This window comes from Ruditapes philippinarum, unplaced genomic scaffold, assembly GCF_026571515.1.
Source record: "Ruditapes philippinarum isolate M1 unplaced genomic scaffold, ASM2657151v2 ctg231_1_1_1_1, whole genome shotgun sequence".
NCBI classification, from domain to species: domain Eukaryota; kingdom Metazoa; phylum Mollusca; class Bivalvia; order Venerida; family Veneridae; genus Ruditapes; species Ruditapes philippinarum.
Window position 1 is genome coordinate 275457 of NW_026863152.1, and position 118710 is coordinate 394166.

The window sequence follows — 118710 nt, forward strand, 5'->3', positions numbered from 1 at the left end:
GAATTCATGAAAACAAACATTTTAATCATCATTATATCTTAGCGCTCAAAGCAATTCTTGCTGCTTTTTAAAAATGGCGTGAAAATTGAAGGTTTTTTTAACGCTATGTAAGATTAAATTTGATTGGCTAAATAATTTTGGATTCCAGCCCGGACAGATAAATTTGGTTGAAAGCTGGAAGCCAAGCTTCGATTAAATTTTTGGATGGATTCGGAGCTTTAGGTTGTTTCTCAGTAAAATCCTAACGTAATACCGGCTCGCCGTGGCGAGCCGGCATAAGTGTTAATGAGAAAAAAATAGAAAAACAAAAAAGAAAGATAAATCATTTAAATATGTAATTGATGAATTGCATGATGAAGTTGGTACACTACAAAATAAAGTCAGACGACTTGAATTTCAAATTTATATACCAAGGTCTAACAGTGATAATGATATTAATACAAACACAGAGGAAGAAAACACTGACTAAAAAAATGTAAGTATCTTTATAAACAAACTTTGAGGTAGAATATTACCAAATAATCTAATATAAAGTAAATATCATCAAATATCAAATCAAATATTATGATAAATGTTCTTTGTACATGATTTGCTTAGGAAACTAACAAAAAATTCAAATGTCAGTATTTTTATTAACAAACTTTGAGGTAGAATATTACCAAATAATCTAACATAAAGTATATATCATCAAATATCAAATCAAATATTATGATAACTGTTCTTTAGTTTGCTATCCCTAAAAATGGTCTTAAAGCAAGTGTATCCAACATAATCTACACTGTCTCACCCGGATCCATGCTAACTATAATTACCTTCATAACCCTTTTTCTATATTGCTTTCAGGAAGAAGATAACATTGAAAAAAATGAAAAAATAATGTGTATATCAGACTGCTAATCATCAGACCAGAAGAAACATGTTCCTCTTTGTCAGAAATTGTGAACCACTTTGGAACCTCTTATATAAACTATAATAAAAGAAATGACTAGACATGCTACATATGTTGTTAAATATTTACTATATATGACTATTTAAATTCAGAAGGACTAATACATTATATTATTTCAAATTATGTGTGTTGTATACAATTATATTGTAAAGGAATTGATAAATATTTACTCCAATGAATTACAATGTAATAAAAAGTGTTGTCTGCTTAAAGTCTTTGATCAGTATTGTTAAGAATGTGGAAGAAATGAAATAGTAACTGAACGTTAAGCAGCTTGGAACCGGACAAAACATCCAATTTAATCCCCCATAATAAACATCAAATCATGAATGTTTTTGATACCAGCGGTACTGATGGCGGTACTGGTGACAGCGGTACTGGTGGATTTAATATTATATCTAATAAAACTTTACTACTCGTATCTTCACGGTCGTTGGCGTTTTATTACCCATACGAAAAAAATAGACATATATTACAGTTTAGTAATTTATTTTATGTTGACATGCCTGATAAAACACATTATGATTGGATATACAATGAGGGTACAAGTACAACATATATTCAAATATATATACATATCATTCGAAAAAAACTGTAGTACTAAAGTCCTGTATAATGTCATTAGCAGTCCTTTTAATCAGTCTTTAATGGAGATAATGTAAACAATACAAATCACATACACTGGAGTTGTCACTTTGTATTGTTTTAAGAGTTTGTCCAGGCATTTTAAAGTGGTGATTGTTCAGCCATGTTTGGAAGTATTTACTTTTATTATCTGGCAATCGTCCATAACTATCAAAGAAGTCAACATTGTCGAATGATGATAAAAACATGAAAAAGAAAGCACACCAGTGTTGTCCTTCTGCTTTTATTGATGGCTATTTTGCATCTTAATGAGGTACTGTATACTTATCCAATGACAGTATTTGAGAATTCCTCGTACCACCCTTCTGGAAAAGCTTGGATTTTCCATCAGCTACTTTATCAAAAAATGCATCCAGCTTTGTGGATTAGGTACATACATAAGTGTCAAATGCAGAGGTGAAGCGAAGAATGAGGGATCACTCCCGTCTTCGCATTTTATGTACACCATAAAATCCATAAGTTCCTTCTGTCTAACTGGTAAATAATACACCTTGTCAAATTGATAGCCTCAACCCGTTTTAGTATTTTTTTCTACCCGTCTCAGGAGTGGTCGTTCTGAATGGTGCACGATGCTTTCTATACAAATGTCAGTGTAAATGTAGAGCACTTCGTTTGTTCATCCACTTTTGTTTTTTGATCTGGCATGCAGTTTTGTCAGTAGCATAAAATTCAGTTAAACCTTTTTTTCCAAATCCCATCAAAGGTAAAGATGTATTCAAAGTATACACTTGATTGTCCGTAAAATGCTTATCACTGCTATCGCATTTTATGTAAATGTACCGATCCATAATTTTAAATGGAGTGTTTAACTGAATAGCTTTCACTTCGTCGGCATCTACCCAACTGTAAAATGATTTTGGAAATCCCTGCCACTCGACTAAATATTGTACTTTTTTGTTTTGCTTTCTTTTGATTAGAAATTTCTCAATGAACCATAAACTGTTTTCGTCTTTATTCACTTTTTGCAACTCACTGGTATTAAACCATCCGGATATACTCCTAATTTAAGTCTTTTAATCTATACATAGGTATAACCTGCTTTAGGATGCATCCAGCTATTTTAAATACCTCTGTGGTGTATTGTTCATTGTAAGCCCTTTTTAAAATGGCTTTTTCACAAAACTGATGCGTATAAGATCAATAATTTTAAACTGAAATGTTGGTTTTCTTTGTCTGATTTTCTTCAAATAAATAGAAGCCCAGACATCAGCTTCATTTATTTTGTTCACCTCATTTGGAGCCATAAAGTTTAAACTACGATGCGGCGTAGCATTGTCACTTGCAACCACATTTTCAAGTTCATCAATATAACAGTACGATCTGTTATGTCTCATCATTTAGTATGATTTTTCCTTCATCGTACGCTGTACCTCTCTATATAGTTACTTTAAGGGGAGTTGTTGGTTGTGAAAAAGTATATGTTTTTTCCTTCATTAACTTTTTAAACCATCTATTGACAAACTTGTTTCCTTTGCCCACACGCATTTTCTCAATTTTCCATGGAGACATATCTTTCAAAATCTTTTTCATTGCACCTAAAACGCTTCATGCTGTTTTGTCTTTCAATGGCTTCACCCATAATTCCTTTATAAAATGTCTATAGCACACTGTAGATACCGTACGCCATCATTATATTCAGCCAGATTTGGCATGAATAACAGATCCACATCTAATTGTTCTCTAAAAGACGCCACTCGAACTTGAGTTGTTTTGAATTTATATCGTCTTGGTTTTTGTAAAGCATACGCATCCTGATTATTGATCCAACGCTTTATAAAGTTTAAAGGACATTTTCCAGGGTATTTCTTATTGAGTGCTTGAAAAAGTTTTTTTGACCAGAAAAAGCAGCAGCCTTTTTAGAATTAAAGTAATAATTTCTCAACACTTCGTCATTTGATCTTTCCATGATTACAGTTCAAGCTATTATATTATTTGTTCCGGATGTTTTCAGGTTTTTTAAACCAAAAAAAAATATATATATACTTCACATGATTTAACTTTTTATTAAAAATAATCCTCCATTAGAGCCCATTTATCTGTATTAAAAAATCATATTCTCTAGGTGGTGTATCATTTAAACCATAAAGTTCGTCACGGTATATACCCCAAGTCACTCGATCTATACTTTTAAGCTTATGTGTACTTTTAACGTCCGAGTACATGTTTGCAAGTACTGGGAAGAAGCAGTGGATAGAGAATATCTTTTATTTTTGATGGGGAAAAGTTTGACAGTGTGGTCAGATAAAAAAAAACAAGATTTTAGAAGAATATTATAATTAATTTTATTTCTCTACTTATACATTCAAAAACATCATCATAGAGTAGTAGTTTTTTATACGTTTTAATTTCTGTATACAACAGCAAAACAATGGACTTTTGTGTTCTAGTAACAAACATTGAATACCAGTAGCTAATACAAAGTGCACTCTTCAAAGTAATTGTTTCTGTTTCGTTTAGCGTCCGTTATCAACATAACTGCCACCATCTATACATTCAGCAATAGATGGGAAGTGAGTGCATGAGTTGGATTTTACGGCGACTCGGCACACAAAAGGTCATATATCGCCGGTAGAAATAGATGGAACAATGACAGTAGTCCCCAATGCATTTGATAGCAGGAACTGAAATCTACAATGTCTGCTCCATGAGTTGACACAGTTCCAAGTTTCAGTCTTTCATATTCAAGAGAATACCACGTTCCACTTCAAACTAGCCTATTCTATAACTTCGGTGATAGCATTTACCTTTCTCAACGTTATGGTTTTGAATATGTCGCAGTCCATTCTTACGATATGGGAAAGGTGCTGCTAAGAGGTTCTGGGCTTGAGGGTTGCTATAGAAATACAGAAATACGCTCTCAGAAAATATTTATTATCGATGAATACGAAGTCTGGCTCGCGCCATGAAAATCTTCAGTAGGAGTGCAAAGACAAAATAATGACAAATGACACAAACTCGTGAATGGCAAAATGTAGAATAACAAGTATGGGATCAATACAGATATCATATTTACCTATAAAAATACAGAAATACGCTCTCAGAAAAATATTTATTATCGATGAATACGAAGTCTGGCTCGCGCCATGAAAATCTTCAGTAGGAGTGCGCATGCGTGAAGATACTTAGTGCGGAAATAGAATATTTAAGATTGAGGCCCGTACCAATGGTTAGTACATACTTGTAAATAAATGAATGATTGAAGAAATGAATGAATGAGTAAATGAATAAAAGGATGAATGTATGGAATATAGGATCAGGACACAAATATATAGGACTTCACATAATCTACGGTGTACAATACGGGACATACAACGGGACAAATAACATCTAACATTAATACATCAATATGACCCTGCGACATCCTTCCCCTTATAGGGAAAATGTCGTCCCGACATTTCAAACAACAACCATGCAATTCCAAGAAATCTTACAATGTAAATGCTTCTGTTAGATAAACACTTACAGATAGAGTTCAAAAGTGTACATACACAATAAGTGTAAAAATATATACTCAATCTTTTGGTAAATCAGCTGTTACAACTATCAAAATACTGCGATGAACATCAGGCCTATAATGTTCATATAGTAAAATGTTCTGAGCAAATCAAATCTCGTTAGAGGTTTGATCTTATCGGAAAAAAAAACATCACTTACAAGTGTGTGATATACTATTAAGATAACATCATATTAATTCACAGATGGCACTCAAGTCTGTGAAAAATTAGACTATCTAATAATAGTACAATATGAGGCGCAGCTAAAGGAACCTTAAATTCTCAATAGTACCTGTATTTTACAAAGACGCTATACATTTTAAAACAATCAATTCAGTCAATATATCAACAACAAATCTATGTTTAAGTACTCCAGTTTACAAAATTCTACATTCTCAAAATTAAACATATTCTATCATAATCAATCATATGATCAAAGTAAACATCACAAGTCATACTCAAACATTTTCTCATAACCATCAAAATTACAGCAAAAAATCTACAATATGGGTAACGTAAACAAAGTGTTATGTCATCCACTCAGGGGAAGATAACCACCTTGGTTGTCTTTTGTTTCGAACTGGGCGACTGGGACAAAACGGTTTGGCAAATGGGTTTAGAACTGATTTCCTCCTTGCTGGGATTATATACTTCTCTGGGGAAATATGTGAAGTGGGGATAGAAGCAAGTGGAGTTTCATTCAAGGGATTACTTGAAGAATCTGCGACTATTGGATCAGAACTTTGATTTGTGGATTCGGTGAACTGAATTTCACTAGAATCAACAGTCTGAGACTTAGAAGTATGGAGAGCAAGACCCATAAAAGGTAATAAAAGGTTTCTATGGACAGTCATAGAACCTCGGCCATGCTCTCGCTTTACAACAAATACGGGTATGTCTGGGTTGCGTTGGGTTTGAACAATATAAATATCTTTGCCCCATTTATCGGCAAGTTTGTTCTTACCCTTTAGGCCAACGTTTCTGACCAGAACTCTGTCACCTGGCTCAATTTTGGCATGTCTTACCCTAAGATCATATCGTCGCTTATGGCGGCGGGACTGCCGCTTAGACTCACGGCTGGCTACTTTATAGGCGTAACTCAGGCGTTTCTGTAGTCCCATGACATAGTTGGAATGATTCCTGGATTTTTCAGAATCTTCAGGTTCAATGCCAAGGAAGGCATCAATTGCTAGGCGTGGATGTCTACCAAACATTAGAAAGTGAGGTGTTAACCCGGTACTTTCATGCCTAGTCGAATTGTAAGCATGTACCAAAGGTGGTACATGAGCCTTCCAATTGGACTTCTGAGAATCCTCAAGAGTTCCCAACATATTTAACAGGGTTTGGTTGAACCGCTCCGCCATACCGTTACCTTGTGGGTGATATGGGGTGGTTCTACTCTTTTCAATGTTAGCCAACTTACACAGTTCAAGTATAACAGCACTTTCAAAATTGCGACCTTGGTCACTGTGTAAGCGGCTGGGAAATCCGTAATGACAGATGAACTGTTCGAAAAGGATTTTTGCCGTAGTGTGAGCTGTCTGATTCCGAGTGGGTATAGCCTGAGCATAACGAGTAAAATGGTCGGTAATGACCAGTATATGCTCATACCTACCGGAAGACATTTCAAGAGATAAATAGTCCATACAGACTAATTCTAATGGAAAAGTCGACTCAACAGAGACAAGGGGTGTTGCTGTACTTACTGTCGTCCTTCGCCGGATACATCTTTGACATTCTCGTATGCGCCTGTCAACAAAATGATTTAAACCAGGCCAATAAAACCGGGATTTAATCAAGAAAAGGGTACGGTCTCTACCCTGATGACCAGCTTCGTCATGCAGCCCTGAAAATATAATTTCATGAAACACAGTGGGTGCTAATAACTGAATAACTGGGTGTCCAGAAACAAAATCATTTCTGTAAAGAATACCTTCTTTCAAGAAAAGATTAAGCCACTCACGTAAATACTGACGTACTGCGTCTGTCTCATGGGAATTCTGACGACTGGTTAATTTAGGATCATTACACTGCTCTGTTAACCAATTGATGTCACTCAAATTGGAACCAATATCTACTTCTTCAGAGGAAGGTGTATGAAGTACTTGTTGAGAGATGGAAACACACTCAAACGCAGAGAGTTCATGCACATCAGCCAAAGTAACTTGAAACAAAGCCTTCAAAACATCTGGATACATAATACGATTCACACCACTATAAATCTGAACACTTTCTGGTAACCTTGATAAAATATCAGCATCAACATTCTGCTTGCCGGAACGATACTGGATAGAAAAATTGAAAGTCGCAAGAGCAGCTAACCAGCGATGGGACTGAGCATCCAATTTGGCTGAAGTAAAAGCATAAGTGAGTGGGTTATTATCAGTACGGACAAGGAATTTATGACCATAAAGATAATCATAAAATTTCTCCACTACAGCCCACTTCAAAGAAAGAAACTCAAGCTTGTGAGCGGGATAATTGCGTTCACTAGGTCTAAGTCCACGACTAGCATAGGCTACCACTTTCTCTTTTCCCTCGACTTCCTGATACAAGACCGCTCCTAAGCCAACACAACTTGCATCGATGTTAAGGATAAAGGGTTTGGAATAGTCTGCATAGGTCAATGTTGGAGCTGAAGTCAACTTTCTAATAACAGTTTCAAAAGCTTCTTGCTGACTTGGACCCCAATTCCAAGGAGCAGCTGGTTTTGTTGACTTAGCCTTCTTGTTGGTTGAGTGACCAACAAGTAAGTCATTCAAAGGTTTAGTGATCTGTGAAAAGCCATTGACAAATCGACGGTAATACCCTGCAAAACCCAGGAAAGAACGAAGATCTTTAATGGACTTTGGAATAGGCCAATCTTTCAGGACACTAGTCTTTTCAGGATCTGTTCGAACGCCATCTGCACTGACCACATGGCCCAAATATTTCACCTCAAGCTGAAAAAATTCACACTTGGAACCCTTAAGTTTAAGGCCATAATGCTCAAGTCTGGAAAACACTGCTGCTAACCTCTCAAAGTGCTTTTCAACAGTATCACTGAAAATAATTACATCATCAAGATAAATGAGACATTCTTTGAGATTGAGTTCACCCATGCAGCGCTCCATAAGTCGCTGAAAAGTGGCGGGGGCGTTAGTAAGTCCAAAGGCCATGCGATTACATTCATAGAAACCTTGGCTTTGTCCGACTCCCTCAAGGGCACTTGCCAATAACCCGATCGAATGTCTAATTTCGAAAAATACTTGGAACCGACAAGGGAATCAATAGTCTCATCTATGCGTGATAGCGCATATGCATCCTTGATGGTACGGTTTTTCAAACGACGGAAGTCAATACAAAAACGTAGAGACCCGTCCTTTTTCCTCACAAGAACTACATTAGAAGAAAAGGGGCTGTTAGACTCTCTTATAGCTCCAGCTTCCAACATGTCCTTAATGTGTTCTCTCACTTCCTCATAACTACCTGGGGGAATTCTCCGATAAGGCTCCTTAAATGGTGTAGGGTCATCTAACTCAATCTCATGTTCAACAGTACTGGAACAGCCAAGATCTGTCAGACCTGTGGAAAAAATATGTTTCCAGCCATTAAGGAAAGTCTTTACCTTTGAACATTCAAGAGGAGAAAGGGTATCAGAGGGGACAGTGATCCCTAAGTCTTCAAGTGTCTTGTCCTGGTTGTGAGATTTAGAATGAACACCTTCTGATGGATCAATATGTCGAACAACTTCAACTTCCTTCAGGTTACAAAGAACAGATTTGGGATTAATAACTACAGGACGAACAGACAAATTGCAAATCCTAACAGGTACCTTGGAAAATGTATTACCAGGTCTAACATGTACTACTCTTGGAAAGATATTAAGATAATGTGCAGAATCAGAAGTCTCAGTAACACCAACTGTCATATCTCCAACATTACGAACCATTCCAGTAACTGTACATGTTTGCATAGGCTGAATTGTGAAAGGTTTATGATTAAAAGCTTTCACAGGTACAGACTGTACAAAAGAAACAGCAGTAAAGGCTTGCTGCCAACAGGAAGGGATATTTTCCTGTTCATCTATGGTACTGAAATGTCTAATGACATTAGTTCCAACAATAACTGGTACAGTTGAAGAATAAGAGGTATCTGGAACAACTAAAACAGGGACAGTTATAGTATCAGACTCAAGTGAAGGAATAGAAAGATCAAGAAGGCCATATCCTTTGTAAGGAACTTTGGCATCATTGGCACCAGAAATGTCAAGGGCAAAATCCTCTAAACTATGAAGGTCTTGAGATGGTGTTAAAGACTCAAAGAAAGATTCGCTAACTGTAGTGACCATGGATCCAGAATCAATCAAAGCTTGGCAATTATGTCCATTAATAACAACATTAGAACTGTTGGAATGACCAAGTAAAGGAACAATATTAGGGCCTGGATTACTATGTCGACCTTCTACTGGCCCTGTTGAGAAGATCTGGCCTCGTTTAAATCATCCTTCTTTGGAACTGGTTTGACATCTGTAAGAGGGTTTTGGACTACCTGTTTATTCTGGTTTGATGTCTCTCGACCTTGACCTCTACCAAGATAACTACTGGAGGGATACCTAGAAAAGTTAGATGTGGGAGTCTGACCCTTCTTCAGTTTCTGCATGTCTCTTTCAATGGTCTCAACTCTGGTGTTCATCTTCTTCATTTGGCAAGTCAATTCTTCTAACTGCTGCAACACCTTATGTTCAATAACAGACATGTTGACTGAACAAGGGACGGGATTACTAAACTTAGTACTAGTGGCAGAAGAAGAAAAAGAGACAGAAGCCTTACGCGCCTTCATGTCCTGTTCAATCTGGCGCAGCTCACGTCTGAGAACATTGAAATCAAAAATGGACTCGAACTTGTACCTAGTCACATTCCGAAGTTCATCATCTCTCAAGCCAGACCATAAACGGTTACGCAACATATCATTCTTGGTAAGATGATCCAAGTTCAAACTGGCATTAGTAAATAACCTTTCCAGTCTCAGACTGCACTCAGCTACAGACTCAGAAGGTTCCTGTCTGGCACAGTAAAACTCCTCTTTAAGTCGCCCAGATGTAGCCACATTACCATATATTGCATCAAGATCTGCAATAATATCAGCAATAAAAGCCCATTCACCTAAATGGAGTAGAACAGTTCTAGCCTTACCCTTCAAACTACTACGTCATGAAGTTTGCCATGCATTGGAATCGTATACTAGTATCTTAACAGATATACTTGGGTTGTCTAAAATCAGTTATTTATATTGAGATAAAGACTCCTATCAAAGTATCCCATGCGAAAGAATAAACAGTTCTCTATATTGTTCAAGGTTTTACTTTTTGAATTTTAAACAAATTATTTTTGTATCAAATATTTACCTTTGTCTAATCTCATATGAAAGTAATGTGTAGCGGATGAAACGAATCCTGTGCGAATTACTTATTTTATCTGTAATCTATTGGGTATAAGTACTTCCTGTACACAGCTGCACAACCTGTATTGGACTTGACCAGCGCTTGTCCAATATAGGTTTTACAACTGTGCATATACTAGTCCAATAAATTTCAAAATTGTACTCAATTACCTTATAATTGTAGATTGCAAACGCTGAATTGAAAATTGGTAACATTTTATAAGGTGTTAAATAATTACTTATATCTTTATTTCTTTTTAACTTACGCACAAAATTGTGTATATTTTCAGACGACAGACAGGTAACTCTACACGAATGGGACCAGTACTTTACACATTTGGCACAACAGTTATTCGGACACGGACACAACGGTCATAATGGTTAAGAGAGATTGATACATGTAATCTTGCTATATTTCAATATTTTCAAAGCATTCGTTTGTTTTGTTGTTGTTGTTTTTTTCACTCATTTACACGATTCATTTTTTAATATGACCAACTGTATTGCTACATCATTTTGATATGGCAAAATATTTGGAAAAATTCTTCTGCAAAATTGCACATCTGAACATATATCACGAATGTAATATACATGGAAATGGCAATATGGATATTGCCAATGGTAGTACCAACACTATTAAGGTCAAGCTCATATGGCGATATTCCAGCTTTACTGGCAAAAAAAACAACAACAAAGAACTAGACCCTAAGAACATTACTAGTATTGAAGCACAGTCGGGACATGTGTCAATGGTCGTACAAAAACTATAAAGGTCAATGTTATATGGCGACATTCCTGCTTTACTGCGGAAAAAAACAACTATAGACTCTAGAACATTACTAGCATTGCACGCGCATTCAGGTACGTGAATGAAACCACCGATCTCTCTGTAAGCTTGCTATATATAAACGAGAAGTCGTCCTTTCTGCGACAATATAGCACACGGGGGCTTCACCGGTAAACCTGGATATGACATATACTACGAACAATAAGGCACATAGGGCAAACCATTTTGTGTAATTTAATAGCTTTAATGGAGTATATTTGGGTACAGTATATTTCGGTTTAAAACAGTGATAGGAAAATGTACATTTGGGTATATTTGGTTTTATCTTAGTGAAAGCATAATTAAAACAGCACTTTTTTAGTATTAAATATCTATTTTTACTTCAAAAAATAAAAAAATTGCCACAAAACAATAATTTTTCTTCAAAATTATGTGAAAGGCCACGTGTTAACATGGAAAACTCGATTTTCAGTAATTGCAGTACTTTTCATCCTATTTTGTCAATATATTTGGGCAATATTTGGGTGTATTTCGTGCTGCCCACATGAACTTGTACCAGAAGGCATTCATTAAACTCAAGCAACAGTATTACATTTATTTGATATGTTTACAGACCAGATGTATTCATCAAAGAACAAAAAAAACAAGGAAACAATTGTCTTTGATTCTTTTTATTTCTCATGTATATCATATTATTCAGAATATAACAAAAAGACAATAGCAAAACATTATATAATAAACATTTCATACAAAAATACACTCTACCTGTACACGCATATATAAATGAGAACTATTGAAAAACACATTAACAGAACTAGATAAAAAATAAATATATACCTTCACAAAAAAGAGAACTTTTTGGAATGAATCCAAAATATGTATATTAAATTAGAACAACAGTAAGTATTCACATAAATGGGCAAAAGAATGCTTTTAAATGACTATTTCAACGAAAATAGGGCAACTCTCATTTGTACCTTTTTATGCTTAAATATCTTAAATGGACGTGTCCGTCTTTCATTTTGGACAAAACTGTTTATCATTTAATACGGAAATTTTCAAAATATGAAGTAACTGTAAAGTGAACAGAAAAGTATCAAAAAAGGGCGACAACCACAGCTAAGCACTTTTGGTTCTAAAGAGGTGAAGTACTAATTATTAAGAACTTTTTATTTTAACCCGTGTCAAAAAAAAACAAACCAAAAACAAAAAACCTTTACACAAATTCAAATTTGGAATCATGAAAGATTTTTGTTAATTTCATAATTATAATAAAGTCAGCACCAAAAAGCATTTTCTTTAACATAAAAAATATCTGAAATAAAGCCACATTATCATAATGCCCAGAATTTTTAGAGACATAATAATAAGTCGAGGGTTTCCCACAAAACTGCAGTAACTTATTATAAATAAAGAAGGACTTACAACAGTTTTGCTGTAAACCCTAGATATCATCATTGTAATAAGAGGTATATCAAAATAAAACATGTGCACATTAAAGCAGCATGCCTCCAGATTAATTATTTTCATGAAAATTTTGAAAATTAAATTAATTGTATATTATTGTATAGTAACAAAAGGAATCATTTAATATATTTACAGATTTGGTGCTTACAACCCACGTTAATTATAAAGAGGTCAAAATATGCAAAAATGTCCTTACTGCGTAAATAACATAGTAGAAATATTAGTTAATTTTTACATAATGAAAAATTCACCATTAATCGCTCATAACATATAAATTAATACTTGAATCTTTCCACTTTTCCTAAAATCTTAATAAATTTTTCACAAGTTTGTTTTATTGAAATATTTTCACTCATATGGAGGCATGCTGCTTTAATGAATTCTAATATTGTGTACCGACGATTCTTATCAAATCAAAGCACCATCAACAAAGAACTTTATTGAACAAAAAAAAAAAAGGTTTTAAAATTTGTTAAAAAAATATGAACTTGAGGTTTGTTGTTGTAAATACTAACAATTTAATATTGCAACATATCTGCGATCACATTAAAATCTCTAACATTTCAAGGTTAATTCACTTGTTTATTTTTAACTCACTTGTTTATTTTTAACATCAATGACACCATGAAAAAAACGACACATTTCATGCCACAGTAATATAGTGAATGTAATGGCTTTTAACAAGTGTTTTCAAGTTTTCAGATAAATTTAACAAGCTCCAGTTAATTAAAGGGTTGATAAAATAGCATGACAAAGGTGTGTCTCTAAAATCATTGGGTTTTAAAGAAAAAGATCTTTGATGTATATAATTCAACTCGAAATTAATTGAACACTTAGTCTTTCACACACTTTTTGTACACTTATATTATTCACCCCACAACAATTGTATTATTGTCACAATACTTATGTAAATTATTAACTTTCTATTTGTTATTTTTTCTGCATTTTCACAATAGTTATCAAAAAGGTAAATTGATTACTAACTAGTAAACAGTATAGTTTGTTTTGTTGGATTTTAAGTCACAGCAACTCTATAAAGGTAAAACAGCAAAAGACTACAGATGCTGCTCCGTGCATTATTCCAGGCATGAGCGGGCACCTGAATAAACCAGCAACCTTCTGTAAGCTACCTGTAGTATATTGCTTCCACACATAAAAAAACTTGTTATCGATTGGATTTGAACCAACAGCGTCAGGGGCAAGTGGTTTTAAGTCCAGCATCGAGTCTAGTCAGACTGCTGGGATGTGCAGGGAGTTCTGATTTCAAAATTGTTGCATAGGTAAGTCATTGTCCATGCTCGCATTAAAAAAAAAATATTTCAATAAATATTAAAATATAATAAACAATGCTGATTTAATCACACAACAAAATCATTTTTTCCTGAATATTAAAGACAACATATTATTTTTCACAACAGTATCAGTTTGAAAAAAAGTATGTTCCCACATCTCTGCCCACAATAAGACATACAATAATAAATAAGCTTGTTAGAAAAAAAAAGTTAACAAAGTCGTCCCCATACATAAATTATAGAAAGAAAGTTCATATAATGGTTTAACTACCTGTAAGTTTTTCCATGTAAAGCATAGAAATGTTGATATCATGGTTAATTTAAGTCTATGTAAAGCTGAACAAATATTGATACCATGGTTAAATTAGGTTTACCACATAAACCATAGATATTTCTTGATATCATGATTCAACTAAATATATAAACAATAGATAGAAGTTGATATCTTAGTTACTTTGTATAGCTTAACAAATATTGATATCATGGTTAAACTAGATCTTATCATATAAACCACTGAAAAAAAAAACCTTGATATCATTGTAAAACTTATGTATTACTATGTAAAGCTTAACAAATTTTGATATCATGGTTAAACTTCAGGTCTTATCATCAATAACAAAGGAAAAGTTGATATCATGGTAAAACTCATTATAACTACCCTAAGCTTGACAAATATTGATATCATAGTAGAGCATTATCACCATAGAAAAACTTGTCTTTGATAACCAAGTCTATAAATAGACACAGAAAAAGTAAATATGGTTTAACTATGCCTTACTATGTACTGAAGAGAAAAAAATGAGAACAGCAATTTGAGAAATAATAAAATATATAAATATCAAATAAACAATGACATAGGGAAATATATCTAACAATAACAAAAAAACACATGAAAGAAAGAAAAATACATCTGAGTATTTTGCACAACAAAACAAAGCCCCAATACAGACATAAAAGAACATCAGACACTAAAGATAAGTTTCTTATGGAAAATGTATCCATTGTAAAACAATCCACTTTACATCAAACATAATTTAACCCTTTCACTGCAAGAGGGTTATTGTTTTATTGATCTCCTATTTGCCAGAGGGTTTTCTAAGAAATTACTATATTATCAATTAATATTGCTAGGCTGTTCCCCACCCACTCCATTTCATTGACCGCATTCGTTTACCATGCTGATACGATATTTAAATTAACTTACATTCATATCCTGTCATGATTGATTGTTTATATATTTTTATATATGTCACTTTTCCTCATTATCAAATATTGTCTGAAATTAGTCCGCCATTTTGTTAACTATAATTATATTGTGACGTCACATTAACCCAGTTTTTACGGGAAATCCTACTTTCATTTTGACGTCATATGTACACGAAATAAGCATTTAAATAGACCGAATTTCAATTAAAGGATCATAACGGAAAAGATAACTGAAATTGATAACATAAATAATATTCTTAGAAATGAAAGATAAAGATATTAAGGTATTTTAAGCAATATTTATTCTATTTATTACATGTATTTCTTTATTACATGTATTTGTCTATTATTGACTGTCAAATAAATTTATTATTTGAGTGATATAAAGAAATTAAAAGAATTATTTAATTTTACAAATTTGTTGTGACTATTGTTATAATCCTGAATCGGAACCGGTCTGACAATATAATCATAATTATTTATTAGTAGTATTATAATAATTATATATGTTTCCAAATCTGTTAGTATAATGATAATTATTGTCAATGGTATAATTTTCTTTATATTTATTATTATTAATTTATTACTATAATTATTATAGAAACGGCCAAAGCCGTCCATATGGCAAATACACCGAGAATAACATGGATGGCATAAGCCATCCCTATGGCAGTGAAAGTGTTAACAGAGATTCTACAAAATATATTAACCACATCTAAAACAACAATTTTCTTTTCAACAATAAATAAATATAAACAGTAAGTACAGTAGAAATAGAATTATAGCAAAATTTAATAGTGGACATATAGTTATATAAAATAATTTTGTTTGTTTTTGTTTTACTTCTTACATAGAACGTTTCAACACTGGAGGCTTATCTAAGACATTTAACTGCTTAATTTTTGTATTTTGTAAAATCCAACAGTTTTTTATGAAAAAGCTTATCATCATCATTTGCTGGAGAGAAAGAAATCAACAGAACTTCTTCATTAATTAGACCATTAGTAAATAACAAAAACTCTGTCTCAAACAGGAAAGACATCAATCATTTCTAAAATAAATCTTTATGATAATGATAATATACAAGAGTTTCTTTATCTGTAAATATATGGCAATTTTTTCATAAAATTTTCTATATAGTATTATCATAAACAAGAGCTGTCCGTAAGACAGCGCGCTCGACTTTTTTATTGCTTGCCAATAAAAAAAGTTTTTGCAGTAAAAGGCAATACAAGAATCTCTGTATTTTTAAAGTGAACTAGTTGTTTGATACCCTTGAATATTACAGCAATGTTTATATGACATAATTTATGGTAAAGTGAACAAGTGGATAGGAATGAATTTTTTTAGATTTTTTAAGTTTTTTAGTGCTTGCCTATAATACAAAACATTGACAGTTAAGGGCCATAATTCAAATAAAATCTTTGACAGAATTACCTTCTCCTGGACATGTTTGGGAATCATGATTGTAAACAAGTATTCCAACTTTCAAATTAATATCTCAAACACTTCAGTCAAAAAGTGGACTGGTACTAAAAACTTAACCAAGATTCTAAGTCGATAAAAGCCTTAATTTTTAAAACAAATCCTTGACAGAGTTACCTTCTCTTGCGTACAGATGGGGGTAATGATGTGAAATAGCATTAAAAGTTTCAAAGCAATATCTCAAAGGGTTAAGGCAATAAGTGGATTTTACCCATATTCAATGTATTTTCTAAGTCAAAAAGGGGCATAATTCTGTCAAAAACCTTGACAGAGTTATGTCCTCTTGTCTGTTGATGAAGGTCGTGATGGTAAACAGGTATGGTCAGTTTCAAAGCAATACCTCCAATGGTTTTGAAATAAAGTGAGGTGGTACAAAAAACTTAACCAAGCTCAATACACTTTCTAAGTCAAAAAAGGGCCATAATTCTGTCAAAAACCTTGACAGAGTTATGTACTCTTGTCTGTAGATGGAGGTTATGATGGTGAACAAGTATGGTAAGTTTCAAAGCCATACTTGTAATACTTCTGAAATAAAGTGGGGTGGTACGAAAAACTTAACCAAGGTGTGACGCCAACGCCGACGCCAACGCCGACGCCGGGGCGAGTAGGATAGCTCCCCTTTTCATAGAAAAGTCGAGCTAAAAATTATCAAAATTATCAAACTGTCATGACAAACTTTTACAATAATACTGAGAATAACTTAACTCAATAATCAAAATTCCATCAGTTTACACAAATCAATAAAAAAGAGATAACTTATATACTAAGAACACAAATTTAGTAGTATGTGGTCCTTTAACTAACCTGATAACAACAAAATTATTTATTTTCTGTATGAAATTGGTCACTTATAATAAATACAATAAATTAATGTACAATGTTCAAAGTTATAGAGTGTAACTGTTCTATATGTATTTATAGCAGTTTATATTTTGACCTTTGACCTATAAGTCATTGACCTATGACCTAGAGGTCGTCATCATCACTGCCCTCTAGGGGACCTCTCAGTAACTGTCAGTATTCTGTATCCATCCCGCTCCGTTCCTCAGGAAACTCGTGTATCACCGCTTTCCTTGTGAATCTGTTCTGTAGAGTCATCTAGGAATACAAAAATTATATATATATATATATTATATATTCCACCCTGAGTATCCTAAATGGACTCATCTATTTTTCAATCTGGACAAAACCATTTATCATTTTTAGGGAAAATTTTAAAATATATACAAATGGATTGGCCCATTTTTTAATCTGGACAAAACCATTGATCATTTTAGTTAAATTTTAAAATATGTACAAATGGAAGGGCTCATTTTTCAATCTGGACAAAAATATAACCATTCAGCATTTTTAGGTAAAATTTTAAAATATATACAAACGGATTTGCCCATTTACAATCTGGACAAAACCAATTATCGTTTTTAGGGATTTTTTTTTTTAAATAAATTCAAATGGATTGGCACATTTTTCAATCGGGAGAAACCATTTACTATTTTTAAGGAAGATTTTAAAATGTATACTGTCCGGATAGAGAACAGTGCAGACAGATGTACCGGCTGATGCATATGAACAAGGCAGTTAATTGTAAAAACTGCCTTTGTAATTTGGGCTCCATAAAAACAGCTTTTTATAATAGTCATTTAAAACAAACAAATACATATGCAATAAAATACAAAAAATAAAAAGAACCATGCAGAAATATGCAAACTAAGAGACAATCTAAAGCACTAAGACTATAGTTGTTAATAAACAGTTATTGTAAAGCAGTTGAAGCCTAACCTACAAAAATGTGATTGATGAATGAAATTCATCTTCAAGCTCAAAGCAAGATCAGCATTGATAAATCAAAAACTAATGCAAGCTTAAGCTGAATTTCTTTCTTTGAAACTTTTGTGTGGTACTTGTCAGAAATCAAATGTGAGTTGTATGTACTTAAAAATTATATAAAAATACAAAAAAAATCTTGAAATGACAATTATTTCCTACCGTCTGCTAACAAGCCAAGCATTTATATGACACTGATCATCTTAAAAGAGGCACATGCTGCTCTGTGTCAAGTAGATGCATGTTCCTAGATCTAAGTGGTATGGGAAACTCATGGACAACTTTTCGATTAGTGTGATGTGACCAGGCCATCTACAATTGTGTAATGTTAGTTATGTTAGATTTATTAGAAATAAGAATCACTAAAATATTTTGGGCTCTCATTTTCGTGGTTTTTCGTGAATAGATGTTTCAATGAATTTTTGTGGATAGGTGATTTCATGAATTTTTTATGCATATCTGATTCAATGGCTTTAAGATCCGGTAAAATTCTATTTCTTCTGTGGTATGATTATTTGGCATTACATTATTTGCATTTTAGTTTATTGCAAAAAATTGTCAATCTGCAAACTCAAAAACTGACGTAATGCAAAATGTCCTTTCTTAACAAAACCACGAAATTTCGTGCCCATGAAATTATGTGAATTCACAGTATATCATTAGTAGATAGAGAACATACAGCCAACACCACAAATAAGCTACATAACCTTTAACCTGCTTTGCCATTGGTGCTGCACTGGAAAGGCGATTATCTTTTGCTACCAGTGCTGCACCGAAAAGGTGATTAGCCTTTGCAACTAATGCTGCACCGAAAAGGCAATTAGCCTTTGCCACCAGTGCTGCACTGAAAAGGCAATTAGCCTTTGGCACCAGTGCTGCACCGAAAAGGTGATTAGCCTTTCCCACTAGTGCTACACCGTAAAGGCAAATAGTCTTTGCCACCAGTGCTACACCAAAGTGCTTGCACATCAGTGTAGTCTGACATGGCTCCAAACTGTTGGTAACAAAATTTTGGTATTTTGATATTGAAATCTGGAATGTTCCAAATGCAAAGCTTGGTGCCAGATCCATTACAATTACAAAGCATGTTAAGGGTCAATTAAAAATAAAATAAAAACAATATTAAGCTAAATTAGTAATGGTCAACATCTATGTTATTTTTTGGTAGGTTTTATGTAGCACCAACACACTAGAGGTACCATGGACACATTCCAGCTTTGCTGGTGGATGAAGTCTCAAGTACAGGAAGGAATAGGCACCTGAGTAGAAGAACAGAAATTCGAATAGCTAGCCTGATAGCCAACCAAGTATATTCTAATGATGGTAAAGTAAAAAGTTTTTACCACTGATAAACTAGCTACTGAGTATAAAAGAGGTCATACAAGAACTGTTGATAGGACAGCGAGCTTGACTATTTTCAGTGAATGATAGTAAAACAAGAGCCTGGGTGTAGAATTTTCAAAAAGGGCCATAATTCTGCTAAAATTCATGTAAGAGTTATGGTCCCTATTATGCTCTTGAATAATTACATGAAGTTTCAACCCATTCTCTTCAGTAGTTTTAAAGATATCAACTTGGATGCAAAAACTCAACCAAAGTATGACACTGACAATTGGGCGAGTACAATAGCTCCCTATTCTCCAAAAAGTCAAGCTAAAAATGCCATAAATAGCCGACAATCACTTCAAAATCCAATTAATTGGCAAACAAAATAACAAAACAAAAAACATTTCGTATCAACCATGCATCTTCTAATGATGGTTAACGTTTTTTCTCTGATAGTTCAACAGTTACTAGCTACTAGTTACTAGCTACTTATAAAATAGAGATGATAAAAATATAAACTTGTATAGTGAATAGTATATGACTGTATAACTATCTGCCCTTCAATATTGCTAGAAAGGATAGAACAAGAGCTGTCCGTAAGACAGCGCGCTCGACTTTTTTATTGCTTGCCAATAAAAAAAGTTTTTGCAGTAAAAGGCAATACAAGAATCTCTGTATTTTTAAAGTGAACAATGGCCATGAGCATTAAGATATTTAGTGAAGAATTATTTTATTATGACATAATTTATGGTAAAGTGAACAAGTGGATAGGAATGAATTTTTTTAGATTTTTTAAGTTTTTTAGTGCTTGCCTATAATACAAAACATTGACAGTTAAGGGCCATAATTCAAATAAAATCTTTGACAGAATTACCTTCTCCTGGACATGTTTGGGAATCATGATTGTAAACAAGTATTCGAACTTTCAAATTAATATCTCAAACAGTTCAGTCAAAAAGTGGACTGGTACTAAAAACTTAACCAAGATTCTAAGTCGATAAAAGGCCTTAATTTTTAAAACAAATCCTTGACAGAGTTACCTTCTCTTGCGTACAGATGGGGGTAATGATGTGAAATAGCATTAAAAGTTTCAAAGCAATATCTCAAAGGGTTAAGGCAATAAGTGGATTTTACCCATATTCAATGTATTTTCTAAGTCAAAAAGGGGCATAATTCTGTCAAAAACCTTGACAGAGTTATGTCCTCTTGTCTGTTGATGAAGGTCGTGATGGTAAACAAGTATGGTCAGTTTCAAAGCAATACCTCCAATGGTTTTGAAATAAAGTGAGGTGGTACAAAAAACTTAACCAAGCTCAATACACTTTCTAAGTCAAAAAAGGGCCATAATTCTGTCAAAAACCTTGACAGAGTTATGTACTCTTGTCTGTAGATGGAGGTTATGATGGTGAACAAGTATGGTAAGTTTCAAAGCCATACTTGTAATACTTCTGAAATAAAGTGGGGTGGTACGAAAAACTTAACCAAGGTGTGACGCCAACGCCAACGCCGACGCCGACGCCGGGGCGAGTAGGATAGCTCCCCTTTTCATAGAAAAGTCGAGCTAAAAACTGGAGAAATATTAGAAAAAGATTCAACTAAAGCTTTACATAAGATTACTTGAACAAGACAATATTTACAAATCAAGTTATACAAACAAACAACTGACCACACAATATTCAAACATGACTGGCATGCGTCTCACTACATTACTTTAAAGGGACTCGACTGAAGTTTTTTTGACATGAAACACTGCAATTTTTTTAAGAGATTTGAGTACCATTTGATGTACGTCTGGATCAATAACTTGTGTGCAAATTTTTAATAACATTCTCTCATTCGTTTTTTCTAGAATACTAATTTTTATTGTCCGAAAATGCTGCTATAAAATGAAAAAGTGTTGCAATGCTCTTTTCTCAAATCAGGCTCAGAATCTCATAAAAAATCGTCCAAGTATATATCATTCTTCATTATCCTATTCTATTTAGTTGCTTCACTCTATGCAAGAATTTTCAATTTTATGTTTTTAGGCTGTCTGACTTCAGTGGAGCTCCTTTAATATATAGATTAGATATGTTAGATTTGTTTGTTTTTAGTGAATATGCTATATATCACACTAAGAATATTATAATATCTTTATGATTGGGTAGTGCGAGTGAAAATAAATATGTGGGTATTTTCTCATAAAGAAACACAACTTGTTTTCACAAATTATCCATAGCATCAGATGTTTCTGTAGAACATGTGGGTTATTTCCCTATATGTTTGGTTTTAAATCTCACCAACTCTGTTATGGTCATATAGCAACTTAAAAGCTTTACTAGTTGAGGAAGAACTCAAATGCAACTTCATGCATTATTTTAAACATGAGGAGGCAACTGAGTAGAACCATCGACTTTCCACAAGCTTGCTTGGCAACGCTGGTGGTTCTACCCTGGTGCCCATTTGTGACTGAAATAACGTACAGAGTGTTATTTTGGTTTTAAGAGTAGTATTACATTAGATCTCTGACAGCCTGTTATGACTCAGAGCGTTACGATTATGGATGTATGTTATGTTTTACCGTACCTTGATTTGTGACGGTGTGAGTCTACGGAATGTCTCCCTGTCTAAGCCAAACACTATAGCATTTATAGCACCTGAAATATAACACAAACTTGTATCATTATAGTACTTGCTCCAAGTCTTACCAACATAAAATAGTTAAAATAATATACTCATTTTAGCTTGATTGTGTATCTTGTTATAAGTTTTCAGTCACACTCTCAAATTCATTCATGGCCTAGAAGTGATAGCCTATAGCTATTATTTGAGTTCTGTCTCAAATCTCAGGATTTTCATTGGCCAATATACATTCTGAGCTTATTTCTGACCAATCAAATAGCTGGGTTCTGAGTTTGTGTCTAGAACAATTCTTTATAACCTTGGACCCTGGTACTAATCTGAACTAAACAATGGGTAAATAGTTCCTAGCCCAAAATAGTTTGCCCTTGACAACGTTTAAACCCATGTGGCTACTATCATCTAAATTACTGGCCGAAAGTCTAACCACTCAGCCATTCATAAGATAATTGAAAAGGTTACATTCCAGATTTACCCATGGCAAGATCTAAGGCTTAACTTAATTCAATTATTTCAGCTTGATAGCTGTTGAATATATGCGTCAATAAAACTATAGTTGTTTATATTTATAATTGTTTACAATTATAGTAGTTAAAATAACAGCTGGTTGTGATTATGGTTGTTTACAATTATAGTTGTTTAAGATTATAGCTGTTTAAAATAGCTGGTCGAAATAATAGTTGTTTTGTGATTAAAATTGTTCATAGTTATAGTTGTTTACAATTATGGTTGGTTATGATTATTGCTGTTTACGATTATTGATGTTTAAGAAATTATACTTGCTTACGATTGTAAAAATGTTTACCTTGTGATGGTGATGAAATCGAGGCTAACAGAACCAGAGCAAACACGGGGTGACCACTGTGAACAGCATTCTGTATCCTGTAATATATAAATGAGCCACGTCACGACAAAACCAACATAATGGGTTTGCGACCAGCATGGATCCAGACCAGCCTGCGCATCCGCGCAGTCTGATCAGGATCCATGCTGTTCGCTTACAAACCCTATAACAAGTAGAGAAACTGATAGCGAAAAGCATGGATCCTGATCAGACTGCGTGGATGCGCAGGCTGGTCTGGATCCATGCTGGTCGCAAACGCATTATGTTGGTTTTGTCGTGACACGCTCAAATCATTATCAATATTACACCAGTCACCTTCATTATGTAACAAAAAAAGGTAAGAATACAATAAAGATTATAGAGTGGTGATGAAACTTCACTGATTGGAAATTTCGGGTATGTAAATGCACTAGTTGGACTTCATCCCAACAAAAAATGCCTTATGCTACTACAGACCTTTGAGGTCAAGTCACTGACTTCAAAACACTTGCCTCTCACCTTATGTGATTGTGGAAATAAAAACATGCACGCTTAACATTATCCAGGTGTTTTTTTGTTTGTTCAAAATAAAAGAAAAAACTTCAATATTAAATACAATTCGAGATAATGTTTCTGAACCTGAAGGCAAGTGGGAAATTTCTGATAAATAATGTTAAATGGTAGCCTATATATAGTAATTCTAAAAATTGTTATCATGTCTTATGCCAATGTCATTATTCTTGAAATATTTATGTTAAATTCAAATCAGGAAAAACATTATCTTTCTAAAATAGGAATAAATATTCTTACAATAAAATTCTGATCATATCAAAAAGCATATAAATTTGAACAGTTTGTTGATTGTCTACTTGTTTGATTTAAACACATTTCTGGGCGATCAGTCCACTTATCCAGCTTTCCTAGACAACTAGCAAGTTATTATGATGGCTGACTTGTGCAATATGTTGTGTACTTTCACACCACTTTGTTGTATTTTGTATATTTCTACATTGTTGCCCCACGGAGCAAAAGTTTGACAAAATGGTGTATTATCATTTCCACCCCAAAAGTACGAAAAAATGTTGACTTTGCTGTATTTTCATGTTTTTTGCCTATGCACAAATAAGTTACCATAAGTAATAGTCAATTACTCTGCCAATGACCAACTACTAATGCTACAAGATTTTTTTTAATCTGCAGCGAGATTCCAATGACTATTACACACAATGAGTCTAAGATCAAATTGAATAGTAAACAGTAAAATTACCTGTTAATCAAAGGGAAGAGAGAAGTTGCGAGGTAGACAAAAGGGTACGCCATTAGGGGCTTGATGTCCTCCTTCAGCATTGACTGTATAATAAAACAATAAATAATATAATTTATTGTATATACTTATCAAAGGACATAGCATGTTTTTGTTTTTTTTCAAAATCAAAATAGCTTATACATGTACTGTCATAATGTCATGTTATCATCATTATTAAAGTGACATTATGCTTATTTTTTCATTGTCAAGTTGAGCTGAATCTATTATATATATTTCAAAAGATAAACTGTTGTATAACGGTGTCACTGGAAAATGTTTAGGTTAAAATATAAATCTTATGTTACAGTGTTACCCTGATGTAAGACAAGCTTATATTTTAGTTATTTTCCTCATGCTTTACATTACAAGTTAATTTATTTTGTTTACCTTTTTCCTCTCAGTATCTGGATCATATGTGCCTTCCCATGTTGCTGCCTGAATTATAAAATAATATACGTTACATAATAATATACATTGCACTTTCAATATAGAACATACATGTACATACCTAGGTTAAAGCAGCACCCCTCCAGATTCATGTTAATTTTTATGAAAATTTTGGAAATGTATAAAAGAAAAATATTGTGAGATAAGCAAAAAAAGCAATTTACATATAGCAATAGGCACTTACCATCCAAGAAAACTACCAAAATATTGTCATCAAAAACAGCCCTTACTGTGCTAGTAACGCAGTAGAAATATGGTGATAAAAACTGCAAAAACCCCGACATCTCCGGATGTTACTGCAAAAAAAAATTGTCTCGGCCTAACCGCCTCACCATTTTTTTTAGCAGAAACACCCCTTGATGTTGCCCAAGCCAGTGTAATATCCTCGTAACTAACTCGTTTCATGTACTATAACTATTGCTTAAAATAATAAAATGTTAATACACTTTTCCATATAAAATTGGTATATTTTACCTTTCTGCTGAGGACACAAGATATGTAGATGTAGGCTACAACCATGATAAACAACATGCCAAATAGTGGACCATACCAGCTGTAATATAATATCATCTATTATATACCTACATGTATAAGTTCCTGATGATGATACAATCATTTTTTTAACTGTAGAAATAAATACAGCCCAATTTGTTGTTTTTTTTGTTTTTTTTTGTTCGTTTTTTTTTTTGTATTCCATTTCTAAAACCTTGTTTTGCTCAAATCTGTACATCACTAATGCTCACTGATATTTATTTCATACAGATATTTGTAAAGAAAACTAAATTCTTTTCGTTTTGTTCAGATGTTATTTACACATTTTACATAAGGTGTATTTTTAAAGCAAAAGAAGAAAAGAAAAATTGCTCAAATTGTTAAATCACAAATGCCCACGTATGTTTATTTTGTACAGATATTTGTTAAGAAAATTATATTCCTTTTGTTTGGTTTAGATTTCATTTACACATTTAATTTAACAGAAGGTGTATTTTAAAGCAAAAAAAAAAAAAAAAACAAAAAAAAAACAACAAAAAAACAATAATAAAAAAAAAACGAGTGTATAACTCTATATGCTCTTCAGATTACAACTTTACATAATCAAGTCAAGTGCTATAGAACCCATAAGTAAAAGCACACTTGCAATATTCCTATCAATTAATACACTTAATCTTATCTGTTTCTTAAATTCCCCTCCTAGTCCTTTTTAGTCATGCAACCACCATGACAACAGCCTTCATTATAACAACAATGAATCTGGTCAACAACATTCAGCCTATATAATAATAAAGCCAGTTATGTCATGTAAAATCACCTGTTTATCAAAGAAAGCCCAATTCATATAATTATTCATTAACAGGCATCAATTCTAATACACTTGAATCCTTTTTTGGTAAACTTTTTTCCCCCCTAAATTCTTTTTTCAATCCAGATCAGCTACACTGTCAACTATTTTAATGAAAAAGTCTGAAGAAATAATTCATTTATTAAGATTGATTTTAAAGTCACAAAGACACAATATAATTATGTCATAGGAGCACTTTCTGGCATTACTGGTAGAAAAAGGCTGTAGGTGCCCCCCCCCCCCCTCAATGTTTATTTCTGGCACAATTGGGCATAACAATTTCTTTTTCCAAATAAATATTAAATTATATTTCAGAATATACTTACACACCAACTCTCCACCTCCAATTATCTTTAATCCAACTGAAAAATACAGTGTTATACATAAATTCCAAACCAAAATACAAACTTTAAACCCTTTTGCTAAAGTTTTTTTTCCACTAGTATAAAATAAGGCCAGCCAGCATTGCCAACCAGGCTCTATACTGTTGGTAGCTCTAATTTTGTATTAAAGTACTGAATTCCCTCATAATTTCAATCAACTATTCCAAATTCAAAGCAAGGCAGATACTTTATAAATGTGAAATAATTTGTCGTAAAATTAGCAAAATGTTTACAAAGTAGTATTTTAACTATATTAACTATATAAAATGCAAAAAGCAACATACGAAAAAAATAGTTCAGGTAATTGGCCAATGAGTAATTTTTTAGATACTATAAAAGTACACCAAAATTAACAAGAGCACCGCTAGGCGGAGCATTATATGCCCGAAAGTGATTTTTTTTTAGTTAAGATGAAGAATTTGTAAGACAAAGTATTACCTCCTTCAAACTAGAACTCCGCAAGTCGGATGTGTCGCCTTGTGAACAATGTAGTTTAGGAGAAATGGTCAGGACAAAAATGAAATAGGAAAAATAACAAAGGGCCATAACTAAAAAAATAATAAGTGTAGAGCAGCAGTTTCTGTGCACTGCACTTCTTATCAATAAGATCTATCATTCTATGATGTTTCAAGTCCATAGCTTTCATACTTGAAGAGAATTGACCAGGACAAAAATAAAGTAAGAAAATCAACAAAGGGCAATAACTCAAAAAATAAGAAATGCAGAGTATCAGTTCTTATGCACTGCACTTTTTCTTAATCAGATCTATCATCCTATGAAGTTTCAAGTCCATAACTTTTATACTTTCGGAGAAATGGCCTGGACAAAAATTAAGTATGAAAATTAACAAAGGGCCATAACTCAAAAATTAAGAAATGCAGAGTACCGATTCTTGTGCACTTCACTTCTTCTTAATGAGATCTATCATCCTATAAAGTTTCAAGTCCATAACTTTTATACTTAAGGAGAAATGGCCCGGACAAAATTAAAGTATGAAAATAAACAAAGGGCAATAACTCAAAAATAAGAAATGCAGAGTACCTGTTCTTGTGCACTGCACTTCTTCTTAATGAGACCTATCATCCTATGAAGTTTCAAGTCCATGACTTTTATACATTAGGAGAAATGGCCCGGACAAAAATAAAGTATGAAAATTAACAAAGGGCAATAACTCAAAAATTAGGAAGTGCAGAGTACCGGTTCTTGTGCACTGCACTTCTTCTTAATCAGATCTATCATTCTATGAAGTTTCAAGTCCATTGCTTTTTTAGTTGAAGAGAAATTGCCCGGACAAAATTAAAGTATGAAAATTAACAAAGGGCAATAACTCAAAAAATAAGAACTGCAGAGTACCGGTCCTTGTGCACTGCACTTCGGGATATTGAAAGAAGCATGCATACCTAGTTTGAAGTCAATCAGACTTATAGTGACTGAGTTATGCTCCGGACAAGCTTTAGGGGACGCCGACAACGATGCCGACAACGACACAGACGCCGCCGACACCGCCAACAAAAGTAACCCCTATATGTCACCTTTTCAAGGCGACACAATAACAGTCCTCCTTTGAAGTTTCAATATTGTGGTCCAAATGGAACTTAACTTATGCCCCAAAAACTATTTTCAATTCGAAGGTAATATTAACATTGACCTTGTGACCCCAAAATCATTAGGGGTCTTCTTCCTAATTAGGATTATCATACTATGAAGTTTAAACACAGTAGGACAAATGGAACTTAAGTTATGCTCCAAAAACTGTTTTCAGTTTTAAGGTAATAGTGACCTTGACCTTGTGACCCCAAAATCAATAGGGGTCTTCTACCAAATATGGACAATCATCCAATGAAGTTTGAACACTGTGGGCCAAATGGAACTTAAGTTATGCTCCAGAAACTGTTTTTTCAATATCTCAGTAATAGTGACCTTGACCTTTGACCCTGTGACCCCAAAATCAATAGGGGTCTTCTACCAAAGATGAACAATCATCCTATGAAGTTTGAACACTGTGGGCCAAATGGAATTTAAGTTATGCTCCGGAAACTGTTTTCAGTTCTAAGGTAATAGTGACCTTGACCTTTGAACTTGTGACCCCAAAATCAATAGGGGTCTTCTACCCAATATGGACAATCATCCTATGAAGTTTGAACACTGTGGGCCAAATTGAACTTAAGTTATGCTCCGGAAACTGTTTTCACTTCTAAGGTCATAGTGACCTTGACCTTTGACCTTGTGACCCCAAAATCAATAGGGGTCTTCTACCCAATATGGACAATCATCCTATGAAGTTTGAACACTGTAGGCCAAATGGAACTTATGTTATTCTCCGGAAACTGTTTTCAGTTTTAAGGTCATAGTGACCTTGACCTTTGACCTTATGACCCCAAAATCAATAGGGGTCTTCTACCTTATATGGGCAATCATCCTATGAAGTTTGAATATTGTGGGCCAAATGGAACTTAAGTTATGCTCCGGAAACCAAATTGCTAACAGACGTACGGACGGACAGACGGACGGACGCCAGGGGGTATAACATAATATGTCCGAAATTCTTTCGGGCATATAAAAAGCTTTTGAGAAATAAGAATAAAGAACTTTTGAGACATAATGGGCCTTTAACTTACCACCAAGCACCTGCAGGACCATAATGGTTCCCGATAAACGGCAGCAGTGACATGAATAGAGAAACTCCCCAACTTACAAGATGGTACAACCTAATATAATTATAAGCCAATTAATTAATTATAAATTTTCAATAAATTATAATAAATCATTAAAATGTATCAAATTCAATAATAAATTGGCAATATCTAATAATTTTTAAATATCACCCAATACAAAAAATTCTACAATATTGTTCAGTGTTTTTTCTCACTTAATTGAGAAGAGACCTAAGCATCCTGATTTTAGCATAACCCGTTCCATATTAAAAGGTCACCATGAACCTTTACTTGTGGTAACCTAAAAACCCAAGTTAACTTACATTCTAACTTAAAAATTAATCTGTTAAAATAAAACACTTTCAATTACCATTCATATTTTTCTGTGGTTTTGCCCCAAACAACGTTGATAAATAAGTTCAGTGTAATACAACTGACCCATAGTAACACCGACCAATCTGAAATTATATAACACAAAAACTGCAGCTCATTAAAGGAACTCCACTGAGTAAAAAAAGCCTAAAAATATAAAATCTATTTTTTTTCCACATAAATCAAATAAAGCACTTAAATTGGAAAAAATCTGCTAAGGATAATGAAGAAATTCACTCAGAATTAAATTTAAAATTGATAGTAAGTGCAATTATTAGATCAGTTTGAGTGAAAAGTGGTGCAGCTCTTTTAATTTTGGGGTCATTTTGCACAATGAAAAGGATTATTTTGGGAAAATGAGAGAATGATCAGAAGTTATTGGTTCAGACCTACATCAAATAATACAAAAATTTAGGAAAAAATATTTCACGTTCCGTCATGTCAAAATCTCATCAGAATCCCTTTTTCTAAGTGGATTGGTCTATGATTGGCACATTTTCCTTAAAGTATTTCAAGAATTATTACAACAGGTATCATTTGGATCTATTTATAAAATATTTCTTTTAAAACAAATGGCAAGTAATTTAGTATGAACATTTATAATGTGTTGATGAATAATAAAATTTCATTCAAGAAAACTTTATTATCTGCCATAATAAAATTATAGTGCTAAGTCGAGTTACTCCCCTTGCAAAAGTCGCTTTGCACGGCTTATATACCTTAACGGGAGACGCTAAATCATGGTCGTTGTACGGATTAGACAGGGAGTTGCTACATACAGACCATTTATATAGTAAATACTGTTTGGCTCACCTAACTATGGTCAGTAAAGACAGGACGTTGCTATATACAGGGGGTCACTAAGACAGTCTTTACTGTATTTCTTCTAAGTACATGAATTTACTAAATAAGAAAATAACAAACCAAAGAAAGACATCCAAAAAGCTTGGAAATCACACAATGGTCCATCTGGGTGAAGTTCTCCCTGTAAAATACAATACAATAATATGATGACACCAGTACATCATTTATATGACAAATGTTTAGCAAATTAAACAGTTTTTATGCTGATAATTATATAAGAAATAATATGTGTTTAATCATGATTTGGTGTGGCAATTTTGTGATATTTTTAGAGCAAGAATGTGCTTTTAGTTTACCACTCAAATGTTTTTTTATATTCTTTGGTTCGGTTTGAAGTCACACAAGACACACATACACTCTAAGGGTCATATGGTGACTTTCAAGCTCACCTGGTTCAGGTAGACCTCAGGAGCCCTTAAGATTATTTTTTAGGTACAAGCAAGTTACCTGAAAAGACCACCAACCGTCTGTTAGCTTGCTAAACAGCTTCCTCATAGGAATTAATCAAAATCAATATATTTCTACATTCATAAATGATAGAAGATATCAAAAATTTAAATGACATTCTTACACAGACGTCTTTTCTATTTGTGTTCTTATTTAAAAATAATTATATTATTACCATCAAATATGAGATGCTGATGTTTAAAGCTGCAAAACTCATGTACAGTATCAGTCTCTGAAAAAATAATAATAAAAAAACAAAATATAACAATAACAACCTTTGACTAACAAACTGTCAAGTATGAAAACAGGAAACCTAACAAGTAACAATAAACATAAACATGAATACCTGGACCTTGCATGTATCTTTCTAAAAATTCAGTAAATGGCTGAGAGCAAGGACCCAGTGTTGTTCTGAAATGATAATTCAATCAAGTCAATCTACCGGCTTATAGTTTAATAATACTTGATTGCATATATACCCGGTACATCGTTTTTAAATAAACATTTCTACAAAATATATTTAAGGGTTGGCAACATTATTAGAGTTTTCTGACTACAGTGCAACCTCTGTAGACTAGCCCCTTGTAAAGTAATAACAACAAGGTTGTACTGTATCTACATGTAACAGGAGATACACAAGACCAACCCTATCATGTACTTGAGATATAAGGACTATTAAGAAGAGGAAATCACAAACCTGTGAAAATGCAATGTATTTCCTGAACAGCCATATAACCAGGATGATAAATATGCTGAAAAAAAATTATCATTTGAAACAATACATATTAAATCATATTGGAGTAAATTCAAACATGCAAATTACTCTTTGTCAGTTACATGGCAAGAGAGTTAATTCAGGAATGTATGGCACAAGTTTTTCATCATGAATATTATTTATCATCGGAAACTTCTTGAAAATATTCACATTTCAGATAAAATATTTCATCTGAAATCAACTACTTATGTACTGTACCCCATATTGTAACCACAAGTTATAAAATAACAGTCCCAAACCAGTCAATTTTAACTTGATATGGTCTGTTCTATTTAATTCAAAGCAGAAAGTCCACTCTATAAATTCAGCATGGTAACAGATAAATTAAGGTAAGTCTTGTTATGATTTATATGATTTTTGAAAACTTAACTCACCAGCCTATGAGGGATATGGAAGCAAATACTCTCCTCACATTTATAATGATGGTCTGAAATACACATTATATGATTATTACATACAAGTAAGAACTTTTTTGATATTTAATACAGTATTAAATTATAAATATTTTTTAAACCAGTAAGTATTAATTACAGAAAAGTTTGATGCTTATCAAACTTTTCCAGCAGCAGATAATTTTTTCGTGTCCAAATACATGAATGATCAGATGATATTAAAGGTGTTTGGACTTTACATGGATATTTCAACCCTGGACGTCAATGGAAATTTTTGCCTTAAGTTTAAGAATTTGCGTAAGTATGTTAGTGAAACGGTACCCTGGTCTTTTCACCTCCACTTTTTAAATTTGATAAATATATCTAATAAATACCATTATGGGTAATAATATTATATATAATAACACATACTTGCAAACAATTACATTCATGATACAAAGAAGATTTTTTTGACATAAATATAGTGTAATTTCCCTTGGAAAATTATTATAAATATGAGTTCTGAAAGAATTATCAGCTATAAGTCTACATGTATATATTATTTCATTTTTTTTGTTATCCAAAAATTAAATACCATAAAAAAATATTGATTAATTAAAATATGTTTTATATAACAGATATGAACAATTATTAAACAGTTCAACGTTCTGTTGTGAATGCAGGAAATGATTTAGTGGTCCTAGACCTACCGGACTGCATGCGCATGCGCGACGGTTTTCGCGGGACTGAAAAAGTACCCGGATAGTTCTAGGACTGAGTAAATGGAGTTCTGCGTTGGCTGGCGAAGTGGCAACATCGAGATCAAGCTTTGGTAAGCTCCCGGCCTGTTTTCCCTTCTTTAGGCTATGATTTAAGGAAATACAACATTGGCGACGAGGATTAAAACTGGATAGCAGGGCAGTGACTTTTGCATGTCATAAACGTCGTTCATTTGTAGTCAATTTTCGCGACATTCTGGACCGTTGCATAAATTGGAAAATTGACTTTGACATTCAGTTGACATTGTGAAATAACCACTCGACGATAGCCTAAAGGTTGATGTACTAGTATTTTTTGATTTTGTGGCTTCTAGCTTTTATTTAAAAAATACTTGGTCAACATAAAGTTTGGGAAACTGCAGAATGGTATGCTTTTCATAAATAAATAATTCCACTCTAAATTCATAGTAAAGCACGCCCAGTATTGTCTTTTTATTTACTTTAGCCCTTTTCAGAAACGACTTTGAAGATATTAGAGACAGTAACAGCATACAGACAGTGTGAAAGGTATACAAGTTATCTACCTTGAATATTTTATTTCAGTTGTTTACAAGTGTACCAGGATCACCAAATAAATTATTTCTTGTATTCTATATCAGAAATAATTGCGAAAAATTAATTTATTGTACATTTGTTCAGAGATAGTTTACAGAATTTCACATAAATTTTTGGTTTATTTCTTGAATGTGAAGTAAAATAAATTAAAGCAGCTGTGTCAAAGTAAAGTCTATATTATTTAAAGGAGCTGTCTCAAGTATTCAATAAAGACTTTTTATTTAAAGAACCTGTCTCATATAAGTCGATTAAATTTTTTAAAGTAACTTTTTAATTAATATTCGGTGTATTCTATACTCGAATAAGTAAATTAGTGGAATTTATTTTTTAAAAGCTACTTTTACATATATATTCGGTGTATTCTATACTCGAATAAATAAGCTTGGATCAATTTTCAATTGTATTCTATACATTGAAAATTTGTGATTACATTGTGTTCGCAATACATTGACTGACTTAAGTTACCATCATGTCAACATTTAATGTAAACACAATGACTAAAGAGGAGTTGATGAAATTGCCAGCTATTGGTGCGAAAAGGGCAACAAGTATAGTCCAGTTTCGACAAAATGAATGGCAAGTTGACGAAAGATGATTTCATCACCATAATGGCAGGTCATCTTAACCCAGATATGTTGAAATACATTGATTTTTTCAACACCGGTATCAACTCCGAGTACAATATCTTCAAAGGGGGGGGGAAGTGGAAGTGTTGCTGTGACATTTACCACAAGTACCACGCCTGTTGCAGTAGTTTGCAAGCCAATTCATGTTGGTAGCAGTGCTACAACAAAAAATTACAGTAAGTAGTACAAGTACGCCTACTGTAACTAAAGGATCTAGACTTGCAGCTGGATTTACCTTGCGAACGCCAGTTACTAAAGCAGTTTCGAAGGTAATGACTACATCAACTACAACCAGCAGCGTGAAAACCAAGGTAATTACAGTTCCGGTTACCAAAATAACAACTGCTGTGACGGTTGCAGCTAGTAGCACATACACTACAGTGAGTGCAACCGGTGCAACACCAATTATGTCAGCCCCTACATCTTTAACAATACCAGAGATGGAGGCACCACAAGATACGCCACACATTGAAGATGTTTTGACTCAACTTCTTTCCTTAAGTCAGGGTATGACTAGAAGAGATTTAATAGACTTGATATCTGCATTACCAGAAGCAAATGCAAGTGATACGGATGAAGATTCTATTGCAATAGATACACCTTGTACTTATAGTACAGGTTATATGCACTATCAAATGGATCCTTGCAATACAGGTATACTTGGTTCTTCTAGAACAAGGTTTACAAGTACGGTAGATGATGTCAAGCCTAAATATTTCAGTAACAGTGCATCCAGGTCATACAACACTAAATTGGACACAAGGTATGGCAACCCTAAATGTATATCTCCTAAGAAAGAATATACATCTGCTACTTATGTATATGGAGATACACAACAACAGTCGAGGTCAACTAAAGGGTCTTCTAGACATTTAGATAGATATGAATGCCAGAAGAAAGGTTCAAGAAGAGACCATCGAAGTTACCATACCAGATCAGAAATGTCAAGTGAAAGTAGCGATAATAGTAGAAGCAGATCAAATGGTAGAAGAGATGTTCAGTCCAGATACAGTAGTGATGGTAGAAAGAATCGGGACAAGATTGGTTACAACAATCGGTCTTCTTCTAGAAACCGTTTGTCGAGAGATGACAAGTACAGTCGTAGATCACGGTCGTCTTCTAGACACCAAAGATCAAAATCCAGAAGTCCGAGCTTTTCAAGGTCAAGATCATACAGATATAGGAATAAATCTTCAAGCAGCAGCAGTAGCTCGAGATCTCGATCAAGAGGCTATGGTCATTCAGGGTCAAGACGTCATAAGTACGGGTCCATGATAAGTATTGCAAGCCATCTAGACGACATGACAGAAGTCGCTCTTCGAGTTATTCTGATCGAAGCAAGTTAGAAAAAAGAGGGGTAACCCGAAGGAACTTCCAAGTATTTTGCGGTATGATGGGAAGACAAGCTGGTTATCTTTTAAAGAACAATTTGAAAAGTTATCGAGCTGTTTCGAACTGGACTGACAGTGAAAGTAAAGATTACCTTACTTGGAGTCTTCAAGGTAAAGCGTTAGATTTCTTCACGATAACAAATAAAGCGGGCATTGCTATTCATATAAGCAAATGATGAAGAAATTAGAGACCAGATTCGGCGACCAGGAACTTACCGAGACGTCACGTGTTAAGTTCCAGCAGGCTAGACAAGCATCAGATGAATCTTTAGATGATTGGGCAGATCGAGTGCTGACACTTTCGACATATGCATTTAAGGATCTACCCGAAGAATACAGAATGCGAGAGGCAATTTCGAAGTTTTGCCAAGGATGTATTGATAGAGAAGCAGGAAAGCATGCATGTTTCGAACATCCTAGGAGTATACAGGCTGCACTTAACGCTGTGAAGCATCACCAGTATATCTCTGAGGCAGTTGATGGCAAAAAGCATTCTAGAAGATCTAAAAGATGATGTGTCAATTAATGCAGTAAATACATCAGCTGAAGCCAGGGTGGAACAATTGCTGAACAAAGCTATGGAACAGCTTAGCAGTAAAATTCAGCAATTGACTACAACCAATAAAGAAATTGAATCTAGGACAGGAAGAGGGCTATCATGTTTTTTTTGCAAACAAAGGGGCCACATTAAGAAAGACTGTCCAGGATTTAAAGAATGGTTGAAGAAAAAGGGGCTATCTAACACTACGGAACAACAACGAAATCCAGCAAATCGTGATTTAAACAAGAAAGGGCTGAATGGAATGGCAACCGTTCAAGCCCCGCAGAAGTAACTGGTCAAAATGGTAAAGATTCTGCGACTTCTAGTCCGGAAGCTGATGTCATCTGTGAAGAACAACCAGTTACAGATCACGAAGATGTTATTAGCCTTCGTAAAAGGTGACAAGACTTCTAGTCAAGGTCATCAAAGATCATCGTTAAACACCCTATAGTTACTGCAACAATTAAATCTGATGAAAAAGACCATACAGATGGCCCATGACTTCTAGTCATGTTAATGAAAAGTGAAGATATTTTTGAAAGATGGTAATACAGTCAAATTAAATTTAGGTATCCAAGAAACACAGAATGACGGAATTGTCAGCGTTCATCAAGTGCGAGCTGGTTCTTCTTTTGTGTTACTGACCGTCGGTGATCAAGAAGTCAAAGCAAGAATTGACTCTGGTGCTGAAATTACCAATACTCTCTTCAAAAAGTCTTCGCTACCTTGAGCAAAAAAGCCTGCAAAAGTAAAAGATGTAGTTATGCAAATGGCAGATCAAGAAGCAGTACTAAAAGGCTTTATCACTAAACCATTAAGATTGCAAACTTGGATCTCAAGTATTTTCATGAAAGAGTTTATGTTGCACCTAATTAGTGATGAAATGCTGCTTGGACATGATATAATGCATCATTTAGGGGTTATGATGGATATGCATTCAGACACTTTAATTGTGAATGGTGAGCAGATTCCCATGAATACAAGCTTTAGAGAGGGAAAGCTGACTATTGCAAGAGTTACAGTGGCAAAACGTACTGTGGTTCCGCCAAATTCAGTTGTTCGTATGTCATGCAGTCTCAACACACATCTGAGTGACTATTTTATAGAACCAGATGAAAAGTTGAATACAGTTGGTATATTGATGCCAAGGACATTGATGTCTTCAGATACGGAGCCAATTGTTTGTTTAGTCAATCCAACTGACTCTTACAAGACATTCAAGAAGGGTAAAGTGATTGCAAATGCATATGAAGTAGAACATATCCTAGATGAGCAAAGCGAAATAGCTACATCTCTGCCTAAAGAAAATGAAGTGACTTTCTAGTCATTCTAAAACAACATCGTCTAAATCTCGAAGGATTTCTAGTTCTACGAGAATCATTAAGAGAACTCCAACAAAGTAAGTTCCAGTCATCTGCTAAAGTTGTATCAAAGAGTTTAAGAAGTTAGCTAAAACCCCCCTTTACGATTATGAAGATGTTTTTTCGGGTTAAAGTTTTATTTCGGGAAAATTTGGGGGAAAGTTCCCTTTACTACAAATAAAGGGGATACCATAAGGGAAACCGGGGGATGCCAAAAAACCCCTAAAACAAACCCCCAAAAGAGGCGCCCCAAAACCAAAGCTTTTTTTTTTGTTTTGGGGGAAGGAAAGAAAAGGGGGGCATCTGAAAAAAAATGGGTGGAAATTGGGCCGGGTGGTCATACAGGAAAAGTCCCGTATTTTTTACGAGGCCCCCTTTTTTTTCCATTTTTTTGGGTTTTGATCAAAAAAGCGGACGGGGGTCTGGGGAAGGGTGGTTTTTATTAAGGGAATTTAAAACCAAAAGCCATTTAAATATTACGGTTAAAGATTTTTTTTTTTTCCCTTACCAATTTTGGTGGAAAAAATTTGTTAAGATCTTGTCCGGGGAACCGCAAACTGGGTTTTTCTTAAAAAGATTTTCAAAACTCCCCGCGTTTTTTTTGGCAAGTAAATTAAAAGTGGTTTAAGAACCCCGAAAAAGAAAAACAAAACGTTTTCTAAAAATTTTTCCGGTTTTTTGTTTGACCCTGGTTTTTGAAGGGGGTTCTGGTCTGAAACCAAATGCACCCAAACCCCATTTTTCCGAGTTGAATTTTTAATTTTGGAAAATTTTGGGGTGGGGAACTTTAACCTTTGGGGAAAAACCGGTACTGGCATTCTTTAGAAAAAGGAAAAATTTATTGGTGGCCTGGGAAGGAATTTGGGACCCCAACCTGGGAAATATTGGCCCGAAAGGCCCCTTTTGAAAGATTTTTCCGCCAACCCCAATTTTGGGTTTTTTGGAAAGGGTTTTAAAAACCAAGGAAAAAATGTGTTTTTTCCAAAAAAGAAGTTTTTTTAAATTTCCCGGAAAAAACCCAAAGGGGGTTTTGGGTTTTTGGGGGAAAAAATGGCCAAAAGAACCTTTCCCGAGGAATACTTTTTAAACCCCCGTACCCAAATGGCCAATGTTTTCCCAAAAGTCATTTTCCAAAAAAAATGTTTTGAAAAGGTTTTTAGGCTTAGCCCTTACATCCCGGGCATTTGTCAAGGAACTTTTCGGGATATAGCCCAACTGCCTTTAATTACAAACTTTAACCAGGGAAAAGAAATGAATTTTAAATTTTGGAGGGGGTTTAAAAAAAACCCAAGGAAAAACATTCCCCAATACCCTTTAAAAGGGGTTTTGCTTTTTTTATCCACCCCCCGTTTTAGCTTTTTACCCAAAAACAAGAAGTTCTTTTTTATTTAGAAAATTCCCCATGTTCGGAATTTTCGGCTATTTTTTGGGGCAGAATTGTTAGGTTTCAAAAATGGGGGAAGGGGAAAGTCCAAATTTCTTAATTAAGGGAGCTTTTTCCCTTACTCCAGAAAAAAAGAAACCTTTTTTTGCAGCCCCAACAAAAAAAAACCTTTTGGCCCTTTGGGTTGGAGGTTCCGAGGGGGTTTTGGCTTACCTTTTAGGGAAAAGGTTCCCCCTTCCAATGGGTTTAAACGATCCCCTTTTTTCCAAAAATTTGACCCCCGGTTTTTTTAAATTTAAGGAAACCCAACCCGGGTTTAGCTTTTTGGCCCCGATTTGGGTTAAAAAGAAATTTTAACATTTAAAAACATGGGTTTGTTAAACAAAACGAGCCTGGTCGAAAACACGGAATTTTTCCGGGACGCGGGTGTCGAATTTTTTTGGGAAAACCCCTTTGACAAAACCCCTGGGGAAATCTTTTTTAGCTTTTACCATAAAGCTTGGGAGAAAATTTCCATGTGGTGGGATTTTTTCCTTACCCCCATTAGGGGCTTTTCCCAAAACCAAAAGGGCCCAAAAATTTATTGTTTTATTTAATTTGACGACTTTAGTAAAAGAATTTGGCCCCCCAGGGTTTAAAAAACCGGACCCAAAAATTTCCAAATTCAAAAAATTTTAAACCGGTTCATTTGGGGGGCAAAAACTGCAGAACTGTGGGGGTTTCCCAAGGTCTTGGAAAGATTTTAGCAAAGGGGATTTTTGGATCAAGGGTTTCCAATGAAAGGAAACCCGACTTGAAAAACATCATGCCCGAAAAGAGATGGCCCCCGGAATTTTTTAAAGAATTAAAATTTCCCCTTTTAAGGGGAAAAAGGGAGTTTTTTATGATGAAAAAGAACCAGTTTCAGTTTTTAGATTGTTAACTTTTCCCCATTAACCGGGAAAAGGATCGGTTGTCTAGGGCCTTTTTTTAATTTTCCGGGGCTGGGTGGTTTTGTGAAAATAAAGTTCCCCGGTTTGGCTTCTAAACCCTTTTGAGAAGCCTTTTACCCCGCAAACCCCCCAAATTTTTACCCAAGAGGAAAATTTAAATCCTTCCTTTTACCCAAAACCTAAAATTAATTTTAGGGTTAAATTAAACCCCGGGGATGTGGAAAATTTAAATTCACAAAAATTTTAAAGGGAAACGAGCTTCTTTTTCTTTAATGGGTTTTCATTCCCCCGGGAAAATTTTTCTTCCCCAAAACCCAAGCCTTCATTTATAAAAGTTGGGGGGTGGGTTGTGAAAACAAGGGAAAAAAGAAATTTAGTTTTGGGGCTTTTGACCCCGGACTGCCAAAATGCCGGCCCATGGCCGATCGGTTTTGTCCGGGGGACTGAAAAAGTACCGGATTTAGTTCTAGGAAACTGAGTAAATGGAGTTCTGCGTTGGCTGGCGAAGTTTTTGGCAAATCGCCGAGATCAAGCTTTGGTAAGCTCCCGGGCCTGTTTCCCTTCTTTAGGCTATGATTTAAGGAAATACAACAGTTCATATATTTACAGAACTGTGAAAAAAATGCATTGCTGTGACTAATTTCTATATTTGGTTTGTTTGTAAATTATGAAAGGAAAATAATTTGTCATTTCAAAATACTGAAATGTAAATTAGCCTTATTACTATTAGGTGACGTAGTCACTCTTAGGGAAATTCCCTTGCAAATAATTGTCAAAATTTATTATTGAGTTTATTGTATGTTATTAAAAATAAGGTAAATAATACAAAATTTACTGTTGTTCCCTTATTACAAGATACAGATAGAATCATAAAATAATGGATTTTCTAATTTACAAAATATGCTAAACGCTCAACCCGGAAAAAATAGTTGACATTTTACAAAGATATGGCATCGCGGAATGTCTTTACAAAATTTCAAATAAATTATATTTGCTTTTACTCACACATTGATTTGGGTGGTCTGGAAAAATTGGACACGTTGGAACATCAGTAATATTTTGCATATCTGATGATTGATTTCCCGAATCCGCCATTGTTTACGTCAATACACTTTTTAAAACTCCAATGTGGAGAGTACATATTTATTTCGCCCTCAATAGTTTTCGTCCTTCTGACCGTATTTGTCACTATCTTTTCTGAACTTTGACAATACTGTTTTAATATCGTTGTTTGCTTTGATAACGTCTTTTGGACATGGGTTAATGTTCTTTAGGCTTGGTGAATTTGGGGAAAAAGATCTTGGGAAAATTCTGTGAAAAATTTTGTGTTTTGTTTGTTTTTCGTATTTTATTAATGAAAATTTAATTTGATGTTTTAGGTTCCTATGACTTTCTCCACATTATTTTGCAAAAATTTATTTCTTATAATTAAAATCAATTTAAATCATTGCCTCCTAAAGAAGGCAAATTCCTTATTAAATTTCTTTATTCCATTTTTTCATTATAAATTCTAGAAATCTACTTATTGAGAAGGTTTTTAACCAAAAAATGGCCCAAGATTTGGGCCCATGATCGCTCACTGACCCATGAAACATCGGGGGGTAATTATTAAAGGGACAAGGGCCCATCCTGGAAAAACCAAGGTTTTTTTTTGGAAAATTGGGAAAAACCCTAGTCAAAAATGTGACCTCTAGAGTCAAAAATGTGAACCTCTAAGAGTGTTTACCAAGGTTTTTTCAATATTTGGGTAGTGTGACCTAGTTTTTGACCCCAGGTGACCCATATTCGAACCTGACCTAGAAAATCACCAAAACAAACTTGCGATATTTGGATCAAATCAGTTGCCACTAGATTGTTAACAAGCTTTTTTTCTATTTTAAGCTCCTGTGATCTAGTTTTTTGATTGGAACTTTGCCTAAGAAGTCATCAAATCAACCTTCTGACCAATTTCCAGAATATTTATATCAGAACTGCAGCCACTAGTGTTAACAAGATTTTTCTATTTTTAGCTCCTGCGACGTAGTTTTTTGACCAGAGATGACCCATATTCAAAAACTTTATCCAGAAATTGTCAAAACAATATTCCTGATCAAATTTTTCCAAGGTATTTTTATCCAAAAAGTAAAAGACAAAAAATAAAAAAGGGGTTAAGAAATTTTTTTTTTTAGCCTTCATTTTGACCATTTTTGGGACCAGGATTGAACCCAAAATTCCCTGGGTCCTATAAAATTAACAAAACAACCCTTAAAAAAAGAACCAAAATTTCCAAAAATTTGGATTTAAAACCCCGGAGCCACCTTTTGAGTTTTTACAAAAGGGGTTTTTCTTTTTTTTTTAAAGGCCCCTTTCCTTTTTTGGGGAACCCAAAAATGTTACGTTTTTTTTGGAACCACAAAAAAACCCAAAAATTCAAAAAATTTTACCCCGAAAAAAATCAAAAAAAAGTAACCTTTTTTCCCTTTTTCAATTTTTCAGGAATATTTTTTTATCAAAAATGGGGCCCCCTTTGGGAAGGTTGTTTTCAAAAAAAATTTTTCCTTTTTTTTAACTCCTGGTTTTCCCAGTTTTGACTGAAGGTTTACCCTAAAAATTTCAACAAAATTGAAACGGAAGGGCATCAAAAAAAACCTTTTCCCGACCCAAAATTTCCCGAAAAATTTAGATCAAAACTGCAGGGGCCAAATAAGAGGGGTTTGGGCACAAAAATTTTTTTTTTATTTTTAGCTCCTTTTACCCCAGTTTTTTAACCCCCCCCAAAATTTTAAACCCCTATTCAATCTGACCCGTATTTCAAATTTAAAACAAACAATTTTGACCAAAAGTTTGATGATGATTTTAATCAAAAACTGTTTTCCCCGCTAAGAGTGTTTTAACACCCCAATTTGTTGACGCCACAACAGGTCAGGTGAGCTAAAAAATTCTGATTGACGATATGGTTTTGAAAAATACTTTAACATTTCACCATTCTATTTAGCAATAGCTTTTTTCAAATTTAGATATACATGAACCATAAAATGCTAAGCGAAACAGGCATATTTTATAATTTGGATAGAAACTGAAACTGTTCTATTTAATTAAACGCCTATTTCTATATACATATTCAATGGCGTTGTACAAAAGGATAATAAAAGTATGTACATATAGATAAAAAAAGCACATATGCATGCCAAATGAACTACAAAAAAAATATGTTAAAGATATCAGCCGTGTAAAATATAAAGTATTAAAAACTTTTAAAAAAAAGAAGAATAGTTATTCACAATCTTAAAACAATGCGTAAAAATCTCTAAAATAGTAGGTTTTGACATTTGTCTTGAACATGTCCAAAGTCGAAGACTGTCTTATATACAGAGGCAATTTATTCCAGAGAGTTGGACCAACGGTACTAAAACTTCTGTCGTTAAATGTTTTCCTTTTGTTAAAGGGGACAGCAAAACAATAATCCATATTATCAACAGATCTGAGATTTGGTCTTTTTATGACAGGCTTGTGTAACAGTTCTGTTAGATAAACCGGAGCATTGCCCATAAAACAGTTATACATTGTACATAGTATTTTAAAATTGATCCTAGCTTTAATTGGTAACCAATGCAGTTCCAACAAAGAGTCTTTGGAACTATCATATTTTCCGCTTTGCAAAACAGGTTTAGCGCACATATTCTGGATACGCTGTAATTTCTGTAACTCACTTTCTGAAATGCCAAACAATATAGCGTTGCAATAATCCAAATGTGAGATTACAAGCGACAATACTAGGATTTTTGTGGCGTCCTGAGTCAGATATTTGCGAATACTCTTTATTCTTAAATAATTTAACATGGCAGTTCTACACTTGGTCTTAACATGTGTTGAGAATCTTAGGCCCTCGTCTAAGTAGGCACCTAAGTATCTTATGACACTGACATTTTGAATTTTATCACCGGCGATATCAATTTCTTTAATTGAACATTTACCAAGTTGGGCTTTACTACCAAACATAATGAATTCTGTCTTAGTGGTGTTCATTTTAAGTTTATTGGCAATTTGGCATTCATCCAGTCATTGATGATTACAGCACTGTCTTCAAGTTGCTTTATAGCGTTAAGTTCATTGGTCACTGAAGTTGGTTGAAAGCGTTGACTAGCAATGTGGTCATCAGCAAAGCCGTACACAGATATGGATGGTGGTATCACATCAAATAGGGTTCCTGCATATGTGAGATAGAGCCACTGACCAAGACAGCTCCCCTGAGGTACACTGCATTCCAGCAATCGTGGAGTCGATTCAGTAGAATTAACACTGACGCGACAACTACGAGGTCGCAGGTACGAGTCCACCCAAGCTAACACGGTACCATTGACACCGTACTGACTGTGTAACACGTTGAGTATAATGTTGTGGTCAACAGTGTCAAAAGCTGCACTTAGATCTATTGCAATTAGAGCTGTGACCTCTTGTTTCTCCATACCGTCTAGAAGATCATTGACAAGTCTGAGTAAAGCAGTCTCACATGAATGATGACGCCTGTATGCTGATTGATTTTTGGGTAACAAATTATGGGTATCAACATGGTTATTTAGTCTGAAGAGCGCAGCCTTTTCTATCAATTTTGAAAGAAACGATAAGTTACTGACAGGCCTGTAGTTTGACAATTGTAATTCTAAACCAGACTTCTTAAGAAGGGGTCTAATGATCGCCTGTTTCCAGTGTGTTGGAAATTAGCCTTTGTTTCCAGTGTGTTGGAAATAAGCCTTTAGACAGAGATAGATTGACCAGTTTGGTAATGGTTGGCAGAAGCTCATCTAGATGTGACTTTAATATATGTGTGGGTATTAAGTCCAGCTCACACGATTTGGTATTTAGTTCACAAATAAGGCTCTTCACCTGTGTTTCTGTAAGATCCTCGAAATTTTCTAAAGGTTGAATTTGTTTGACAATCCTGAAGTGATTTACGAATTTTAGCTATTTTGTCCATAAAAAAGTCTGCAAACTTCTCAGCTAGCTCACCGTCATTTGTAGACTGTGGCATAGGATTTTCAGCTTTAGTACCAGTTAATTCCGAAATTAAACCATAGAGTTTTTTTGAATCACCTTTGGCATTTAGAATTTTCTCACTTATTAATAGTTTTTTCTCAGAATCAATTTCTTTACAGTATCTATTCCGTGCTTCTTTAAATTTCTTGAACTGTTCTGGCTTTTTGTACTTTCTCCAAATTCTCTCTTTTTTCCGGACAATACGCTTAGATTCCAATATTGACTCATTGAACCAAGGTTTTTTTAGTTCTGCATATCCTAGTTTGTTCCTTTGTTGGAGCAAGTTTGTCGATAACAGATTGGATTTCTGATTCAAACAAGTTTACAAAAGTATTGACATCTTCACTATCAACTGAAATCTTCGTTAAATCATCAGAGAATTCAGAATGGGATATGCTTTTCCAGTTTCTAAATTGTAAAGTTTTACTGGTAATGTTTTCTTTCTAAGTCACATTAATGACTACGTGGACAGCACAGTGATCGGAGAGAAAAGGTCCTTGTTCACATTTAAGTACACATACACCATTAATCGATTCAGTGATAACCAAGTCTAAACAGTTTCCAGCAGTGTGTGTACTAAAGTTGACATGTTGCTCTAAACCCATAGCATGAAGGCAATTTTGAAAGTTTGTAGATGCACCACTACCATTGTCAAGGTGAAGGTTGAAGTCTCCCATAATCAACAAGTTAGAGTATGTAGGTAAGATATCTTCTATGAAATTTGAAAAGTCAGTTACAAATTGCTCACATGTGGCTAGGGATGGGGGTCTGTATAAACCAACTACGTGTACTGTTATACTTTTGAAAATGAGTTTCCATATGCCAAACTCAAAACTTTGTTTGGTCCCATGTTCCATCTTTCTCATTTTAATTTCGGTTTTACAAGTCAAAGCAACACCCCCACCAATTTTGTTCTTGCGGTTTGCAACACTGATTTTGTATCCGTGTTGATTGAGATCAGACGTTTCATACTGATGTTGTTTTTCGTCAGAATACCAGATGTTTCAGTCAACAAAGCAAAGTTAATTCTTTGTTCCCTCAAATACTGGCCAACAAAATTATCCTTGTTAACAACAGATGTACAGTTAAGTGTAAAACATGACACTTTTTCACCAATTTGAACACGCATGTTTTGTATTAAGGGGTATTTCAAATTGTGTAGGTTTGCACAAGAAGGCTTAGTCAGGATTTTAGCTTTACCACCACGTTTGCTCCTTTTGTGTGTTTTGGGTTGAGAGATGTTCAGCTTATGTATAACACCGTGTACACAATGGTCTAATTTATGAAGTTGCCAATTACTCGAAACCGTTAATCCTATTTTCAATAGCTGGTCACGACAATACCTGTACTTTTGATTTATGGTTGGCTGGTTATTCACAGATTTCGATCATGTCCGAAATATGTATATTTTTTTAAATATCTGTAACTTTCACCCATCATAAACAATTTAAAAAAAGTTATTGTTGCTAGATAAATACACATAAAAATCAACAAAACATTCATTTACAATTTGTCACAAAATTGCACTTTTCAGCACCTTCAATCCGTCAAAAAATAATAAAAATCCAGGAGCACAGAAAAACAAGTCTGCCTTGGTCTAGACTTTAGTCTTAGAATTTGTGGTTCATGTTCTGATAATCAGCTCGGTGATGAATTTCATTATTTATTACATATTGTTCCCTTTTTTCATGAACTTAACATTCTTAAATTTTCAAAGTTAGTGTCCAGTTAATGCAAAAATGTTTTATTTAGACTAAGTTAGTAAAGACTAGAAATTTTCTGCAAACAAGTGCCGGTTGAACCGGGTGATGCTTCCCGAATAGGTTTTGGACACAGGAAGGTATACCTCTTGTAGTGTTATGTCAAAGACAAAGTTCAAAAATGTTAAAAACAAGGTAGCGATCCAAATGTTGCGTGCAATACGTCCCAATATGGTGATCATTTCTGTGAAATAATTGTAAAATCAGACTTCAAATAACAAAGATATGAGCCAAAAACGATTTTGCTGCAAGGTCATGCTGTGACCTTGACCTTCAAGGTAGTGACCCAAATGTGTTGCACGCGACACATCGTCTCAATATTGTGATCATTTCTGTGAAATAGTTGTAAAATCAGACTTCAAATAACGAAGTTATTGGGCCGGACACGATTTGCTGCAAGGTCATGCTTTGAACTTGACCTTCAAGGTAGTGACCCAAATGTTGCGCTACACATTGTCTCAATATGTTGATCATTTCTGTTAAAAAGTTGTAAAATCTGACTTTAAATAACGAGGTTATGGGCCGGACACGAATTCGGGACGTACGTCCGTATGGACAACCCTGCAACTATTTGCTCCCCTGAATTTTTTTGGGGAGCATAAAAAAATAAATTGCATTCATTGAATGCTGTCTTTCCTGGTTGATCATATTGTTCATAATGCATGTAAATTACCAAATTATCTCATTGTCCTATTCTTAGATCTTGCAGTTGTTCTAACTGTTTCTATAATTTTTGTTTTTGCACATGCCTATAGTTGGGCCTTGAGATATCAATAAAACCTTGAACGGAAGACTGTATGTACTGTGCTTACCCAGACAGTTGTCACACTAGGTCATGAGAGAAGTAAGCTAGACTTTCAGGCAGAACCATGTTTAACTAGAACTCCCCGAGTTGAATGTGTCGCCTTGTGAACAATATAGTTAAAGAGAAATGGCCAGGACAAAAAAGAAATTAAAAAAAAATCAACAAAGGACAATAACTCAAAAAATAAGAAATGCAGATCAGCAGTTTCTGTGCACTGCACTTCTTATCAATAAGATCTCTCATCCTACTAAGTTTCAAGCCTAAAGCTTTCATAATTTATGAGAAATGGCCTAGACAAAAATAAAGTATGAAAATCAACAAAGGGCAATAACTCAAAAAATAAGAAATGCAGATCAGCAGTTTCTGTGCACTGCACTTCTTATTAATAAGATCTCTCATCCTACTAAGTTTCAAGCCTAAAGCTTTTATAATTTATGAGAAATGGCCTGGACAAAAATAAAGTATGAAAATCAACAAAGGGCAATAACTCAAAATAAGAAATGCAGAGTACCAGTTCTTGGGCACTGCACTTCATTTTATGAGATCTATCATCCTATGAAGTTTCATGTCCATAGCGTTTATACTTTAGGAGAAAAGGCCTGGACAAAAATAAAGTATGAAAATTAAGAAAGGGCAATAACTCAAAAAATAAGAAATGCAGAGTACCAGTTCTTGTGCACTGCACTTCTTCTTAATGAGATCTATCATCCTATGAAGTTTCAAGTCCATAGCTTTTATACTTTAGGAGAAATGGCCTGGACAAAAATAAAGTATGAAAATCAACAAAGGGCAATAACTCAAAAAATAAGAAATGCAGAGTACCAGTTCTTGTGCACTGCACTTCTTCTTAATGAGATCTATCATCCTATGAAGTTTCAAGTCCATAGATTTTATACTTAAGGAGAAATGACCCGGACAAAAATAAAGTATGAAAATTAACAAAGGGCAATAACTCAAAAAATAAGAAGTGCAGAGTACCGGTTCTTGTGCACTGCACTTCTGGTCATTATGAGAAGCATGCATACCAAGTTTGAAGTCAATCCGATTTATAATGACTGACTTATGCTCCGGACAAGCTTTAGGGGACACCGACACCAACGCTGACGACAAAAGTAACCCCTATATGTCGCCTTTTTCAAGGCGACACAAAAAACTCATTGTGTGATCAAAGTGTGGTTCTTTGTGTTATTCATGAGCAAAAAGCCATTTCCTAAACCTATTAATAAATGAGTGTGTTGTTGGACGGTTTTTCAAAGCACGACTTGGTGGCTACTTTGTTTGTATTTTTAACTAGATTGTTGGAATTATAAAGCGGGTGAGTGATAGCTTTTTCTATAAATTATAAGGCTAGGATTCCTTCTTGGTTATAACTTTTGTGCTTGAACACACATACCACCATTAAACTACTGCTATTAGAGAGGTAATTTATACAGACAACTTATATGTATAGCCTTAAATTACTCTAACCCTTGACCTCGTATGTGAAATGGTCAAAATGTACATTCATCATTAGCAATGTCAGTTCTTACGTTTAAACGTCACAAGCATTTATTTCATGCTTTCCAGTGTTTTATTGTAATATTTCAGATGATTGTATTCTGATAAACCACTAGTGAAATTTATAAAATATAATCATCACTGTAGCCACACTTTATCTGAATGCAGATGAAAAGAATATCATAACTAAATGGAATAATTAAGAAAAAATAAATACCGTCTTATGTAAATTTTGCTTATTTATAAATTAGGAAAAGAAAGTCCATGTCATCATAGACATCAGGTTGAAAATGTAACAAAATAAGAGAAATGTAAAAGAACTATTTTCAAAATTTATGTTGTGACATCATGATGTGATGACGTCAAAAAGGAGGATGCAAGAATTTGCGCGGCAAAATCGTAAAAAAGCACACTAAAAATCACTTAAAAAGCATGAAATAAAAAGAAAAGATATTTGTTTTAAATATAAGATTGAAATATATTTCATTCGTGAACTCAAGCTATTCTATTTTCACTTGTGGAGCCCTACGCCACTCATGAAAATATTGCATCTCACAGTTAACTCAGTGAAACATATTTTAATTTTATTTTATGTTTCAAATAGAGCTATAGTATAAGTTATTCTATATTTAAAGGGTTAATACTGAACTGTCATTCTTTTTAGCATCAAAACTTTTTTGACAAAAATATAAACATAGACATGAATGAATCATATAATAATAATCAATATTTAAATTATAAGTTCACTTTATTTTAATATTTAAATTAAATTCAAGATAAGTCTTTGTCAACCAGTGAACTTGTTGCCACGAGCCGCATTATCCCAGCACTGAAAATAGAAAAATATGAATCATTTTCACAATCATGGTTGATGGGACGTTATGAGATAAGACTGTAAAAACGCCATTCCCAGTTAATTCTTCAATTTTTTTTATTACCGGTATGTATCGAGATACTTTTTATCTGAAGAAGATAACTGAAAAAGTTATTTAAGGTAAACGATGACTTCCTAAAATATCAGTTATGCATTTCCTTCTTGATATCACATGATTGTGTAAAAAATGTTAGAAATTTAACAAATAAATTACTATAGAATAATAATAACATTATAAGGTAGGCAATTTTAGCGAATAAATTACAACAATAATTATAACTTTGACGGTGTACAACTTTTAACAAATAACATGAATAATTATAACAATATACGGTTTACATTTATTAATAAACACAATACGGTGTAGAATTTTAACAAATAAATTACTAACATAATTGTAACAATATATGGTGTACAATTTAAACAAATGAATAACTGGAATAAAATTTATTATAACAATATACGGTGAAAAATTTTAACAAATTAATAACAAGAATAATTTAAACAATATACGGTGAAAAATTTTAACAAATAAAATACTAGAATAATTTTAACAATATACGGTGTGCAATTTTAACAAATAGATTGCGAAAATAATTATACAATATATGGTGACTTTTCTTGCTTAAAAAACGGGAATAATTAGTTATATAACAATATCCTGTAACATTTTAACAAATCAATTACGAGAATAATTAGAATTATATACGGTGAACATCTTTTCACACTGTAAACTATAATTGTTTTAACGACAAAATAACACTTTTAAAGTGAATTATGACAGAGAATAGTTAGATCAGTAACAATGAATGTTTAAACCGTACTCACCTGGACACCATCCGCACATTTCAGGACAGTAATAAGCGGGATAAATATCGCAAATTCCTGTGACAGAGGAGCAATAACCGTCATCTACTACAGGTGAGGCATAACAATCAACTGGAAATCAAGATGTACAATATGATATTAGCAGGTAAAACATCAACAACAAACCTACACAAATTTGCAATTTTATGTGTTATAAAAGTGACTTTTGTGTTGACAAAAGCATTGTTTTCTTTTGATCATAAAGCCTTATTATTCAACAATTATTTAAAAAGCTTGAGTATATTTAAGACTGTATATTTAAGACTATCTTTTTGTAAAATGAGAATGGCCATTCAATATCATATGTATACAAACTGGTAGATATGGTATGAATATTGAATAGAGTTACTAGAAATAAATGGTATTGTAATCATTGTAATATACATTACCTTGAAGATGAATATCACTTTATACTATACATGTGTCCATGTTATTTACAATATTAGACATTTTATATATTAAATGTTACTGTTATAGTAAACAAAGTGACTACTTTGTAGAATTGTTGAATACAAAAATAAGAATATTCTAAAAAGATACAGCTTAACAATTTCACATGGAACTACTTGAACAGTTCATAATATTTATAATAATCAATTTATTATAATGTGCTTATTTTTCTGCAGTGACATTATTATCTTTTACTATCTACGTATATGCAAATTGATTATGTACTTATTGGCCAAATATCAAATAAAGAATTTGTTCAGTTCTGTAAAGACATGTTAATTTTATATTAAACCCAAATAATATTTAGTGACCGATAGGCTCAATGGATCTGGTACTATATTTTTTGTTTGTTTCCATAGCCATAGTCATAGTTACTCACTCACTCACTTTACCTTACCATTTCATACCTTTCCTTACTGTACTTACTTTAATACATGGAGTGGTATGAAATATCATGATTTTCATACCACAAGATGAAAATAAATCCTGTATTTATATCAGAAACTTGAATTTTCGGATTATTATATACTTTTTCTCTTTTTTTAAACTTATGAATAGGAAGAATTCCCTTTTAATTTTGTGTATTGGCTGAATTTAGAAGAGAGTAGTCTGGCAAGACACCAGTGAAAATACGGAAAATATGTTTCGATCACTGCAGTGAAAAATTATTTTAAACAGTCAATATACGAAAAATAAAAATGTGCATTTTATTTCATCAATATTTCATTTCTAAGTACATTGTATATAATAAAGGTGTATAAAATACACATTTTGTTAAATTCTTAGATGAAAAATGAATAAACATTTATTAATATGTTCACAGACACTTGTAGTTTGGAGCTTTAAATGCCTTAAAATAAAAATTGTGTATTTGTCAATCCAAGCACATAATTTATACTTATCATATAAATAAAAAAAAAACTTAATGGATAAAGAAAATGTGTGCTAGGCTTGACAACTAAATTTTATTTGGATTTTCTTCACACCTCAAGTGTCTGTGACAGGGTTCGTACAGACATCAAATGCCAAAATTCAAGGACTTTTTAAGCACTATTTAAGCATGCTTTCCCATTTTTCAAGCACATTTTTGCACATACATCAACACAATCTTCAAACTAAAAAGGATAGTTTATTTTTAAGCACTTTTTAAGAAAAGGACTCAAATTTCAGCACTTTTTAAGACTGTACGAACCCTGTGTGAATAAATTGCGTACTTACTTGCACAATTAGGTTGCACATGGCTGTTAATTGATTGGCAATCACAAGAACATGTATCCCAGTTAACATTTCCTCCATTGTAACAATCAATTCCTCCGCAATCTTATAATAAGAATAATATCTTTATTTAGAGAAGGTAATACATTAAGAGTTATAATACAACAGCAATAATATATATCTTATTTCTAATGTGGCCTTCTGAAATATAAAAACAACATCAGAACATGCATATAGGTAGAAAAATGACTTAAACATGTATAATATATGTGTCATTTTAAAAATAATATAATTCATACTTACGGCAGGTATTCAGCAATTTGTTTAAACGTATATTACTTCATTTGTTTGTTCGTTCATTCATTCATTCATTAACAAGATATTTAAAAATAAAATAAAATGTATATGCGATCATCTGTGCATGCTCATTTTGCATGCATTATCTAGTGTGGCTGGCTTTAGAATTTTTAGATATATCACCAAAGCATAAAAATCGTCATTATCATTAGGGAAATATGTTGCTTGTACATTACATAAAATTCACCTAGGTTTTGGCCCCAGGTGACTCATATTCGAACTTGACCTAGATATCATCAAAACAAACTTGCAGACCAATTTCAAGGATATTTGGATCAAAACAGTAACCACTAGAGTGTTTACAAATTTTTTCTATTTTAAGCTCCTGTGGCCTAGTTTTTCATTCGAGATGACCCATGTTTGAACTCATCCGTGCAATTACCTAGACAAGCATCCTGACATAGTTTGATGACGATTGAAGTAAAAATGTGACCACTAAAGTGTTAAACGAACAAGTGTGGACGGATGACAGACGACGGACATTCAACGATCATAAAAGCTCACCCCGAGCTAAAAAGGAAACAATGTGTATCAATTATGTTTAAAATAATTAGCTTAACTAAAATAGGTCCAGGTACGATTCAAACAACACTATCAAAAGATTGTCACTGGACTTTTTTTAACATTTTAACCAACAATAAACGCATGTGAGTACCACATCTAGTATACACGTGAAGGAGAATTAAAAATTTAAAGTTAAAATATAAGGGACCTCCAAATCTAACAAGCAAATTCGTTGAATTTATATCCCCGGCCGAGTACTGGTTATTATTAACACAACAACTGAAGACATAAGGCTTTATTTATATATTAATCATGGCATAAACAGTAATATTCTTTGAACTTGATAAATATTCAGGGAAATAACAGAGCCATAACTTTGTGTTAAATAGTAAAATCTGGAAATGCCAATGAGATGTATGCATACTACATAACTAATCAAGGGCCATAAATCTGAGTTATAAGTATCTGACTGGAACAAGGCGACTATATGCACATCTCCTCTTAGTATCCCATAAAGTTTCATTGAATTCCAGCCGGTGGTAGCAGAGAAGTAGCGAGGAAACAAATATTTTTCCATATGGACACTGCATAACTAATCAAGGGCCATAACTCTGAGTTAAAGTGTCTGACCGGAACAAGCCGATGATATGCGCATCTCCTCTTGGTATTGAAGGTACCCATAAAGTTTCGTTGAATTCCAGCCAGTAGTTGCAGAGAAGTAGCGCGGGAAACGATTTTTACTCAATATGCATACTGCATAACTAATCAAGGGCCATAACTCTGAGTTAAAGGGTCTGACCGGAACAAGCAGACGATATGCACATCTCCTCTTGATATTGATGATTCCCCTAAAGTTTTGTTGAATTCCAGCCAGTAGTTGCAGAGAACTACTCCGGAAACGAAATTCTGACGGACGGGTGGACGGACGGATGCCCATCTCCTCTTGATATTGATGATTCCCATAATGTTTCGTTGAATTCCAGCCAGTAGTCGAAGAGAACTACTCCGGAAACCAAATTGGGATGGACGGATGGACAGACAGACAACGCCAAAACTATATCCCCCTCCCGATTCCATCGGCGGGGGATAAAAACCGAACACTTAAATACCGGACAATATATGCAAAATGGGATAGTCTAATTCCTTCGGACGGTTATTCATATTACTGCAATTAGGGTCATGGATATTTTTTTGAAAATCAGTATTAAATCATCAAACAATATAGATAAAATTTTTTGAAAAGAGCGTAAATGAAACACTTCTATTTTCGTTCATGAAAAAATTCTTTTACACCTCCTGTGTTTCAAAACTAATTTTAAATTCCAGGTCTTCTATAAACTGAGATAAGTATCCAACACATTTTTTTATACATAGAGACACACTCCTAGATAGCAACTAAATCAAATCTGATTAAAATTGGCTCTAAATAACGCTCTGCTTTTAAATCTGACCGTGACCAAGTACGTAAACGTTTCTGGTGACCTTTCACACAGCCAATCATCGGCCAGCTTTCATAATTTTGAAAGCGATGTGGTTCCTAATTTTAATCCTTTATAGGAAAAGCATGCAGTACTCAGTAGGTAATTTCCACGATCTCGAGAACAAACATGGCATTGTCCATATAGCCGACAGGTAAACAGGCAAAACAATCTTGCCCACTAAAACTTGACTCTATTGTTTCAAGTTAATTTGTTAAAAATTACTTCAAACATATTTTTTCCAACAAAAATCAATAATTTGTTCAACTTCCACGGATACACAGTATTTTGATACTTCTTTTAATGGCTATGTAAAAACCGGTTTTATTGCATGTCTAAAAATAGCTTTCTTGGGAATTCCGAATTGTAAAGAAGGCGAAATATATGTTTTCTTTTTGAGAAATGTATCTCTCTCTAAAGTGTTTTAATGTTTGTAAGAGTGCGAAGCAAAACGTCACATTATCAATAGTTATATTTTTGACGTTTAATGATAAAATATTGAAGTACTGTTACCACAAAGGTTGTTGTTACATGCTGAAGGACAACTGCTGCATGTAGTACCGCTTTCGTAGGGTAAAACTCCGGCATAATTACCACTATAAAATAAACATGAAGGCCATATAAAATTAGATCACGTTATGAGCTCAGCAACATAACCACGATAAACAAATAAGACAACAACAAAACATTTTACATCTTATACCAAACTAAAGGCAGCCGAAAGAGATTTGCAATATCTTGCCTTACGGCTCTTGCTATATTAACGAACAACAATTAATATAGGGTTTTTAACCTGTCAAAATTCTTCATAACTTATAATATACACAGCTGCTTTCAATTTAAGAAGAAATCTCCTTTTTGTATCTCCAATAAAGAAGGAATTTGTTATAAAACTTCACGACAGGTTATATGGCCGTACATTAACGATTGTTTGCCATATAACGCTCATCTGCCAGCATGTATTTATGTGCGACTAAATTATCTAAGGCCATATCCTGATATCACCTTTCAAAATAATCTCTATAACTGATATATGCTGATGCCTATTACTAACAGTTACACGCAGGATTTACAATTTCATATACTCACGCTGGTCCATAGTTACAAACATATATTTTATCTGTACCACAGACGGCATAACCACACCCTATTTTATGCGTTTCAGCCCACACAATCTACAATATGACATGATGATAAAAATAAATAATTTACGAACAGAGTTAAATGTAACATTAACAGAAGTAACATCATGGTCTATAAAGATTCCTCATGCAAAATTACTTCTGATATAGCAGATACATCTAATTACTCGAAAACTTTAAGAAATTTACACCGGTGGCCGGTACAGAATGGAATATCTAACTTGTGGGTAACAGTTAAGTAGAAACTCACCAGAGGCTCGTTTAATATAATTTTATTCAACTTGTTCAATAAATTCAGCATTGAACTTACACTCATTCAATATTCTCTATTTATGTCAGACATGCGCGGACACCTGAGCAATTTGTATGTAATGTATTAGTCACCAAAACAAACAAAATAGCTACCTGTGTATAATGTCCGATCACTTCGCCAGCTGGAATGGCGCTATTGGTTGTGTAATCGTAATATTGTTTCTCGTCAATCATCATTTGCAAAGATACTGTCCAGTCGTCTGTGTTAAACGCCATGTTCTGCCCAGCAGAATATCGACCTAAATAGAGAAAATAAGAATCCCTAAAGAAAGCCCAAAACAATAAAACTGAAAATGTTGCAGGCTGGTTTAACTGAACCTGTTCATGGACTGTACTGTTAAGTCCAAAAAGCCATGCAATACAAAAAGTCAAGTCAAAATTTTATTTGCAATTCAGAAGATATCTGCCTTTAGCAATACATACGTAAATATACATATGGCAAATAATTATAACAAAAGCAAACATAAACATACAAACAGGGCTTCTATTACAATGATATTTCATGTAACTTGAGTAACACATTTCAATTTCATATAGCATATGCTTATGAAAAAAAACAAAAACAAGATTGCATTTGAGAAAAATGCTATGCCACCGCATGGTTCAAATTTCATAGCTGTACATCAAAGGACAAGAAAGTAGGTCACATCATCAAAATCTAGGTCAAAGTTCAATTTTACAACTAAAACTGTGCACATGGTCAAAATGTCATTGCTGTACATCAAAGGACAAGAAAGTAGGTCACTGTCCCCTTGGGCAAGGCATAATTTTGACCCAAGGGTTTAATAACAATCTTGATACAGGTCCACCAAACAACATTTCAAGTCAAATATCTAAGCTATAGCTTTCTCCCATTCAGAAAACATTTGTTTTATTTTCTGTTTTTACTACGTGTACATAATGAGAATCACTGCCCCCGGGCAGGGCCAATTTTTGACATTTGAACAACTTTGGTAGAGGACCTATAGATGATATTATATATCAAACATCAAAGCTCTATGCCTTGAACCTTCAGACAAAATTTTTTTTTTCACTATATGTACATAATGAAAATCAATGACCCCCGGGGCGGAACCAATTTTGATCCGAGGGCTATAATTTGAACAATCTTGCTAGAGGTTCACTACACAATGTTTCATGCAAAATATTTTAACTCTATCCTTTGTAAATTTAGAGAAGATGATTTTTTAAGTTTTAACTATATACATATAAGATAAACCTATGGCTCCCAAGGGCGGGGCTAATTTTGACACAAGAGGCAAAATTTGAACAACTTTGGTAGAGTACCTTTAGATGATATTATTTAACAAATATTAAAGCTCTAAGCCTTGTACCTTCAGATAATAACATTTTTTTATTTTTTACTATATGTATATATTGAAATCAATGACCCCCAGGGCAGGGGCAATTTTGACCCCAGGGCTATAATTTGAACAATCTTGCTAGAGGTTTACAACACAATGTTTCATGCAAAATATCTAACCTCTAGCATTTGTCAATTGCTAGAAGAATTTTTTTAAAGTTTTTACTATATACATATAAGGAAAACCAATGACCCCTGGGGCGGGGCCGATTTTGACCCCAGGGCTATAATTTGAACAATCTGGGTAGAGGCTACAAGACAATGCCTTATGCAGCAAAATATCTAAGCTCTAGGCCCTTTGGGTCTTTACAAGAAGGTGTTTTAAGTTTTTACTATATGTACATATAGCGAAAATCAATGACCCCGGGGCAGGGCCGATTTTGACCCAAGGGCTATAATTTGAACAATCTTGGTAAGGGTCTACCAGATGATGCCTTACGCAAAATATCTAAGCTCTAGGCCTTTTGGGTTTTTACAAGAAGGTATTTTAAGTTTTTACTATATGTACATAGTGAAAATCAATGACCCCCGGGGTTCATCTTCTTTTTAAGTTTTTACTATATACATATAAGGAAAACCAATGACCCCTGGGGCGGGGCCGATTTTCACCCCAGGGCTATAATTTGAACAATCTGGGTGGAGGCTACCAGACAATGCCTTATGCAAAATATCTAAGCTCTAGGCCTTTTGGGTCTTTACAAGAAGGTGTTTTAAGTTTTTACTATATGTACATATAGCGAAAATCAATGACCCCGGGGCAGGGCCGATTTTGACCCAAGGGCTATAATTTGAACAATCTTGGTAAGGGTCTACCAGATGATGCCTTATGCAAAATATCTAAGCTCTAGGCCTTTTGGGTTTTTACAAGAAGGTATTTTAAGTTTTTACTATATGTACATAGTGAAAATCAATGACCCCCGGGGTGGGGCCAATTTTGACCCCAGGGCTATAATTTGAACAATCTTGTTAGAGGTCTACCAGACAATGCCTTATGCAAAATATCTAAGCTCTAGGCCTTTTGGGTCTTTACAAGAAGATTTTTTAAATTTATTCATATAATTCCTTTTGGTTGCCATGGCAACCAGATTTCTGCATGGAATGAAATTCTTTGAACAACTTTGGAAGCCCTTCACCCAAGGAACAATCCTGCCAAGTTTGGTTGAAATTGGACTAGTGGTTTTTCACAAGAAGATTTTTTAAGTTCACGATATAATCTATATAACACACACACAAACACACACACACACAGGTGAATCGCTATATGCCACCGCATCGCAGATGCTGCGTGGCATAAAAATTCCCATGTTGTCTCTCCTATTTATTTTAGCTTACAAATAATTCATTAATTCAGACATTATTAGGCCTTTTTGTAGGGAAAAAAAAGATAAACAAAGTAACACTATTGCTTAACATTAGAATAATAACTTTTTTGGGAATTTATAAGATTTTCAAAAGACTAATTAAGCTACTTAATTCTAATTCTTTGCAAAAGAATAACTATTTTATTTATTTTAATTTATTTTTTTGGAACCCTACACGTAAGAATTAAGATGAACTTTATGGTCAGACTGATAAATTTCTATAATTATAATATTTTACTCAAGGATGAGCATAGTACATTTTCAAGTAATTTCTTACATACGTAAATGTATGCGTAAATGATTGTTCGAAGGTCATAAGGAAGACAGGGTTTGTCCTATTGAGTTACCTATATGGTAAATAAAGTTTATTTATTTATTTATTTACTTATTTATTTACAAGAATTTATAGGAAGTAGAAAACATTTTATTACCGTGATCTTCTCTGTTAAGAGGAGAATCATGGTAGTCTGGGCACGAATCTGCCCATCTTTGTGCTATGTTAGCTAAAGAGTCATCCCAAGTCTGAAACAAAAGACAACATGCTTACAATCTGATTAATGTATAGGTTCTTCAAGTCTATAATCTATTTTCATTTCCTTCCTTAATTTAACAAGAAAATTGACATAATGAAGATCATTTTAAATCTACAGTCTGCTTGAATATTCTACATAAATCAAATGAGCCGCGTCATGACAAAACCAACATAGTGTGTTTGGGACCAGCATGGATCCACACCAGCCTGCGCATCCGCGCAGTCTGATCAGGATCCATGCTGTTCACTATCAGCTTCTCTACTTGTTATAGGGTTTGTAAGCGAACAGCATGGATCCTGATCAGACTGTGTGGATGGGCAGGCTGGTCTGGATCCCTGCTGGTCGCAAACGCACTATGTTAGTTTTGTCATGGCGCGGCTCAAATTAAGACTTGAACTACTCAGGTGCCTGTCCGTGCCTGGACTGATGCACAGAGTGGCACCTGAAGTACCAGTACTAAGGCTGGACAGACACCATTTGACCATAGCAGTGTTTGTGCGAATAAAACCAAACTAAGAACAAATGACAATACATTTAAAAGCAGCATGTCTCATGAGAATTTTGAAAATTCATTTAAAATAAAATATTGTGAAGTGAATAAAGAAAGTAATTTAAACATACAATCTGCTTAAATTACCAAAAAGATGTCAAAATATACAAAAAGAGGATGTATTGCTATAGTCATGCATGCAGTAGAAATATGGTTAAAATACTGCAAAATCAGTCAATTATCGAACATAACATCTAAATCATTACTGGTATCTGTTTACTTATCTTAAAATCTTAGTACATTTTTCACTAGTTTGATTTTGTTGAAATATTTCGGCTCACCTGGAAGAGGCTTGTACCTTTAATACTTAATTTAACTTACCAAAATTGCCATATTCTTTGCGGGAGGGTCTACATTCCGTCTAGCCTCGTTATGTATATTTAATATTAACGTTTTATCATCCTCCGAAACAGCTGTAATATGATATAGCTTGACTACACATACAATCAGTTACAACCAATATTCTTATAACAGGAAAATTAATACCTTCAAAAAGTTTTTGATAAACAAGTTATAAACATATTCATTGCATCAAATTCATCACAATTTTTAACATTTGATCGTACATGGTGTCCATGTAACTCTGCAAGGCTTCTGTGTTTACCGTTTGAGAATATATGATTATCATAACTATCCATAGAAAATAATTATACATATACATTAATTACTACAATAATAAACAAAGTCATTTTGCTGAAGTTTTCTTGTTTTCCTTAGATTGTTTTAAAGGGTTGAAGAAAAAATACAGCACCGCCTTTGCAGAGCTACATCCTTTTGGACACATCAAGTTTGATGTTTGGTAAGTGGCACTATAAGTCTGGAGAGACAGAATTTATTGTAATGTTTAGTTTAATCTAGTGTTGATAGTTTTCACTCCAGATCACAGCAGTAAGCCAGCCACATCAAATTTACAAGAGCACAGTTCAGCCTCCGCATCATTCCTGGGCAGGCTGTCAAGCAGTTTACCAGTACTAGATGCCTTCACTTTCGCAAGGAACTGATAACTTCTTTACATGCCAGAGCGAATGTACAGTGCGAATGACCGTAGAAATGATTTCATTCATGATCAATCACAAGGAACGTGGCATGAACCGACTGGGAACCAAGCCCGGATCGTGCAGGCCATTTTCCAATGCTGTACCTATTGAGCAAACCAGATGGCTTTTGTAAAGTTTAACTTAACGAAGAAGAGTTACTGTTGTTGTTTTTTTTTTTTGGGGGGGGGTGGGGGTGGGGGAGCGGGGTAGTAAATATGTTATTGCAATACAAAGGGCTGCTTGCTCTATAAAAGTTGCATTGTAACACATCTTACTCGGGACGTTAGCAAAAGTTGGCATATTATTATAATTTAACTAACTTTAAAGGAGCTCCACCAAGGTCACATGACCTAAACCTTAAAAACATAAAATTTGAAATTCTTACATACGTATATCAAGAGATACATTTACAATGACAAAATCTGCAAAAGATAATGAAGAATTATACTCAGAACTAAAATGAAAATCGATGTTTTTTGTGTGCTTCTTATCACGGTTAAAGTGAAAAGCGTTGCAATGTTTTTCATTTTTGGGTCATTTTGCACAATTAGTATGATTGTTCTGGGAAAACTGAGTTAGGAAATGATATGAAATTTTGCACGTACGTTATTAGCCTAGACCTCCAAGAATATGGTACACAAAATTTGGAATAAATATTTCCAGTCCCTTCTTGTAAAAAACAACAACAAAAAAAAAACACACAACAAAACAAACAAAATTCTCAGTGGAGTCCTTTTAAACTTGTTACATACCGGTACGTAACATTGATAATCATCTTTAAAATTGATAGAAAAACAAACAAACATAACTTATACCTACCTATTCCTATATCGTCGCTAATTTTCGGCAAACAAGCACTGTGGGCCGGATTTATTTCGTAATACTTTGGCTCGCAGTCCGGTATAACTTTATTATGTAAATAATCAAACATATTAAATTTAAGTCGTTTCGTTTTATTAAAAATATAACATACAGTCTAAAAATACATTATGTAACATTTGATAAAAGAGCTCCATCTCACAAAATGAGCGGCACATTATTTAAGGGACCATCAACAGTGAGAAACAACAAATAAAAGTTACAAGTTTTAAATTACAAGTTTTAAGTGAAATGTATTTTTATTTTTCGCGACTGCAATGTTTGATATACGTTAACCACTATCGTGAACGGAAACCTTAAAAAGCCGACACACTCCACATGACGGTTGGTAGTTTTATTCTTTATTTTAAGTCTCCCTTTTTACGCTAGTGCAATACAGATACATGTATAGCATTACCGCATTCAAAAAGAACGCACCTGTTCTCTAACATACTAAGCATAAAGCACTTTCCACCATTTCAAACAGTCTATATTAAATAAAAAAACTGTGGGGAAATATTTGGAGTAGCGGAGCCTTGAATTTGCGATCTCTTGATTTGCAGGCAAACAACGCACCATCTCTCATGGAAAGACATCTGTGCATTATTTTTCTGCCTGGAAGAACGTTTGTGTTTTTTATTCCACCTAAGAAGGATGCGTGTGTGTTATTTATTCCACATAAAAGATCGTTCTTGATATATTTCCGCCAAGAAGAACGTTTGTGTTATTTATTCCACTGTGTTATTTATTCCACCTTAGAAAGACAATTGTGTTATTTATTCCACGGAGAAAAACGTTTGTGATATTTTTACTGCTTAGAAGAATGTTTGTGTAATTATTCATTCCACCTAGAAGAACATCTGTGTTATTTATACCACCTAGAAGAACGTTTGTGTTATCTTTCCGCCTTGCAAGACGTTTGTATTATTTATCCTCCCTTAGAAGGTGTCAAGGACATTTATGCGTTATTTACCCCTCGTAGAGAGGGTGTGCGTTTGTACCCTGAAACATCACGCGATCGAACAGTATCAGCAGACGCAGATAATCATAATTACAACATACAATGGACCTTCAACTGTATTGGGAGGCAAGAATGGTCTTTCTTGATTTTATTGCTTTAAGTTATGAAGATTAATTGTCGCTGATAAATTGCTCTAAGAGAATCTCCACTTTATACCCATTGGGAATAATCAACTGCAAACTTATTATACAATGCCTATTTTAGGTGCAATCTCATTAAAATTAGATCATCGTTTTCGCTCCGTTACTCTTTGCTACGAATATCTGACAACATTCAGTGTCAAGTATCCTACCTTAGTGAAGGGTAGTGGAGCGACAGATAGAATATGATGTTTAAATTTTAATTAAGACTAATTGAGGAGTTATTTCCCTTGTAACAGAACATTAAGATTTGGCAACAATATGCTTCCGTATATCCCTGTTGTTGTTAACTACATACTTGGAAAATGTCTTATAAAAATCCTTGCAATATATATTACTAAGAAGGGTATTAACAACAAATTAGAGCAAAAGAATCTTATACATACAAAGACTACGCATGGTAATGATGATGATAATAATAGTGATGATGATGATGATAATAATAGTGATGATGATGATGATGATAATAATAGTGATGATGATGATAGTGATGATGATGATGATGATGATAATAGTGATGATGATGATGATAATAGTGATGATGATGATGATGATAATAGTGATGATGATGATAGTGATGATGATGATGATGATAATAGTGATGATGATGATGATGATGATAATAATAACAACAATCAAAATTCACATCAACGGAATACTAAGACTTGAAATTTCGGCTATAATTTAAACAAAGTTAACTACATATGCTTGTTTAATAATTAAAGCAAAGGCATGTTTTACATTGTTTTTAAAAAACGCTTTGTGAAATTGACATTTTAAACACGATCAACTTATTGATATAACTTTTAGCTGTTTTTATCAATCTGACTATTTAAAGTTCAGATTGACTTTAGTTATTTCTAGCATATGTCGCGTTGATTAATTAGGAACTAGGGGAAATAGGCTATTTACCTGTGTCACAATCGTCCCCTGTATATCCATCAGCACACAAACATACATAGATACCAACCCCATCCAAACAATCTGCCCCATTCTGACATGGGTCTGTTGCACAGTCATCAATATCTATTATTTTAATCAAAATACAAAATAACATAAAAATGTCTTAAAAAGATAAGGTAAGATATCATATAAGATAATATGAGATAAATAAATGATTAGAAATTATTATCGAATTTTTTTTTTATAACATTAACTTGCGTCAGAAAACGTAAGATTATATAGTATATACATATGATAACACAAATATACTTGACACAATTTAGAGAAAGAAATTATTAATATAGATAAGAAAAGAAATTTTATTTCTAGACATGATTTGTGTAGACATTGTACACAGATATAGTTACTTACAAATGAAAATCTAAATCAAAATTTCTATTTTCATATTACATTTTATTCAGTCACGATTTGTCATTGGGCGTTACTCAGGAAGGTACCAAACATTTTTTTTTTGTGGAAGGCGGGTATTCAATAATCACATTTAATCATATAATCATGTTTAATCATATAAAGATTTTATTTATCTACCACTGGGGATTAGAATTCTATAAAACAAGAGGGCCATGATGGCGCTGAGTCGCTCACCAGAAACAACTGCTTTTCAGTGTTGGAATGTCAATATATTCTGATATTAAATTTGAGCATAGAATATGTTTAAACAATAATTTGAAGAAATGCCATGACCTGGGGCATTTAAGCTTTAGCTTAAACGGGGCTAATCAAATTAATATGAGCAAACTACCTAAGAATGCTACAAAGTTTGGTGATCATCTATCAATTATTTCAGTAGGAAATGATGTTCGAAGGTTTTTTTCTATTTTTAGCTTTAGTGGCCCCTACAAGGGGCCAATCAAATTAGTATAAGCAAACTTGATAAAAGAGCACCCAAGAATGCTACAGACAAAGTTTGGTGATCATCCATCAATTGGTTTCGAAGTAGAAGATGTTAAAAGGTTTTTCTATTTTTAGCTTGAGTGGCCCCTAAAAGGGGCCAATCAAAATAATATGAGCAAACTTGATAAAAGATTACCAAAAAATGCTACAAAGTTTGGTGATCATCCATCAATTAGTTCTGTAGCAATAGACGTTTAAATATATATCTATTTTTAATTTTATTGGCCCCTAAAAGGGGCCAATCAAATTCATATGAACCAACTTGATAAAAGACTACCCAAGATTGCTACAGACAAAGTTTGGTGATCATCCATCAATTAGTTCTGTAGAAATAGACATTTAAAGTTATTTCTTTTTTTAGCTTTAGCGGCCCCTAAAAGAGGCCAATCAAATTCATATGAGCAAACTTGATAAAAGACTACCCTACAATGCTACAGACAAAGTTCTGTAGAAGAAGATGTTTAAAGGTTTTTCTATTTTTAGCTCTGCTGACCCCTAAAAGGGGCCAATTGGAATGACATGAGCAAATTCAAGTGTGACTGTACAAAGGATGCTACAGACCAAATTTGAAGTAAATCTGCTTAGTAGTTTCAGAGAAGAAGACGAATGTTGACAGACAACGGACACCGGAGAATCCCCCTTTGATACTAATAGTTCACCCTGAGCCTTAGGCTCTGGTAAGCTAAAACTGTCATCATTATTATTTTTTTTTTTTTTTTGGGAAGTGGGGGCAGGGATGTGGTTATTCGAAAATCAATTCAATTTAATGATATGAATAAAGATTTAATTTACCTACCATTGGATAAGAATTTTATTACCTGTCCCACATTTAGTCCCTGTATATCCGGCGACACACACACATGTGTAGGAGTCAACACCGTCAACACATGTTGCCCCGTTCAGACATGGGTCGGGATTGCAATCATCTATGTCTGAAAAGTACAATCAAAACAAGGTATTAACAAGAGCTGTCAGTAGGACAGCAACGCTCGACTATTCTTCGTGCTTGATAGTAAAAAAGCCTTAATACAAGAGCCGGTTGAACCGGGTGATGCTCCCCGAATAGGTTTTGGACACAGGAAGGTATACCTCTTGTTGTGTCAGAGTTATGTCACAGACAAAGTTCAAAGTGTAAAAACAACCCAAATATTGTGCACGACACATTGTCTCAATATGGTGATCATTTTTGTGAAATAGTTGTAAAATCCGACTTCAAATAACGAAGTTATGCGCCTGACATTATTTTGCTGCAAGGTCATGCTGTGACCATGACCTTCAAGGTAGTGACCCAAATGTTGCATGTGACACGTCGATTCAATATGGTGATCATCTCTGTGAAATAGTTGTTAAATCCGACTTCCAGTAACAAAGTTATGGGCCGGACACGATTTTGCTGCAAGGTCATACCGTGACCTTGACCTTCAAGGTTGTGACCCAAATGTTCTGCGCGACACGTTGTCTCAATATGGTGATCATTTCTGTGAAATATTTTTTAAATCCAACTTCAAATAACAAAGTTATGGACCAGACACGATTTTACTGCAAGGTCATGCTGTGACCTTGACCTTCAAGGTAGTGACCCAAATGTTGCGTGCGACACGTCGTCTCAATATGGTGATCATTTCTGTGAAATATTTTTAAAATCCAACTTCAAATAACAAAGTTATGGACCGGACACGATTTTGTTGCAAGGTCATGCTCTGACCTTGACCTTCAAGGTAGTGACCCAAATGTTGCGCGCGACACGTCGTCTCAATATGGTGATCATCTCTGTGAAATACTTTTAAAATCCGACTTCAAATAATGAAGTTATGGACCGGACACAATTTTGCTGCAAGGTCATGCTGTGACCTTGACCTTCAAGGAAGCGACCCACATGTTGCAGGCGACACATCCTCTCAATATGGTGATCATTTCTGTGGAATATTTTTTAAATCCGACTTCAAATAACAAAGTTATGGACCGGACACGATTTTGCTGCAAGGTCATGCTGTGACCTTGACCTTCAAGGTAGCGATCCAGATGTTGCGTGCGACATGTCGTCTCAATATGGTGATCATTTCTGTGAAAAAATTTAAAATCCAACTTCAAATAACAAAGTTATGGACCTGACACGATTTTGCTGCAAGGTCATGCTGTGACCTTGACCTTCAAGGTAGCGACCCAAATGTTGCGCGTGACACGTCGTCTCAATATGGTGATCATTTCTGTGAAAAAATTTAAAATCCAACTTCAAATAACAAAGTTATGGACCGGACACGATTTTGCTGCAAGGTCATGCTGTGACCTTGACCTTCAAGGTAGCGACCCAAATGTTGCGCGCGACACGTCTTCTCAATATGGTGATCATTTCTGTGAAATATTTTTAAAATCCGACTTCAAATAATGAAGTTATGGACCGGACACGATTTTGCTGCAAGGTCATGCTGTGACCTTGACCTTCAAGGTAGCGACCCAAATGTTGCGCGCGACACGTCGTCTCAATATGGTGATCACTTCTGTGAAATAATTTTAAAATCCGACTTCAAATAACAAAGTTATGGGCCGGACACGAATTCGGGACGTACGTACGTACGGACTTACCAAAATTTGATGTTTATGAGGCAAATGAGCTCATAAACACCACCTGGACCAACGTCCATAAGCAAAATAAGCTCATAAAAACAAAAAAAAACTCTTACTTTTAAATTTTATGAGTTTATGTTCTTTATCTAACTATGGAATGAGGCTCATAATAATCAAATGTTGTCTCGGAAGGACGGACAACCCGACGACTATATGCTCCCCCGAAATTTTTCGGGGAGAATAAAAATTAAATTTTCTAGCTAAACAAAAGGGCAAAATTTTTCTTTAAATCCATATTACAGTTAAAGGCCTTGGAGAGAGTCTTATTATGCTCTCAAAGAAGAGTATAAAATTTTAACTTGTTTCAAAGCCATATGCATACATGCCATAATTTTTACAATTATTTCCGGGACATTTTTCATTTGGAGTTGGGGCATTGATCAGCAAACGTATCTTTATTAAAATTTACATAGTGGCATACAACCTATATTACCGGTATTTTAATACAACTTGCAAATTTAATAACACCATAAACAAAAGACAGAATTATTAACAGTTTTTCCCAATTCTAAGAGGAAAAAGGAGCATAATTCTGTCAAAATGCTTGATACAGTTACCTCCTCCTGTTTACAGGTTGGGGTCATGATGGTGAACAAGTGTACAAAATTTTAAAGCCATATTTCAATGGACTTTGAAAATATTTCAGGTATTACAAAAACTTTAACGTAAATTCTAAGTGGAAAAAGGAGCATAATTCTGTCAAAATGCTTGATACAGTTACCTCCTCCTGTTTACAGGTTGGGTCATGATGGTTAACAAGTGTACAAAGTTTCAAAGGCATATGTCGAAGGACTTTGAAAATATTTGAGGTATTACAAAAACTTTAACGTAAATTATAAGTCAAAAAAGGGGCATAATTCTGTCAAATGCTTGACACAGTTACCTCCTCCTGTTTACAGGTTGGGGTCATGATGGTGAACAAGTGTACAAAGTTTCAAAGCCATATGTCAATGGACTTTGAAAATATTTGAGGTATTACAAAAACTTTAACGTAAATTATAAGTCGAAAAAGGGGCATAATTCTGTCAAATGCTCGACACAGTTACCTCCTCCTGTATACCGGTTGGGGTCATGATGGTGAACAAGTGTGCCAAGTTTCAAAGGCATATGTCAATGGACTTTGAAAATATTTGAAGTATTACAAAAACTTTAACATAAGTGGTTACGCCAACGCCGACGCTCTGGTGACTACAATAGCTCTACTTATTCTTATCGAATAGTCGAGCTAAAAAGTTTTAGAAGTAAAATTATTGCTACTTTTAACAGCTCAGCACATTGCTTTGTGATCAAATTTAATGAGAAAATGTCAAATTATACCAAACTTTAGAAATATTTTATTTTTACTTTTATTGAACAACAAAATCCTGTTTTTTTTGTTTGTTTTTTTTTTTTTGGGGGGGGGGGGGGGGGGGGGCTGTTGTTAGTGGTTTATAATTTGAATATTCTCAAATTGGAATTATTAAAAATGAAAACTCAATTTTTTTTCTTATCATCACTCATCATAGCCATAATGGACCTGAACCTGTCTGCAGGCACTTTCCAAATCCATATTTATTAAACATAATCACCCCGTCAGGGTTAAGTCAATGTTTCACTGAGTTAGAAACTTTACACCAATTACTCAGTACTGGTCGATTCCAGAAATGAATTCGAAAATGTGTCTATAAGCTTGTTGCTTCCTACACAATTGAACTAAAATAAATTCTGTATAAACCAAACATCATTTTCATGTTCTATATTTAGTTTTGTTAAAGCTGGTTCTAAGAGGAAGGAGGAGGTAGGGGTGGAGGGCTAAGTGTGTGGGAGATGTTGTGTATTCTATTATCCCACATAAAGACTCAAAACAAATATTTCTGCTACTGTCTCATATTTGAACCATTTCTTTCATAGGACAGCTCTTTTAGGGTAATTGTACTGTAAAAATTATAACATTGGCCAATATCGTAGCAAACTGGTTACTTCCGGAACGTTATTTTTTCAAAACCTTGGGTATTAGATTATTTACAGTCACTCATTCCTTAAAAATATGTACTAAAATTAGGTTATAGATAGTTAAGCTTTATTGAATACCAAAAATTGTGAAAAATAAAGTTCCGGAAAAGACCGATTTATTATGACATTGGCCGATGTTAGAAATTTGTTGGAGGGAAAGCATTACAGTAAGACTACCTTAACATAAATGGTACAGTAGGCGAAAAAAAACACACACATACAAAGCACATGATATAGGTTAAATTAAAGAAAAACTAGAGAATTGTTAAAATACAACTTATACTGGAAATAGAATAAAATGCATTTACCTGTGTCACAATTAGTCCCTGTATATCCAGCGTCACATGTGCATAAGTAGGAGTTAACATCGTCAGTACATGCCCCGTTCTGACATGGGTCAGGATTGCAATCATCTATGTCTGAAATATCAATAAAACATGAAAATGAAGAAGGTCCATCTCTAAGCATGGTATATTTTTGCAATAGTTTATTGAAAAAAGTTGTAAATAATGATAAACACACCATCAGTATTTGATTTACCTTACTTTGTTTTGTATTTTCTTGTACATATTATTTCCACTTTTTGATTTTTTTATACTTACTGACAACCTATATTTAACAAAATACAAAGTTTATTAAAGTCCCTTATTTGTTATATTTCATTTTTTTTTATTTGACAATGATCTATCTAAAAAGAACATATTTTACTTTAAAGGAAAAGCTGAAGGACACTATAAGTTTCGAAAGGAAAGTGAATATTTTACAGACTAAAATTAACTACCTGTGCTGCAAGTAGTCCCCGTATAACCAGCAGCACACATGCAGGTGTATGAGTCAACACCATCGGTACATGTTGCCCCGTTCATACATGGGTTAGGACTGCAGTTATCTATGTCTGTAAACAGGAATGAAAAAACATATATTTATTTATGTTTCATGGTGAAATAAGGGCTACATCAATTTTTGTCACAGGTATTTGTACATTTAGGTGCTCATTGAACACTGTACTTTGACCTACTTTTGGCTTCTTATTTATCGTCTTATACTCTTTGAACATTGCAATAAGGTAATTTATCACCACTTTTTGCTTCAAAATAACATCTTTAAGAACACAACTGATGCCATGTCTGTGATCCGTACTCGATAGCAAACACTTTTTTGTGGCCTTTGTGGGCCTCAATGGGCGGATGGATCCTCATTAAGCATAAAATACATACATATACACACATACAAATTACAAAATATCCAAATACTTTACTTGTTTCGCAATCAGTTCCGGTGTATCCAGTAATACAAGCACACGTGTAAGAAGTTCCAGTATCAGTGCACGTTCCTTCATTCAGACACGGGTTAGGATCGCAATTATCTATAACTGCAACTTTTATCAGAATAATTTGTTAAACTATTTATATATGATGTTCATTAATGCGGGGAAGATTTTTAACTTTTGTTGTAAGATGCTTAACCCATATTAATTAATGACATCTATCTTCAACTGTTACAAAATAATTATTCGAACATAAAAAAAAATCGAAGAAAAAAAAAATTATCAAAAAATATGTATCATTAATAATGAATTCTATTTCCCGACACTGGTAACCCAAATTTCGGACATCTTTCTTAAAACACATGAAGAAAAACTGAAAAAGAAATAAGTTCAAAAATGAACATTTGATGGCTAGCATCAAGTTTTACTTGAAACAAAAATGAAGGGGAGATACAACATGGGAAATTTCCTTAAAAGTATTCTCCTCAGTGTAAAGTAGATAAAATTAATATAGAATTTTTTTTCACTTTGAAGTTGTCAAATATCATTTTTATTTATTAATCAGTAATCCACTCAATAGGTAAAATAAAACCATTTATTTATGAACAAATAAAGATGAAAAAATGTTTATCATTGCAGCTTCGTGTTTTTGTTTGCATGAAGCAATTTAAATTAGTTATCAATCAAGTAGTTTGTGATTTAACATATGTCTTTATTAAGGTCAAGTTGTAAGTGCTATATATGCTTTACAGTTATTTTTGAAAGAAATATGTACATTGTATATTTTACAGACTATACATAAGCGTGAATATTTTCTAATCACTATATACCTGTCCCACAAAGAGCCCCTGTAAAACCAGCGGGACACGTACAGCTGAAAGTGTTAACACCGGTACATGTTGCCCCGTTCATACATGGGTTAGGATTGCAGACATCTATGTCTGTAAACAGAAACAAAGATATTTGGTTAGAACTTTCTCAAAACATATTTTTTTTATAATTTTTTTTTATTGTAAAATAAGATCATAAAATAAGGGGCTATGTCCATTTTTGTCAATGGTCGCAGTTCCTTTAGGTGCTCATTGACCACTGTACTTTGACCTACTTTTGGCTCCAAAATTCATCTTTTTGTCCAAGACTCTATGGATTTTTACAGAAGCAAATTATGCGCATTGAGCAAAGATTACATATGTTTTATATTATACACACATACAAATAACAAAGTATTCAAATACTTTACTTGTTCCGCAATCAGTTCCGGTGTATCCGGCAACACAAGCACACGTGTATGAAGTTCCAGTATCAGTACACGTTCCTCCATTCAGACACGGGTTAGGATCGCAATCATCTGTATCTGCAACATTTATCAGAATCAAACGTGAGAATATTAACATATGAGACGAAAATCAGCAATATTTTTCTAATTGAGCACCATTGTCTTTCCGATTTGAAAAAATATGAAAAATTCAAAAATGAAAGATTCGTTTACATCTTTAAGGATTTATTTCGGCAGAAATTTTTTTTCTGAGAAGTGTGTTATCCAACCTACCTTTATCACATCGAGGAATGTTTCTTCCTTTAGTTTAGACTGTCTTACTTTTAAAATAGCTATTCAACCAACCAGTCGCTTTTTCCATTAAAATCAACGATAGAGTTTTATTTATTTATTTTTTAGTGTTATTTTTACAGAAATTTACAATTATCACCCAATATACATACATGTATGGGGTTTCATTATAATGATTTTAGTTTTTCGTTAAGAATAATCCTACATGAAAAGTTCTAAAGAGGACATTTCTTTTACAAAAAATGATAAAATTTAGTCAAACAGATGCTATAGATATGAATCTTGAACAGTGGCCTTAGATCTTGAGTCAATGATAAATTAGATCGGAAGTTACACAAATAGCAAATCAATTATTACATCAACAGAGCACACACCATTATTGCACATCTTTTAATATGCGTGACTCAAGGGATCATGTAAAATTTGCTTGATGCAATGACAGCCCGCTAGGTTAATTACAATGAAACAATAACTGTCAAATGTCATGGTGCTAGCACATGTACAAGAATAAAGAAATGAAAAAGGTTACCTATACGGAAAAAAAGAGATAACGAAAGACGGAATAAAAGAATTAACTGTATACTTTAATGCAAGAATATCGCTAATGCACATTTTTTGTATACTTTAATGCAAAGATAGCGTGAATGCATATTTTTCTGTGCATTAGCATATGAAGAAACCTTTGGACTAAATAAAATCCCTTGCTCTGCTGGCTTCGACTTTAAATACTTTCGTACTTCTGCAGATGTAAATGCAAGACAAGAGCGATCAGTGATCACATGTGTCGCCTCATGATGGCCAATTTCATGTTGGGACAAGTTTTGTGACAGACGGAGAAGTGATCGGAGTAGTGGCGACATAAATTCCTGTAAAGTTAGGATGAAATTGCCCCAGTAGTTTATGAGGAGTAGTGGGGACAAGTTTTGTGACAGACGGACAGACAGACAGACAGTGCACAACAAGACTTGGTACTGATCATTCCTGTTAAGTTTGGATGAAATTGCACCATTAGTTTATGAGGAGTAGTCCTGACAAGCTTTTGTGTATCTGGCAACACACAGAAAAAAAACACCTTTTTATCAAAGGGCCATAACTCGGCCAAAAATCATTCAACCGGAAAACCCGTGCAATATGCCCAAGGACTTGAGCTACAGATCAATCCTGTAAAGTTTCATTGAAATTGCATTAGTGGTATAAGAGAAATAGTCCGGACAAACTTTAAAAATAAAAATTATTAAAGGGCCATAACTCTTACAAAAATCATTGAACCGGAAAATGCCGACGATATGCACAACTAGACTTAGTACCATTCCTGTAAAGTTTGGATAAATTTGAACAAGTAGTTTATGAGGAGTAGTCTGGACAAGCTTTTGTGTATCTGGCAACACACAGAAAAAACACCTTTTTATCAAAGGGCTATAACTCTGACAAAAATCATTGAACCCGGAAAATGCTGACAATATGCACAACTAGACTTGGTACTGATCATTTCTGTAAAATTTGGATGAAATTGCACCAGTAGTTTATGAGGAGTAGTCCGGACAAGTTTTGTGATGGACGGACAGACGGACGGACAGACGTCAGAGAAGTGATCCCTATATGTCGCCACTACTCCGTAGAGGCGACACAAAAAACGGTTCTTTAACCATTTTTTTGTATTCTGAAGTAGTGACACATAGGTATTTGTAAAAACATACTTTATGTTATACTTTTTTATTAATACATTTGAAGGTAACATAATTAAGACTCAATCTATGTTTGAATACTCTTTAGTAACTATCTACCTGTCTCACAGTTACACCCTGTATATCCAGAGGCACACATGCACGTATAGGAGTCAATGCCGTCACTACATGTTGCCCCGTTCTGGCATGGATCAAGATCGCAGTAATCTATGTCTGTTAATTGAAACAAAATGTCAAACAAAATTAGAACCACGTCTTTAGTCTTTTTTTCCAATAAAAAGATACAAACATTATTACTTTAGCATATATTGAGACAATACATGATAATAAAATTATTTATGTTTGTAAATGGTACTATTATATTATTGTCCTCCATCTTCCTAAGTATGTCAGCATTCACTGCCCACTTAGTCTTAGCCACTGTTTACACCCAAGCTACTGGTATGTTATAATGAGTATAAAAGAAGTAAAATGGAATTATTCATGTCAGTAAAGACTACAAGAGAATATATGTGATATTGTGAAATGCTTTACCAATCTGGCAATTGGTTCCGGTATATCCCGTGACACATGCGCAGCTGTAAGTGTCAACACCATCAGAACATGTTCCTAAGTTAAGACATGGATTAGGACTACAGTTGTCAATGTCTGAAACAGTAATGCAAAGACAGAATAATAAAAACGCAGTGTTATGTAAAAAGAGGATAACTTATTCGAATATACAGTACATGTAATTCAAGGATTAAGTCTTAGCCATTGTTTACACCCAAGCTACTAGTATGGTATAATGAGTATAAAAGAAATAAAATGGAATTAATAAAATTAATGTCAGAAAGACTAAACGAGAATATATGTGATATTGTAAAATTCTTTACCAATCTCGCAATTGGTTCCAGTATATCCATTAGCACAGGTACAGCTGTAAGTGTTGACATCATCAGAACATGTTCCTAAGTTTAGACATGGATTAGGACTACAGTTGTCAATGTCTGAAACAGAAATGCAAAGACGGAATAATAAAAACCCAGTGTTCTGTAAAAACAGAACAAAAATATGTAATTCAAGAATGACCTAAACAGTGCTTGTGAAATAATTGGTACTCAGTATTGAATAATAAACTCTTTTTTCTACACCATCAATTTTTGAAAGAGCAAAACATCAAATTAAAGAAAATAGTCAAAATCAAGAAGTTTTTTTTATGCTAAATTGGTAAAATTAGACCCAATAATGATTTATATTTAACCTCATAGTATAATTGCTGGAACTTCATTTGGGTTCATTTTATAAGGAATGATATAATATTGATTATTGTTCTTTTACATTATTTATTTCACACTATGAATTATGTAAAATAACAAGTAAAAGGATGCATTGTTTTCATGATTGGTTGTTTTATTGTTAAAATAAAATTTAATAAAAAAAAACAAATAGGAATGTATAAACTAAATGTTATGCACATTTCTTACCTGTGTCACATTTAGTCCCCGTATAACCATCAGCACAGGTGCAACTGTAAGTGTCAACATCATCCGTACATGTTGCCCCATTCAGACATGGATCAGGATCACAGTCATCTATGTCTGTATGTACATAAAATATTGAAGTATTCTGCATGGAAACGATTAAATTTCAAGAGTTACTTATTTCCCATTCATTAGGGTAGAACATTACTAAATTTTGGCCGATTTATGTAAAAAGGTCCCGTGACAACAAAATGTGCTTACATAAACCATAAATGTGAACTTGTCCAAACTAAGCATTGAAAATTTGATCATTCTTGTTTACTTTCTTATGTCATATTTCTGAACTTTACTTCGACTAAATCAACAGCCATGTATTCTTATTCCGATACCTACAGCAAAACTTAAAGCAACATAGTTATTATGCAAAACAAACATTTTCCTTTCTCCCTTATGCTTTTCCCACCTTCAATTAGCGCATAAAATTAAATAAGCCCTTTCAATTTCAAAATCAAATAAGGTAATTTTTTCAAATGCTGATAAATATAAAAAAATCCTTACAAGTCAAATTTATAGTTATGATAATAAATTTCCTTGACTGAAACTGAAAGTCATCATCAGCAAAACTATTTTTTACAACAAAATGTAATCGATCGTGATAAATGTGGTTTAACCATTCTTTGGTACCTTTACTACAAGTACTGGAAATAGGAAGTTAAATAGCCAGTAAAGTAACCGGATAGAGATTACGACCTAAAAAGGTAACGGACATTATTTATGTATTTATCAACTAAAGTCATGTCATGCAATACTTGTTGCGCAATTTGTTCCGGTGTATCCAGCAATACAGGTACAGGTGTAGGTGCTTCCATTATCAGTACATGTTGCCCCGTTCAGACATGGGTCAGGATTACAGTCATCTATTTCTGAAACGTGTATAAAAAAGTTTGTTAGAATTATAGTAATACGCGTGTTCCAGCGACATATGAAACTCGATCTAGTTCCGAATGTTTTGATTGATCCGTATGGTAACGACATTATCGTCATTTCTAAATGTATCCTTTTTAATTCACATTTGATTAAAAAAAAACTAAACTTTCTTGTTTATGAATTTTTTTTTGTTTGCATTAAATTCCCACCAACATTTTAAAGGCCTTTCGGCATCACTGGTGTGTAGGCCGGACTCGAACCCATATCTATGAGGAGCATGTGATATAATTTTCGACAGATGTGGCCATATAACCTAATAATCACAAAACTTTTGGACAACAATCAGGTTACCTGTCTCACAATTGGTCCCCGTATATCCGGCAGCGCACGTGCAGGTGTGAGAGACGAGGCCATCGGTACATGTTGCACCATTCAAACATGGATCAGGGCTGCAGTAATTTATGTCTGTGTAAATGTAAATTGAAACATAAGGCCAACATTAATGAGTTGAGTTTCACTTTTGTTGCCTTTTCAAAATGGTTTTATCCATCTTATATACATATAATCTATTTATAACCAAAACTGGTGAATTAGTCTTTGTAATTTGAGAAAATTTTCTCTAATTTATCAATTTTTTTTATTTTATCCATTTTTTCCCCATTTTCTTGATTTTGAGGTTTGAAAAAAATCGTTTTCCTTAAGAAACAGAAGGTTTTGTGTTCTCAAAGAAACAATACACGCTAATCTGTTTTAGTTTTTTTTCCTGTAATTCTATTAATACCACACAATGACAAAATTGATAATGGAAGTTGGGAAAACTACCTTTAATAAGAATCAATTCAAAACTAGTTTTTAAAAAGTTAACCATTACTTGGTGTTTATTGAATGTGTAAGTTTATAATGGAAAACAGCCCTTACGGAATTCACTTATAAGTCACTTATAGGCTATTTTATATGTAGATTATACTTCACTTAGTCAATTCACCTATAAGTCAAGTATATGTATTTTAAATGCAAATTAGATGTAAGTGCAGTATATGTCTGGCATTTTGACATATAAGTGAAGTATAAGTTATATATAAGTCACATATATGTGACATGTAAGTCAAAGATATGCTCAACTTATAAGTAACATATAAGTGACTTATATGTTACATATAAGTGACTTATATGTTACATATAAGTGACTTAATATAAGTCACTTATAAGTAACATATAAGTCACATGTAAGTCGCATATATGTTGCTTGATGTCAAAAAAGCTTGAAATAAAATAAAAGTTTAGTAATTTAATTTCAAAAATGTTTATTAATTTATATTCATAGTCATATAAATGAGCAAAATACAAAATTCAACATACATATCCTTCAGTTCAATCATCTTACATTCACTATAACAAAAACAATATTCATTTGTAACAGCAAGTTTTTGTTTTTTACTGGTTTTCTTGGAATCAAACACTTTATTTATACAATTATTTTGCTGGAAGTCTGTCGGTGAGGAACTATTCAAATCATAAATTTGATCAAATGTTTCTGATTATTCAAACTACTATTTCTTTTATTGATGTCTGTTTCAGTGCTCTGATTCTGTTTCCTCGGAGAACTTCATGTGGCTGTGTTCACCTTTAAAGATAAAATTCATAATTAATTAAAAAAGATGTGGAATAAATTCCGACCATTGTAAATGCAGTTATATTTCATATTTTGTATATCATCAAACTATATTAGCTATTTATGCTTATGCATATACAAATATACTAAGTTACACAGTATCTCATTTTAGTGCACAAGTCAACAGTGTTGTTTAAGAATTGCTAAAAGTCTCTATAAGAATTGATTAACAGCACTATTTGCAACAACATTTATTATGCTCTTTTCTGTGAAAGATTTAGAGCAGTAAGTATAGAGATTAAAAAAACATACCTTTTCAGGCTCAATACTGCATATCATTATTCACCTGGCATCTCAAAGTAAGAACTGGTCCCACTAGCCTGCAATGTATGTAAAATGTAATATCAGAAATCTCCATTGAAAACAACAATAAAATGTTAAATGATTATGATGACCCTGTCTTATTCAGCTGCATAAAACTACTGATTGTACTATTTAGTTCAAATAATATAACTATTAAATCTAGATTTAAATCAATTACAAGTATTAGTAAATCTAAAATAAAAACAGCCTTGATCTCTCAAGTTACAAATTTTAGTTTGCTGCCATCTTACTTTGATTGTTTAATATATAACCTGTATCAATTCTGCATAAATGTAACTCAAAGGTATTTACCTGATTTTGTTGTATATCTTCTTGTCCAAGGTGATTCTTCTTGTCATTCTTATTTACCATAACTATACTTAAACATCTTAAACAAAACAATATCTCTAAATTTCCTAAAACATCAAGTAGATTCTCTGTGATTTCCACCAGCTTGCTAACCTAAATGTTTCAGACTTACAACTGTGTACCTGGGCAGGTCCAATGTTATGTGCAACAGGGTAAATCCAAAAATCAAAGCACTCATCAGTACTATTTTACAATCATTGAATGTGAAAAAAAATCAAACAACTAATAGATATGTAAAGTTTAAAAATCATTATACATTTTTGAAAAAGAAAATGCAATGTCATTTTTTACAAATTCAGGATAGGAAATGTTATCTTTCCCCAAAATAATCACATGGAACAGTCTGATTTGTAGGAATGACCAGTCAAAAAATTAGTCATGCACATATGGTGGCAAAGGCAGGTGGCCAGTTTTATCAGACCTCTGATCTATGTGGTGTATCAGTGGATGTAGAAAATATAAGCAATCTTCAGGCATATTGGTTCCTTGATTTTATATAGATTAAAAGGGCAATATAAACTGTTTATTTCAAGCACTGTTTGTTTAATGTTTAAATATCTAAAATACACTAGGCCTAAATGTCTTAAAAATAACACTTGTATATTAAAATAAAAATACACCTCTTTTTCTTGTTAGAATATCTTACTTCAGCGAAATTAGGTCTGTAAGAAGTACAGTAGGTAAAAACATATAGATTTCAATGTCTGTTTCAAGTTAGAAAAAAAACAAGAGTAGAATTATGCCTTGGGTGACTTTTATGTGAAATATTTTCCTTGTGAAAAGAAATGACATGGAATTTCATTTCTGTCCATGGTAGCCTAGAAATCACTGATTGAATGCCATTTCTGTCCCAATTCCGCACAGAATATGTACCAAAATTTTTTACAGGTAATATACTTAATTGATAATCATTTTTTCTATTATCTTATTTAAAAACCCCCAGCTGTGTTCAAAAATTAATAAGCAACATTTAAAAAAAAATCTTAATTGTTTGTGATTAAGGTCTAAGATTATAGTATTTTAAATTCTGAGTATTTTGATACCCATTGTGTTAAAGCAAAGAATTACAAATCAACTTCAATAAATTTTACCGATTTTCTCATGTTTTTGTACTTAGTCATTTTTTCAGCTTTGCTCAGTAATAAAAAGTCTCGCAAAAGTTCTAAGTTTTCACTTATATCTAACATAGAAACTGGTTACTTCAAACTTCACCAGTATAAGGCACTTATAGGTGACTTGTATGTGACTTATATGTTGGGGAAAAAATGGCCAAAAGTGACTTATATGTAGCATATACCTATAACTGACTTAGACAGGTTTTTTAGACTAAGGTGATTTATAAGTGACTTATATGTAACTTATAGTTCTCTTATAGGTCAAGTATAAGTTGCATATAAGAAACATATAAGTCACTTAAAGTCATTTTGGTAAGGGAGGAGCCATACTTTCAAGGTCCTTATAATTATATTGAATATACTTCATCTGGAGTGCTTCTATTTGTTTCATTTAACACGTCACTTTGAAAGTATATACACACTTTTTATATACTAGAGTCGGCTATTTCAACATACAGAAATGGAGGATCCTCATGAAGTTTGCTATTATATGATCAAACAGTGGGAGTTCTTGATAAAAAAAAAGCTTTCTTATAATTCATTAAAATCAAAAAGTGACATAACTTGGAATTCATAAATCCCCCGATATTATATAATATACTGATTAGACCTGAAATACCACTTTCAACAAACTTATGTCCTTTTCACTACAAAACTTTACCATCTAAAAGTCACAACGGTCAGAAAATAAACTAAAGGGCAGCACTTTACTTGATATACATATACATATAGTTACATTTTACATGCGAAAAAAAAACAACAAAGGTTCATTATGAATTTTCCTCCCGAAATGTTTTATTTTTGAAATCTTGATACAGTTCTCCAAAAAATAGTCATTTGCCATTTAAATGAACTTCTGTTCTGTTGTTATAGTGAATAAGTATTTTGTATGGAAGTCAAAATACTACTTTGTTTACATTTTGCTACCTTTATGGCACATTATTGCACATTCAGCACTATTGTAATCAGATGTTTAAAACATCTACATGTAATAAGCTCTAAATTCTATCGTTAAAACATTATAAACACATGTTTTACCTTTCCAAAGAATTAAAAAAAAATGGATTTCTTAGGCATAATTTAATGTCAGACCTTGTGCTGTGTTAGTTTTTATACCTGTTTCGCAATTGACCCCAGTGTATCCGGCCAGGCATTCGCAGATGTAGGAGTCAACGTCGTCAGTGCATCCTGCCCCGTTCTGGCATGGGTTAGGAGAGCATTCATTTATGTCTGAGGGGTGCATTGAACATGGAAATATTATTACATATTAGTTCTCGTCATCACATTTAACTTAAATGACGATAATCATCGAAGCGTCACATAGAATTAGAAATGACTGTTATCTTCAAGAAATCTGAAGAATGCACGAAGGTGGAACCCATAATGATCTTAAAATTGAGCATTTTTGCCTCGTTTTTTTTTTTTTAAATTAGGTTTTACATGGCACCAAAGCTGTTTATTTCAACTTTGACGACTTTTAAGCTTTATTGGTGGAGGAAGAACTATTCCAGGCAAACAGACACCTGAGTTAAGAACCCAGAACTATCTCATGAAGAATCAATCTGACGATGGTCAGAGGTAGTGGTCTGAATTCAACGACCGTAACCACTCAGCCACAGACGCTCTAATGTTGTTATAAATCCAATACGAACCCAATACAATACTTTTTGACTAGATTCAAGTACAAGCAGCTAAACATATCATTTATAGTTAAATTTTTAAACTCATTTTCTGCTCAAAAATGTTGTGTTAGTAAGTCATGAACAATATTTTGTTTCATTATTTGATTGGGTTTTAAGTCGCATTGACACAGTAAAGGTCAGATGGCGACGTTCCATCTTTACTGATGGAGAAAGACATCAGGTGCCCTTCCATACTTTATATCAGGCACGAATGGGCACCTGAGTAGAACCACCGATGTCCTGTAAGCTAGCTGGCTGGATTGCTTCCTCGCATGAAAGAATCAAAAGTCCCTATCGGGACTTGCACCCCAAGGCGCAAGTGGTTTGAAGTCAACGACCTTAACCACTTGGCCACAGACAGCCCAGAACATTATCGTAAACCTATCTTGAAACTGCATTACCTGTCTCACAAATTGTCCCTGTATATCCAGCGAGACACGTGCAGGAATAGGAGTCAACATCGTCCACACATGTTGCACCGTTCTGACATGGGTCGGGATTGCAATCGTCAATATCTGTTTTACATAACTAATGTATGAATACATTTTTTGCAAGAAAAATACTCAAACTTTTTCAAACGTGCATTGATTGATTGATTTTCTTTAGACCAGGCGGTCAAGGATAACCTACAAAAGTGCAAGCACTTATTTCCAGTAGGGACCTTACCTCAGCAGACTGTAGAGATAGCTATGAGATACAAGGAAATCCGGGAACCAGTCCCTAGCTCTTATTGAATAGATTCCTTGGTTCTTAATTTTACACGCCCAGTGTATAGCACTGATACATGCGAGGATTACCTGGGTATCGTACCAGTAAACCTCTAGTTAGGTGGGAAACACTGAAAGTGTTTCTGAAAAATCCCAAGGGTGTTACCCAGGATCGGACCCGGAACCTCAGGAGTGACAGTCAGTGGACTAACCAACTGAGCTGTCGCGCCATTAAAAGTAAGGTGCACATTGGCTACTTTTTCTTGACCGCCTTCGATAGATCAGTTCTAAAATTGGTACTGAACGTTACATTAAATGTTTATTTTTATATTTACCCCTTTATGTTCTGACTAAATATCATACAGACGTTTTGAACAAGAATGTATTATATATACTTTCTTATATTAAAGTAATGATAAAAAAATAACATACTTAATTATATTGTTTATTCTATTAAATGTTACTAGGTAAAGAATTATTAAAAGATAATTGATTGTTAAATGAGTACACATACCAGTGTCACAATAAGTTCCCGTATATCCTGGACTGCACGTGCAAGTGTAGGAATTTAAACCGTCATTGCATGTTGCTCCATTTTGACACATGTTGCTCGCACAGTCATCAATATCTGTTGTTCAAAGAAAAAAATATATGTGCAAACATGCAAAAATATATGAGCACATCATGCTAAAATATATGTGCACGTCATGCGGAAACAATTATGCGCAACATGCAAAAATATATATGCGCACAATTTAAGTTTTACATTCACGAGGGACTACTTTATAAATGGGACTTAGGAAAGGAAAGTCAAAGTGAATGTTTATTCAAACTATTGCCCTAGATATGAAATAAGAATTCAATTTTACTTAAAACATAATTTTTTTTAAAAATTATTAACCATGAGAATTTGATAGAGTAGTACTCTGGTAATCTTGTCACAAAACAAGAGCATCTTTGAAGCAAATCCAAACTGTATTATTTTGCTATGTATATAAAAATTGTGCCCGTTTAATGAAAAAGTTGCCCCAAAAAAAGGTTGTTACTTATGTCACAATGATCCCCTGTATATCCAATGACACAGTCACATGTGTATGTATTTACTCCGTCAATACACGTTGCTCCATTGTGACATGGGTTCTGGCTACAGGAATCTATATCTTTAGATACGGAAAAAAAGATAAGAAAACTGTTTCAATATAAACAATTTAAGTGCATTTATTGTAAATAAAATAACAACCAGCCATATTGGACTAGCTAAGGTCAGACAAGCGGGCATATGATGTGCAATGTTTCCAGGAACTGGCGGCTGTTCAAGTTTTCAATTTTGGTGTTGAAATCCCTTACATTACAAGTGAGATGTTCCAAATTCATAGAATAGTTAGAGTCCACTCTAAAAATGCAGCAGTGTAAGGGTGGGCAGAGTGGTTGACGTGTCGGACTAGTATTCTAAGAATTGCTGGTCGCATGGGTTCAAATTCCATAAGGGGCAAGCCATTGTTGTCTTGATCAAGAATTTTCACACTCATTGCTTAGTACTGGTTGGTTCCAGGAATGGAATCGAGAGTTTTTCAATCCAACACAATTTAACTAAAATAAATAAATATTATCTAATAAGGTTAAAATATTATAATAAATAATCGATATGTTTACCTATTTCACATAAAGTTCCGGTGTATCCAGGTACACATGAACATGTGTAAGAATTAACCCCATCAATACACGTTGCCCCATTCTGACATTGGTTTGGACTGCAATCGTCTATGTCTATAAATATACAAAAATTATCTCCATAGAAACACCTAAAGGAAATTTAAAAACATATGGAATCTGGTACTTTCTCTATGAATTTTAGCATGATTCAAAAAAAAAAAAAAATCCGAAAAGAAAACAATAAAATCATATGCTTACTGAAAATGGAAAATAAAGATAAAGGCCACTCTTTCAACCGCAAAAAGTCATAACAATGTGATATCACATTAAGTATTCATTCAGTACGTACATTTATGTTATTACCTATTGCTCTGTGACACTTCATTTCAAAACAACTCATCTGAATTTAAAATCTCAAGCATGAAATCTGAACGCTAAGATCTGCTAAGAGATTTTTGTGGACACATTTTACATAACCAAAAACATTCTGATAACCAATATTTTCCCAATTCATGCCAAAAAAACATACACTACATGTCTATTAATGACGTTATATTGAGAGTATATTCTTGAAAAGGGAGAATTCTTCAAAAGCAATAAATAAAAAAAGTAGGTGAAAAAAGCAAACGCAGCGTGATTGAGTCTGTCCATGAGAAAAATCACGGAAAGGACATCAAATCTCGTGGATAATCGCCGCGCATGTCCGATCATAGGATATAAAAAATACGATGTATTGGCTAACATTTATAAGAGTTAAACTTTTATTTGTTGTTTCTCACTGTGGGCATTAAATTACCTTGATAAGTCTTTATCTCCTACTTTGTTTCCAAATAATAAAACTACATGACCTATGGTGTCCCATTAGGGCCATCGTGACACACAACTCAAAACAACAAAAACATGAACATACATTAGTGAAAAGTCGAAAATACGATGATTAAAAGTCGAAAGCAGGATGGTTAAAACTCAACATAATAACATGTTTTCATATCGTACTTTCGAGTTATGTTGTGTCGTGATGGCCCTAACGGGACACCGTATAAAACATTTTTAAACTCTACCTTGCTGAAATAAAAAGTGATAATTATACTTTGCAAAAAGTATAGAGCCAGATCAGTCACATCCCCACAGTCTGGTTGCTACATACTGTTGGCTGAATAACTTAGTCCGCAAAGTTGATAATGGACAGTTCCGTAAAATTAAAATACCTTTGACAGGAATTCAGTTTCCATCCTTCATGTCCTTAATCATAAACCAATACATTGTAATAAATAATGTATATGCATGTGAAACTGACCTCAACTCAATGATGTATAAAAAAGAGGGTTTTATACATCACAAATATTATCAAATTTACTTGTTTCACACATTGTCCCGGTATATCCCAGCAGACACGTGCACGTGTAGGAAAGATGTCCATCGTGGCAAGTTGCACCGTTCTGACACGGGTTTGGACTACATTCGTCAGTGCCTAAACAAATGTTTGAACAATTAATAAAAAACACAACACAATTAAATGTTTTGTTTAAAAAAATATACAAGACAAAGCAATATCTTTAAAGGGACTCCACTGAGGATTTTTTGACATGACGGGACTGGAAATGATTTTTCGAACGTTATGTTCCATTTCATGTAGGTTTAAAATTTAAATCAATAACTTGTTTGCAAAATTCAGATCATTCGCTCACTCTGTTTTTCAGGAATCTAAATCGTTAATCTTATTGTTAAAAAAGAAACCAAAATTGAAAATTTCATTCCAATCAGGCTCAAATAGCATAAAAATGCGATTTTCAATTCATTTCTATGTATATTTTTTAAATTATCTTTGCATATCTTTCAGTTTTCAGTGCTCTAGCTGATGGATGTAAAAAATTAATTATATTTTATTGTTTTTCAGGCTTTTGGACCTCAGTGGAGTCCCTTTAAAGAAGTCTTACTGTTTTATCTAAAATGATCACATACATATGCAAAGTATATCTTAATCTCTTTTCAAGGCAAATTTTTTCTTTCAGCTGTAGAATGGGCAAACATGTGTTTAATATTGTGATTATTATTGATTAAGACCATGTAAGTAAGTTTATTGCTAGTAGAAAACAGCTAATGTGAAGAAAAACTAGAACTCCGCGAGTCGGATGTGTCGCCTTGTGAACAATGTAGTTTAGGAGAAATAGCCAGGACAAAAATGAAATATGAAAAATAGCAATAACTAAAAAAATAATAAGTGCAGAGCAGCAGTTTCTGTGCACTGCACTTCTTATCAATAAGATCTATCATTCTATGATGTTTCAAGTCCATAGCTTTCATACTTGAGGAGAAATGACCAGGACAAAAATAAAGTAAGAAAATCAACAAAGGGCAATAACTCAAAAAATAAGAAATGCAGAGTATCAGTTCTTATGCACTGCACTTTTTCTTCATGAGATCTATCATCCTATGAAGTTTCAAGTCCATAACTTTTATACTTTCGGAGAAATGGCCTGGACAAAAATTAAGTATGAAAAATAACAAAGGGCCATAACTCGAAAATTAAGAAATGCAGAGTACCGATTCATGTGCACTGCACTTCTTCTTAATGAGATCTATCATCCTATGAAGTTTCAAGTCCATAGCTTTTATTCTTAAGGAGAAATGGCCAGGACAAAATTAAAGTATGAAAATAAACAAAGGGCAATAACTCAAAAAATAAGAAATGCAGAGTAACTGTTCTTGTGCACTGCACTTCTTCTTAATGAGAGCTATCAGGGCCAAAAAACCCTTCTTTGTAGAGGCCGAATATAGGCTGCTTCCCCAACCAAACTAGCCTCTTTTTTTCCCCAGTTTGGTCCTCAAAACTCCCCAGTCTTTTGACATTTCCCATAGAATTAAGAATAAAGTTAAATAATGGTGTTGAATTAAGGTCTTTTACTGCCTTATTTGTATTTCCCAGTGTTTTTTTGCTTTTCTATTTTGAAGACCTTGTTAAAAGTTTGTGTTAAATTTGAGACCCCTTTTCCCAAAGTATGCCAAAATCATGCATATTTTCCCCAAGAAAAAGGCTGAGGCCCCTTCCCCAAAAATGGTGTTTTGGCCCTGGCTATCATCCTATGAAGTTTCAAGTCCATGGCTTTTATACATTAGGAGAAATAGCCCGGACAAAAATAAAGTATGAAAATTAACAAAGGGCAATAACTCAAAAATTAGGAAGTGCAGAGTACCGGTTCTTGTGCACTGCACTACTTCTTAATGAGATCTATCATCATATGAAGTTTCAAGTCCATAGCTTTTTTAGTTGAAGAGAAATGGCCCGGACAAAATTAAAGTATGAAAATTAACAAAGGGCAATAACTCAAAAAATAAGAACTGCAGAGTACCGGTCCTTGTGCACTGCACTCCGGGTTATTGAAAGAAGCATGCATACCAAGTTTGAAGTCAATCAGACTTATAGTGACTGAGTTATGCTCCGGACAATCTTTAGGGGACGCCGACGCTGACAACGCCGCCGCCGCCGACACAGACGCCGCCGAAAAGTAACCCCTATATGTCACCTTTTCAAGGCGACACAAAAATGAGATAAAGGTGGCAAAATATAAAACAAAATGGTACTTTGACTTTCACCTCAACATCAATGTACTCATTACCAAAACGTTGCCGTATATAATTTAACTATATGGTAAATGGGCAAATGTTTTGAAACTGTAACAAGTAATCTAAAATAAAAAGTCTCAGAAAAATTTTTTTTTTTTAGCTTTATGTCCTTTAATGGCTCCTACATTCAAATATTTTTGTAAATTGATTGCAAGATATAGGGTATAAATCAATTTGACGTTGAAGGAAAAACTCCACTTTTTAGAGAAGAGCTAGCTAGCTTCTTTCCTCACCTTTGTTTTAACTCATATGATTATTATTTAAAAGATAAAACAAACAATATTACCTAGTTCACAATTTGTCCCAGTATATCCAGGGCTGCACGTGCAAGTGTAAGTATTAACACCATCATTACACGTGCCGCTGTTCTGACAGGGATTTGGGCTGCATTCATCTATTTCTGTAGAACAAAAGAACAGGGTTTTTTTTATCAAACATTGCCTCAATCAAGTACAAACAAGCTTTGTTTATTTTTCAGCCATAGTCTATTTGTTTTAACATTAACTTTCGTTATATTCAGATACTATTCGCCATCCCCTTTCAGGTATATACTGGACATATAATTTGCATTGTATGCTATGTAGTTGCTACATATTAGAAATATGGTTTAAGTTTAAATTAAACGTTTAAATCTGGTTTACAGATGAGTGTTCTTATTCTATAGTTACGTTTTATATGGTTTCGTATAATAAAAAAAATCACTCTTATTTCATTGCCATGCCTTTATGATCTTTGAATAATGGCCATACATTGTTTTCATACATTTGTCGGCATACTTTAGAAAGAATTAAAACAAATACTTATATTGGTTATAAATCTGATGCTCTTATTTCAAACATGATCCTTATAATGGTGATATGATTACCATAATGGTGACATGATTCTTATATTGCTGATATAATGGTAATGCTTTGTGATGTGATGCTAACATTGGAGATATGATGCTTAGTTTGGTGAAATGATGCCCATAAATGTGACAAAATGCTAATATTGGTGATATGATGCTTGTATTGGTGACATGATGCTTATAGTGCTGATATGATGCTGATATTGGTGATATTATGCTCCTTTTGGCAATAACAAAGCATCACAATGCTAATATCAGCCATATAGATTTAAATATATATAGATATGATGCTTATATTCATTAAATAATGATAATACTTGTGAATAAAATGTTAATATATTGGTGACATGATGTTAATATTGGTGACATGATGCTAATAATGGTGACATGATACTTATTTATTTACTTACCAGTATCACAGTTTATGCCAGTATATCCCGGACATACACAGATATATGAATTGCCATAATTGAAACAAGCACCGTTCACACAAGGATTCTGCTGGCACGCTGAAGCTCCTGTCACTATATGTTATACAAAGTTTCCAAAATTAGGATTTGCATATCTTTAATTGGTGTTTTATGTTATTTTAAACGATTAAATCACTCTTAATAAAAGCTATTCTAAATGCAAGATTCTTACGATGAAATCATATTTTTTAAACTGTTATTGTGTTTTTCATTTAAATCATCAATTATTAGTAGTTACACTAGAGTATTCATTATCTTGTTTTTTTTTCTCCCTTTTTGTTTATCGGTTTAATGTAAGTCCTTATTTTGATACAAAAGTATTGTTAACTTTAATTATGAAACAGTAATGTTTTTTTTTTTCTATACCCTTAGTCTACAGGAACCAAAAAGAAAAAGATAAGCCTTAATGTTAACAATGTGGTGTTGGTAGTTTTCACTCCAGATCACGCCAATTGGCCACATTGAATTTACCAGAGCACTGTTCAGCCACAGCAACATTTCTGGGAGGCTGTCAAGCAGTGAACCAGATCTAGTTACCTTCACTTTGATCATAGAAAGGATTTCATGATCAATTACAACGAAAGTGACCTGCACTGTTTGACTGTTAAAATTTCAAAGGTTGGGTAAACTTTAATTGGACTCTTGCAATTTTAATATAGGCCAAATCCATCATATAAATTCAGCAGGCAAAGGATAATAAATTAAGCAAATATGTTAAATAACTTACAGATCTGACAATTTCGTCCAGCGTATCCATACAGGCACGAGCAGGTATATGTGTAACCACGATCTGTGCATATTCCACTATTTTGACAGGGGTTTGGACTACAATCATCAATTTCTAACGGAAAGAAAAAACAAAACATATTATAATTTAATAAAGGAATCTTTTTTTAGGTATCTACCAGGGTCGTTGATTTTACTAAAATTAAGTTTGGGTTGATTTATAGGGGGTTTGGAGGCATGAAACCACAGGGTTTTGATTTTGCTTTGGAATATCTGAGGTGTGTTTTAATTTTTATTTATTGCAATTAAGGTTTTTTTTAAATTTTTTCACTTGACTAACATTTTAGACCGTGGCCTGCAACCCTGTCTTCTGATCACTGCTGGAACGAGCGTGGATTTATGATATTGACTTTTAGGAAGATATACGACGATCTACGTATCTAGAAGGGGTTGTCTTGTATCTCAAGCCTCCGGGCTCAGCAATCGTGTGTTTTAACACTACTTGTGTCTCAACCACGCTCCTCGTATGACAAAAGTGCTTCTAAATTCTAAGCCAACTCGAGAATGGATGGTTCAAATAAGTTTTAATTTCTTTAAAATTTAGCTAAGATATATAGCTATATAAGAGCACTTCTGAGAAAGCTAAAGTATGTTTCAATATTTAAATATTAGTAAAACAATTATACCGTATTAACGAGAAAATAATCTCGTTATTAAAAGTTTTGTTATTATTACGATTTAGTACAGTGATCCCCTTAACTCGAACTTGGATACATCGAACATTCGGTTATAACAAACCCTTCTGCCTCCCGATTTTTCTCCATCTTTATATAAAGACTGTGTTTTATTGTATACTCGCTAATAGAATAAACTCAGTTATAAAACACTTAATATTCAAGTCCTAAACAATCAGATATACCACTGTTATTCAGTTGTAAAAACATTCACTGAATATTTCTTAATTTTAAAGAGATATGTCAACAAAAACAGAAAATAGAGAAATATGGAATGGCCTACCTGTTTCACAAACGGAGCCTGTATACCCTGGCCTACATGCACAGTAAAATGACAAGTCAATATTGTAACAATTTCCATTCTCACAGATGTTCTGACTGCATGCACTTTGTGACAACACTGTATTGTAAAAAAATGAGCCGCGTCATGACAAAACCAACATAATGGGTTTGCAACCAGCATGGATCCAGACCAGCCTGCGCATCCGCTCAGTCTTATCAGAATCCATGCTGTTCCCTATCAGTTTTTCTACTTATAATAGGGTTTGTAAGCGAACAGCAGATGCGCAGGCTGGTCTGGATCCATGCTGGTTGCAAACGCACTATGTTGGTTATGTCATGACGCGGCTCAAATTGTATAGTGCTGAGATGTATATTAACGTCAGAGATCGAATATTATAAGCTACAGCGGTAAAATACGTTTTGATTGGATAAAACAGGAAGAAATGTTTCTATACAAACCAAAATCAATCGTCGGATACCCACGGTTGATTAACATATTACATAGCATGATGTTACGGTACAGCCATGGGTATCCTTCGGTGACCAACATCTTATATATCTAACATATATCACATTACCTTTGTTTGTTATTTTATTATACATTTGTTTATCACACGTTTGCTGATTCTGAACATTTTGGCTTTGGTTGTGGTATTTCTCTTATTTTTCTTCTTTTTTTTTAAGATAAATGATCTTTATACGAGGGTTGTCCCAAAAGTCTGTGACAAATTGTATAGACGATTCATTTTTAACGCCAATAGAAAATAATTCACACATATAACCGTTAAGTTTATTATTTAACATTACAACAAATCATTTACAAAAATTTTACTCTAGTTACTTAGAAATTTTCAGTATTAACAAAATTGGTTTGAGTAACCAGCGCATGTCAAATAATTTGCATTTTGTTATGAATAGGCTAAAATTAATTACGTATATTTGAAATATCTGATGATGTGTCTGCACAATGTCACGTTGACTACCTCTGCTAATATGTTTACATCATCCTAGAAAATTTTATTTAAATAACTTAAGAAAAGAAAAAGATACAAATAATTGAAAATAGGAAAGTTAAAATGGCGACGTTCGAAGAATTTGCGGCGCAGTGAACAGGTCACTAAGGTTTTATGACTATTTCGTGATGACAAATGTTACGATTTTCAACAAATATACCAAATAGAACAGTTTAACAACATATCCTGAGCCTTTGTGTACAAAAGGCATGAACGGAACCAGAGTTTCGCGCTACAAAAAGCGAAAATAAGGAAAACAAGGATAGGAAGACCGATCTCCGTCGCCTATTTCCTACAGCAAAAACAGTTGCAACGAGACCGGAAGTTTGCGTATAGAAAAAATTAATGTATGCCATCCAAACATTCAACAAACATTAACAACATCATGATTGGAGTCTGTATTTGACGATTTATGGGCGAAGCTGCACCATTATTGCGTTTAAAGCTATTGCGAGTATTTGAGAAAGGCGCCTTATATAGATCATACGCCGTCTTTGACGTTTGACGTGCGCCGAGATTCAGTTAGTTGCCATGGTGTTAATGACATATCTTTGTTGTTTGTTGATATTTTTCTATGTAAATTTGTGAAAATGTTTCAGTTATATAGGTTTATAACATACTAAAATATCAAATTCGTACCTGTTTTATTTAGCTTTTAAACAATATTGTCACAGAATATTGGGACAACCCACGTATAAACAATGTCAATTATTTTGCATCGATGCCTATAATTGTATTGATATGTATGTAAATTAAACACAGCGTTTTATGAATAGTTTTTAGTCGTAACTAAATATGGAAGGAAATTACTGGACCCTAACTCTGCTTTGTTACCGAAACCATTGCTTGGTACCTAGTTTATTTTTTGATACCCTGTCTATTGCTTGTTACAGGGTCTGTTTACTGTTAAGTACCCTATCCATATCTTGGTACCCTGTTTATTGCTTTGTAACCTTTCTATTATTGGTACCTTGTTTATTGTTTATTATCCTTTCTATTGCTTGGTTCCCTAACTGTGGCTTTGTTCCTTGTACATTATTTTTGACCCTTTTTATTAATTGGTAGCCTATTTATTGTTTAGTACTATATGCATTGCATGATACTTTGTATATTGTTGTGTACCCTATTTATTAACAAGTTCTGCTGCTTGGTACTCTACTATTGCCTGGTACCCTATCTATTGCTAGATACCCATTCTATTGCTTAATTACACTATCTATTGATTGGTACCCTATTTATTGCTTGGTACCCTACCTATTGCTAGATACTCATTCTTTTGCTTAGCTACATTATCTATTGATTGGTACCCTATTTATTGCTTATTTTTTGCTAGAAACCCTTTCTAGACTTCATACTCTATCGAGTATTTGGTACAATATCATCTATTGCTCGAGTGCACGTTTCGGAACATTTCGTACCTGTTCCACAGGAAGTTCCAGTGTATCCGTTACTGCATGCGCATGCGTAGGAATTAATCCCATCAATACATATTGCTCCATGTTGACACGGGTTCGGACTGCACTCATCTATTTCTAAACATATATGAAAAAATAAATAAGTTTTTTTTACAGAAAAAGTCTATTGAGACAAATGGGGTTTTCAAATGTTTTGCTGATTGTAACATAAGTGAATGAGGTCACCTACTTGTACTAACTATAAAAGTTTTCTGTAGATTCTTGTGAGGTTGTTGCATACTGGGCTAAACTGCTGGACAACCCACCCGTCTTTTACATGCTCCAGGAATCAAATTATCTTTTATTTCTTATCATAATTATTATTTAGTCATATTTGATACTTTAAATGAACTGTCCTTAGATAACTAAAATATTGTGTTGGTCTTGGAAAACAAGTGACTTGTACAAAAAAGACCAGAATTGGAACCGGAAGTTTACCTGTTTCACAGAACGTTCCGGTGTATCCTGGTACACACACACATTGGAAAGCATTACCAATATATTGACAGTATCCACCATTTTGACAAAGTACTTGTTGGCAGGAAGTTTGAGGTATGACTGTTAAGTTATAAAAACTACATATTACTTAATTATATGTGTTATATACTATATAAGTATTACAGCTTCGTGATGAATGACTGATATACAGCATTCAATTTACGTTATACCTTTCATGTCATTTCAATGGTATAGAACTGAAACGTAAATGTTTAAAACCTTAATTTTACATATGGTTTATGTATCCTTGGTCATAATACAAAATTACATATAAAATTGTTCTATCATAATTTAAGTAAGCAAGTCATTTCTTGAAGGCATGTTATTTAATTGAATAAGATTAATAATATCAGTCATATGTTGCTGTTCAGATCGAAATATCCATTCCGTGGTGAAACCTGCTCATTGAGCGGTAACAAGGCTTGCCAATATGTTTCTCTTGCATATTCTACCATATACAATCATATTTTAAATTCTTTACCTTATTAAAATGATTTTGTGTGGAAATTTATGAAACCCGTAACTATTTTCTTACAACAGTGTAAGAAGCTACAACTCCATTCATAATGACGAAATTACGTCAACCTAAGCATGCCACGTGTATAGCACGCAACCCATCTGGCACCCCTATACCAGATGAAATTTTCAGCATGGATAAAACTAATGGAATTGCCACTTTGATATGCAAGAAAAAAACAACTCATCTTTATCATACTATATACATGTAGTCAACAGATAAATGATTTTACCTGTTGCACAGTTGGTCCCAATAAAGCCGGCACTACAAATGCAACTATAGAAATTTACGCTGTCAACACAAGTCGCTCCATTCTGACATTGGTTTGGAATACACTCGTTGATTTCTTACCATAGATTAAAAAACATAATTTTAATCATATGATCAAATAGTTGTGTTGCTTAATCATATGAAATAGTAGTTATGGTGTTTCAATTATATTATGGACAAGTTGTGTTGTTTTCACCACATGACAGACTATGGTGAAATAATTTTCTCGTTTAATTTATATACATGTAGTTGAATAGTTGTGTTGTGTTAAACATATGATGGAATAGTTATGTATGTTGTGTAAAGCAACTGTGCTAAGTTCTGTTGGTTCAAAGGGATTTTGGATTCTTTCATTTGGGCAACTCAGAATTTTGCATATCATTGAACAGTTGTGTTACTATGTGCATATCAGAATTAAAATGAAGACAAATTATGTTCGGTTATACGCTGACGAAACTATCATTTAAATTTCACTTATTAGAATCACTAATAATTTACTATATAAACATACCTATTTCACAATTTGTTCCTGTAAAACCTGGCTGACATGTACACACATACTGGAAATTACCAATATCATAGCATTGTCCACCATTCTGACATGGGCTTTGACTACAGACATTTTGGGCGATAACTGTATTGCAAAATAATAAAACCAGGTTAAGGTTGTCTTACTGTAATGCTTTCCCACCAAAAATTTCTAACCTCGGCCAATATTGTAATAGATTGGTCATTTCCGAAACGTTTTTTTCTTCTTCACAATTTTCGGTATGCAATAATTTTTTAACCGGTTATAACCGGAATTTAATAGATAGCGATAAAGGATGAGTGATTGGAAATAATCTAATGTCCAAGATTTTGAAAAAATAACGTTCTAGAAATAACCTGAATAAGCTACGAAATTGGCTGATATCGTCAATCATCATTTTTTGGCATGAAAGCATTACTGTAAGACTACTATAAAACAGCAAAATATATTCAGAATGAAGGCAATACAACAAGACTTGTAAGGAAAAAAAACCTCAGAAGGGTAATGAATGTTTTGGGTGTCATGTAGAATCTCTGCATATAATTGAGGTCGTGTCATCCTCAAAAGTCTGGGTGATACAAACTACGGGAAAATGATTAAACATTAAAGCAGTTGTAAATGTGCAGCAAAACTGTCGAATTACATAATTTCTTCTAAAGAAAATGTCTTAATAATCGATTAATCGTTAATAAGAAATAAATATACTGACTTTGTTACCAATTAATTGTGATTAAAGATGTAGCAAATATGTTTGACCACACTCTTTATGCAAATCCTGTACTGTCACAATTCGTAATGACCAACCGTTATAGTTTAAATTAATTTTACTTTAATTCATATTCATGTATCTGCAACTTTGAAAGAAGCCGGAAGTACATGACTGACTTACCTGTCTCACAAAAAGTACCAGTATATCCAGTTACGCAGACGCACGTGTACGAGTTGATACCATCAACACACGCGGCCCCGTTCTGACAATTGTTAGAATCACACTCATTGACATCTGCATGACATAATAATAAGATTAGATAAAACTTCAATAAAATAAGTTAATGATTTTATGTTAATGCATTTTATTTCTAACTTATTCTTCGCTAGAGATATGGCATCATATTTAACCATTGAAGATTATCTGAATTGCAGTCATTTGATTGGCTACACTCAAATCATGTAGCAAAGAAAAGATGGACCACTGTGTAGGAACTTTGATGAATGCAGTGTTAAGTGCCATTTTGGAAATGGGAAGCAGTCACTTTGAATAAAGGATGTGCACATTCGTAAGTTACAGACAACGTTATAAGTGATAATTTAGCAGTTAATCTCAGGAATGTAAAGAAATAAAAGTATAATACTTTGACCTACTATTTCAGGTAATATATACATGTATATAATTACATAATCTACAAAATTATATGAAATATATTAATTATGTAAAGAGAAATCACTTTCATTTAATCTTATTTACTCTTTTTTGAAAAGACGAGTTTATTTTCTTAAAATTATGAAAGATGTCCATTTTGATGTTCGTATGAGAACGTTTTGGGTCGAAAGTATACGTCAGTTCTCATTGTTTTTTGATTTGGTAGTAAATGTATAGTCAAGCTACAAGAGAATAAGAAAATTCAAGCTTCATCAGCCTCATTTTCATTAATAAATACATTGATGCCCTAAATGTTAAAAAGCAAATTCAAAACATGTCCATGTATTTACCTAGCTCACAATTATATCCACCAAAACCTGGGTTACATAAACACGTGTAGAAGTTACCAACGTCATAACACATCCCTTCGTTTTGGCAAGGGCCTGACTGACAGGAACTTGTTGGTAGAACTTATGAAAAATGTCACAATTAACAATTATTAGTCACTTGGCAAATTAAATGATAATACCTTCTACTATACATTTTAACTCAGATTTATATTTGTTATAAATAAATATGTGGAATGTAATAAATAAATATGTGGAATATACGAACGAATAAAACCACTGCTTTTTCATGCATATTATTTGCATTTGCGCATTTAAAGTTACCCCAAAATTTCTAAGCATTTTAATTTTTTAAAGAGGTTTCATTTCTTATGCATTTTATATTGTTTTTATCAACACAAGTATTGGGAAGTAGTAGTAGTAGTGGTAGTGGTTGTCTTCATAATAATAATCATAATAATGAAATAATAATAATAATAATCAAATGATGAACCTGTTTCACACAAAGTTCCCGTATACCCTGGTCTACAGGAGCAAATAAATGAAGTGAGGTTCAAGTCATAACAATGTCCACCATTTTGACACGGGCTTTGACTGCAGGCACTTTGTGGTAGCACTGTTTAGTAAAATCAAGCAATAAAGGTTTTATATTTGCGTAATGACAATGAAGTTAGTTAATGTTATCAAAAGCAATATACTGAACAACAATCATATTCAATTTTTGTTTTGAACAAATATAGGTGGGTCCGTGGCCGTGTGGTTTAAGGTCGTTGATTCCAAATCCCTAGCATCTCATCGCTGTTGCTGTAGGTTTGAGCCGCGCCAGCGTCTTTGGGTTCTTCATGTGAGAAAGCTATCTAGCTGGCTTACGGAATGCCGTTGGTTTTACTCAGGCACTCGTTTGTGCTTGAAATTATGCACAAAGGGACACCTGAGGTCTTCCTCCTCCAGTAAAGCTAGAATGTCGCCATGAGACCTATACTGTATTGGCGCCACATAAAACCATCCAAAAAAGAACTACATAAAAATATTGCTTTTTTGTTGTTGTTGCTTTACAGGTACATGACAAATGGCATTCATATGTAGAAGTATTAGTTTGTTTCAAATTTTCCAGGGTTTCATGGTGCAGTTCAACACTCGAATTCTTGTTTACCGAGAATATTTCTATACAAAACTTTTTGTAATAGTTATTCTACCTGTTCCGCAGTTGGTTCCAGTAAATCCTTGACTGCACATGCAGTTGTAGGAATTTACACCATCAATACATGTTGCTCCATTTTGACACGGGTTTGGACTGCACTCGTCGGTTTCTTATCATGAAAAAAATATAGGCATGTTTGTGTTGAGACTATTAATGAAAACATTGAGTATTTCATGGCATTAACAGATACAGCAATTGATTAAAGATCAAAGGTCACCAAAATGACAATGAAATAAGTTTTATCCATAAACATAAGAATTCAGTCAATTTATACACATTTTGTCTCAGTTCTTAGAAAACAATATCAATATCTACAGAATAAAACAAAAATCTGAATAAAAAATGAAAATGTTGTAGTTACTCAATTAAAGAAGGCCAATATATTCCTAAAGCAAGTGTATGTTTCTTGTTACTAACCACTTATTTTTATTACTGCGTCTTTTAACTATTTCTCGTTTAATTGAAACTAATAGTTTAAAAACACAAGTCATTTTGATCAAGAGCAATAAAGCGTTTTGATTACCTTTAGCTTCCCACATTATAACTGAATATTAGTAAGTGACGATGTTGACCGAATGTGTTAGAGTTATTTATTGATTGTATAAGTATATGCAAAATTTGATTACCTTGTTCACAATAGTTGCCAGTGTATCCCAGTAAACAAATGCAGACAAACGAATTCCCAAAACCATGACAGTAACCACCATTGTGACAAGGATTCTGTTGGCAAACATGTTGTCCAAGCACTAAGTATATTGAAATGTAATAAAAATAAGAAAGTCATTTAAGTGTTTGAAATCAGTACTATATATACATGAGAAGTACAAGCCAATAGGGATGCAGAAACCAACAATCGGTTCATTTTTGTGTAACACCAAGCCCATTTGACAACTTCTCAGCTCTCATGTGCAGAAATACTCCGGGCACTGAAGTTTCTTTGCAAATTACTTTTTTTTCAGGCATGGGAGATGGGAAAGATAGTGCCTGGGTGGCCAATTACAAATTATTTCACACCTGCGATTCTAATTACAAAAGTTGTCCTTTTCGTAAAGGAAATCATTCTTATCACAAATGTAATTGGTTACACGAATAAAGTATTACAGATCTATCTACAAAGTTCAAAAATTCAATTTCCTTTAACGTTTATAAAATCTATATTGGTGACCCCGATCCCCCCCCCCCTTCATACCTATTACAGGGTAAATGAGCGGTGTTACCATATGGGATCTTTAAAAAAGATCTATATTGTTAGAGTCAGTATCCCTGGCAAATTTTGCAGGGTTAACAAAGAAAACGTGTAGATTAAGGAACATTACCTATTCCGCAATTGGTTCCAGTGTATCCTTGTCTACACAAGCATGTGTAGGAATTCAAACCGTCAACACAAGTCGCTCCATTCATACACTGGTTTGGACTGCACTCATCGGTTTCTTATCATAAGTGAATAACAACAAATGTACATAGCTATAACACTTGTACATAAAAAGGTATTAAAAAGGTAATTTCGCATGATTCATTTTTATTTGTACGAGCAAAGGTATGTATTATTTTGCACGATTCATTTTTGATATATCTTTTTCTATATTTTACATTTGTTTTACTTTTACTTGATTTGACTCATAGTAAATGTTCATTGGAATCAATAACTGCTGCTTCCATATTCAGAATTAATGTTATTACATCTTTAACATTGATTTGCAAAGCAAATTACCATTTAATGTTGATAAGATGATTATTTAGATATTTATTATATACTTATAACTGAAATATTGAGAAATATTTGATGAAATAAAATGCTTATTTTAATTTTCCGTATTTTCACTGTAAAAACTGCAATGAAACATACATGTTATATTTTCCTTATTTCCACTGGTGTTGCTGGACTACTTTCTTCTTAATTCAGCCAATACTCAAAATTAAGAAAAAGTATATAATAATCAGACAATTCAAGTTTTTTCTATAAATACAGGACTTATTTTCCTCTTGTGGTATAAATTATCATATTTCAATTGTGGCTACCTCCTGTCATGAAATATTTATTTTCATACCGCTCGCTGAAAATAAATTGTGTAATTATAGAAAAAAACTTGTATCCTCAATATATTTTTGCTTCATTTGCCATTAATAATATACATGTAGATTCATATTACCTTTCTCGCAGTAAATTCCAGTATATCCTGTCGGGCAAACACACGTGTAAGTGTTGACACCATCAACGCACGTGGCTCCATTCTTACAATTGTTAGAATCACACTCGTCAATATCTGTACGTTCAAAAATATAATGGATAAAAATCACATAGATATCTTAATAATGGCCATTCGGTTCATTTTATTTCATTTACTTCTAATATACCTTTTTGCTTTAACGCATTGCCAGTTTTGGAACTGCCAATGTGTGTCATGGTAGGCTTTTTATTACATAATTATATTTAGTGTAACTATCCAGAGTCTTAGAACAATTGGCAAAGAATAACTATCATACATAAAGCAACTAGAAATGTGTCCATAGGACACGGGTGCCCCCACCGCGCCACTGTTCTGTCAATCTTTTTACTAAGTCAAGGGAAATAACTCTACAAATACTGGATAAATCCACAAGCGAAACCCCAGGTGCAAATCTAAATATGCTGAGCAACCTACCCATAAGGTTTAATGACTATGTCAAATCCTTTTTGAGTAACTTGCGACACAAGAAAAAATTTAATGTAAAAATTTTCTAAGTGAAGGGCAATAACTCTAAAAATACTAAATAAATCCAGACGAAAATACCTGGTGCATAACGGCACATGCTGATCAATATTCCTGTAAAGTTACATGACTCTAGATAGGTCAAATACTTTTTGAGTTACGTGCGACACAAGTTGAAAATTGCAAAATATTACTAAGTCAAGGGCAATAACTCTCAAAATACTAAAAATACCCAGACGAAAATACCCAGGTGCACAACAACACATGCTGATCAACATTCCTGTAAAGTTTCATGACTCTAGGTCAAATACTTTTTGAGTTACATGCGACACAAGTTGAAAATTGCAAAATTTTACTAAGTCAAGGGCAATAACTCTAAAAATACTAAAAATATCCAGACGAAAATACCCAGGTGCACAACTACACATGCTGATCAACATTCCTGTAAAGTTTTATGACTCTAGGTCAAATACTTTTTGAGTTACATGCAACACAAGTTGACAATTGCAAAATTTTACTAAGTCAAGGGCAATAACTCTGAAAATACTAAAAATATCCAGACGAAAATACCCAGGTGCACAACTACACATGCTGATCAACATTCCTGTAAAGATTCATGACTCTAGGTCAAATACTTTTTGAGTTACGTGCGACACAAAAGTGAACGGACGGACGGACGGAAGGACGGACGGAAGGACAAGGGTAAATCTAAATGCCCGCCACTAACGTGGGGGCACAATAAAAATAAAGGTGATTGGTTCTTTCATTTATATTTTTATGTATTTCATGTGTAACTTACAAAATTATATCTAACAAGCAATTATCATAGTATTGCAAGCAATCCATAAGTCCCCTACCGGTAAGAGCCCAAGCAACATTCTGAAGGGCCATTGGCCATTCACTTAGGTTCCTATTTTAAGTAAATTTGTTGAAAAAGTTCTTTAAAAGTGATCACAGGAAACAGTTTTAATGTACAGACAGACGGACTGAAGGACACTCTAAAGTTATTTTTTAAACATCCCTGTTATCAAAATATAACATTTTTAAAATCCTATCATGATTGAAGAAGTTGGAGTAAAAATTACCAATTTCTCAAAAAAAGTCTAAGTTCAAAAGGGGCATAATTCTGGAAATAGTCTTGCTAGAGTATTGAACACTCACAAATGTTGAGTGATAATAAGAAACATTTATACGAAGTTTGAAGTAGATACATTCAGAAAAAGAAGTTATTAAAAAAAAACAATGTTTTTTTCATGAAAATTTTAAGTTCAAGGGAGGTAATTCTGATAACTTTTGTGCTAGAGTTGTAAACCTTGTCACATATGATGTGGTTGATGACAAGCAACTTATATTTAAAGTTTGAAGAAAATACCTTAAGAAATAAAGAACTTATAGTGAAAAAACTTAAAAACTAGAATCAGAAATTTTGAAATTCAGTCTATTTGTTGCCATAGCAACCAGAATTTTCAACATAGGAAGATAAGAAAAGGATGTGCATAATTTTCATACTGTCATCTACCCATACATCAAGTTTCATAAACATATTTTCAGTACTTTTTGTGTTATCACTGGATCCAGGTAATGTGTAAAATTTGCCATATTTTCAGTTTATTTGTTGCCATAGCAACCAGAATTTTCAACATAGGAAGAAAAGAAAAAGACGTGCGTAATCTCCATACTTCCATCTATCCATATATCAAGTTTCATAAAAATATTTTCAGTACTTTTTGCGTTATCGCGGGATCCAGGTTATGTGTAAAATTTGCCATATTTTCAGTCTATTTGTTGCCATAGCAACCAGAATTTTCAACATAGGAAGAAAAGAAAAAGATGTGCATAATCTCCATACTGCCATCTATCCATATATCAAGTTTCATTAAAATATTTTCAGTACTTTTTGCGTTATCGCGGGATCCAGTTTTGTGGACAGACGGACTGACGGACGGAGGGTAAACCTAAAGTCCCCTCCGGTAAACCGGTAGGGGACTAATTATACAACTAAATGCTTACACAATCATAGCGTATGAAGCTTTTATTTAAATTGACAACTTAATGCTTACCTATTTCACAATCATATAATCTGAAACAACTATCTAAATGAACATCTAAATGATTACCTATTTCACAATCATATCCTGTAAAGCCAGTGTTACATGAGCACATGTACGAATCATCAATGTCATAACACTGCCCTCCGTTCTTACATGGGAAAAATCGACAGGAACTCATTGATAAAACTGTATTATTTTAAAAGAATATGAAAGTACATTTATTAATTTTAACGAAAAATTTTAAAACTTATATCACATTTCAACTGTACTTTAAACCATCTAAGGTAAAAAGGTAAGTTTCAGCTTTCAGATCCTTGTGCATGTTAATATATAAACATCATACTGAAAAAATAACATAGTTAAGCAAGGCGAACATTTTCGCGGAAACAACATTTTTGACTAGTTGGTGAGATTGAATATTTGCAAATTAATACATCAGTTCTCTTAAATCAAATGTATATTATAGATCAATACTTAGCGAACTACTTCAGAAAAAATCTTCAGTTCACAAAATAAACAAAATTTAATATCTAGCTAAAATTTCTGATTTTACTGTATTCTATATTACTATGAGCAATTTATGACAGCCTAAATTATGCATCAATGAAGAATTTACCTCTCCCACAATTCTTTCCAGTGTAGCCTGGACTACACAGGCAGTAGTAGTCGTTGACATCATCAACACAAACCGCGCCATTCTTACAAGGGTTTGACATGCACTCGTCCAATTCTTATATCGGCAAGATAAAAAAAGTTTATTCAAATTTTGTTTCAAAAAAACCAACAACATTGTATGTATATTTAATTGAGAAAAATCATGAGGACATTGTAATTCACAAGTTTATCTGATTTTAAAAGTGTGGTTTTAATAAATCTCAAAATAGAAAACACTTTCATGCAAACTATGTTTTTGCAATGAAAGTGATTGTGACCACATTTTAATTCCTGCTATGTAAATATATGTAATATCGGATAATGTATCACACATGTGCCAACAACATTCATGTATAATTCTTTCATGTTTTTTTGTTATGTCTGATGCTAAATACTTTTGATGTAATTATTTATGTTCTTGTATTGCAGACCTTCAATTATAGACCAAGCCACTTTAACAATTTTCACCATTTCTTTACACAAATTGGCCCAGCAGTAATTCCTTTTTCATTAGTTATATAAATATAAAGTATTTAAAGCTGCTTTATCAATTGATTAGTGAGAATAAAAATTCAGTCACTTTCGTGCAGCAATAGGTAAACTCCTTATATGATGTTAACCCGTTACTGCACTGAGGTTGCAAATTACTGATTGTTGATAATTACTAGTATGCTACAGCGTTTTCTTTTACGAGTGTGTGTAAGAATGCATTCATTTTGAGATGATTGTTATATATAAGAAGATAGCTGGTACATACCCGTCTCACATCTGGCTCCAGTATATCCGGGAGAACAAGAACATCTGAACTTGTCCTTGAAACGACCACTACAACTACCCCAGTGTCGACATGGGTTCGGGTTACATGCACTGATAACTGAAAATAAGTGATTAATCTAGACTCTATAGCAAATTGTCATTAGTTTTCGCGAGTTTTGATATAAACTGTTTTTGTTCTCTTTCTCTCCAATTTTTTCGTAAAATTATTTTCTAATGAAGGTAAGACCAGGGTCTTTCAAATAAAATCTATTTGAAAGACTCTGGTAAGACCGTTACTTATAAAAATAATGATAAATTGGTTAAATCACAATATCTGTATCATTGATGAAGTTTTTCTAATTATAACAATCCGATAAATTTGGAAGCATGCTTCTTTAATGGTTTTCATCACAAGAAGTGTGCATGTATATAAGTAATTCATTTGATGCGTCATTATTATAGCTTTATATAGTTTATAATGAAAAAAACTAAATGATAATGAATTAAATCTCGCACAAATCTAATGTTAATTTTTACAATCAAAGAATGGTTTAGATTAATTTAAAAACATTCTTACATTCCAAGCATTTTCCTGGATCACAACCACAGTCAGTCTCCGGATCAAAAATACACAAATGACCCCTTGGACACTAATGACAAAAACAGAAATCATACAGTTAAAGTTAAACTAGCAGATTTTCTGACATACTACAGTAATAAAATGCAAAATTAAATGCTACACTCATGGAAGAGGGGCAAAATCTTAATGTTTAAACCTAAATTCAGTGCGAAAGTTTAAGGTCATTTTAATAAACGTATTTAAGAACAGGTAAAAGTGAAAATAACTTTACATATTGCCATTATTGTGTTTAATTGTATATCTTAATCAACAATCCGCACGGAAGCATGGACATTTCTATTAATATTTTCAATCAAAATAAACCAATTGCTAGTTTTTACGAAACGTACATTGGAAACAAATGACATGGAAAACTATTTACAGATAAAAAAAAGTTTAACTCTAAACTTTACCTTGGAATAGATAAAAAAAATAAGCAAAAGTTTATCTCGGAATAGATAAAAGATATTAAGGAAAAGTTTACCTCGGAATAGATAAAAGATAGGGAAAAGTTTACCTTTGAATAGATAAAAGATACAGTAAGGAAAAGTTTACCTTGGAATAAATAAAAGAAAAGGAAAAGTTTACCTAGGAATACAGTCATAAAAGATAAGGAGTGTTTACCTCGGAATAGATAAAAGATAAGGAAAAGTTTACCTCAGAATAGATAAAAGACAAGAGGGCCATGATGGCCCTGAGGTCGCTCACCTGTATATAGGCCCCTGGAGCCGAGCCAGTTTAAAACCCAGGGCTTTTATTTGAACAAACTTGAAAGACACCCATTAGAAGATGTTTCAAGATGTTAAGCTTTTACGACACACATATAATGAAAAACAATGATCTCCTCCCTGCTGTTCCCCCTCCCGGCAGGGCCAATTTTAACCCAAGGGCTTTTATTTGAACAAACTTGGTAGACACCCATAAGAAGATGTTTCATCCTAAACATCTAAGCTCTAGCTCATTGGGTTTTTTAAAAGAAGATTTTTTAAGATTTTACAATACACATATAGTTAAAAACAATGACATCCCTGGGGCCGGGCCAATTTTGACCCCAGGGCTTTTGTTTGAACAAACTTTGTAGACACTCACCAGAAGATGTTGCATGCTTAATATCTAAACTCTAGCTATTTGGGTCTTTTCAAAGAAGATTTTTTAAGTTTTTGCTATACATATATATATATAAGGAAAATCAATGACCCCCGGGGCGTGGCCAATTTTGACCCCAGGGCTTTTATTTGAACAAACTAAGTAGACACCCATTAGAACATGTTTCATGCTAAATATCTTAGCTCTAGCTCTTTGAGTTCTTTAAAAAAAGATTTTTTAAGTTTTTACTATATGCATATAGGGAAAATCAATGAACCCCTGGGGTGGGGCCAATTTTGACCCCAGGGCTTTTATTTGAACAAACTTGGTAGACACTCATTAGAAGATGTTTCATGCTAAATATCTAAGCTCTAGCTCTTTGGGTTCTTTAAAAGAAGATTTTTTAAGTTTTTACTATATGCATATAGGGAAAATCAATGACCCCCTGGGGCCGGCCAATTTTGACCCCAGGGCTTTTATTTGAACAAACTTGGTAGACACTCACTAGAAGATGTTTCATGCCAAATATCTAAGCTCTAGCTCTTAGGGTTTTTTAAAAGAAGATATTTAAAGTTTTTTCATTCGGTTGCCATGGCAACCAGAGTTCTGCATGGAATTAAATTCTTTGAACAATTTTTAAAAGTGACCACCAAAGGAACATTCCTGTGAAGTTTGGATGAAATTGGCTTAGTGGTTTATGAGGAGATGTCATTTAAAGTAAAAGTTTATGGACGGACGGACGACGGACGGACAGACGCCGGATGGACGCTGGACGAAAAGCGATCACAAAAGCTCACCCTGTCACTTTGTGACAGGTGAGCTAATAAGGAAAAATTTACCTCGGAATGAATAAGATAGGGAAAAGTTTACCTCAGAAAAGATAAAAGATAGGGAAAAGTTTACCTCGGAATCAGAATAACAGTCTTTATTTCGACCTTTGAACTTTACAGATCTGGACTCAGTGAAGTAACAAACACTTGCCATTAACAAAACAACCTGAAATAACAGACCAAACTTTAAAGCAACATGCCTGCAAGATTCATGCTAATTTTCATGAATTTTTAAAAAATAGTATTTAAGAGTATAATATCGTGAGGTGAACAAAGAAAAGTAATTTACACATCTTAGTTAATATTACATTTTTGTGTTATTTGACATTAATTAAATTTAAATTGGCTTAAAATCGACGTTTTACATTTTAAATTGGCTTAAAATCACCGTTTACATTTTAAATTGTCTTAAAACCGTCGTTTTACGGTTTAATTAAAGGGCCATATTTATTTATTAAATGTGTGATATTAAATTGGCTTAAAATCACCTTATTATGTTATATCACATTGATAACGGGAAACATCATGTGGTACAGGAACGTTACATAATTATAAACGTGTGTAAAATCAAGGAAAAATAATCTTACCTTGAACACAAGAAAACCCATCTCTGCTGAAGTGTTCTGTGTGAAGATATGTTTCAGTAAAAAACTAGACTGGTTTGTGTTACCTAACACGTCGGCATGACAAATAATTCAACAAATGTTGCCAACTATAAAATGGTCTCACAAAATTACGGAATTGCCAATTTCCTCGACCCAATGGCTATTATCACTGTGTAATATAGTAATAAAATTAAAATTTGCATAACTGACGAAGAAAATTGAATAAATAAATTATTTTGACCTTATCGATAGAAACAGATGTTTGAAAATTGAGGTGTTTGATTCGGACAAGTCAACAAAACAATATATCTTAAAAAATGATATAGACTAGGTTTAGATATTTTGTGTTGTGTCAAAGTCAGTTTTGCATTATTTTTGCATTTAAGTCCGATTATTAGAAACAAGGCCTTAAACATTTGCTTACATTATTTTCGAAGTTTAAATATAGATTTCTTTGACCCTTTAAGTCAGTATGAAATGAGTGAAAATTTGGTAGCTTTAAAACTTCAACTCATCCAAACCCCATTGGTCAACCCCCATTATTTTATTAATTGTATAAAGATAATTATTATTGAAGATACAGTGATGCACCTTTAACAGATGACAAAAATTTGATGGGATTCCTGAACCCATACTCTCTATTTTCTTCAAAAATGAAAGATACCCAAAACAATTCAAGACATGTCAAACAATTTTTTCAAATATGATTTTCTCTGGTTTTGTTTTTGTTATTTAAGAACCATTGCTCTTCCTTACCTCTTCTAAGCTGGAAATTTCTAGATATTGACCATTCATATTTGATTTCGGCTTTTAACGTCAGCAATATCCATAGCACTCCAAGTGGAAACACTTACACCATACCACTGAACACTTGGTCAGACCCCTTGTATGGTCAGCCAGATATAGAGAGATTACTTGTCACATTTGCCTCATTACTTGTAAGTGATTAGCAAGAATCTTTTGCTAAGAAATCGACCAATGTCCATTTGTTCAGATTTGACTGTATTATTTCTGGCCAGCCAGTTCACTAAGAACCTAATTTTGCTAGCTGGATTACACACAGAGCACCTAGAAGTGTCCCAGCTAATCTTGCTTTCTGGGTCTCTTTATGTAGATGTCAATCTGCAGATAGTTCTTTTTAAACCACTGCAACAAGTGAGTCAAGGTGATAGATGTCAGGAGAGAATAAAGAAAATGCTCAAAGAACTTGGACGTCTTCTATAGTTTAGAAGATGTAAGACTAAGTTCATCAGCAGATTTCCTTTATTAAAACTGAGGAAACACAACCTGTCCAAATAATTGTCATACAGAACAATGTCGTTTGAATTTTCATAGTCATAAAAGGAGAAAGATTATAAATTCTATATAGATATGGAGCGTCTTTGGTCGAGTAATAAAGCTCCTTTACTTCTAACCAACTCCCCATCACCGCTTTGGGTTAAAATCAATTAGATTCTTTCATACGACGAAGCTATCTAGCTGATTTAAGAATATTGAAGGTTCTACTCAGGATACCATTCGTGACTGAAAATAATGCGGTCTTCCTCCGCCAGTAAAGCAACAATCAACAGAAGAAAGGCGAATATCTTAGTGTAAACAAAATTTACATTGGGCATAAGATAACGATTGGAAATTTGAGATCGGAGGTTGGCAACCCAGTGCAGGATCACAATTTACAGGGAGTAAATGGGTGGACGGCAAAGTAATGCAATAAACACTATTTGCCATGAAACTGGTGGATTGCAAAACAGTAAAATATCACAATTGTCATAAGATTGATAGATGGTAAACCAGTACAATTTGATAGCAGATTCACAAGTAACTAATACGAATATAAAGATTTTCATTTCTTTTTATTTACTTTGATCAACATAAAAAAGTGTAAACAATACAATATAAAGTAATCTGCCATATACAATAACAAATATTGAACTATTGTTTTTATAATATATATGATCTACAAAGCAACATATATAGAATTTGATACATAAATGTGTTATGATAAAAGTGTAAACTATCACAGGGCACAAATAATGTTGAACATTACAATATAGCAAAGAAATGATGAACATTTGCAATATAGCATCTAAAAATCAAAGAATTGCGAAAACGAGAATAAGTCTCTATCTCTGTTATAACAAAAACACGAAAGTGGTGTTAACGCTCGTCTTTCGTCTATCTTGCCAACGACTATCACTAATTTTGTAAATATACAGATTAAAAGGGGCATAACTTATAAACAAAAAGAAATAGAAGAATCGTTCTCTCCTGTGAAGAAAATAGTGTGTAAAAGATTTTCATGGATACAGATAAGGGAAAAGAAAGGTCGCACTGTACCAGTCTTAAATTTGTTAACGCCTGAAATAGAAAACAGTATTGAAATATTGCTTAAAATACAGACAAAAGGCTGGGAGTTCATGCAGAAAATGAATAATACCAGTGTTCCCTAGGTAAAACTATGATTCTTTATGTCCATTAAGAAGCACAGATGTACTTCAGTATGCTACTGCAGCAAATGTGAAAATACCAAAGAGCATCACAATCACCAAGCTTAATTGGATCTTACATAAACATCTTCAATAGACTTGTATCTTAATGTGTCAGGACATCCACTATGAACTGTATTCCTTCAGGATTTCTTTTACGGTACCAAAGCATTGAGTTAACATACCAGAGAAGACTTGCATCCTTTTTTCATCTTTATTCAAACTATGTACAGATTAATTTGGAAAATTCACATATCTTATTAATTAAAGGTTCATACATGTATCAGGTGTCAAAGATTTAAATAAATGAATACAACCTGTATGAGGAAAACATGTTGCTACTTTGATTTCATTGTAAGCAGTACATTAAATAATTAAACTTTTTACTGGATTTATTAATTGTAAATTTCTTTTCTTCAGGACAATGGTGATTCTAAACATAAATCAAAATTTCTACAAAGGGGAATGGTTTTGAGAAGCAAAAATATGAACAACCAAACTGATGGGATGTAAACCTTCTTCCCCAGATATAAATCCCATAGAAAATAAAATGAAGCCGCCGTCACGACAAAAAACCAACGTAATGCATTTGGACCGCATGGGATCCAGACCAGCCTGTGCATCCCGGCCAGTCGAATCAGGGATCTCAGGGCTTTTGCTTTAAAACCTATTACAAGTAGAGAAACGAAGCAACAGCATGGATCCTGATAGACTTGCGCGGATGCGCAGGCGGTCCGGATCCATGGGGTTTCGCAAACAATTACGTTGGTTTTTTCGTGACGCGGCTCATTTTTTGGTCTGCTCTAAAAGACACATTACACAGGGTTGTGAACCTAAAACTAAACGGGAACTTGTCATGTGTATTGTAAAGTTTTGGGGAAAATCTCGGACAATCAAGTATGTGGCCGCTATTAGTTTGTGACCATTATACACACGTTCTCCCAGAGCTTGTTCTGAACAATGGTGACCTACCAAGTATTAACATTATGTGTGCCAAGATTCAAGAGGGATCATCTTTTTTAGCAGCAGTAAAAATTATGTGCATATCGCTAAAAAAAGTGTTTGACACATTGCTGTAAGATAATAGTTACTGAACAAAAACAATTGTCATTTTATGCAAATATTTACATTATTAGCTGATAATTTCTTCTGTAATGCTCGATTTGTATTATTTATTTACTGGTTGTTTTTGTGTATGTTTATTTTTTGTTGGAAATTTCAAATATAAGAGCAAACAAATAGAACTATCTTTTAAATCAAAACATTCTTCTTTTTTTTCGACTGAAACATACCCGGGTGTAGATTTTCCGAGGTTTATGAAAAAAACCATGGAAACTGCTTCAAAAACCTTGGAAATAAACCAGTTTTACAAGGTTTTTTCTTAATTCCGAGTTTTTTTTTAAAACCTTGGAAATTTTATCCAAGGTTTTGTATAAAAAATCCTTGAAAAAAAGAAAACCTTTGGAAACTATCTCGGAAATTAAACACTCTGGCAAAAATCAGCTCGGAAAAAGCTTGGAAATAAGAACTTTGTCATTTTTTTTGCTAGGAAAAGAACTTAGAAAATTTACGTAAAAAATTGTTGGAAACACTTTGCCAATATTTAGTTTGGAAATGACCTCGGATAATTGAACTTAACTAAATTTCATCTCGGAAAATGTTAAGACATAATCGTGATTTAACTTATAATGGCATCAAAAGCAATAATCAACAGTTAAAGCAAACTAAATAACAACCCAACTGTAGATTGCCAATGGATATTTCTTAATCCATGGTCAGAGCAAACAATTGTCCAACAGCATGGAAAGGAGAGATTTGTCCAGGGAATCAATTTTTAGTATGGACATTGTCAATGAGGCCAACTTCCTTTTCAATAAATTTGTACTTTAATCTTCTGAAGCCATTTTTGTGGGAGGAATCAATTAAAAAAAATTAAGTGTGAAAACATGGAAAAGTTAAATACAATGTAAATTCCTTGTTGCCATAAAATACCTTTTATTAATGGCTATAAAGGTATTGTAACTAATCATAATAAGATAAAGATTATTCAAATAACTTATGACCAGAAAGACTTGAAAATTATTTTTTTTTATTTTCATACTTTTTTTTTTATTATTTATAATTATTGTTACTAGATATCTTCTCCATTTTTAAAAATAGATAAATAGCAAAACTTATAATTATACAAAAAGAAACAATCAGTGTTTATGTCTATTAGTTTCTAAATTCAGTATTTTCCTGCAGTTTCTTTCTTTATTAGACTTAACTTAGGGTTCTGACAGCCTGAAGCAAACACTGAAATAAGAATGCTATTAATCTTAAAATATGTTTTATGCCATATAAAATATATTCTACTAAGCAAGTCGTGTGACAGATACTTCAGACTTACAATTTACTCTGCATTAATTATGTGTACAATAAACATAAATATTATTATTGTCCTTTTAATATATAATTATGTACAACTAATGTGTAAAATATGTATGCTTGATACTTTCTTATAATTAAGATAAACAAATACTGCATCCCACTAAGTTTTCACACACAGAATATAACACACTGATAAGATAAAATAATGGCACCCCAGTGGTTCCCTCTTATAATTTAGCATGATCAATGCCTCTCATTGAGCATTCTGGGATAGACCAGATTGTTCCAGTGATTTATTCAGGGCAGATCTGGTTTTTATACAATCAAAAAACGTCTAAAATGACACTGCAACTGTGATTCTCTTTATAATTTTCAGTTTTTACTTTTATTATCTTTGATATATTTGTACCCTTCAATAAAATTAATGTAAAAATTAAAATGATGATGCTATTGATATTTTGGGGATCACCCCTGTTCACATTATGATTGCCTTCAGTTATACTTTGAAAAATTTGAATCTCAGACATTAATGATCAAGTGGTTATAGTGGAAGTAGTGCAAACCTGGATTTATTTTAAGCAATTTTGGACATATATTTTTTTTAATGTTAGGAGCATATTTTGGAATTTTAAAGAAAACATTTATCTAAGTGTGACAAAATTCAGGAAATGTTTGGTTTTGTAATTGAACCTAAGATCAATGACCTGCGGACAGGAAGATAAACAAAAGAAACATGATAGTAAAAAGTTCAGGTAAAAATTTTAGATACATTTATGCATAAAATCTGTTGTTGTTTTTTTTTTTCAAATAAGTATTAATACAAATATTTTAATCTATATTTTTAACTTAAAAATGTAATCTAGTTTAAATACAATTGTTTAGAGATATTTTATGGATTAATGTTATTTTTGTCTATGATTGTATTGAACAAGATGAGTGCATGAAACTATGAACATTTATCGAATAAACTTTCATCTTTCATCTACTTATTTGAATCACAAATTTTTTTAATTACAGAGCAGCTTGTAGCAAGTTTGCAGGACTGTTCAAACTTACAAGAAGATGGCAATCCAGCTTTGCTGTGTTTTATCAAGTATATCATTCATCCAGGCACAATTAAGGAAGCCAACTGTAGACCAGGAAAGGCTTCAAGGAATATACTACAGTATTGTTTTGTTTTAAAATAGTTTTGAAAGTTTCAATTTGAAATTTGAATGAATGAAGGTTTCTGGAACTGATTTTTTTATTGATATTTTGTTTGAATTGCTTTAATGTTTCCATTGCCATGATCTAGCTTTTTGATTGCAGTTTACTTTGAGGCGACAGATACAATTAGTGTAGGCAATCAAAAACCCTTTTGAAAAACGTTATTTTTTTCAAATTTTTTTAATGCTTTAGGTTTTAAAACCAGTATAACTACTAAAATTGTAACAACTTTCTTTTTTTAAAATCGCAAAATTTCACACTCTTACCCAAATTTTCTTTTCACTTAAAATATAAAAAAAAAAAATCAACATGAAAAAAATTAAAATTTACTATTTCAAAAAAGTAGCCAAATTTTAAAATAATACGAAAAGGGCATTTGAAAATATTAAAAACCTTCATTTTAAACAATTTCTTGAACAATTTTAAATTAATAGTTTTGGGTACTAAAAAAATGATTTCTTTTACAAAAAAGGGTGATTTTTTTAAAAAAATATATCAAATCAGTGAAATATATTTTTGTTATGAAACGTTTAAAGGAATGTATCATTTTTTTGTGTTGCCTCTACGGAGTAGTGGCGACATATAGGGGATCATTCTCTGTCTGTCTTCCATCTGTCGTCCGTTACAAAACTTGTCCGGACTACCCTCATAAACTACTGGGGCAATTTCATCAAACTTTACAGGAATGATCAGTATCAAGTCTAGTTGTGCATATTTTCAGATTTTCCGGTTCAATGATTTTTGTCAGAGTTATGCCCTTTAATAATTTTGAATTTTAAAGTTTGTCCGGGACTACTTCTCTTATACCTCTAATGCAATTTCAATAAACTTTACAGGATTATCTGTTAGCTCATCCTTGGCATATTGCAAGGGGTTTTCTGGTAAAATATGATTTTTCCGATTATGGCCCTTTGATAAAAAGTGTGTTTTTTCTGTGTTTGCCAGATACACAATATCTTGTCCAGACTACTCCTCAATAAGCTACTGGTGCAATTATATCCAACTTTACATGATGTATCGTACCCAAGTCTAGTTGTGCACTGTCCGTCTGTCGTGTCCTCTGTCACAAAATTTGGCCCAACATGAAATCGCCATTATGAGGCGACACATTAATGTGATTACGGATCTCCTTGTTTTATTGATTTATAAAAGAAATTAAATGATGTAATTCTTGATTGCCTACACAACTAGAATGCCTGAGTATTTAACCACAGGTGTCCTTTAATCCCTGGGCTGGATAGCTCCCTCAGAGGGAAGAAGCCGCATCCTGTTCAGAGTCAAAATACAACAATGTTGTAAGGCAAGTTTTGTAAGTCTTTGATCCTGACCACATGGAGAGGGAAGTGCCCACCCAAGAGAGGGGAAGCGCCTAGTGGTGATTTATAATAATTGTTTTTCTAACTTCTTTCAATGGTGTACTTTAATTAAAGTTTACTTTATTTATTTCAGGAATTGTATCCTCGAGCATTTTCCACATGTGACCCCTGTGATGGTGATGGGAAAACTAAGGGAATTTAAAATCATGAAGAGTAACAGGAATTCAAAAAGATAGATATTTTGAATACATTAAAATTTAACCGGGATACCAAATATTATAACTGAACATTGAGTGTAATATTTACCATTAAAGACTTCTAACTTAACTTTTTCATTTGTAGTGCATTTTACTATTTACTTCACACTGACATTAAATTTTTCATGAGTCATGTGATCATTTTTTGCTCTGTGATTATTACAAAAGTTTCTGAATTCCTTAAAAGGGCTCTTTAGAATATTCATTTGATGTTATATATTTCTGATTTTCCATGGATATTCTAGAAATTTCCAAGGTTTTTGTTCGAATAAACCTGGAAAATTCTCTGATGCCCTTAAGTAAGAATCCTCGAAAATTAACAGTATTCCCATGTGGGAAACTTTCCGAGGTTTCATTTAAAAACCTTTTGGAAAACAAAACCACGGAAACACTTTAAAAATCTTGGAAATTCGTTCCAATACTCGAGGTCACTCATTTTCCAAGTTTTCTAAACAAAAATCGGATATTATTTTACGAGGTTTTTATTCTGAAATCTTGGAAATCGTTCAATACTCCGAGTCATACTTTTTACGAGTTTTTTTTTAAAAACCGGAAAAATTTTTTACAAGGTTTTTCACCCTCTCCCTATTTTTCCAAGGTTTTTTTAATAGCAAAGTTTTGCATTTTCTTGTTCCAATACTCCGAGGTTTTTTTCCAAGGATTTTGAGCCAAAAACCTTGGAAAATCTACACCCGGGTATCCACATCTATAACTAGCTTGCCATTGAAAAATAATGATATACATGTATATAACAAAAATCTATATTTTAATCTGGTCTGATACATCCCAAACAAAAGTATCAAGTGTCTTAAAATTAGGTCTATAGAAACAATTGTAAATTTTTTAATTCCGGGCTTTTCCCTGGGGTTCCAAAAGTACCCGAGTTTTATTTCCATTTTTTTTGCTTTTTCCCAAAAATTTACGGGAAAGAGAAACCCTGCTTTTTCAAAAAAGGCAAAAATGACACTTCGTTTTTTGGGAAGCACCGGGGCTGGGGGGACAGCCCAAAACGATTGCCCCACTTTTAAAAAAAACGAAGCGCCGGGCATAACTAAAACTATCCTCATCAGATGTTTCTGATGATTCCAACGATGTCAAAAAATAACAAACTTGACAGAAAAAGGAAAAAGAGGGGGGCCGTAGGAAAACAAAACAAGACCGAGACAAACTCTTCCCCAAAAAAAGGGGTCCCTTTCCCCAAACCCAGGCCAGGCACGGGTTTGAATATTTACACACCCAGCGGGAAGATGAAGTAACAGATTTTTCATCAACAGTGGCGATGTACTCTTGGATAGAGCTTAATGCCTAAAAGGCTAAAAAACTTAAGGGGTGATTATATTAGAGGCAGTCGGTTTTCCCCCTCTAGAATCCCCAATCTCTACTCAGTACCCTATAAGCTCCAAAAAAGAAAATTTGGAGAATATAAAAATTTGTGGTATTTTGGGGCTTTACTGGCTATCACTTTGGTAATGACCAAGAAGAAACACCATACCAGTTCTCAATTAACAAAACAAATGGTAATTTCCATCTTGTCCCATCATCAAACAGAGGCCATGATGGCCCTGGACCGCTCACCTGACACAACCGCATACAAGCAATGTCTTCAAACAAGCATCATGGCAAGTTTAATGACAACTGAGTCAAAACATGTGACCTCTAGTGTGTTATAAAGATTTTTCCATATTTGGGCAATGTACCTTATTTATGACCGACCGACCCATATTCAGAACTTGACCTAGAAATCATCAAAAACAACCTTCCTGACCAATTTCCAGAAATTTTGGATAAAACTGACAGCCACCTAGTGTTAAAAATATTTTTCTATTTTTAGCTCCTTGACCTAGTTTTTTTGACTGGACATGACCAATCTTAGCACTTGACCCAGAAAATCATCAAAAAAACCTTCCTGAAACAAATTTCCAGAATATTTTAGATCAAAACTGCAGCACTACAGTGTAAACAAGCTTTTCCTATTTTTAGCTCCTGGACTTAGTTTTTGACCTGAGAGACCCATCTTTTGGACACTTGACCCAGAAATCATCAAAACAACCTTTCCTGACAAATTTCCAGAAACAAAATGTATTTGAATAATACTGCAGCCACTAGAGTGTTTACAAGCTTTTTCTATTTTTTAGCTCTTGTACCTAGTAGTTTTGACTGGAGATAACCCATCTTTGAACTTGGACCTACAAATCTGGCAAAACAACCTTATTGACAAATTTCCAGATAATTTAAATGAAAACTGCAGCCACTAGAGTGCTTAACAAAGCTTTTTCTATTTTAAGCTCCTGTGCCTTTTTTGACCTGAGATGACCCATTTCGAACTTAAACAAAAAATCATCAAAACAACCTTCCTGACAAATTCCGAGAATGTTTGGATGAAAACTGCAGCCATCTAGTGTTAACAAGCTTTTTCTATTTTTTACCTCCTGTGACCTAGTTTTTGACTGGAGCATGACCCATCTTCGAACTTGACCTAGAAATCATCAAAACAAGGCTTTCTGAAAACTTTCCAGACATATTTGATGAAAACTGCAACCACTAGAGTTTAACAAGCTTTTTTTTATTTAGCTCTTGTGACCTAATTTTCTGCTGGAGATTGGCCATCTTCGAACTGGTAACTTAGATATCATTCAACAACCCTTCCTAGACAAATTTTCCAGAAATATTTGGATGAAAAATCAGCCACTGAGTGAAAAAACTTTTTTTTATTTTTAGCTCCTGTGACCTATTTTTACCGGGCATGACCCCTCTTCGAAATTGACCAATATATCAAAAAAACGTTCCTGACAAATTTCCGAATATTTGGATGAAAAATCAGCCCCTACAGTGTAAACAACTTTTTTTATTTTTAGCTCCTTGACCCATTTTTACCTTACATACCCACTTCGAAATTACCAGATATCATCAAAAAAAACCTTCCTAACAAAATTTTAAATATTTTTATGAAAAAAATGCAGCCACTAGAGTGTTAAAAAAGCTTTTTCTATTTTTTCCCTGTGACCCAGTTTTTTACCGAATACCCATCTTCGAACTTTAAATTAGATTCATCTAAACAACCCTTTCCCACAAATTTTCCGAATATTTTGGATGAAAAACCAGCCCCTTGATGTTAACAACTTTTTCATTTTTAGTCCTGTGACCTTGTTTTTTACCAAAATGACCCATCTTGGGAAATTTACAGAAAACATCAAAAAACCTTCCTACAAAATTCCAGAATTTTGGGTGAAAAAATGCAGCCACTAGAGTTTAACAAGCTTTTTCTATTTTACTCCTGTGACCTAGTTTTTTACCGGACATAACCCTCTTGGGCTTGACCCAGAACATAAAACAACCTTCCTGACAAATTTTCCCGAATATTTGGAAAAAAAAACTGCCCTCAGACTAGAGTTTAAAAAGCTTTTTCTATTTTTTGCTCCTTGACTAGTTTTTGACCCCAGATAAACCCCTCTTCGAAAATTGATCTGTATTTATTTTTACAAACTTCTGACAAATTTGGGTGAATCCAATCAAAACTTACTGCAGACTTTTAAAAACCCAATTTGGACGAACGACACACAACGCACACGACGGGGCGCCGGGCATAGCCCCATCACTATACCTCACCTTGACCGAAACTAAAAACAAAAAATCCAAACATTGAGCAGTGGACCCCCGATTTATGCGTTTTGTGGCAAAATTTATGCCAAAAAATCCCTTTAAAACACCTCCTTATGAAATAGGTGAACTGGTAAGGACCTTGTTTTAAAAAATAGTACAAATGCCGGGCCCCTTACAACTTCCAAATTCAGGGCCCCTTCGGGAACAAATTCAAAACCCATGGGACAGTTACACCGGAATTTTTTGGGCCGAACGACAACTTGGGGCCCCGTCAACATCATCCCTTACGCCCGTACCCCGGGATTGGGGGCTCGCCCAACCCAATGCACCCCGTTCTTTTCGCCAAAAAAAGTCTAACTCATCAGTGAATTCCTCCCAAACAATCTGGGCTTTAATAAAAAATTTCGTCCATTTGTCAATTGTTTC

The 118710-nt window shown here is 33.6% G+C and overlaps 2 protein-coding genes and 1 long non-coding RNA gene across 4 annotated transcripts; all 3 read right to left on the reverse strand.

Annotated features, from left to right (window-relative positions):
* Positions 1 to 13689: 13689 nt before the first annotated feature.
* On the reverse strand, positions 13690 to 41017 carry LOC132721289 (uncharacterized). Of its 2 annotated transcripts, XM_060705570.1 has the most exons (15): positions 40871 to 41017; positions 32300 to 32352; positions 31848 to 31902; positions 31326 to 31382; positions 30764 to 30824; positions 29838 to 29925; positions 29432 to 29521; positions 26757 to 26792; positions 25566 to 25644; positions 25032 to 25079; positions 24606 to 24688; positions 23321 to 23397; positions 22462 to 22532; positions 18733 to 18882; positions 13690 to 17844 (listed from the first exon to the last, which is right to left on the reverse strand). In XM_060705570.1, exons 1-14 carry the CDS (start codon positions 40958 to 40960, stop codon positions 18769 to 18771), a joined length of 1002 nt encoding a protein of 333 aa, XP_060561553.1. In that variant the 5' UTR covers positions 40961 to 41017; the 3' UTR covers positions 13690 to 17844; positions 18733 to 18768. The 2 variants fall into 2 exon arrangements, with proteins under 2 accessions (XP_060561553.1, XP_060561554.1); XM_060705571.1 differs by lacking the exon at positions 18733 to 18882.
* Positions 41018 to 49758: 8741 nt separating this feature from the next.
* Positions 49759 to 104021, reverse strand: LOC132721278 (fibropellin-1-like). Its single transcript, XM_060705558.1, has 41 exons — positions 103911 to 104021; positions 103116 to 103229; positions 102566 to 102685; positions 99909 to 100022; positions 99075 to 99188; positions 96561 to 96680; positions 95740 to 95853; positions 94833 to 94955; positions 94284 to 94397; positions 93475 to 93594; positions 93001 to 93114; positions 90571 to 90687; positions 89555 to 89668; positions 88768 to 88881; positions 87797 to 87910; positions 85244 to 85357; positions 83887 to 84000; positions 83280 to 83393; positions 82748 to 82861; positions 81928 to 82041; positions 80961 to 81074; positions 76737 to 76850; positions 76268 to 76381; positions 75462 to 75575; positions 74871 to 74984; positions 74530 to 74643; positions 74095 to 74208; positions 71984 to 72109; positions 70258 to 70371; positions 69785 to 69895; positions 65678 to 65791; positions 63915 to 64028; positions 61803 to 61889; positions 60268 to 60359; positions 59295 to 59385; positions 56233 to 56378; positions 55775 to 55860; positions 55199 to 55281; positions 52350 to 52451; positions 50643 to 50753; positions 49759 to 49769 (listed from the first exon to the last, which is right to left on the reverse strand). Exons 2-41 carry the CDS (start codon positions 103213 to 103215, stop codon positions 49759 to 49761), a joined length of 4368 nt encoding a protein of 1455 aa, XP_060561541.1. The 5' UTR covers positions 103216 to 103229; positions 103911 to 104021.
* LOC132721290 (uncharacterized) lies at positions 77924 to 80045 on the reverse strand. Its single transcript, XR_009624444.1, has 2 exons — positions 78310 to 80045; positions 77924 to 78009 (listed from the first exon to the last, which is right to left on the reverse strand). It is a non-coding gene; the product is annotated as an uncharacterized LOC132721290 (long non-coding RNA).
* Positions 104022 to 118710: the final 14689 nt, after the last annotated feature.

Coding starts and splice junctions, on each gene's coding strand:
- LOC132721289 (XM_060705570.1), bottom strand. CDS start 40,960: ATGGCGGATTCGGGAAATCAATCATCAGATATGCAAAATATTACTGAT. Junction 29,926..30,763: donor TTTTTGGATGTCTTTCTTTG/GTTTGTTATTTT, acceptor ATATAATTTCAG/ATTGGTCGGTGTTACTATGG. Junction 23,398..24,605: donor CTCTTCCCTTTGATTAACAG/GTAATTTTACTG, acceptor TATATATTACAG/GATACAGAATGCTGTTCACA.
- LOC132721278 (XM_060705558.1), bottom strand. CDS start 103,215: ATGTCAAACCCTTGTAAGAATGGCGCGGTTTGTGTTGATGATGTCAAC. Junction 75,576..76,267: donor CGGAACAAATTGCGCAACAA/GTATTGCATGAC, acceptor ATGTACATACAG/ACATAGATGACTGTGATCCT. Junction 60,360..61,802: donor TAGCGACGATATAGGAATAG/GTAGGTATAAGT, acceptor ATCATATTACAG/CTGTTTCGGAGGATGATAAA.